A 144,179-nucleotide genomic window follows, 5' to 3' on the forward strand; every position below is an offset into this window, starting at 1 on the left:
ACGTCCAGGCGAATGACGCCAGAACATCTGAAGATCCTACAAGAGGTCGAGATCCTGCAAGAAAAGGGCACAATCAAAGTCGTGCCCGTTGTACAGGTAAAGGAGGGTATTTGTGTACTTCCTTGTACTCCAAGAAGGATTTCACCATGCAACCTTCGGATGACTACACTGCAAGAGGTAATCCCTCTGCTAAAACAGGGGGATTACAAGGAACCATTTGACATGAAAGATGCATACTTGCATATTTCAATGCTGCCAGTGCACAAAATACCAAAGGTTCATGATAGGGCAAACACTATCAGTTCAAGGTCCTTCCCTTCGGCATTGCCTCAGCCCCAAGGGTATTTACAAAGCTACTGGCGGTAGTAGCAGCTCTCCTGCGCAGGCAGTCCATTCCAGTCTATCCTTACCTCGACGACTGGCTAATTAATCACCCAAAGACAGATTTACTCTTCAGTCTGCGATTCTCAATAAATGAGAAGAAATCCAGCCTAGATCCCAGCCAAGTCAAACAATTTCTGGGGAGCTCTAATTCAGACAGAAGACGGCCTCGTCTTCCCCTCCAATGAGATGGTTTAAAACATGCTGTTCCAGATCCCTCATTATGAATCTGGTCGCGAGGTGACTACGCAAGGCCATGCGTCTGTTAGAGATGATGCATCCTGCATTTACTTAGTCCCACACGCACGTTTGCGTGTGCGCCCCATGCAGGAGTGGCTCAACAGCCAGTGATGTCAGGCCAGTGGACAATGGGATGATCTAGTGGTTGCCCTCGTTCTCTCTGCAGTGGTGGTCAAGGGAAGGCCACCACCCCCACAGTAGAAGCCACTCTAACTACGGATGCATCTCTGACTGGGAGGTGGGGGGCAGTTCACCTCCTTCATCACACAGCGTTTGGTCCCCAACAGTAGCGTCTAATCACATAAACCTGTTGGAATTGTTGGTGGTGTTCAAAGCCCTAAAAGCTTTTCAAACACAACTTCAGGGGAAGACAGTACTGGTCCTCGTGGACATCACCATGGCCATGTATTACCTAACAAACAGGGGCCACTCAGTCACCAGGACAATCCAAACTGTCCCAGAACATTTGGAAGTGGTCTCTAACACGGGATGTTCCTCCTATCTAAACACCTTCCAGGGTAACTCAATTTACTTCCCCTCTAACCACAGAGTACGAATGGCAGCTAAACCAAGACATCGTCTCCAACGCCTTCCGCGAATGGTGCTTCCCGGAGATCGATTTTTGCTCACAACGCTGGAGAACGCACAATGCCAAGATTACACCTCCAGGTACCCCCAGAACCGCTCAAAGGGGAACGGTCTATGGATAACATGGTCAGGGAGATGAAGCTGCCAACAGAACACTATCCTCTCACTATCCTACTCACCCTACAAAACCCATCCTGCCTTGTTTGCAGATCTGTCAGAGCACCTGGGGATTAACTCCGCTGGTGACGGTGCACAGTACAAATACCTGTAACATACACTGTGTCCCAGAAAAAGGAGTCGTGGTGGAAGATCCCAGTCAACAAAGCTTTTATGGAAGGGGTTAAAAGACTTAATTCCCCTATTTCAAACCCGGGGGTATTAACAAAGCTAATGGGACCCCCATTGAACCAATACATAAGGCTAGCCTTAAGGCTCTAACTTAAAAGACTGCCTTCCTTGTGGCAGCCACTTCAATCAGTAGAGTCAGTGAATTGCAGGCCCTTCAGTTCAAGACACATTTGTTACAATTCACAAAGATAAGGTGGTTTTTAGGGATGTGCCGAATAGCATATTTAGTATTCGACCGAATAGTTTGTCAACTATTCAACCGAAGCCGAATAGTTGCTTTATTTAATAAATCATGTTCCAAACTTGAAAAAACACACTTGGCACCAGTTTAAATCATTCTGTACTTTTATTTCTCTTCATTGTAATCAATGCAGCATCTTTATTTAAAGCATAAAAGCCAGAAAAAAAGCAGATTTTACCAAAATGAAGGCACCAAATGTACAGAAGGTTGTTTCACATTCAAAACAGTGCCAAAATGGGAGGCCGACCCATTTGTTACAATTCACAAAGATAAGGTGGTTTTTAGGGATGTGCCGAATAGCATATTTAGTATTCGACCGAATGGTTTGTCAACTATTCAACCGAAGCTGAATAGTTGCTTTATTTAATAAATCATGTTCCAAACTTGAAAAAACACACTTGGCACCAGTTTAAATCATTCTGTACTTTTATTTCTCTTCATTGTAATCAATGCAGCATCTTTATTTAAAGCATAAAAGCCAGTAAAAAAGCAGATTTTACCAAAATGAAGGCACCAAATGTACAGAAGGTTGTTTCACATTCAAAACCAGTGCCAACATAGGAGGCCTCACAAATGCAAAAGGACTAGGTTGCAATGATCAAAATGGATATTGCAATTTGCAACTGCCTTTGTGAATCGGATGCATTGCATTCTCTCTCCAGTTGCAAAGTTGTTGCAGTGGAGTTTCGAAACGTCTTTGCAGCTCACATAGAAATGTATAAAATGGTTCATGTCGGCTCATGCAGGACATAAGTCAAGAGGAAATCTGAAATGCGTGAACTCCATCTCACAACTATTCACCCCAACCCCTCATAGGCCAAACAAAGGAGAGGACTCTCCGTGTTTGGTTAATGGGTAAGAACACGTTCATTTATTACAATTGATTGTGCTCATCAGGTCGAACTATTTATTGCATTAAAAAAACGAAATAATATATAACAATTCTGGATCATACATAGGGGAAGTTTGTTTATGTAACTCTGATGGCCACCAAAACAATTAAAATATACTTTAACATTTACTTCATACTTGATCAAAATATAGTCCTATTATAACCAATATGTTTGCTGCAGTTTTCCACCAAATTTGGTGTTGCTTTTGTCAATTTCGTCTTTTTGCCTGTGTAGTACTGTTTTAATTTTGATTTCTTTGGGCAATAAAGACTTACATGCTCATTTAGCTGTTTCAGCACACGTTTTCCACTTGGAGCCAAGCCGGACTCTAAGTCTTGCCCAGGACTTGGTCCATCCCAGGAATTCTCTGGCTCTCCCAATTCTACATCCTACAAATTCCACCAACAGAGCCTAGTTCTCTGACTGTCTCATACAGAGTCCTCACACCTAACTTTACCCGCTGTCACACACTGGCCAATTTAGGAACTGGAGAGATTACCCAACACAAATTCCTCTGAGAGGCCTGTTGGGTGAGGTATATTACTCTGCCTGATATAACCGAGGCCTGCTAGTCCCCACTACCTATTGTGAATTCTTAATGTTTCTCCATGGGCATGACCAATAGGAACAAATGCTGCTCACTTTTCACTTATCCTTGCCACTCTTTCTTGCCAATACACACACATATGCACCTTATCATTCCTAATAAAATATCAGATAATGTTAAACTCAGGACTCAAGTCCTTAAAAAAAGAAAGGGGGGGGACTATGATGTATGCGCATGGGAAGTGACATGACAGGAACTGAATTTATCCTAAAGTGAGATGCGCATATTTCTTTCAGTTTGTCTTTTCCAACTGAAGAAAGTGCGCATTGCATATGAGCATTCGTCAAAAGAAAAGATTTTCCGGTATTGTTGCTGGCTAAGTATAAAAGGTGAGCACCTTATGTCCAAGAATCTGTAACAAAACACGCCCTAAAGAGCAGATTACAATATATATTTTACAGCTGTGTGATAATTTGTCTGGTCTTGTGGCTGAGTGTCTGGTCTAATTCTATTCAGTTTTGTAAACTGAAGTCTATATTTGCCTTTCTGAGTTCTTGTTGCATTGTATTCAATTGAGAATGACAAAGTATTTGGCAAGAGCTGGATAGCAAGAAACTATTCGGCCGGACCGAATAGCTTTTTTTCAGCCGGAATTTGGTTGAATACTTGAAGCCGAAGTTCAGTACAGCCCTGGTGGTTTTGCGCACTCACCCTCGGTTTGTGCCTAAATTAATCTCAAAGTGCTAATCAATGGAACTACCCACCTTCTTCCAGAATCCCACTAACATGGCAGAAAAGAGCCCACATGCACTTGATGTGCGTAGAGCGGTCATATATTATCTGGAAAAAACAAGACCACTAAGAAATTCAATCCGTTTTTCATGTCAGTTGCAACTGTTGCAGAAGGAGACACTGTCTCCAAGTCAGCCATCTCTAAGTGGATTGTAAACTGCATCACGCTCTTGCCAAGAGATCTGCCCTTCAAGTTGAGAGCACACTCTACTTAGGGCACTGGGGCTTCCATAGCCTTCATTGCAAATGTTCCTCCTGAATCCATTTGCAAAGTGGCAACCTTGAGTTCTATGCACACCTTTACAAAACACTACTGCTTAGATACTCCAGGTCTGATTCTCAGGTGGGATATGTGGTACTAAGATCTTTTTACTACTGTTCCTTCTCACACCCCACCTCCAACTGTGGGTACTGCTTGCTAGTTTATGCACATCATGTGACTCTTCACATATTCAAAAGCATCAGAAGACATCCATTACTCACCGTAATGGCATTTCTGGTGATTGTATCTGCTTAGATTCACATGTGCCTGCCCGCCCTTGCTCCCTTGCTTGGGGTAGAAGGAACATAGACATCGTACTACTTTCTCTCTATCTTTACTCAATCACATTAGTCATAAGGCTCCCTCACTGGCAGAAAAAATACAATCGGCGGGACCTTGCTGCATGAAGGATCTTGGGTACTCTACATGTCACGATGGGGATAGTGTTACAAGCACGCCCATGTCAGCGTCTCCTTTCGATACTTGAAAGACATGATGCAATACTCTGGGATTACCACTAGATGGCTGAATATATGCACAGCATGTGAATTCTAAGCAGATGCAAACATCAGAAATGCTTTTACAGTGAGTAATACATGTCTTGTGTGTGTGTATGTGTATATATGTATATGTATATATATGTGTATGTATATATATATATATATATATATATATATATATATATGCATATGCAATCTCTGGAGGCAAAAGTAAGTTGGGGCAAACAAATCTTTACAGGTAGCTGCTCTGGAAAATAATCACTCCTTTTGGTCGATAAGATTTAGCAATGTGTATTCAATTCTCCATTTGGTTTGAACATCTAGAGCAGTGTGCACGATTTCAGTGTATGCAACTAGCCACATGCAAATGTGACTCGTCCTCATTTGTGAAGTAGTGCAATGGACGATGAGCACCCACATGCACCAACTTGACATGTGACTGTGTCTGTGCCAAATATTCATTCTGGCCTATTGTGAGGTGAAGCTTCTCCTGTAGCCACATCTTCGGCATCACACACCTACTGCACAGCAAACAGGGCCCAAATTGAGGCCATTATCTGGCTGAATAAACTAAAATGCTTGGGGCATTGTACATACATGTCTGTCCTTATGCTAGGTGACAACTGCCCCTGTCCATCCTGCACATTTTCTGCCACCTAATCATGTATTCCCCTTAAATTGTCATAATTTTTGTGGGCCCGTCTCGGGTCACCGGGGCGGGTCTCAGATGGCATCAGGGCCTCCCGACACCGGGACTGGGAGCTGCGATCACGCAGTGTACGGGGGGGCAGGGATCACCCTGCTATAGCCAGCTCACCGGTTTCAGTGTTCCCAGCTGGGGGCATCCAGCACAGGGCCGCCGGGGCATGGGAGCACCCAGGTCAAGCGGCGGCATAGACCACGAACACATGGCAGGCCCTCCCCCAACAAAAGACACGCAGACACGAGTTGCCGCTTCCTGGGGCTCTGCTGCACTGCCCTCGCCGTGCCAGCAGAGCCCCTTTTATTAAGTGAGTGTCATGACACAGTCATGACGCTCACGTCAGCGCAAACACTAGACCACCAAACAACATCCCTCCTTTATTATAAACAAACAAAATCAAACCCACTGCAAACAAAACCCACTCTGAGTTACACTTGGTGCATTCTAATCCACGCACCCACTGTGCCCCTACACCATCACAGCAAACATTGGGTGCGTTCCAGTCCGTTCACCACCTAAGAGCTACTGTAAACTCAAACATTTTAGCACTGCAAAACAATAGGTGTATTCCAGTCCGCATACCATGGGGCCCGACGGCGGGCTGCCTGAGCTCAGAAGATTCCGGGATCAAACTGGCAACTGGCGCTGCTGCAGGACAGGAAGAATACATTTTCTTCATCTTCCTCCTCTCCGGCATCGTAGTGTATTCCTCTGGGACCCTCAGCCACCTGGACTGCCGCCACTCTGGGGGTCTTTCTCCCCTTCAGCTCACTCCCTCCGATGTCGCCGCCATGCTGGCTGGAGTTGGGGCGAGACACACCCGTGCTAAGTGATCTGCTTTCCCGCACCTTCCACAGATGTGTCCTTTGCCGGGCAGTCCTGCGGGTGTGGAACATCCCTCCCGCACTGATGACACATGGTTGCATTGGGGTCTCTCCTTGGCCAGTCTCCCCTCCTCATCGGTTTTCCTCCTTGTGACTTGCCGACAGCAGCCACCTCTTCGAGCTTGACCCGCTGCATGGGGCCTCCAGCTTTAGGTGATGTCTGAACGAGTCCATGACCGAGGCCCCCACCTCTGCCAGTTCCTGGGCCCGGCCGAGGTCTAGCATACGATCGAGGGTCAGCGTCAGGTCCCTCAGGACCTGCTTGCGTAGCTTCGAGGAGATGCAGCCGTAGATGATCTGCGCTCTGATTTCGTCTCCCTCGAAGTTTCCCAGATCGCAGGACAGTGCAATGCCACGCAACTTGCTGTGGAATGCATCAAGGCTCTCCCCTTCTTCCTGCCTGGCACACCTCATTCTGAACCGTTCGTAGTCCCTGTTGACCATGGGTCGGAAGTACTTGTTCAGGGCCGCAATGGCTGCACCGTAGGACTGATTCGCTGGCCTTAGTGTCTTAAACAGCCTCTGAACGGCAAGTCCGGCAGAGTACAGGAGTGTTGGGCATTTAGCTGCGTCCTTGATCTCCACTGCAGCGAAGTACAACTCCAGGATCTCCAACCAGGCTGCCCACCGGGCCCCCAAACTTGCAGGCGCACCCAAGACATCGAAGTGGGGTATTGGGGCGAACTGACCTCGACATGTCCCTTCGTCCTCCGACATGCTGAATGCTGTGCAGGATACCAGATGTTGAGGGGTGCCCGCAGTTACTGGGCCTCAGGTAGCTTGACCCCTTCTGGTAAGGTCTTTTGATGGCACCCAGATGCTCCCGGAGCAGTCGCTGCCCTTTCGGGGGCTGTTGCTGGTGGCAGAACAGGGTATCCCCGCTGCGACGTTCACCAATCTGGGTACACACGTTCTTAGCCCTGATGGCCACACCCTTTGGCTCCCACTAGCTGACTTCAATGGGTCCACCCAGTTCCTCCTGCCCAGGGGCGCACTAGCAATCCAGGTGGAGCCGCAACCCCTAAGGCCCGGGCAAATACAAACTCCGGGGGTTGGATGACAACCCTCTTTCAGGCAGTTTTTTTTTGTCCAGCTCTTGACTTTCAGCCAGATGCAGCCCGGGGCTCGAGAGGTTTCCTCTTATCACCCGCCTGAGTGGGACGTTCTTGCTGACCCCGCGGCGAGCTCGGACAATTGGGCTCCACCCCTTTTCTTTGTCCTAAGGAAAGGCCTGCGCTGGGGCCACGCCCCTTTCCTTACACGGGCTGCCCCTGGGCTTGCTGGGGCCACGCCCCTCTCCGGCCGCACTGCGGGTAATGCCCACCTCGCACGGATCAATGTAAATCAATGGAGTATCCCCGGAAGTCCAGGCGTTTATGGGCCACTAGCTCCTTTGATGCAGTATGTAGAATGGGTGGCCAAGGCACTGCAGCGGCCGCCGCTCGTCCCAGGCACAGACCTTCACAGGCTCCGCCCCCTTTCTTTGTTCTGGGGCCGGCCGTGTCACGCGGTCCTGCCGGTGGTTCTTTCATTTGGCGGCTGCCGCTGTAGATGTTGAGGCGCCCCCCCCCAGCAGGTGGAGGGGATCCGCACCGGCACCACCACTCGGTGCCATGGCCAGATGCCGCACCTTCTGCCCTGCGCTCGCTTGGAGCAAACGCGGTCCAAGCTGCGGCCGCACACGTGGCCTCGTGGCTCCGCCCCCTTCTCCTCCGCGGCACAGGCAATAGAGTACTGACTCCTCGGGAGCTCCGGCGGGCATGTGGGGGGCGAAGCACCTTCGTTGCCAGTGTTGTGAGCCCGCCTCGGGTCACCGGGTCGGGCCTCAGATGGCGTTGGGGGCCTCCCGACACCGGACCCGGGAGCTGCGATCACGCAGCGTATGGGGGGGCAAGGATCACCCTGCTATAGCCGGCTCACCGGTTTCAGTAATCCCAGCTGGGGGCACGCAGCACACCCAGGCCAAGCAGCGTCATAGGCCACGAACACGCGGCAGACCCTCCCCCAACAAAAGACACGCAGACACGAGTTGCCGATTCCTGGGGCTCTGCCGCACTGCCCTCGCCATGCCAGCAGCGCCCCTTTTATTAAGTGAGCGTCATGACACAGTCATGACGCTCACGTCAGCGCAAACACTAGACCACCACACAACAATAATCCACTGTAATCTAACCAACTACATACCAGTATAAAGCACTGGTGTTTTTTGTGTATTCTGTGCCAAAAAACAGTCGATTATGTTTTACAAAGCAAATATGGGCTCTAGAGAAAAGTGGGGAAACCTTAGACCACCATAGAAAAAAAGACCTTGGCCGTGTGGCCAGCGGTGCGGGTTGCACTCCTTTATTCCACTATACAGTGGTGTAATTCAAAAATAATAATAATAGAAATATTCTTAACTTGTATCCTTTTTCAAAAATGTTTAATTGATCAAGCTCCAATAATATGGTACTCCAATTTTCCAATCAAATTGTCGTGGCAGAATTAATCACAAATGCGGCCTATGCATTTCGGGTCAAAACCCTTCATCAGGGCCTATGATTACATCATTTTATACAATATTTGGTCTCAACTATCATTGCACATTCGGCATATACCACAAAATCAAACAAAAATGTTATCAGTTAACAAATCATCAGTGAGATATTTACATATCAACATATTGATTGCATCCGTTGTCATCATCATATAGTTCAACAAGAACACAGTAGCAATAATACGTTACCCAATTTCCATTTAGGTGGTGTGAATTTCATGCATCATTTTCCGGTTGAATAAATGTCAAAAAATAAAATAAAAGAAGGGGCGTGGCTAGCGCGCGAGCGATGCGGACGTGAGCTGAGTGAGCTCCCGTAAGCGCCGACACAATCCTGTACCTTTATCCTGATTCCTGGGGACATCGAGCGACATCAACGCCACGATTGTGCCCGTGAAGCTGGGGGCTACGACCGGCGGAAATCCGGGCTGTGGTCTGCCCGTTTGGAGGGCCATAATCTGCAATTTACTGAAGGCCGGGGGCCCCGAACTGCGAAACCAAGATGGCCGCCGGAGCTTGAGGGCAGACCACCTCCTGTCTGATTGGGGCTTGAAGCGGCCTGGTGTGGTGCGGCACACGCAGTGGACACTGACTTTTCTTACAACCGGAGGTCGCCCGGACAAACGGCTCCTGCTCTTGGGCTGTTTCGACCCAGCCCCGAGTGGTGGAGGACGGCAGCGGCCTGGCCCGACAGAGCTAGAGGTAGGTGGGATTAACTCTCCCCCCCCCCCTGCTCCATACAGACGGTGGATTCGTGGAACCTGCGTGTTGGAAGGTGTTTGGAGGACCCCGAGGCCTTCCACCTGGCCTGTTGCGGGGCTGCGACACGGTACACCGGAGTAGATCCATAAGGGCGTAATTAGCACTGTTCGACCTGCCGTGCCGGACGCCCCACGCCTCCCCGGAACTATGGGGAAAGAAAGGCAGAAGAAACCCTCCACACAGAGCAGCATGGACCAATTTGCCGTCGCCACCACCCCGGCCCCGGCGGCCCCAGCAACGCGACCGAACTCCCCCAATGGGGAGGGCCCTCTTTCTCTCCATGATGTAATGGCGGCCATTGCTAATTCCCGATCCTCCATGGAGACCAAAATAGATAGCATGGCGGCAGACGTCTCCTTCCTACGCCACGATCTACAGAAACTAACCTCCAGAACGGGAGAGGCGGAACAACGTATTTCTGAAGTGGAAGACAATATAGGCGGGATTAACCGCCAACTGTCCCAGGCCTTAAACCGCCTTAAGACCCTTGAATCAAGAGTGGAGGATGGAGAGGGGCGATCCCGTCGCAATAATGTCCGTATCCTGGGTCTGCCAGAAGGGGAGGAGGGACAGTGTATGGAGCTGTTCTTGGAGCAGTGGCTTGTAGACATCTTCGAGGCCACATCCTTTTCAAAGTTCTTCTCAGTGGAGAGGGCTCACAGAATGCCGGCGGGTAGACCACCCCCGGGTGCCCCGCCACGTACTATCATCGCCCGCTTACTCAACTACCGAGATAGGGATGCCCTCCTGCAACTGTCGCGGGCACAAGGCTCGATTACCCATAACGGCTCCCGAATCGCCTTTTTCCCGGACTACACCCGAGAAGTGCAGCGGGCACGACAATCATTTGAGCCACTCAAGAGACAGCTGGCCCAACTAAATGTGAAATATGGCCTGCTCTTCCCGGCCCAACTGAAGATATATCATGGTGGAACCACGGTTCATTTCAGCGACCCGCAGGAGGCATGGAAATGGGCGGAGGCCCATATAGAAGGTGATTGGACTGCGAGACCGAGGAGGCCGAGAGGAAGACCGAGGCCCAGGCACGCCTCCCCGAGAGGAAACCCGGAGAGGAATGAACAGGGGGTCCTGGACCCCGATGCAGATCAGCGAGGACATTGACCGGACTGTCGCCCCTCTGGCCTAGTAATGGCGCTTTGAAGTATTCTTTCTTTGTTTGTATTCTTAAGCCGGACGCATGAGTAGTCCACCATGGAAGATGTTGACACTGGCGCATGGGAGGGGACTCTGGAGGAGCCTCTGAAAACCCCCCCCCCCTAGCCGAACTTCCTCCTTTCCTTCTCCTTCTCCTTCTCCCTTTTCCCCCCCCCTCTTTCTTGTTTATCTAGACCCGGCTCTAGGGTCTGGGTTTTTGAGCTGCTACCTTAAGTTGAAGGTCCAGCTATGTTTGGGCGACAGGTACTTCGTGTTGGGGTGGAGTATAGGGTGGGGGTAAGTTGGGAATGTTTGGAAGTTTGTTTGTTACTTCAAGACTGTCATATGTTTATAACGGACACGAACCACTGTCTTTGGTCGAAGTTACCACTTCACCATCTCTCACTGATTGCTACAATCGTACAGACCCCCATCATGTGTGATAGATATCCTGTGCACAGACTCACGGGACACCCATGCGCCACACCAAATCCCTGAAGTTCCTCACCTGGAACGTGAATGGGATGGGGTCCGGGATTAAACGGCGCCTGCTTAGGCAATTTCTAAATAGACACTCCCCTGATGTGGCCCTTTTGACAGAAACCCACCTGGCCGGATCACACTGTGCCTTTTTTCAGAGGACTAATTACCACCTTGCCCTTCAGGCGGGGTACACAATGGGCTCCAGGGGCACCCTCATCCTGATACACAAGCGCATTCCATTTACTCAGCAATTGGTTGAGCGCGACCCAAGGGGTCGATACGTGTTCGTCATGGGGACCATCTGGGGTCAGACGATGGCCATTGCCGCAATTTATTCCCCACCCGGGTTGGGACAGGAATTACTGGACGATCTTACTACCCTTATAGGGAAACACCATCCTGATACGTTCATTCTGGGGGGTGATTTTAATGATACCATGAATGATAACTTTGACCGTTCCCATCTCCGAAATCGCAACCCTGACACCTCGACTAGATTGGCCAGTTTTGCATCGGCCCTTGGGCTCCGAGATGTATGGAGAGAGTTACACCCGACTGATAGGGAGTACTCCTTCCATTCCGGCGCTCACGGCTCCATGTCCAGACTGGACTACTTCTTCTTGCCACATACCGACCTCCATAGGGCAATGTCCGCAGATTTACTCCCCCGGGGCATTTCGGACCACTCCCCCCTCTTAGTTGAATTGCGTATGCAGGGTCCCCTTCCCCCTAGAACGTGGAGACTTAACAATTATTATCTGGGGTCCCCGGAACTGATAGATCGCCTCGAGGAAGTTTCTGGTGAATATTTCGAAATTAACGAGAAGTCGGTGGACAGCCCCGTGATATTATGGGAGGCCTATAAAACAGTGCTAAGGGGTGAAATCCTTTCTTGGACGACACATAAAAGAAACATCCGGTTCCGGGAAATATTAAAGGCCGAAGAGGAAGTGAGAGACAGGGAGATTGAGCATATATCCGATCCTACGCCTGAGACCCACCGATCCCTCCAGCGCGCCCAGGAGTGCCTCCGTAACAGAACGATGGATGACGCCAAGCAGGCCCATTGGCAGGCTAGGGCGAGGGTGTATGAACTTGGGGATAAGTCGGGTAAACTGCTCGCTTGGTTGCAGAGGAGAGACGAGGGGCAGCGCCATGTCCGGGAAATTGTCACGGCACAGGGCGACACCCAACATTCGGACTCTGGGATTGCCGAGGCCTTCACAGAGTTTTACGCAGATTTGTATCGGGCTCCGACCTCACCGCTAAACCCCTGCCTCCTAGATGAGGTGACGCTGCCGATCCTTTCGGGGCAACAGAGGGACCAGCTGGACTCTGCTTTATCAGAGGCTGAGATTGCAGAGGCACTGTCTCAGCTCCAGTCGGGAAAGGCACCGGGCCCGAACGGATTCCCAGTTGAAACTTGGCAGAAGCTAGGAGTAGACAAAATGGCCGGTCCTCTACATAGGATGTTTCTTGCTGCCCGGGAACAGGGTACCCTCCCACCAGATCTTTGCAAGGCCACCATTGTGGTCATTCCCAAGCCTGGCAAACCTCCACATGATTGTGCTTCTTATAGACCTATATCGCTGATTAACGGGGAAGCTAAGGTCCTTGCTAAGCTATTAGCGAATCGGTTGCAGTTAGTCACATCCTCCTTGATCCATCCGGATCAGTGTGGTTTTATGCCTGCCAAATCGACTCGGATGAATCTGCGCCGCCTCCATTTAGCATTGGAGAGATCCCCGATTATAAACGAACCCTTGGCCTTGTTGGCAATCGATTTTGAAAAGGCGTTCGACTCCATTCGATGGGACTACCTTTGGGAAATAATGCGCCGCATGGGGTTCGGAGAGGCCTATTTAGGCTGGGTGCAGCTACTTTATGTTAACATCAAGGCGGAAGTGAGAGTGAATGGCTGGTCCTCTGGGTCCTTCCCCCTGGGCCGTGGTACGCGACAGGGATGCCCTTTGTCCCCTCTTTTGTTCGCCCTTGCTATCGAGCCATTAGCTCTTTGGCTTCGCCAAAACACCGCCTGGAGAGGATTCAGATGGCCGGAGGGACACGAGGATCGTACATCCCTGTATGCGGATGACCTCCTGGTGTACCTGGGTGACCCACTAACATCCTCTGCCATTGTAACGCAAATGTTAGTCCGCTTTGGGGAACTCAGCGGACTCAGAATCAACTGGGGGAAATCAGTCCTCTTTCCGGTGAAGGGTGGGGAACAGGCAATCCCCCAGGACTGCCCGTACCGGGTGGAACGACAGGGGTTTCGTTACCTGGGAATATGGATATCCGGGGATTTAACAAGCTATATAAGGAACAATCTCCGACCAATCACAGACCGCTTTATTGTTGATGTCCGGCACTGGAAACTCCTCCCCCTGACACTTATGGGAAGAGCGGCACTTTTTAAAATGATGACCCTTCCTAGATTCCTCTATGTCCTTCAAAATGCCCCACTTAAAGTCCCCGACTCGGAGTTCCACCAGGTGGAGACACTTCTCAGAGACCTCATATGGGGGGGAGGCCAGTCACGAATTGCGTTAACTACACTTCAAAGATCTATTTGGGAGGGAGGAATAGGAGTTCCCCGCCTTCAAACGTATTACTGGGCATCACAACTGGTGGTGGTTAATGACCTTCTCCACGGGGACCGAGACCTGCCCCATATACGGGCTGAGATAGCCACTATGCGCAACACTGACCCGCTGCTTCTCCTCTATCAGCCCCTTTCGAGAACCTCTCCGCCCACAACCACTACGCATATGATCACAGTGTGGAGACAGGCACACCGATTCATTGGGTGGGAAAATAAAGCTACTAGAGCACAACCCCTCTGGCGGAACAACAACCTAGCTGAGACCCAGAAGTTGGAGCCGTGGCCTAGGTGGGTGAATGCGGGGATTGCCAGGATTGGGGACATGCTTACACAGGGGTGTTTGGCCTCATTTGATGACCTACAATTGCGATTCCAGATTCCGAATACGGAACATTACCACTACATTCGCCTCGCCCATGCTTTGAGACCCTACCTGACAGCAGATACGCAGTTACCGGACTATACCCCCATAGAGCGTAACATCCTTCCGGCGCATATCCCTACCAAATGCACTTCCATCCTTTACAATGCTATATCCTCCTTTGCTACCCCCGAATTGAATGAACTAAAGGCAAAATGGGAAGTAGATGTGGGGGTGATAGATCCTGAGGATTGGATACAAGTCCTTATGCATCCCCGGGAAATCGCCATTTCCTCTAGGCTTCGATTAGTGCAGTTGAAAATACTACACCGGGTTTATTACCCTAGGACACGTCTATATGGCTGGAAACGGGCTTCTGACCCAAACTGTTTGCGGTGTGGGGATGGGGAGGGGACCTTTATTCACATTTTGTGGCTGTGTCCCCAGATACAAACTTTTTGGAACGCATGCTGTAGGGAACTCTCCCGAGTTCTGACTCGCACCATACCACTGGACCCAAGGGCTTTGCTTCTGGGCGTGCCCGATGAGATAGAAGCTAATAAGTGGGAAAGATTGCTCCTACACACGGCGATGGGGCTGGTTAAGCGCAATATCGCGCAGAAATGGGGTGCCCCTGACTCCCCAACGCTGGAACAATGGAAATTGGATATGGACATATGCGCTATGATGGAGCGTAGGATTTACTCGGCGCGAGGCTGTCCCAACAAAGCGTCGAAAATATGGGACAGGTGGGAGGAAGGTGTGGCCTGAGTGTCCCATGTACAGGCGGGGGAATGTGCACTGGGGGTTTTGTTTTGTGCTTGTACCATACTATACATTATTGCATGTGATGAGATGATCGCTCAACTGTTGATGCTCAGGGTACCTTTTCTGATTGTGAACGACTATGACAGTCTGAAGTTGTTTTTGTTTGCTTGTTGCTTTGTTATTATGACCATTGTACTATGTTAATAACAATAAAATACTTTATAAAAAAAATAAAAAAAAAATAAAATAAAATTAAAATAAAAGAATAATAAAAAAAACAATAAATATAAAGGAATAATCAGTGTGATGATCATGATAATGTCCAACTTATCCCTAACTTCATCTTACTTCTAGTATAACCTTCAATGAGCGTGAATGCTCAAAAAATGTTCACTTTCAACCGCAGTGTTGTCCGTGGGAGGAATACCTGTGCTGCAGCGGTCTCTGCAACGAGATCGACCGTGTAAATAAGTTTAAGCTACATATTAGATCAAGTTCACTCCTAGTTTTGATACTTAAATGCGGCCTTACATATTTGGTAGATCCGCTGTATTCAGCTGGACCCGAACGGTCTGACAATATGGCTCACACATCCGCCTGCGGTCTTGCCCGCGGGAGAAAAACACATACGGTGCGGTCTCTGTAAAGAGATCGGACACGTGTCAATACTCGTAAATAACTCGACAGGTAAAGCCCACCACTATCATATTCCATATCTACTTACATAAATCTGAAGAAAGATCACAGTTCACTGCCGTAGCTGAACGCATTCGCGCGTGCACGGCGGTGTTGTAGCAGCAATCAGTTGCTGCGGCAACCGTTGCTTAGTATATAGCGGCCATATTGGAATAGGTTGATAACCTAGCTCTATTCAAGCTCCTTAAACTGCCATATTGGAATGGTGCAAACGTAAATGAAAAACCATATATTTATAACGGAACCCATTCCTATTTGTGAAAAAGCACTCTATAATACTATTATTTCTGCACATGATTCTCACTTACTGCTCATTATGCTGAATTCGAAAATAAACCTACACACAAACAAAATGTAAAAAAATGTAAAAAAATTAAAAATAATAATAGAATTAAAAATTAAAGAATTAAATCAGAATAAAGGATGAAAAAATATGCTATCAGAAACTATTACTAAAAACTGAAATAAATTATGAATATGATACGCATCAAGTCACAAATGTATGTGATACATGAATACATATTGCAGAAAATATATCTTGTGTATATTCAAAATTCACAATGTCAAGTCACACAACCATAAGACACAATTGAACTGATTCATAAAAAACAACTGAGATCTAGCTCCTTGTTCATTCCTTCAGGAGCAATAGGCTCCATTCTTTCAATCCATTGTGCCTCTTTCTGGCTCTCAATTTCTTCATGTTGCTGTTTTGGCCTTTGGTTGGTATCACTTCCAAAACTGCAAATTTGAGCTGGGCAACAGTATGCCCACTATCATGAAAATGTCTTGCTACTGAAGATGCTCTGCTATTGAGTCTAATACATGATTTATGCTCATTGATGCGAATCCGTACTTTGCGTGCGGTCTCTCCCAAATAATACTGGGCACAAGGGCACTTGATGGCATATATAACATTCTCTGACAAACATGTTGCGTGATGCTTTAACTTGATCTGCTCTCCTGTTCGAGGATGGGATATGAATGGTCCTTTCATTATGTTGTTGCAGTTTCCACAACTCATGCACGGGTATGTACCAGGATATTTGTCAGGTATTCTCGGTTTGTCTCTTTGCTTACATTGTGTGTCAACTAGCAAATTCCTTAAGTTATTGCTTTTTTGATAAGCAAAAACAGGAGGGTTTACAAATAGTTCTTTAGTCCTATTATCATTCTGTAACACTCTCCATCTTTTCAGAATGCTATCCTTGATTTGTCGTCTCTGCGTAGAGAACTTTGTGACGGATACCAGACCTGGACTCTCCTGCTTTTGTTTGGTGATCAATATAGTTGTGCACGCTCACGCATATCTGTTTTTTCTCTTGCTCTTTGAAGATCTTCATCCGGATATCCTCTTTCCTTAAGCTTCTCATGTAGCTTGTTTAGTTCTATGTCACACTCTACTGGATCACTCACAATTCTTTTAATGCGCAACATTTGTCCTAAAGGCAGATTCCACAGATTCCTGTGAAGAAAATTATTTCTATCCGTAGGTTTATTGTATACGGTCGTGGAGATCTTCAAGTCTGTAACAATGATCTGCACGTCCAGATAATGCACATTGGGATATCCCACTTCCATTGTGAACTGCAAACGACTGTCAATGTTGTTCAGAACAACTAGAAAGTCATCAAGCTCTTCCCGATTACCTGACCATACTCCGAAAACGTCATCTATGTAACGTATCCACTTTTTCAGATGATTACTCCATTGTGGATTGCTGATAATGTGCGTGGTTTCAAAATCAAACATAAAACTATTAGCATACACTGGTGCCATGGTGGCTCCCATGGCCGTGCCAGAGAATTGGTTGTAATATGTACCATTGTACTCGAAACATTAGACTGCCCCCTCACACATTGCAGGCACTTAATGAGAAATCAACAGTGTAAACTGAGACAACCACGCGTTATAGCCATTGTCCATTTTGCACACACCAAGCTGAAAACGGATACAATCCGGATATCTAAAGTAACTGCCCTCACTCCTTATTTGGAAATGCAAGTATTGCAATACATTTTATTTTATCAAACCAAAGTTAATGTCCAAACCTGGTGGAAGGAAAGCTCATAATAGGTTAGGGGCATGGCCAGAGGGTCAGCTCTGTGGGTAAATCGGCTGCTGTGAATTATTGAACTTCTCCAGCATTGGATCTTTTATAGCTTCACATGCTGTATGAATATTCCCCAATGTAAGCGTGGGAATCCTCTAACATAGAACAGTTTCAATTCTAAAATGTAAAACTGCAGTCACTTTAGTGCTGTAGTAGATCATTTTGGGTCATATTGTCCCACAGACGATAGGAAGGGCTTCCTTAGCTGCACCACTGAGGTCACTGTCAGATTTGTACAAAAAAGCCTGCCCTTGTGAGGCTGGTGGAGAAACAGTCACATTATTTTCTTCCCTTTCTCATAAATTGATGGATAAATCGCCCATGAACTGGATGGTCTTTTGTAGGTATTTTGTAACTAATTTTCTCCTTTCCTTCTGTTTTTAAACATGCATGCTCCAGTGGCACACAGTTAGCAGCAGAAGCGCGCTCTCATGCTATTTACCAGAGAAACCTCTAATCTTTTTCTTTTTTTATTGTCATTGCCAATGTTCAATCATTATCTTACACCTGGGACTAGAGTGTATAACTTCCATGTCATTGGGGAAAAAAGTCTGGTTCCACAAGGTCTGTATTGAATCTGTCAAAGATACCAGTGCTGGAGTACAGGAGTTACAGTCAAGTAGCTTATTCCTTGCAAGTCGCATGCATGAATTCCGACAAGGCCACTGCTTTCGAGGTTTGTTAACTGGGTTCTGTTACATGGAACAATCGTATATGCTGTAGAGTGCTAAGAAGGGCAAAAAACTGTAGAGACTAGCACTTCATAAAATTATTTAATTTTGAGAATACTGCCAGTTGTATGGGGTCATTGATCATATCTGCTTGTCTTTCCTTAAATGGGGACGCAAAGGGTATAATGTCCTGTTGCAAAAGCCATGATGCAACACATTTAATGCACTACTAATCACCCATGTTTCCTCTGGCATTACTGCACACGAGGCCGAATAAGGTGCCTTCCAACAAGCTGTCATGGCCAGCTTGGCCAGTTGGCTGATTAAGAACACATGTCTTAGAACAAAACCAGTTGCACATCTCAGAAAATTGGAGTGAATCTTAACATGGAGTCATGTTTATCTTTGTAGTAGAGGGGTGATATTTTAGTTATCACATATGCGCAGGGCAAAACATTGCTGGTTTGGAAAGAAGTGGGCAACATAAATTGCGCCCCAGCTTGCCTGAACAAAAGGCAGTATTCAGCACAATTCTCAGATATTTTAAATATTTAATTGTTCAGTGGTCAGCTAAACTAACTGACATTGGTTGCAGCTTTACACACCAACATTGCAATGATTTAAATATCTCTTGACTGTACCGGGAGTCTCCATTTCATGCACATAACGACATTGCAAGAGCGCCTCAATCACTGCACGCGCATGCTCACATCCTTCCTGCTAGGTAAGCCCTCCTGGATTTTTTGGGGGATTGTTGGGCACTGCTTTTTTTTCATGGGGATCTGAAATCCACCCATCTCCATTGCGCACAGGTGTTCCTGGTGGTGTGCAACCCAGCAGAGGCAACATGGCCATTGTTAAATAGCATTGTAAACTGCATCCTCCAAAAAGGGCCGATGCTTCCTATTTCCAAGCAGCAACCCACCATCTGAAGCTGCTCTGATTTGATTGGCTGCCATTACCATCTTTTAGCCAATCCATATTGCCGGCAGGCTGCGGCTGGCCCCACACACTCAGTCCCTGCAACTAAGGTTCCTGTCTGCCTGTCCAGGCCTTGCTGGGCATTGGCCCCACTCCTTTGTTACCACAGCCAAAGATGGGGATTTTGCTGGGCACCACATCCTAGCACCGCTTGTCTGTGGCATCCCTACTGTCATCGACTGTTGCTTGGTGGCCTGATACAGCTCTCCTGGATACTACCCTCCAGACATTTCACTGCCCTATCTCTGCTGACTCATACTCCCTTATAGGGACGTTGTACCTCTTAAATGAATTCCTACTTCTGGAGCTCCTATCACACTGCCCTATCTTCTGTACTGCTGTGCTGTATTCAGGTGTGCTTTCTTCATGCATTGATTGTGACTGTTAGTTTAAAAATTGAATTAAGGAGTGCCCCCATTGCATTGTCTAGTTCTGCTAGTTAAATCCTACTTACTCCCTCTTGTTTTCTTTCTGCCCCTTGCCCCTTCCTATTGTGTCTCCTTGTTTGCATGCGCCCTCCTGCTAACTCCCTCCTGTGTGCCTCGGCTACTCAGTCTGCTTAAGTGTAGCACGCTCTGTGCCCCCTCGTTATGGTGCTCTTTATCTCCTATGACTGTCTTGCTATCTCTTACCCTTCACCAAGTCGGGCAGGAAGAAACTCAGAGGACACACTTGGCGCCAACCTTCCTATTGTTGGCACCTATGTCAGTGCTTCTGCCAGAGAGACACGCCAACATCCTCTTCTTTGTTCCTTCCCCCGACCTATGGACTCTTCAGATGATTGCTCTGCTCTCTTCCTCACACATCAATGGTGGCACCTGCTTAGAGGTTTTTCTTGCCTCCTCCGTGACCTCCAGGGTCATCATGAATGTCTATTATAATGGTACCGTCTTGGTACAAGGGCCTCAACTGAAACCCCTTCTTTTTGAGAGGCTCCTACCTTGCATTATCAACTATCCACCTTCATCTTTACTAACACTATTGCCAACTGCACCTACGGTCCACCTGGCACCCTTGCCTACCAGGCACAAATTGGCCTCCTTGCCTCCACCTGGTCATACCACCACTCTTACTGGGGCTCCTTTTAGGTCTTCTACTATCCTGGCTCCCTTGCCCACACACTCAGCACTGACATCCTCTCCTATGCTAGTTCCCTGGCCACACACAGCATGTACATGTGGGGCTACCTTGCCCTCCGAGGCCCCTCCTTCACTGGCGCCCTTGCCATCTGTTACTGTCTCAGCTCTCTTCCCTGCACTCCCTGCGGCCCCTCTGCCTTCTCTTGTCTCAATTATTTTGGTGCCCCTCTCCCCCCGCAAATCCTTAAAAAATTGCAATCTTCTCCACGTTGGCACACTTAACTCGCTCTGCGGTCAAGCACTCCTGATATCTGTTTCTGTCACACCAAACTGCTACATCCAGGGCATTTCCACTTAGTGAAGGGGGTTTTATGATTTCCGTCATTGGCAGGGTTTATGTCACTTTTACGGGCACCATTTAATACATTTATGAGCCATTCAGTAGCTCTCTGCATCTTAAGCAGAGCAGAGTGTATTGGGGGCTACTGAAAAGAAAGGCACTAGCCTGTCTCATGCCTTTTCAGTTAAGACTACTGTAAGTGACTGAGACACGCACAGAAGCAGTACAGCATATTATGCGTTACTCGCCCCAATACCATTTTTCACTCTCCAATCGCAAGTAGTAATTTTGCGGCCTGATCTAGAATGAGGCAATTACTTCAAATTTGACAAGTCTAGGGTGCGCTGTTGAGCAGCCAAAGAAGATGGCTGCCTAGCCAGAGAGCTCTGCATAACGGTGCAAATATCCCGTAAGGAAGCAGCAAACTATATTACTAGTCTTCCTGCTGGGGGCGGATTGTACCCCCGCGATACTAGTGCTCCTGTGATCAACGTTGCAAGCCTCTGGCTGCCCAGGCTGTGATGCGGGGAACCCGCACTGAAGACTGGATGCAACACATGTCGGTGTGAGGAAGAGCCCCATGAGACCTGCTCCTGCTGCCGAAGGAATCCGGTGATCCACACATCCCTCACTGCCCGCTTACCATATTGTGTGAGACCGGACGGGCTGGCACTGTGGGTCACCTGGCTCTTCCAGGTCCTGTGGTTGGTGGGGTGGGCCGCCCATCCCCCACCCCTTGCACTGCCTGTGCTGTGGGCACTGCAGTAAGGAGGATGTGCTGTGGCGGCCGGGCTGGCCTTGAGGACGGCAGCCTGGACCTTGGTGGGAGATGCATGAGAGGAGCCCCAGGGGAGGCAGCAGCTGTACAAGGTGAGGAACACTACATCCCCCCTCCATGGCAATTGTACAGCAGTTCCCAAGGGAGACCTGCACATTATACACTGCACGTCCCCTGGTGGCCAGGGTGTAATCTATGTGAAATGGCCCTCTGAGCCCCCCGCCCACACATCAGCACCAAAAGAGCAATGCGGGACCCCGACAATTAAGAGGGACTGTGGGGGGGTCCCCTTGCACCATTGTAGCCCCTGCGGCAGGCCACAGGGTGTCCTCATAACTGAATCTCTCCCCACAGAGAGGATCCCAAGCCCTGATCAAACTGCTGGGCGAGATCCCTGAACTATGAGGCCTCAATCCATCATGACAAAAGGAGCCTGTTGGGGGGGGAATCTGAGGCGGAACGATGGATATATTTATAAGATCTACTCCTCGAAGGCAAGGAGGGACAGCCAGGCCCAACCTGATCTTAGCGCTCTTGAACCCCCGTGTTTACACCGTCACCAAATCTGACAAATATGATGGAGGACATGAGAAAGGATTTGCAGACAGGCATGGAAAGCTCAATGTCATTACCGCAAATGTTGCTTCCATGCGCTCACAGTTGGCACAGAAAAGGGTCTGAATTGGTGAGGCAGAGGCAGGATGGTTGCCTCTGAAGACAATGTACACGCCCTCCAAGAAGACTCTGTTGCTACCCTTACCAGGAACATGAAATTTCTCAAAAACAAATGTGATGATCTAGAGTCTCGCAAATGCAGAAACAACAACTGAATAGTTGGGATTCCCGAAGACGCCCTGACTGGAGGCCTGGAATCAGTGGTGGAGAACCTACTCAAGGACCTTCTGGGTCACCTGGAACTCTTGCCCTTCTTTGCTGTACAACAGGCCCACCGTGCCCTGGCCCTCAGACCCAAACCGGGTGATTTCCCCAGGCCATCGTAGCGGAAATCTTGAGTTGCCACAACAGGGATCATTTGCTGCGTCTGGCTAGAATGAAGGACCTTGGATTAGGATCCCAAATTATTGCTCCCGGAGTTTCCACTCCTTGTGCAACATGAACGTCAGTAGTTAATTGGCAGCCAGAAAATGATCTGGGAGCACAACATTCAATATGCAATGCTATTCCTAGTGAGGCTAAGGGTGCAGTTCCGGGGTGTACACTACTTTTTCACAGTCCCGAGTGAAGCCGTTACATTTTTTGAAGCTCTGGTCCATAACCCTGTTGCTGACCCTGCTGAGGAAAATGTACCCTTCTGAAGTGTTTTCTAATGATTGCTCATTGCTTTCTGTTCAAACTGCTTCGCAGCACATTTCTACTTACTCTGCTCAACTGTTAACATTGTTGTCTGAACGTGAAAGGACAAGGCCGCGAGGATAATAAGAGTTTGTTGAAACACAACGTAGGCAGCTCTGGAGAGGAATGCCTGTCTCCCTCCCGAATGTAGCCTTGAAGGAGAGCCGCAGGGCATTTAATCATTTCACAGCTGCCAGCCAGTCTCGTTATATGGTAGAGAATGTTAGAATAAAGCAGCTAAAGGCTTGAATTATGCTCTTCTTACAGCCCCCCTTTTCCGAGCCCTGTATAGCGTGTCGGCTCCCAGGACACGAATAGCACCTCAAAGATAGCAAGGTCTGGAATGTGACTCTTCCCCCGTATACAAGAACAGAAGCACTGTGTTCTGTTCAACAAAGAAAAGAAGTCTCCACACTTGCAAGGTTGCATATTGTTGCCAGAATAGATATTTGAAGGTGTCATATTCGTTGAAATTGTCCATCATCAAACCGAGTTCAAAGAAACCCAATAAAGGGGGGTGTTAAAACATGTCACAGCTGATTGTATGATATGCATTTTGTATATATGTAACTGATGTACGTAATTCGCTCTCTTGCATCCCTCGAGGTCTAGAGATACACGTCGTGGGGCGTGAGACCGAATTGGCCAACTGAGACTATTTGCTTTGCAATAAACCCTAGCTTTGGGAATACAACCTCGTGTCTGGCGTATCTATCGTGTGTGGTGACTTGCCTTGTTTCCATAACGCGAGGGACCCATAGGGGCCCCTTTCAAGATGGCGTCCGAATAGGGACCCTCCCCCACTTGTTCCATCGTGTACGTTGTAATTGAGTAAAGGCGGAGAACGACGAGGACGGACGATCGAGCCAGGATCAAGAGGTGTTCGGGGTGCCCTGTAGAAGTGATGAGAGATTCCTTTGCAGATCTGCACACATCTGATCCCTGATCGACGTACCTGGCCAGAGAACAAGGAGGCGAGGGTCCCGAAACGAGGCAGAAGCCAAAAAAAGCAGACACGACGTCATTGGATGCGTCAGTATACAGACGAATTGTGTCCTGGAGGACAATTTGATTTATCAGGTGAGTCATACTCCAATTCAAAATAACCCTGATATTGGTTGAGAGTTGACTTTGCAAAATCAAACGCCCTAGGTAAGGTTGATTAACCAAGGGGAGGTTGAAACATGCCTTGGGTATTGTCCAACCTAGCAGGGTTTTTCCGCTGCGGTAGACAATCTTTGGAAGATGGCCAAATTGCACCACCTGGGGGAACGCTGGCGTATGAGATGTATGTGAAGTATGGTGTGGGAGCGATAATATTCTGTGAGACTTGGCATAGGCAAACCAGAAAGCAACAAGACCATCAGTGGCCGATAAATGGTAGTTTTGAGATAGCGAGAATAGACAACCTGGAAAGGGTGTTGATAAGAAAGAAAGCGCGTCCCATAGCATTTGATATCGTTAAGGACTGGAGAAGGGAAACAATGCTCCAATTTAGAAGTAGAGTGAAGCATGCGCGCAGGCATAAATCGAAAGGTGAAGTAGCGGAAGAAAAGGAGGAGGAGGAGTGGACGGAGAGTCTAAGGAGGTCAGGTAGATGTGACCAGTAGAATATAGAAAAAATATACCCACAACGAGAATTGCACATAGCAGATGAAGTGATGGAAAACATATTGATCCATACAAAACAAGGCCCAAGATCAGAAGCGAGGCAAAACACGTCAGTAACTATTGCTCAAACCCCTCCCATAGCTCAAACTCTCCCTCCCGTAGCTCAGCCACAGACCGCGCACATAACACTTCTATTGGCCAACCAGGCCCACAGCAGACACTCCCCGTTCCTATTGTCCCAACCGCACCTCCCGCCCTAGATACAGACTCGGTACCGTCCGTCCCTCCAGGGGTTGAAGTTGAAACCACGGGGGCGAGAGGCGGAACTGAACAAAGTGGATGCACAAGGGTAACTCGCAGTGCGGTCAGCAAAGAAAGGAAGGTGGAATTGCAGCAACAGGCAGAAATGTATATAGACGGGAATGATGGGACGGCAGCATTGGCTTTGATGTATGACTTCCGAAGAAGCAACGAAAGACAGGTAGTGTTGGAATGCATGGGTGAATATTTGGTGGAGAGATGGAAACAGTTAATTGGGAAACTACCACCGCAGCGATTGTTAGATTTGAATGCATTAGCACGCTGTAGAGAAAGAGATGAAGAAGTAAGGGAACATGTGTATGGACTTTTTGAGCTTAAAAATGAATTGGATAATGATTATGCTGAAATGTTTACTGCACCTGGGTACAGGGGTAAGTATATCGGGAGAGATAGGAAGGAAGCGGTAGAGCCATATATACATCGACGACATTCAATGTCAGTACAGAGGGGCGACACATTGAAAGTATGTATACGAGAGGCGTTAAGATGGATGTCGGATCCCAGTATCCCCACAATGGAGATACATGAGATATTTGATGAATATTTCATGCCCATGAAAAGAAAAGCACTGCAGTCGATTGCTGAACATTTAATAGATAAAGATATAAAAAATGACAATGTCAGCCCACTCGAAATAATGGCAGTATATAAGAGAGCACTAGTGCGAGGGACAGGAGAAACAGCTCTATCGCTAGATTTGGGAATATTGTTACACATGAGAGAAGGGGGAGGGACAGTAAGTGGGGCATTCCCTATGAGGGAGGTTCCACCTACCTTTGTGCCAAAAAGCAGAGGTTCCCGCAGTGGGCAACGCAGTGGTGCAGGTAACGCCAGCCCATTATACCGCCCAATATGTGCATGTCCCCTTTTCCAGACAGGAGGTGAACAACATAAAGCAGACGATTCCCGATATAAGAAAGAATCCTGCAGGATTTTACAAGGAAGTAGAATCCTGCCTGCAATCATCTGTGCTTACCATGGGTGACATAGACCTAATATTCCCAGTGATCCTGCCAACAGACATATGGAAGCAAATAAGAAAGGTGGATGACTTAACGGCCTATGGCGCCACATGGGCGGACTTGGTAATAGAAGACAGGAATAAAGCGGTTGGAGGGACACCGGGAGCGAACATGGTAGCATTACCAGCACGCATAATACAGAAATTAAAAGAAATTGTCCCAGAGAAAAGAATTCAATGGGACAAGTTGACTGCATGTGTGCAAGGCAAGGATGAGTTAGCAACAGATTATTTCAATAGGTTCGAGGAAGTATTCGCAGACTTCAGTGGGCAGGATGTGAGCTCGGAAGCGGGGAGGAGGCTATTTGTTGATAAATATGTGAGGGGGTTGAGACTTCCAATTCAGAACCTAATAATGACATCAGAAAGTGCATGGCAAGCAAAAATGCTGGGTGAAGTATTGCACATGGCCCAATATTACGAGACGAGAGTGAATGCGGAAAAAGACCAGGAGGAGAAAGATAGAGTAAATTTGAAAACAAGGGTGTTACTGCAGCAAGTAGCAGGACATAATAGAGGAAGAGGGAACGCACAAGGGAGGAGTATGGGGGGCCATTGGGACCAAATCAGTGTGCATACTGTAAGGAGGAAGGACACTGGCGAGCGCAATGTCCACATTTACAGAATAGAAATGGAACTGGCCAGAGAAGACAGCACAGGGGGCACCAAGGAGCGAATGGACCAAATAGGAATAGTATGCAGCAGCACCACAATAATGAAGGTAATCAAAACCAAGCCCAAAACCAAAGTGCTCCTAACCAGAGCCAGGGTCAGCAAAACCAACAGTATGGGAATCAGAGTGGGGGAAATAGAGGAAAGAATGGGAAAATGTTCAATACACAGCCAAATACGTATTACAGTAATAGTAGTGACTACACATCGGATGATGTGTTATTTCCCCAATAAGACAGCCCAGGGCAGGGGTCGGAACCCGTGTCTATTCCCGAGAATCAGAGAGGACCCTACGTAGAAATGAGAGTCGGGAATGAGGAGCACCGCTTCCTTGTAGAGACAGGAGCGCAAAAGTGTTCAATAGACCATCACTTGGTTCCGGATATACCACTGTCAGGGCAAAATAATTTTCCGTAGGGTTCGCAGGTACACCAGCCATAAACTCAGTGTCCCAACCAGTCCCAGTTACTATAGGACCATTCACTGAACATTGCCCCTTTCTCCTAACAGAAATTTTTGAGGAGAATCTGTTGTGATTAAGCTTGTTGAAAAAGCTAGGTGCAATTATACATTGCACGTCAGATGGGGTGTTTCTGACAATTTGGCCACAAGATGCCCCTGTGTCAGAATTCATGTCTGAAACTTTGCCAGGAGAGTTAAGAAAAGTGCCAACCTGTATATGGGCGATGCATGATAACGATGTAGGATGCTTGAAGATAGAGCCAGTGAGGATCATTTTGAAAGAAGGAGTTATACTGCCGCAAATTCCCCAGTATAAAATTTCGGCTAATGGAGATAGAGGATTGAAAAGTATTGTTTCAGATTTGGTGAAATTAGGGGTAATTGAAAAAATTACAGGCAGTACATGTAACAGTACGATTCTTCCAGTATATAAGAAAGGAGGCAATGAAGTACCATATTGTTTCATAATTAATTTGCGCGCGCTAAACAAAGTAGTAGATCCACAATTTCCTTTGGTCCCAGACGTCACTACAATATTGACAATGATACCTGCCTCAGCAGAATACTTTAGTGTAATTGATCTAAAAAATGCTTTCTTTAGCATTCCGGTGGACAAAGACAGTAGATATTTGTTCGCGTGCACATTAGGGGGACGATCATTTACATTCACGCGCATTCCACAAGGATATACGGAAAGTCCGAGTATTTACAGTAGAGCATTAAAAGAGCAGCTAGACATGCTAGAATTACCAGTGGGGTGTGTACTATTGCAATACATAGATGATCTGTTGATCGCTGCTGATACAGAAGAGATTTGTAAAAAGAGCACCGTATTACTACTGTCACACCTAGCGGCACATGGCCATAAAGCTAGTTTGAAGAAGTTTCAATATAATCGAAAGGAGGTAGCTTATTTGGGCTACCTACTTTCGAAAGAAGGGAGAAGGCTAACGCCAGAACACATAGAGAGTATTTCTTGTATGCCTATTCCAAAGACACAGAAAGGAGTCAGAGCCATAATAGGCATGGCTTCTTATTGCCGGCAGTGGATCGGTAATTTTGCGTTGATTGTGAAGCCAATGGTGCTATTAACTAAGAAGGATGCAGTGATACCTTTGCAGTGGAATGAAGAATGTCAGATAGCGTTTGATCAATTGAAAACTGCATTATGTTCTGCTCCAGTTTTGGGCACACCAAATTATGAAAAAGTTTTTAGATTGTTTGTATGCGAGAATGAAGGATGTGAATTGGCTGTTTTGACACAGGAACAAGGTGGAAGAAATAGGCCGTGCGGCTATTTTTCTTCTGCGCTGGACCCTGTAGCGCGCGCGCACTACCATGATGTTTGTGATCTGTCGTGGCGGCTGCTGCGTCGGTGAAACAAATGGAAGGGATGGTATTGGGGCATACTTTAATTCTGATGGTGCCACATGCCATAGATGTCCTATTAAATAGGACACAGACGCAACACCTCACCTCTGCTAGACAGACAAGATATGAAATTATCTTATTCGCGCCCCATATCCAAATTATGAGGTGTAGCGCTTTGAATCCTGCAGAATTAATGCCACTGCCCACAGAAGAAATTGGTGACAACGAATCACCACCCCATGATTGCTTAATGGTCACTGAGGAAGAAACGAAGGGGAGAGTTGATTTAAGTGACATCCCACAAAAGGAGCCAGATGGAGAGTTATTTTGTGATGGCTCTTGTTTTAAGCTACCAGATGGCACGTCAACTGTCACTTACGCTATCACTACCCTAGAGAGCGTTGTAAAAAGCAAAAGAATCCCCTACAACTCGGCACAAGCCGCAGAAATAATAGCATTGACCAGAGCCTGTGAGATTTCTGAAAATTTGAACGTGAATATCTATACTGATAGTCAGTATGCTTTTGGGGTGGTTCATAAATTTGGTCGACTCTGGGCTGAGAGGGGTTTCTTGACATCGCTTGGGGCCAGAATTCAACATGGCCCTTTGATTGTACGATTGCTGTCTGCACTCACGTTTCCAAAGCGCCTAGCAATAGTGAAATGCGAGGCACAGAAAAAGGTAACATGCAAAGTGGGAGAGGGAAACGCATTTGCAGACAGAATTGCGAAACAAACTGCCACTGATTTGAATAATAAAATGATGACAGTCCAGACTGAGGAAGTACCCTGTATGATAGAAGATGGAATTGCCACTGTCAAAGAAATGCAGGCCGAAGCCACGGCCGATGAGATACAAGGGTGGCTAGAGGGCTCTGCTGAGTTAGATTTAGAGGGTTGTTGGGTGGACAAGGGAACTAAAAACTGGATGTTTCCAAATTCCTATGTAACTGCAATGTCACAATGGCTCACAGCCCTACCCACATCTGTGCCAAGAAAATAATACAGCACCTATCTACAGTATAGAAGAATGTAAACATAAAGAAGAATGCAGAGAGGTTGGTGCAGAACTGCATTACGTGTTTACAACACAATGTAGAAAAGGGAACAGTGACTTCAATAGGCAGTTTTGGCCCGCCCTCTATGCCTTTTGAGGTAATCCATTTTGATTTCATAGAGATGGAGAGGTGCCAAAACTTGAAATATGTCTTAGTGGTGATCTGTGCATTCAGCAAGTGGGTGGAGGCATATCCCTTAAAAGACTGCACAGCAATGAGTACGGCAAAAGTAATGCTTAAAGAATACTTTTCCTGTTTTGGCCTGCCCCATGTCACATGGTCAGATAACGGTCCACATTTTGTGGGCGCAGTAGTATTACAGATATGTGCAGGTCTTCAGATTGATAAGAGATTTCACAGTTCGAGGCATCCGAGTTCGGCCGGTCTTGTTGAGAAGCTGTAACGCTCACCTGATTCCCACGGAGGCGCCGGTCTTGGCAGGATGGTGTCTGTGACTCGAAAAGTGAAGTGCAGGACTCGATTGGCTTCCGGGGCTGAGCCTCTTCGCACTGTGTGTCTAACTCGAAGAGTGAGATATCTTAGATAGGTGAATGCTGGACTCCCCATCTGCGTCTGGTGCAGGGTGCCGTTGCCAGTTCCTTCACTGGGTGAAACGTAGGCCTCTTGACATCAGAGGATTGCTACCGTCGTTAACTGCACGAACGGTGAGTTTCCGGACACCTTTTAAGTCCTTACAGTCTTTAGGTGCGTGGGCACATTAATGTGGAACAGGGCTCTGTATAATGCTTTTTCTATTTGTCTTGCAGGGCTCTTGAGGTAGAAGATAGAGTGAAGAAAGCCGAAGTTCGAGCCAGTCTTAGAATGACACGCTTGGAAATGCATAAGTAAATGCCGGTTGCCTGCTTTTCAAAAGCTCTCTAACTGTCTCTTTTCCCTTGCAGTTGTGAGTTCGGGTGTTGAAGAGACGCTGGAAACGCCAGAGTATTTTCAGGCGCCCTATTGTGGCGGGCGCGATGGCGCGTAAGTAAAATACCTGTCTAATGTCTCTTCTTTTGTCTTTCAGGTGCAGGATTGCAGCGTTGAAGAAAACCGGAATTCCTGGAGTGCCGGTAAGTAATTCCACACAGGAATAACTATGCTTTTGTCTTCACAGGCGGAGGAGCAGCGTGAAGAGATGGTAGCTGCCGATGGATCAGGTGAGGAAAGCGCTGCGCGTGAAGGTTGCCGTGCTAACCTGTTGTTTCTTGTCTTTGCAGGTGCTACTGAAGGCTGGATACAGGAATGGTAAGCGTTTGTTCTTGCAGGTTCAGGATCGGAAAGAAGAAAACTGGAACAGACACGGTGAGCGTTCTGCTGCAGATGCAGAATAATGCAAAGAACGTTTCATCAATCGGGTGTGGTTTAAATAGCCTTGGAGTGATGAGGCGTCTTCCTCCACGGCCTCGCCTAGGTAAGAAAAGAGTTCCTGTTCCAGAAGAGTTCCAGTGTTGTATCCAGGGAGTGGAATTTGCCCCACCCAGGTAAGAAAGTAGTCCCGGCTCACAGAGGATTCCTATGTGGCTGGTAAGTAAGCAGCATGGTCTGCTGCAGGTAAGTCCACCCAAGCATCTTCATACAAATTATGAGCCCGGCGCTTCCAGTGCCGGGACCAGTGACTTTGATGAGCCTGGTGCTACCGGCGCCAGGACAAGGTCCAAAAGGTCCCAGTGGGGACCGGCTGGTGCCTAGGATGAAGGTTAGGGGCCTGCTTCCAAGGACGTTGGGCTGGTCCTAGCTCCTTGGAAGCAGTGATCATGACAGCACCCCCCCTCAAGGCCCCTCCTAAGCGTGTCTTCTCCGGGGGTTTTGGCTTGTCGGGGTGATTCAGATGGAATTTCTTGACCAGACGAGGTGCGTGGACATGTTCTGAGGGTTCCCAAGACCTTTCCTGGGGGCCGTATCCTTTCCAATCAACCAGGTAATATAATTTAGATTTGGAGATTTTGGAGTCTAGGATGTTCTTTACTTCGAACTCAAGTTCTCCATCCACTAGAACAGGTTCTGGGAGTTCGGTCAATCGGGTTTCTGGTTGTACTGGTTTTAGTAAGGAGACATGGAATACTGGATGTATTTTCATATGCGAAGGCAATTCCAATTTGACAGCCACCGGATTAATTATGGCAGAGATGAGAAAGGGTCCTAAGTATCTCGGGATGAAGGTGCGGGGTCCTTTTAGAGGCAGGTGCTTAGTGGATAACCAGACCTGATCTCCCACTGCGTAGTGAGGGGCCTCTTTACGGTGTTGATCCGCTCCTTTCTTGTATAGAGCTTTAGCTCTTTGCAGATGGGCAGTGGCTTCTTTAAAAGTACGAGTGATCACCGAGTGCAAGTGATCCACAGCAGGTGTTTCGAATTCTTGGGGAGGATCCAGGTTAGAGGTCCTAGGATGGTTTCCGTATAATAGGAAGAAGGGAGTCTTCCCGGTTCCAGAATGGGTCGAATTGTTATAAGCGTATTCAGCGATCCAAAGGATATCCTTCCAAGGGTTTTCAGTTTGTTGGAGCATGCAACGTAAATATTGCTCCAGAGTTTGATTTGTCCTCTCGGTTTGTCCGTCAGTTTGGGGATGGTGACTGGTTGAAAGTCTCACATCAATTTGGGCTAAGCAACAGCAACTTCGCCAAAAGTGGGAGATGAATTGACTTCCCCTATCAGAGACCAAAACCGAGGGAAAACCGTGTAACCGAACGATGTTTTCTAAGAATTCTCGGGCTAATACTGAAGCTGAAGGTAGGCCCTTCAGGGGAATGAAGTGAGCCATCTTGGAGAATAGATCCACGACTACTAAAATGGTATTATACCCTGAGCATGAAGGTAAGTCCGTGATGAAATCCATGGACAGGGTATGCCATGGACAGGGAGGGATGTCCAGTGGGTGTAAGAGGCCGGCTGGTTTCTCCTTCTGACTTTTATTCTGAGCACACACACCGCAGGAGATTACAAAGTCTCTAATATCCTTCTTCCATGATGGCCACCAGAAATGTCTTTTGACCTTTTCCATGGTTTTGGTAATGCCAGGGTGACCCTCCATTAATGAGTCGTGATAACAGGAGATTACCTGTCTTTGTATTTTCTCACAGGGCAAGTACAATCGTCCTCGGAAATATGGTAGGTCTTGGTCCACTGAGAAATCCTTCCCCTTGAATTGCCAGTCCTGTAATTCTGCCGGAGTTAGGAGTGATTTGACTGTAGTCTCGATGTCTTCAAAGGATTGAGCGCTGACCAAGCCCAAAATCCTTTGTTCCGGGATTATGGGTATTGGTTCAGGATTGGTCAAATGTTCATCTATTCCCATCCGGGAGAGGGCATCTGCTTTTCCGTTTTTACTGCCTGGTCGATAAGTAATTATAAAGTCAAACTCAGCCAAAAACAGAGCCCAGCGGAGCTGCCTGGAAGACTGAGCTTTGGCCGTCTTCAGATATTGTAAGTTGCGGTGATCTGTCATTACGGTGACTGTGTGTCTGGCTCCCAAAAGATAATGCCGCCAGGCTTTAAAGGCTGATCTGATAGCTAAAAGTTCCTTGACTGTAATTGAATAGTTGATCTCGGGAGCCGAGAATTTGCGGGACCAAAAGGCTACAGGATGTAATTGGTGTGTGACCGGATCTCTTTGTGATAAAACTGCCCCCATAGCAAGACTAGAAGCATCTGTTTCTACGATGTAGGGGAGTTCTGGGCGAGGGTGTTTTAGAACAGGTGCAGAGATGAATTTAGCTTTTAAGTCCTGAAAAGCTTGTTCCGCCTCGGTAGACCACTCAAAACGTTTGTTTTTCTTTAATAGAGCGGTGATGGGCTGGACTATTCGAGAGAATTCAGGAATGAACCTGCGGTAAAAGTTAGCGAAGCCTAACATGCTTTGAACTCCTTTTACAGAGGTTGGTGAAGGCCACTTGATGATTGCATCGACTTTCTTTGAATCCATATGGACTCCGTTTGGTGACAATATGAATCCCAGAAACTCAACTTCAGTTACGTTGAAAACGCATTTTTCAAGCTTAGCAAAAAGGTTATGTTGACGTAATCTCTCGAGGACCTCTTTAACGTGTTTCTGATGTTCCTCTTCAGATGATGAATAGACGAGGATGTCATCAATGTAGACAACAACACACACATCTATGAGTTCTCTAAGGACATCATTCATAAAATACTGGAAGGCGGCAGGAGCGTTGCATAGTCCAAAGGGCATAACTTGATATTCAAACAGCCCATACTTGGTGCGGAAGGCCGTCTTCCATTCATCGCCCTCTTTTATTCGTACCAAGTGGTAGGCTCCTCTGAGATCCAACTTTGTATATATACATGCGTCTTTGACTTGGTCCAGGAGTTCAGGGATCAAAGGTAACGGGTATCTGTTTTTAACAGTGATTTGATTCAGGGTGCGGTAATCTATACAAGTCCTAAGGTCGCCTTCCTTTTTCGGAACGAAGAACAAAGCCGAGGAAGCTGGAGATTTTGAAGGACGGATAAATCCGTTAGCTAGGTATTGGTCCAGATATTGTCTGAGGTGAAGATTCTCTGGCTCGGTGAGGGCATAAATCCTACTGCAAGGAGGAGTTGTTCCGGGTATCAGATCTATTTGACAGTCGTAAGACCTATGAGGAGGCAGGGTGTTAGCTTGGTCCTTCCGAAAGACGTCTTGGAATTTCTGGTATTAGGGAGGTAGTTTGGGAACCTCAGAAGAGATTGCCGCCTGTGAAACATCAGGCCGAGGATAACAAGTGGAGATACATTCTGGAAACTGAACCGCCTTTGCTCGCCAATCGATCTGAGGATTGTGCTTCTCTAACCAAGGAATTCCCAGAATGATCTGGAACTGAGGGGCCTTGATCACATCGAACACGATTTTCTCCCGGTGTCCCTCTTGGCTCACTAACGTCACTTCTTGGGTGGCGTGAGTTACTGATCCGGAGGCTATCTCTGTGCCATCCACTGTAGTAATGACGTCTTTTACTGCCTTAGGGACAAGAGGTAGATTCATGCTTGATACCATTTCACGGTCCACGTAATTACCGATTGCTCCGCTGTCGATGTAAGCTTCAATTGCATGCAAACGATCCGGACGTTCAGGGCTAATGAGGACCATAGGCACCACGAAATGCGAGGTCATGGAACAGATTTTAACGCTCGGCAAGAGGACCTCTACACTTGTCGGGCTAGGTTGTTTCCCTGCTCAGAATTTGTGGTACAGGTATCTGCGGCTCCTACAGCCTTCTTAGCTGGTTTCACTGGACAGTCTCGAAGAAAATGCCCCGAGTTTCCGCAATAGAGGCATAATTGCAGCTGTCTTCTCCTTTCTCGCTCTTTTTGGGTTAAAGGTCCTTTCATGCCCCCTATTTGCATGGGTTCCACGGTGTCAGCTCCCCTAGTAGAGGTCTGCGGTTTAGAAAACACTTGGGTATCAAATTTGGAACGATCAGCCTTTCTGTTCTGTAATCTGTGGTCCAATTGAACAACTAAGTCAATATAGTCTGAGCATTCTTGTGGAGTATTCACAATTTGAGCTAAGACATCCTTGAGCTCTCCACGCAGGCCTCTGTAGAAAAGCGTTATTCTTTTATCCTCAGGCCATTGAGTTTCCACTATAAGTCTGTTGAATGAGGCAATGTAAGTCAAGAGGTCTTGATTACCCTGTCGTAATGAAAGGAGTTCATTGTCCAAGGCCAGCCCTTGTGTTGTGCATGTCTTGCGAACAGTTTCTCCATGCTGGACTGGAAGGCCTGGAAATCATGAAGAACCGGATCATCCTGAGTGACTAAAGGGATCGACCAATCTGCGGCACTGCCACTGAGATAAGAAAGCACAAAAGCCACCTTGGCCTGATCTGTTGGGAAGGCAGCTGGTCTACATAAGAAGTGTAGGCGGCACTGGTTAATGAACACTGCAAATCTCTTTGGGTCACCAGAAAAGCGTTCGGGCGGAGCCAAGGGCACATTACCGGGTAGATTGATTTGCACTGGATTTGAGGAAGATGCTGAAGGATAATTTCCTCCTGGAGCGGGAAAAGGTGTTTGTCCTGCCTGCGTTTGTAGCAATTGCCTAGCGAGGTCCTCTGTTCGCTCCTTGGATATTATCAGCTCTCTTCTTAGAGCGTTTGTTTCCTGACGAGCTGCATGTACTTCTGCTCTTAGTTCCCCAAGCAACTGGGCCAATTGATCAGTATCTGAGGTTTCCATTGCGCCTGGGTAGGAGTTTTGCGGTGGGCTTCGCGTTCTGTAACGCTCACCTGATTCCCACGGAGGCGCCGGTCTTGGCAGGATGGTGTCTGTGACTCGAAAAGTGAAGTGCAGGACTCGATTGGCTTCCGGGGCTGAGCCTCTTCGCACTGTGTGTCTAACTCGAAGAGTGAGATATCTTAGATAGGTGAATGCTGGACTCTCCATCTGCGTCTGGTGCAGGGTGCCGTTGCCAGTTCCTTCACTGGGTGAAACGTAGGCCTCTTGACATCAGAGGATTGCTACCGTCGTTAACTGCACGAACGGTGAGTTTCCGGACACCTTTTAAGTCCTTACAGTCTTTAGGTGCGTGGGCACATTAATGTGGAACAGGGCTCTGTATAATGCTTTTTCTATTTGTCTTGCAGGGCTCTTGAGGTAGAAGATGGAGTGAAGAAAGCCGAAGTTCGAGCCAGAGTCTTAGAATGACGCGCTTGGAAATGCGTAAGTAAATGCCGGTTGCCTGCTTTTCAAAAGCTCTCTAACTGTCTCTTTTCCCTTGCAGTTGTGAGTTCGGGTGTTGAAGAGACGCTGGAAACGCCAGAGTATTTGCAGGCGCCCTATTGTGGCGGGCGCGATGGCGTGTAAGTAAAATACCTGTCTAATATCTCTTCTTTTGTCTTTCAGGTGCAGGATTGCAGCGTTGAAGAAAACCGGAATTCCCGGAGTGCCGGTAAGTAATTCCACACAGGAATAACTATGCTTTTGTCTTCACAGGCGGAGGAGCAGCGTGAAGAGATGGTAGCTGCCGATGGATCAGGTGAGGAAAGCGCTGCGCGTGAAGGTTGCCGTGCTAACCTGTTGTTTCTTGTCTTTGCAGGTGCTACTGAAGGCTGGATACAGGAATGGTAAGCGTTTGTTCTTGCAGGTTCAGGATCGGAAAGAAGAAAACTGGAACAGACACAGTGAGCGTTCTGCTGCAGATGCAGAATAACGCGAAGCACGTTTCATCAATCGGGTGTGGTTTAAATAGCCTTGGAGTGATGAGGCGTCTTCCTCCACGGCCTCGCCTAGGTAAGAAAAGAGTTCCTGTTCCAGAAGAGTTCCAGTGTTGTATCCAGGGAGTGGAGCTTGCCCCACCCAGGTAAGAAAGTAGTCCCGGCTCACAGAGGATTCCTATGTGGCTGGTAAGTAAGCAGCATGGTCTGCTGCAGGTAAGTCCACCCAAGCATCTTCATACAAATTATGAGCCTGGCGCTTCCAGTGCCGGGACCAGTGACTTTGATGAGCCTGGTGCCACCGGCACCAGGACAAGGTCCAAAAGGTCCCAGTGGGGACCGGCTGGTGCCTAGGATGAAGGTTAGGGGCCTGCTTCCAAGAACGTTGGGCTGGTCCTAGCTCCTTGGAAGCAGTGATCATGACAGAAGCACAACGGAATCCTCAAGTCAAAAATTAGTAAGATATGTGCAGGGAGCAAGTTGAGTTGGGTGGATTCATTACCGAAAGCGCTATTGTGCATGCGTACGTCTGTACAGGCTAGAACTGGGCTCTCCCCGTATGAGATTGTGATGGGGAGGCCGGTGAATGTTTGGTGCGCACCTCAGCCAAAGCAACTGAGTGAAGTGGAGCATCCTGTACTTAGCACTTATTGTGGCTTTTTAATGCGGAAATTGCGTTTGATTCATCAGCAGGTGCAGGAGGCTCTACCCGTAAGATATACTGGTCCGGGGCACGCGCTGGAGCCAGGAGACTGGGTGCTGCTTAAGAACTTTCAGAGAAAATCATCGTTAGCACCCAGGTGGCGCGGCCCCGATCAAGTGCTTCTAGCAACGCAGACATCAATACGGGTGGATGGAAGGAAGGCGTGGGTCCATGCCACCCATGCCAAAAAGACCCCATCTTGCCGGACGACCGGAAAGAGACAGCGGTCCCAGAAACTAGAGAAACTGCTGCCAGTCCACTACCGCTAAATCTGTCCGAGCGAGAAGTGAAACTCGAAACAAAGCCTGAAAAGATTGCCAAAAAGGAGGAAGAGCAAAGAGTGCTCCAACGTTGCCCAGCAGAACCTACATCAGTGTTGGCCGACACGAAATCTGCATTGCAAATAACGGCAGACACTAAACGTGTACCCCTTTGGCGCCCACCAGCACTTGCCATTGCGTCAGAGCCAAAGACCGAATCCGCATCACTATCGCGGCGCACATCAGCCATTGCACCACAGGCTGACTCTGAGCCTGGATCTGGAAGTGCACCGGCACTGTTCACGGATCACACAATACCAGGAGTGAGGCGATATGATTTGCGGCCTCAAAAGACAGAGTGATCCATAGTTCTTTGGTGTTTATGCTAACCTCTGGTTCCGCTCATGGACAGAGAAGGAACTAGAGGTGTAGAGGAGAGAAGCGTGAGAGTTGTGCAAGTTGGACAATTGAAGACTCGCGGCTCTTCGGTGCGATCATAAAAAGTACATGTGTCCTGAACCAGAGCGGACAAGCTGGGCGCACATGGTACAAAGGCAATAGAGAACTGTTCAGAAGTCCTCTGAGCAGTGTGAGAGAGGATAAGTGATCTTGCCTAGAACGAATAAGCAATCTAGGCTGCAGAAGGCTGGCAGACTAAACTGTTGACAATTCCTTTGAACATATTGACATCTGGACAAGTGCGACGAAGAGAGATATCCACGACGAACTTTGTCAGGAAGAAGAAGGACGGTGAGAAAAATGTCAGGACCGGTTTCAGCCTCCTCCTGCACCACTGCTGAGAATGAGTTACTTACAAAGACTGTAAACTTAGGGAAAACGCATGGTAAAAAAAATGGTATGCTGGCTTTGACAATAATCATGTGCTTCATGAGTGGGGTAGCACCAATAACGACAGCCTTTGTGTTATGGTATGTGGAGTCTATACACCCATTGGGAATGTTCTTACCAATAGTTAATATGTCCACTACTGAAAGCCCGGTTCAGGTGATTACTTATACCTTGTCCCCAATGGAAGAGAGACACAGAGAAGAGTATGGGAACAATAAACTATTACTCATCATGAACATGACGCATACAATTCTAAAGAAAAATAATTGTTGGGTGTGTGCCCATTTACCGCAGCATGCGGGAAAAGGAATAGGCTGGTATGTACAACCATTAAGTTCTGCATGCAGTGCATCTTTGAGTGCAATGTTTTATGGGAAGTGGAATAAGAGTAGTACGGGTCAATTAGATAGAACAAACATGAATGAGTTTGAAGAAATAATTATGAGGCCTGTGGGTTGTTCCATATTCCATAAAGCGCAAGTGATGATCCCAGAACCTATGCCTAAAAGTACGCTAAAAATAACACGACAAAATAGACAAGATAGATTGTCCCCGCCAGTTAAAACATCTGTGATGACATTTCGTGTAAGGACAGATGGGAACAAAGATGCAATCCCCCCTTCTTACACGGTGAATTACAACCCGAGAACTGTACCTTTTTGTCTAAAAAAGAAAGGCCCCTACTCAGTAGGAACATTTACTGGATGCATGAATACAGCGGTATTAAAATGGGAAATAGAACTAGTATATGTGGGAGATCCTTTTTATTTTATATGTGGAGAAAAAGCATATCCTTGGTTGCCCAGAAACTGGGGAGGTGTCATGATGCCTACCCCGGGCATCCGGATCAAGCCCATCAGCCCCGGGAACAGGCATCCAGACATTTACAAAAACCCCAGCAGCCCCAGCTAGGGGCTGTCTGGGTTCAGTCCTGGTGCCGTAGGCACCAGGCTCATAATAAAAATCAGTCCTGGCGCCATAGGCGCCAGGCTCATAGACATTACTTACCTCATGCAGACCATGCTGCAAATAAATCCAAGGCAACGTGAGGCCTGGATGGGACTATTTTACTACAGGGACTATTTTTTATTCGGGTGTGGTCCTGGGGAACTTCTTTCCTGGGACTACTTTGGAGGCTATTTAATCCACGCCCGAACAGCAGCACATGCTTCGTGTTATTCTGCATCCAGCAGCGTGACTCTCACCGTGCCTGCAGCCAGCATCCAGTCTTCTGCCACGGCCGCGTGCCTGCAGCTAGCATCCAGTCTTCTGCCACACCCGCCTCGAATCCGGAGCTCCTAGAATAAAGAGGAAGAAAAGGACAAGGTTAGAAAACGAACTTATTTCAAATTCCTCACCTGATTCCGGATCCATTTAATCTCCCGACCTGGAAAGTACATCAGTCCTGCACGCGTCGCTTCGCCAGCTCCAGCACGGCGCCATACTCACCAGTTCTCACAGCATCTTTCGATCCGGCACTGTCTCCATCATTTCTTCACCGTACTCCGGCACCTACGGGCACAAGAATAACAAGGTGAACCAAAGGAATCAACAAATACCTCTTACCACCATAGACTCAACTGATTTACCACCGGCGGTATTATTCTCTATATCTTCATATGCCGCATCTGTAAAGAGGGAGAAAAACAACACGTTAACGCATGCAATAGTTACCGGACAGCGTTGGGTAACACAGACTCTTACCTGAACGCCAGCAGCAGCTACGAGACCTTCTTCTTACGAACTCAGTTGCAACTTAAGGAAGGAAGGGGACAAGAGTGAACATCGGGCACATTGAACTCTTTGAACTTGATACTTACCAATCCCGCCTGGGACTTCAGAGTCAATGCTTACCGGAACTCTCCTAACGCCTTCAAACCAGTGAAGTAACTGGTATCTACGCGCCCCTGCAAGACACGCAGGATGGAGAGCTCATCTTTTATAAACATAAGGTGAGGTTACTAAAGGGATATCGGAGGTGATTAGTGGGGGAGAGCGAGAACAGTTGGGAGGCCATCCCTAAAACCCACAGTTGGCTAATCCCTGTCTCCACTTGCAGGAAAGTACTTCTTTGGGTCCAACAGACAAGAGTAGGCGGGCCAGTCCAGACAGTCATCTCTGCACTACGCATCACTTTGACAGAGACCGCAGCTGTCCGGGTCCGATCGACACCCCTGTGGGGTCCAGGTGAGCATAACAGAACACAAAGCCTTTCTAAAAATACCCACCCAGGTGTTATGGAAACCTCGGAAACCGACCAACTGGCCCAATTATTGGGGGAACTTAGGGCGGAAGTACATGCCGCTCACCAAGAGACTAATGCCCTCAGGAGAGAACTGATTGTCTCAAAGGAGTGCACTGACGATCTGGCTGGCAACTACTGCAAAACCAAGCTGGGCAAACGCCCCTAGCTGGATGTGGGGGAAAACCAACCCCCGTTTCATCAAGCAATCCTGTGCAAGTGGTTTTACCAGGAAATATTCCGTTAGCTCCACCCAAACGCTTTGCTGGGGACCCCAAAAGGTTTGCCGTGTTTATGAACCAATGCCGCTTGCACTTTTTATGCAGACCGGGAGCCTTTCCAAATGACCAAGCCAAAGTATCCTTTGTATTGTCATATCTTAGTGGCAGCACACCGGATTGGTCCATTCCGTTAGTCAACCAGGATGATCCTCTTCTCCGGGATTTTCAGGGTTTTCAAAGGAGCATGGAAAAACTACTCGCCAGACACTCACAAGGTCAAGCCCTGGACAACAAACTTTTATCCTTACGACAGGGAAACCAGGATCTGCTAACCTATATTGCAACCTTCAATAGGTTGGTGGTGGAAACTGGGTGGCCGGAGGAAAAACGAATTACATTGTTTCATCGTGGACTTCGGGGAGAACTCAAAGACGTCTTTGCTCAAGTTGTGAACCCACCTCAGGATTGCACAGAATTTATAGACTTAGTGGTCCAGCTAGACCACCGACTTCAGAACCGAAAGACTGATCGAGCTAAGTTTGAGAATCGGGTATTGGTTAAACCCAACGTTGCCCCATAAGGATCAGATGCATCTGAACCTATGCAGATCGGGGGGGTTAAAGGACCCTTAACTCAAAAGGAAAGAGAAAGAAGACGACAGATACAGTTGTGTCTGTACTGTGGAACCTCAGGACATTTTCTACAGGATTGCCCTACAAAACCACCCAGGAAGGTGGTAGGAGTTGCTGATAAAAGCCACATAGTGCCTGATTCGGGAAACAACCACACCCGACAAGCGTAGAGGTCCGCTTGCCGAGCTTAAAGAAGGACACTCAGACCTCGCATCTGATCATCCCAATGGTCCTACTTGATCCCAGGCAGCCATCACGTATGCACGCAGTAAGGGCATACATAGATAGCGTGGCCGTAGGAAACTATATGGACCACGAATTGGTGTCAAGGATGAATCTACCTCTTTGCAAAAAGACCACTTCGGATGTCATCACCACAGTTGATGGAACTGAGATTGCCTCGGGCCTGGAACTCATTCCACTACAGAGATGACACTGTTGAGTCAAGATGGGCATCGAGAGACTATTGTGTTTGATCTAATCAAAGCCCCACAGTTCCAGATAATACTGGGGATGCCATGGTTGGAAACACATAATCCTTGTATAGAATGGCGAGAGAAGAGAATAACCTTCCCGGATTGTGCACACACCTGTTACCCAGAGAAAACCCTGAACAAGGGCCTGGCTACAGTCGTTAACCCAATCGTGCAGTTACCTCAGGAATACCAAGAATTTCAGGATGTTTTTCAAAAAGAACAGGCCAATACATTACCTCCTCACAGATCATACGATTGTCAAATCGACCTCCTACCCGGTGCACAACCCCCATGAAGTAGAATCTACGCCCTCACGGAACCTGAAACTCTTCACCTACAGCAATACTTGGACCAATACCTTGCTAATGGCTTTATTCGTCCTTCCAAGTCTCCTGCATCCTCAGCTTTATTCTTCGTGCCAAAAAAGGAAGGTGACCTTAGAACGTGCATAGATTACCGCGCATTAAATCAGATTACGGTAAAATACCAATACCTATTGCCTCTGATCCCTGAATTACTAGACCAAGTAAAGGATGTTTGTATCTACACTAAGTTAGATCTCCGAGGGGCATATCATCTGGTACTTGTCAAGAAAGGTGACGAATGGAAGACTGCCTTTCGCACCAAGTACAGATTATTCGAATATCAGGTGTTGCCCTTCGGGTTGTGCAATGCACCAGCAGCCTTCCAGGATTTTATGAACGATGTCCTTCGTGAACTCATTGACGTCTGTGTCGTCGTATACATAGATGGTATTCTAGTGTACTCCTCCTCAGAATCAGACCATGTTAAGCACGTGCGTGCAGTCCTTGAGAAACTACGCCAGCACAAGTTATATGTAAAATTGGAAAAATGTGTTTTTCATGCTACGGAAGTTGAATTTCTTGGATTTATCCTGACTCCAAAGGGAGTCCGAATGGACTCTCGAAAGGTGGACGCAATTCTCAAGTGGCCATCACCCAGTTCAGTCAAAGGGGTACAAAGCATGCTCGGATTTGCTAATTTCTACCGCAGATTCATTCCGGACTTCTCCCATGTTGTACACCCCATCACAGCACTTTTGCGAAAAAACAAACGCTTCTTGTGGACCGAAGAGGCTGAAAAGGCCTTCCAAGAGCTGAAAGCGAAATTCACAACAGCACCTGTCTTAAAGCATCGACGCCCTGAGCTTCCATACATAGTAGAAACTGATGCATCCAGTTTAGCCATGGGAGCTGTCCTGTCCCAGAAGGATCCTGAAACTGGTCAACTTCATCCAGTATCGTTTTGGTCCAGAAAGTTCTCAGCACCTGAGTTAAACTATGCGATTACCGATAAAGAGCTATTAGCTATCAAATCCGCCTTTAAGGCTTGGCGGCACTACCTTCTTGGTGCCAGGCATACCATTACCGTAATCACTGATCACCGGAACCTGCAGTATTTAAAAACAGCCAAAGCCCAATCATCGCGACAACTTCGATGGGCATTGTTCTTTGCCGAATTCGATTTCGTGATCACTTATCGACCAGGCCGCAAAAATGGCAAAGCAGATGCCTTATCCCGAATAGGGATGGGAGAAGCATATGCAAACCCGGTACCGGTGCCAATAATTCCCGAGCAAAGAATTCTTGGCATAACTACTCAACAGACACTAGAAGATATTCATTCAAAAATCCAACAACTCTTCGATCCAGCAACCCTGCAGGACTGGGTAAAGAAAGGCCCGGACTACTCAGTCTTCAATGACCTACCTTACCACCAAGGATGACTATTTCTACCACACAAGGAAATACAAGAACTAGTCATCTCCAATTACCATGACACCCTGATGGAAGGGCACCCAGGTATCGCAAAAACTGAAGCGAAAATTAAGAGACAGTTCTGGTGGCCCACTTGGCGAAAAAACGTAAAGTCATTTGTGATGTTTTGTGGCATTTGCGCCCAAAACAAAAGCCAGAAGAAAAAACCTGCTGGCCTTTTACAACCTTTGGATATTCCACCTACACCATGGCACACCTTGTCTTTAGACTTTATTACAGATCTACCTGCATGTAATGGATTTAACACCATCCTAGTTATTGTGGATCTTTTTTCCAAGATGGCCCACTTTATTCCTTTAAAAGGATTACCTTCCGCTTCAATTTTGGCCATTGAGTTCCTCGAAAACATTGTTCGAATACACGGATTTCCTTCCATATTGGTCTCTGACCGAGGCAGTCAATTCATTTCACAATTTTGGAAGAAATGTTGTCAATTGGCACAAATCGACGTGAGGTTATCAACCAGTCACCACCCCCAGACCCATGGTCAGACGGAGAGGACCAACCAGACCCTTGAACAGTACCTACGTTGCATGCTGCACCAGACTGAAAGCAATTGGAAGGATATTTTATGGATTTCAGTACATTCTGGAACCGGACAAAGCCCCTTCTATACCATATACAGACATCACCCTCGAACCTCAGAACTCGATTCGCCTCAGCACTTAGAAATGCCTGCAGTTAGTCATTTACACTCTACTATTACACAAGCCTTTAAGGAGGCAACAGAACATTTGAAACAAGCGAAAAAGAAATATAAGAAAAATGCTGATCAACATAGAAGCAATGCTCCACGATATCAGATTGGGGATCAAGTTTTGCTGGCTACAAAACACATACCTCTAAAAGGAACTCAGACTTTTAATCCTAGGTATTTGGGACCTTATACTATTAAGGCCATTATCAACCCGGTGGCTGTCAAGTTGGAATTACCCTCTAATATGCGGATCCATCCTGTCTTTCATGTTTCACTTCTGAAACCAGTTCAACCCGGGACAAGACTTGCCAAACCACCTGACCCCATCCTAATAGATGGAGAACCTGAATTCGAGGTAAAGAATATCCTGGACTCTAAGTTGGTTAAATCAAGACTTTTTTATTTAATCGACTGGAAAGGTTACGGACCACAGGAAAGGTCATGGGAGCCTAGCGACCACGTTCTTGCACCTCGGTTGGTGAAGAAATTCCATCGGAACTTCCCAGACAAACCAGGGCCAAGGGGAAGAACAACTTTAAGACGGGGCTTGGGGGGGAGTGCTGTCATGATGCCTACCCTCGGGCATCCAGATCAAGCCCATCAGCCCCGGGAACAGGCATCCAGACATTTACAAAAACCCCAGCAGCCCCAGCTAGGGGCTGTCTGGGTTCAGTCCTGGCGCCATAGGCGCCAGGCTCATAGACATTACTTACCTCATGCAGACCATGCTGCAAATAAATCCAAGCCAACGTGAGGCCTGGATGGGACTATTTTACTACAGGGACTATTTTTTACTCGGGTGTGGTCCTGGGGAACTTCTTTCCTGGGACTACTTTGGAGGCTATTTAAACCACGCCCGAACAGCAGCACATGCTTCGTGTTATTCTGCATCCAGCAGCGTGACTGTCACCGTGCCTGCAGCCAGCATCCAGTCTTCTGCCAGGCCTGCGTGCCTGCAACTAGCATCCAGTCTTCTGCCACGCCCGCCTCGAATCCGGAGCTCCTAGAATAAAGAGGAAGAAAAGGACAAGGTTAGAAAACAAACTTATTTCAAATTCCTCACCTGATTCCGGATCCATTTCATCTCCTGACCTGGAAAGTACATCAGTCCTGCACGCGTCGCTTCGCCAGCTCCAGCACGGCGCCATACTCACCAGTTCTCACAGCATCTTTCGATCCGGCACTGTCTCCATCATTTCTTCGCCGTACTCCGGCACCTAGGGGCACAAGAATAACAAGGTGAGCCAAGGGAATCAACAAATACCTCTTACCACCATAGACTTACCTGATTTACCACCGGTGGTATTATTCTCCATATCTTCACATGCCGCATCTGTAAAGAGGGAGAAAAACAACACGTTAACGCATGCAATAGTTACCGGACAGCGTTGGGTAACACAGACTCATACCTGAATGCCGGCAGCAGCTACGAGACCTTCTTCTCACGAACTCAGTTGCAACTTAAGGGACAAGAGTGAACATCGGGCACATTGAACTCTTTGAACTTGATACTTACCAATCCAGCCTGGGACTTCAGAGTCAATGCTTACCGGAACTCTCCTAACGCCTTCAAACCAGTGAAGTAACTGGTATCTACGCACCCCTGCAAGACACGCAGGATGGAGAGCTCATCTTTTACAAACATAAGGTGAGGTTACTAAGGGGATATCGGAGGTGATTAGTGGGGGAGAGCGAGAACAGTTGGGAGGCCATCCCTAAAACCCACAGGTGGCTAATCCCTGTCTCCACTTGCAGGAAAATACTTCTTCGGGTCCAACAGACAAGACTAGGCAGGCCAGTCCAGATAGTCAACTCTGCACTACGCATCACGTTGACGGAGACCGCAGCTGTCCGAGTCCGATCGACACCCCTGTGGGGTCCAGGTGAGCGTAACAGGAGATACATGTTACCTAGGTCTACTGTTCCCGGGAGTGTTCCTCTTAGAAACAGCAGACATGGCCAGGCTATCCAGATCTAGAAACCGAAGGAGTAGCAAAAGTGTTTTGATAGCGAAGGACGTAGCAAAATCATTCATACCATTCTTGTCCCAGATAGTGAACTCCTATAACACAAGGCAGCTGTCCAGAATACTAAAGGATACGATAAACACAACGACAGATATACTATTTAACATGACGTTGGAAGAAAAGGGAATTAGGTTAATGACGCTGCAAAATAGAATGGCTCTCGATGTAATCCTGGTTGATCGTGGGGGAATTTGCAAGATTGTGGGATCAGCATGCTGCGTATTCGTAGAGGACTACTCCCCTACGATTTTTGAAGCAATAAAAAAAATGCATGTCCTAAGCTCCGAACTCCCTACTGGAGAAGGGGGCTGGGGAATAGGGTCCTGGTTTTGGGGAATACTGCGTTCTTGGGGATGGAAGTTGATTGCGATATTAGTACTAGTGTTTGGAATAGTCATAAAGTGCTGTTGTTGCATATACTACCTACCGATAGTTTGCAATGAGATAACTGAGGGATGTACTAAGGGATGTATGCATATGATAACAAAAAGAAAACAAACTTATGGCCGGGATGACAGAGACACGAATGAAATGAAAACAGTGAAAGAATTAATGGCTACAGATATTAATGACGATGATGATGCTTATAATAGTATGCAAAATTCAGACATAGGTACTTCAGACTTATCGTCATCAGAGGAGGATACAATGAATGAATGAGACGTTTGGCATACGACCAAAAGGAGGGTTTGTCGGTCTAAAAAAATGGACACCTCTCACGATTGACGGCAAATGTATATTGGTGGCTGAAGGCCAACCATCTCATGTACATAACGATAGAAATACAGGTTTCCAAGTGTGACCAATGAGCAGCCATTTTGATGTAACAAGGATCGCCATTTTGTTTTCTAACGATTGCTCATTGCTTTCTGTTCAAACTGCTTCGCAGCAAATTGCTGCTTACTCTGCTCAACTGTTAACATTGTTGTCTGAACGTGAAAGGACAAGGCCGCAAGGCAGCGAGGCTAATAAGAGTTTGTTGAAACACAACGTAGGCAGCTCCGGAGAGGAATGCCTAGCTCCCTCCCGAATGTAGTCTTGAAGGAGAGCCGCAGGGCATTTAATCATTTCACAGCTGCCAGCCAGTCTCGTTATATGGTAGAGAATGTTAGAATAAAGCAGCTAAAGGCTTGAATTATGCTCTTCTTACGGCCCCCCTTTTCCGAGCCCTGTAGAGCGTGTCGGCTCCCAGGACACAAATAGCACCTCAAAGATAGCAAGGTCTGGAATGTGACTCTTCCCCCATATGTAGCTTGCTTACAAGAACAGAAGCACTGTGTTCTATTCAACAAAGAAAAGATGTCTCCACACTTGCAAGGTTGCATATTGTTGCTAGAATAGATATTTAAAGGTGTCATATTCGTCGAAATTGTCCATCATCAAACCGAGTTCAAAGAAACCCAATAAAGGGGGGTGTTAAAAAATGTCACAGCTGATTTTATGATATGCATTTTGTATATATGTAACTGATGTACGTAATTCGCTCTCTTGCGTCCCTCGAGGTCTAGAGATACACGTCGCGGGGCGTGAGACCGAGTTGGCCAACTGAGACTATTTGCTTTGCAATAAACCCTAGCTTTGGGAATACAACCTCGTGTCTGGCGTATCTATCGTGTGTAGTGACTTGCCTTGTTTCCATAACGCTAGGGACCCCTAGGGGCCCTTTCACTCCCAGCTGGTCCTGTCTAGTTCTCAGCCTAGATCCCTCTCCCACTGTATGTAGGGCTCCTTGGATTCGGGGTCTGCCCTGCCAGCAGCCTGTACAGGGTCGAGATCTTCCCCCTGGGTGAGGTTGCCGTTAGTGTGCACTCTAGTGCTCTAAGTTCTCTGTGCCCATGTGTCCTCATTGAGTCGTGTGACAGCCAATGTCGGAGTTGGGTGTAGCGAAGTCTCTCGCCTTCCGGCACCTGGAATTTCCTTTTGCAGTCCTCGAAGGCGAGAAGGGAGTCCCCTTCGTAGAAGTCTGCTAAGTGCTTCAGGCCACCCGCCTTCCACTTGGAGAAGTCATTTTGTCCTTGACCTGGGGTGAAGTCTGGGTTCTCCCAGATCAGAGAGAGTGGGCCCACTGTGCCCTACAGTTCCACCACTTTGCCGCCTGTTTCCAGCTGCTTACCGTGTTCCTGGTAGTCGAGAGTGGCCTGGGGTCTGCCCTGCCAGCAGCCTGTACAGGGTCGAGATCTTCCCCCTGGGTGAGGTTGCCGTTAGTGTGCACTCTAGTGCTCTAAGTTCTCTGTGCCCATGTGTCCTCATTGAGTCGTGTGACAGCCAATGTCGGAGTTGGGTGTAGCGAAGTCTCTCGCCTTCCGGCACCTGGAATTTCCTTTTGCAGTCCTCGAAGGCGAGTAGGGAGTCCCCTTCGTAGAAGTCTGCTAAGTGCTTCAGGCCACCCGCCTTCCACTTGGAGAAGTCATTTTGTCCTTGACCTGTGGTGAAGTCTGGGTTCTCCAAGATCAGAGAGAGTGGGCCCACTGTGCCCTGCAGTTCCACCACTTTGCCGCCTGTTTCCAGCTGCTTACCGTGTTCCTGGTAGTCGAGAGTGGCCTGGCGTTTGGGGGATGCTTAGGCCATGTGATGTGTGGGAGGGATCCCAGTGGGTATTGGCTCCAGTCCTCCTCCAGCTTTAACCAGCAGGGTTTGTTTGTGCCCGGTTGCCACGTGAATTCCGCCAAGAGCTGGGCGGCTAAGCAGTAACTTTCGACTTCGGGGACTCCCAAGCCTCCGGACCCGGGGCTCCTGAGTAAAACTTTCCTGGTCACTCAGGGCTTCTTTACCCCCCCCCAAAACAAATTTTAGCATATTTGCTTGTAGTTTCTGTTTGGCTTGTTTGGGAATTGCTACCGTGAGGGCTTGGCAGTGGTAAAGCAGTCTGGGGACCAAGTTCATTTTAAGTGCCGTGTTTCTCCCTAACAAGGATATCTATTGATCTTGCCAGCGGGCCATGTCCGACTGTAAGTCCTTCAGCAGGGGCGGGAGGTTTAGTTTGTAGGTTCGTTCTGCTAGCTTCGGTAGGTGGACACCTATGTAATTTAGGTGGGATCTAGCCCATGGGATTGGGAGGCAGGCCGATAGGGAGTCCAGTGTTGCTTTAGGAATGTTAATGCCCAATGCTACGGACTTCATGAGGTTGATTGAGAACCCAGAGGCTGCCTTGAAGCTGTTCAGCTCTTCCCATAGCGCTGTTAGGGATATGCTTGGCTGCGTTAGTGTTAGCAGCACGTCGTCGGCATATAGGGCTGCTTTGTAGGTGTCGTTTTTGAACTTGAGACCCTGGATTGCTGCGTTCTGTTGGATCCTGGCGGCAAACGGTTCCATCGACAGGGCAAAGATGAGAGGCGACAGTTGACAGCCTTGGCGCGTGCCTCTAGTGATCTCGATTCTGGGGGACATGGCGCAGTTGATTCTCAGGGTTGTGGTAGGGTGCTGATAGTTTGCCATTGTACATATCAGGAATTTCGGGCCTACTCCGTAGTGACGCAGTGTCTCCCTCATATAACCCCAGTCAAGCATGTCGTACACCTTATGTGCGTCGAACAAGGCTACCACTAGTTCTTCTCCAGTCCTATTGGCTGTCTCGATGATATCTAAGGTGCGCATAATGTTGTCCAAGGTGTTGCGTCTGGGAAGGAAATCCGGGAGGAGCCCGGCTAGCCTGCATGCTAATAGCTTCGAGAAGATTTTGGAGTCCAAGTTCATCAGAGCAATGGGGCGATATGACGCGCAGAGTTCTGGGTTTGCTCCGGGTTTTGGGATCAGGACCGTGACTGATTCCTCCATGGAGGTGGTGGTGGAGCCAGTTTCCAGGAAGGTGTTGAAAAGTGAGGCTAGGTGAGGGGCTAGGATGTAGTTGTATTTCTTGTAGAATGGTGCGGGCAGACCATCTGGACCAGGTGCTGTGTTCTTCATGGAGCGGATCACTTCCGACACCTCCTCCGGAGATATAGGGTCTTCCAGAGTGTCAATCTGTGGATGGCGGGGTGGCCTTGGAATCGTTCGCAGATAGGCGGCGTGTACTACCGCTTCTGTGGGCTTCCCTGACATTACCTTCCTATGGTGCTCGGTCATGATGGTCAGCTTTTCGGGGTCCGAGCAGCAAGGTATCCCATCTTGATCCCGTAGGACTGCAATGTTGTTTCTGGTGTGTACTTTCTTAAGCTTGTGCACGAGTAGGTATTTGATTTTGTTGCTGTTCAGATAGAAGTACTGCTTTGTGTATGTCAAAGCTCGGGCTGTTCGGTCTGCCAGGTGCATTTCCAGGACTACTTTAACTTTGCGTAGTTTATTCCATGACCTTGTCAATTGGTGTCGTTTGTGGTTTGCTTCTTTCTGTGTCACCTCTGTTTCCAGTTCCTCTAATTTAAGCTGGTGCCTGCGCCTATGTGCTGCTGAGCAGTTCATGGTGACACCTTGAATCACTGGCTTCATGGCATCCCACACCATAGCCTGCTTCGGTCCCTTGCCCACATTCTCTGTGAAATAGTTAATTAGAGCTTCCGACAATTCCTGACTGTCTGCTATGTCCGTGAGGAGATAATCCTGCAGCTTCCAGGCCCCATGTTGCAGTGTTGGTAGGCCCTCCATCTGGAGCTGTGCTATGACTGGGGCATGGACGGAGATTACTCTTAGACCAATGTGGATGTCCACGATGCAGGGGAACAGCGCACTTGAGACAAGTAGGTCTATTCTAGAGAGACCCCTGTGGACATGCCAGAAGAAGGTTCTAGTCGCATGCTTTGTCGTTCGCCAGCCTCCAGGCGTCAATCGTTTCCGTCTCTCTCAGGAATTCCACGAGCCCCAATGCCCTCGAGAAGTCTGTTCCAGTGGGCGGTAAGGTTTTGTCGATGGTTGGGTCTGGGGTGAGGTTGAAGTCGCCTCCGATCAGCAGTTTGCCTTCGGCGAAAGATGATATTACTGGGAGAATCCTATGTAGGAAGCGCTCCTGGGCGTCGTTTGGGCAGTAGATTGCTATGATGGTAATTGGGAGCTCATCCAGGAGGCAGTTGATCATTAAGAACCTACCCTCGGGGTCCCGCTTGACTGTGACCTTTGTCAGCATCGCTGATTGGCTGAGCAGGACTTCCACCCCTCCTCTCTTCTGGCCGGAGGTTGCAAAATATCTTTTAGGAAATCTTTGGTATCTGACTCGCTGTTCGTCCACGGCCAGAAGGTGGGTTTCTTGTAGGAAGACTACATCTGCCTCTAGTTGGGCCAGGTGGTGTTCCACAGACTTACGTTTCCTGGGGGAGTTAAGGTCCTGGTTCCAGGTGATCATGGTCAGGTTCTTTATGGATGACCCCATTTCGAGATGATCAAGTTGCGGCTGATGGGTGCTGTCGGTTTGGCTGGGCCCTGTATTGGTAGTTTGCGCCCCTTTCATTGTCCACCCCTTTACCCCCCCTACTAAAACAAAACTTGGTCAACTGGGCCAGCCTTCGACCAACGGGGGCTCCGGCTGGGCCAACGCGATCCTCTATAGACAAGACCCTTAGGCCTCTATTGCATGGCGATGAAAGCTGTGTGTAAGGTCGAAGTGCTATCTTACTTCAAAAGTTCGATGCATAGCCAGTCATTATGGATGGGGTCTGTTTTTTTGGGTGATGCTTATCAGCTCTGGGGGTCCTGGGCATCAGTGCCGCCCCACCTTAGCCATCATTGCTTGGGCGCTTGCCTTTAAGTGGGGGTCCCCTGATTCTCCGACGGCGCCTCTCCACTCGCGACCACGACCGGTTAGAGTCCTGCAGGTCTTATTGGTCTGAGGGCGCGTCCTCGTTATTGGTTCCTTCCCCTGCGGCCGGGTTCAGCAGTCTTTCTGCCTCGTGTAGTTTGCGTATATTGCGGATGCTCCCGTACCAGGGGAAAGTCAGGGCTGTAGGGAAGCCCTAGTGGAACGATACGCCCTTTTCCCTCAGCCATTCCGTGACTGGTTTCAGTGCTTTCCTTTTCAGGAATGTGATGGAGGCGAGATCTTGGTATAGGGAGATCGAGGCGTCTCTGAACTGTATTCGCAGGGAGCTTCTGGACTCCTGCATGATTTCTTCCTTCACTTTGAAGTAGTGTAGTCTTGCCAGGACGTCCGGCGGGGCCGAGGAGTTGGGTTTAACTCTAGTTCTGTGGACTCTGTCAAGCACCAGGGGGGAGTCATCCGGCAGCGTTATTATGAAGCGGAAGAGGACGCTCACTTAGTGCTCAAGGTCCGCCTCCAGAATAGATGTGGGGATCCCTCTCAGGCATATGTTGTTGTGGCGGGAGCGGTTCTCGGAGTCGTCCTGCTTAAGAATGAGTGCTTCACAACAGGCTTCTAGCACATTCAGCCTGTCCGCCCCCTTCTCAATTTCGTACCTGTGCTCGCACAGGGTAGTTGCCGCCTCTGTTGTTCTCGTCTCCAGTTCCCCCACCCTCGCCTCCAGCACTGTGATGGTACTCTTTACCTCCTCAGTGCCCTTCTGGAATTCTTTAGTTAATGCTGCTAGGGGGTCCTGGAGGTCCGATTTCGTGACCCCATGAGTCAGGGCCTCCCGGAGTGGCTCTGTGTGCGTGTTTTCAGCATTAGTGTCCCCTGGTTCCAGGCGGTGCCCCCTCCTGGGTATTTCTGTTGCAGGGGTGGATAGGAGAGCTGCAATGTCTGCTTACTTATTTTTAGACATGATGAGTTTGGGTGCGTGTCTAAGGCTGGGGTGCGGTGTGCTGAGGTCCCAGAGTGTAGGTTGGTGGGCCGGGCGTACAGTCCCGGGCCTGAGGACGAAGAGAGCTGTGACTGATTGGCTGCCCGGACTCTAGATCACTCCAGCATGTTGGAGGAGCTGTGACCTACCCGTGGATATGAGTCGGTGGTTCCAGACTCACCCCGCAAGGGGTTGGGTGGGGCCTGCCCCATGGGGGTTGTTCGGGTGCGGGGTGCACAGGCACGCAACAGTGGTGTTTCCGGAGGACGGCCGGGATGACTTGCTCCTGGCTGCCACGGTTCTGTGCCACTGCCCGGTGGGGGCTGTGTGCAGCTGTTGAAGTAGGGTACCCTATGGGGATTCTGTTGTCCAGGTGGCTCCGTGGCCCGGCTCCCGGGTCTGGCTGTGAGGTGCGACCTGGGGTTTGCTGGCAGTTGGCCGCTTTGAGGCCTGGGGTTAGCTGATGGTGCCTGCCACCTCTGAGAGTACGAAAGTGCCTTGTGCCGGCTCGGACCGCCTGCGTGAGTGGGCTCCCCCCCCGCTGTCTGGCTTTGCCCCGGCGACAGCCCTTCACCCTCAGTGATCTGGTCGGCAAAGTTCCTTGCACCCGTTGAGGTGGGGGGCAATGCTGTGGGGAGGCTCAGGCCGCTTGTGCAGGTGGGTGGTTCCGGCGCCTGGCCGTGTTCTGTTTGGCTTTTGGTTCAGCAGTGGGTGTCGGTGCGAGGGCTTGGGGGACACTCTGTGATTTATTGGCCAGGTGGCGTCGCGATCTGGCTCCCGGTCCTGTAGGGTACCCTCCGGGAATATTATTGACCAGGTGGCTCCATAGACCGGCTCCCGGGTCTGGCTGTGAGGTGCGACCTGGGATTTTCTGGTGGTTGGGTGCTCTGGGTCTTAGGGTTTGCTGGTGATAACGCCAACCTCTGGGAGTGCGAGGGTGGCTTACTCCGGTGCGGGTCGTTCACGTTGGTGGCTTTGTCCTGGCAGCAGCCCCTCCCCCTTAATGGTCTGTCATGTGGAGACCCTTGTCCCCGTTGAGGTGGGGGGCCGCACTGTGGGGTAGCTCTGGCCGCTTGCATTGGTGGGTGGCTCCGGAGCCTGGCCGTGTTCTGCCTGGCTTTTGGTCTGGCAATAGGTGTCAGTATGAGGGCTTGGGGGTGCTCGTGGTGGGCCGCCTCGTGGCTCAGGTGTGGTTGCTTTCGTGGTGGGGGTCTCCGGCACCCCTATTGTGCTCAGTTAGTCAGAGTCTGCTTCTCCTCCTGAGGAGGGAGTTCTGTGAGGGGGTCCTGGCTTTGTTCCAGTATAGGGGGGGTGGAGGGGACTCAGGGCCGCTCTCACCTTCACTTCGCTGTGCCTCCCCGTGTTGCTGACTCCGGGTCTGGTCCGTTGCTGCTGGCCGCCCCCTCTTGCCTCCTGCTGCGTGGCGTGTGCTCCAGAGCGCTACTGCTGGCCCCTGGGCCACACCGTAGCTGGCTGTTGCGGGTCCACAAACCCGCGAGCTGTGCAGTTGCTGGCTACTGTTGACCTCTGGGCTGTGCTGGCTTGCGAGCCGTGCTGTGTCAGGGGTTTGTGGTGCTCCTGCTCGCCGGGTTCGGGGGCTCCACAGGTCTGCCCAAGCCTGCGGGCTCCTTGCTGACATGTAGGGGCTGGATCGGCTTCGCTGCCTGCTGGGGACCAGCTGCACCAGGCAAGTGGGTACGAGGGGGCTCCTTGTGCGATGTTGCATCGGCTAATGCTCGCCTCCGTTCAGGAGCTGCTTCCCCACTTTCCTCGTTTGGGGGCTGGCTGTGCCACAGTGCGCCTGGCCGCAGTTAGATTCGTAGCATGGTGGCATCTGCCATGTTGGGCTACCGCTGCACCCGGCTCTGATTCAGACTCTGTGCATACCAAGTTCTAGACGTTGTGGAGTGATGTGTTTTAGCTGGTTGTATGCCGCATCGCCTTGGCTTTCGAGCGCGCCTACTAGGTACGTTCAAGGCATGCTATCACCGGGGCATTTCGAATGGATGCGTGGCTTCAGCCGGGAGCTCCTACGGAGCCAAACCGACCGCCATGGCGCCAAGCCACGCCCAATCACACCCAATTCATAATTCTAAGCGAACACAAGGCTAATCACATGATAACACATAGGATATGGCACAATACCTGAGAGCAATGTCTTGGAATATTCATGGGCTGGGGAATTTTCTTAAAACACGGAAGGTGATGGCCTACGTAAATAGGCATAAGGCAACCGAAGGAACATGCCATTGTATTACCCCTACATGGGGGAGGCACATGCGTTTCACATCTTACTCCTCGCAGTCCTGACATTGTATTGTCTTGAATTATATCTTTTGGTACCAATTTTGATACCTTTTATTTTATTTATTTTTTTATATTTTGGTGAATGTTATTAGAAAGAATACTTCATATTGTCCAAACAATAGTTGTAAGTTTTAATGATACTTTATTTTTTCTTTGTTGATTTAGCACAAGTTATTCATCACTTTGCTTAATTTTTTAACACGTGTTTCACCTTGTATGTGACAAGGATCTTCAGGAGAGTCCTTTGTTTCTCTTATGAATTTTCAAACCAATTCTTGCATTAGCTTTGCATTTATTCTTACTCCAGGCTTCGTTTTTTTAAACAGTTGGTTTGTGATCCTTAGCTATAGGAGATACGTTTGCCTCCTTTGCTGTTCATCCACGAGCAAAGGAGGCACACGTATCTCTAGAAGAATATAACATCTCAGGAGTGTGCCAATCTGGGTTCCGCCCTAGCCATGGTACTGAATCAGCACTACTGGATCTCTAAAACCAACTTTATGAGACTAAAGATGCAGGCAATCCAGCACTCCTATTACTGGACGTGTCCGCTGCTTTCGATCTCGTAGACCACCAAATCTTGTGCGAGCACTTTGCCTCTGCAGCAAACTTCTTGCCTGAAGCGATCACTTGGATAACCTCCTCCTTATCCGATAGAACCATACGTTTTTTTTTTCTGAAAACACCTTGGCCCCCTTGCCTGTCACCTGCAGTGTCCTGCACGGTTCTTACGTATCCTTCACCAACTTATTCACAAAACTATTTGACCTCCTGGATACCCAGGGCATAACATACACCAGCTATGCTGCTGAGGCACAGATCCTCCTACCCGGCAAATGCCCTACTGACTCTGGCAATCTGCACATAGTATACCAAACCATCCAGACCTAGGTGGCAGATCACCACCATCAATGGGTAGCTCTGTAAAAAGAATTTAAAACATAAAAAGAGGCAGTCCATCAGTGTCTAATTGGGACTTGCTCAGGCAATTGTCACAATGATAGGGTTGTGACTAACAAAAACACTGTTTCTCGAAATCCCTAGGAGACCCACGACCAACACAGGAATCCCTTGGATCCCAACCAACGACGGGGGACCGGGATAGCCAAAAGACTAGCCGAACACCACCTACTTGTCAGGTTTGAATGTAATACTCAACTAATGTTGGGGTTGCACTGATATTTTGAATAAAACAGAGCACTGGGTGATGTGGGGGTGCTATGGTACAACAGATTGAGCTCCCCTTTTTGCAATAGTAATGGTTTTTCCCATACCAACAGAAGTAATGGAGAACAATGCTAATATGCATAAAAAAGCCACTATTTACCTACCGGACCTATACCAAAATTAGTTTTTAATACTTTTTCATAGGTAGATGTGGTGATCCACTGCCATATCCATCGGGTATGCTGATCTGATGTAGACCGAACAAAACAACTTCATCCTGAAGATGACACACCTTGAGAATTCATCGAAACAGGTCAACCATCATAACGCACAATATCCCGAAGAACACGTGGGATATGGGATTGAAGCGATCTCATCGTAATGGAGAACAGTTTCTCCAAACCTTCACTAATTAACAAAGCTGTCTAAGATATCAGAATCCATTAGTGGTTCACAGAAGCAATATAAACATTTAACCTTTCACCGTTTTGGTGTTTATAGCATTGCCTTCTATAACAAACCTCTCCTTAATAGAAGATTTTTTTATTAATAGTTTTTATGGTTTCCCTTAACCAAGCAATTGGTCTACAACTAAGTGCTTACACACTTCTTTGAGGTCAATTAAACTGTATAGGGCCTAGGTGCCCGGTTTGAAATAGCGCCTCTTAGAAATGTTGCTCTATTGATTGAGACATTGCTCTCTCTAGCAGTAAGAATCACAAATAGTGAAAAACATTGTAGTTTAAGGGACTGCTCAACTTTCTCTATCCCTTTTAGATAGGCGGTGCCTCACCTCTCTCCTAGGGACGGACACCCCACACATGGAAAGGGTGTTCTTCTATTGGGGACTGGTAGGTAACACATTTAATGTTGATATACAATAAGCACCACGTTTATACAGTTGCTTCCTAAAAGTGTTTGTATGTTGACAACCAGTGACTTTAACACTTAAGGTTGAATGTTGGACTGTATCAGTATCCCTGATTGTATGTGTGGATCACCACCTCTGCCACAATAATGACAAAACCAAAATTCTATTGATTGGTTCACGAGTCATCCTCAACATGCTGGATCATGCCTACATGGCCTTCTCCATAGTTGGCATCACCATACCAGTCTCAAGCTTTGTGAATACCTTGGGGGTCCACCTAGATGCTACCTTGTCACTAACTAGGCATGTCAATGCTATAGCATCTGCCGCTGGTCACACCAGTAAGCAAATTAAGGTCAGCAGGCCACTCCTCTCCACTGACCGTTGCCTCACCACTGCCCATGCACTTATTGGATGTGGACTTGACTACTGCAATGCCTTATTTGCAGGCACTTCCATTCATAACAGAAAACTCGAGTCATCCAGAACAATGCTCTGAGCCTCCCTAAACCTCCCCAGAAGAGCACATCTCATCGGCCAGAAGAAAAGCTCACTGGCTCCCAATTTGTAATTGAATTACTTTAAAAGCTCTTGCCATCACCGACAAATGCCTTTCTAACTATGCCGGTACACACCTCTCCCAATAACTCAAAAAAGAGCAATCTGCAAGACCTAGTTGCTCAGCCTACATGCACTGGCTGATCACCCCTAGATTCAAGTGAATCATTCAAGCGAATGGGTCTAGCTTCCCAGTCATCGCCACTAAGAACTGGAACACTCTACCTCTTGCACTGAGAGCAAAGCAATCCTTTCAGCAACATCTCAAGACACTGATCAACCTGTGGAAGGGCCCTGGGAGAATATCAAAGACCCTAACTATTTCTGTCTCTATGTACTGGACTTCTTTGATTAACCTGTAATGAGCACCTTGATGCCCATGGGTTTAGTGCGCTTTTATAAATGCATAAATAAACTACAAAAAACCCACCCGTATAGAAAGAACACAGAATATGCAAGAGGCGCAGCACTCTGGGTAATGAAACGAGGGGAGAAAATACCATTAAAACCATAATTATCAAACAGAATATGTTCTTGAGTTGTGAAAAGGGTGACCTAGCTAGTCTCTATGGCCCAAAATGCACCTGGGGCAGTTATTTGGCAAAAATACCTTGTGCAGTACTTTCACAACGTTGAACCAGGCTGTTCAGTGGTTCAAGTTAGTTCTAGATGCAGCATTCATGGTCATTTGTATTGTATTAGCATTTATATGGTGCTTTTAGACAAAGCCCTGCACACAATAATTATACAATATACATGAAAATCATTATTAGGAAGAGGGTCCTTAAGGTGAGAACTAAACAAGGAATAGGATGAGAGAGAACTACGAGAAGAACAAGGGTTCCAGTGAAAAGGTGCAAGCAAGGAAAAATGGTGAAAGCGATGAGGCACAGGGATGATGAGGGACTGTGAGAAGGAATAAGGATTCAGACCATAGCGGATGAGAGGGAGAGTAGAAGAAAGATGGGGATCCGCACATTAGGAAGGGATTTGAAGATAATTTAAAGGAAATTGAAAATCAAACTATCATGAAAAGGAAACCAGTGAGGTGAAGCTAGAGCTGGCAAAATAGATTCACGGGATGATGGAGAAAAAGGATTTGTAGAAGAGTTGTAAATTGAGCAAAGGGGAGCAAGATGAGTAGCAGGCAGGCCAAGGAGTAGAGCAATAGAAAAAAATAAGAGCAGCTGTAAGTAGCTTAGCAGCCTGTAAAGAAAGAAAGGGTCTAGCTTTCCGGAGGTTAAAGAGGTAAAAACGACAAGAGCGAGAGTGCAGAAATCTGTGAAGAAAAGGTAAGTGAACAAAACATGTATATGCCAAGGTTGTGAGCAGAAAATGATCTAGGCAAGGATTTAGGGGGTAAGGTGATGCATGTTGAGAGGGAGGTAGAAGAAGAGTAGTATCAGGAAAGAAAAGAACCTCAGTCTTTCAAGAGTTAAGATGAAGGAAATGGTTCGATATTCAAGACTGGATAACAAGGAGCCAGAATGAAATAGTCTTCTGAATGGCAGGGGTAAAGGCTTAGAATGATATGAAAAGTTATCTATTGGCGTAAAAGTAGTGGGATAGGCCAACCACGATAAGGGAAGCGAGTGGAATAATCTACAAGGAAAATGGAAGAGGAGCCAGGACAGAGCCCTGAGTACACCATAGTAAAGATTGAGTGTAGAGGAGGTATCACCAGCCCAAGAGACTGAATAGGTACGGTTGCACAGATAGGAGTTGAACCAGTCAAGAACACTGTTTTGAAGCCAAGAGAAGCAGGTGATGTGGGCAATAGAGAGTGGGTGACCGTAGCTCGAGAAGTACCAGGAGAAAAGAATGTTTGCCATAGTGGGCGAACAGAAGTGAGTTATTAATAGAAAGATGAGCAGTCCAAGTAGAGTGATTGGAGCAAAAGCCAGATTGGACTTGCAGAAGAAGAGAATGGGAGTTGAGTTAAGTGGAGACCTGAGAGTAGACAAAGTACTATGAGAGCTTGGAGGGATGGGGAAGGAGGGAGCTGGGTCTGAAATTAGAGATGAGGAAAGTATCCAGAGTAGCTTCTTGAAAGGCGAAGAATCATAGTGCTTTAAAAGATGAAGTGATATAGCAGATTTAAGAGAGGCATTGAAAAGAAAGGTAGGATAGGGAAAAGGAATGAAATACCTTACCAATTAAGAGTGAAGGAAGGGGATCAGTTGGAGCAGAAGGGGGATGGGCACCGTTAAGAAAGGTAGAAGTAGCACCATAAGTCGGAGGAAAAAAGGAAGACTGAGAACTGAAGAGAAACAGAGGGCAAAGGGGGGGGGGAGAAATAGAATGCAAAATAGCGACTATAGAAGAGAAGTTGGAAGATGGAGTCGGAAGTGGATAGCGATGGGGTAGAAACAGGATCAGACGGAGTTGGCCGAATGAGAGCCAGAATCTGAAAACAATCCTGAGGGTAAGAGGAGAAGTTATGGAGAAGATTGGTATAATATTGTTGTTTGGCGGAGAAAAGGGCTGTGTCATAGTATGAAGAAAAGTGAGGGAGTGAGTTGGTAGGGCACCCAGCGGCAAGCTGATTTTGAGGCAGGGTTGAACTGAAGAAGGCTGTGGTTCAAAGCAGGCTCGGGTGATGTAGATCGTGGATGACACCAGGTTCGGTTTGATGGCCTAACTTTGTTGGTGGATGGACTGATGATGGGATGTGAAGTCTAGGTGGGCTGAAGCGATTTGAGAGGAACACCAGGGGCGGTGGGACCGTCTATCAGTGATGAAAAGGCTGGTGGTTCAAGCTGTACATCTTTCTTCAAACTGGGTTAATCAAGTGCTTCAGCTAGTGCGGTGTAGTGGCAAACTGTTTCGAACAGTTGTAACTGAGGTTCAGAAGTCAGTGAGTGCCAAAGGCAGCACTGGGGGAGGTCCTGTGGGTACGAACTGGGTCATACATGCTATAATAGCGGCATGCAAAACTGCAGGAATGCTGGCTCTAGGAGCTGTGAGTCCCACTCCAGAGTGTCCAGGACAAGAGGAGTCATTTTTTTTTTTTTTAAGGACTCTCAAACACAGAGGAGGCTGGCACACACCTCTAGTGATTTTTCAGTATGGTGAGGTCCTGGGCAGCAGTGTGGCTGGCAGATATGCAGGTCTTGTTCCAGCAGCAGGTCCACCCCCAATGGTCCCTGGGGATGGGTAGAGGGCAGATCTTGCCTCTGCCTTGGAACCCCTGCATTCACCTCACAACTGGAGGACTTTGGAAAGGACTACACTCCCAAGAGAATCTTCTTTGAGGTTTGAAGGCCAGAAATGATCCAAAGAAGGATTGGGAGACCCTCATTTAAAGGCACGTGTCTACAGGTGATTGGACCAATGCAAGCCTGCTTTAAGGGTCCAATCCCTGTCCTTGGAACAAGTGAACTTTGAATGTGATGGCAGAAGGCAAAGTGTGTTGTCATACAGAAAGTGGTGACTTGATTTTCACATCACCCGATCACCCCTCTGCCTCCAGTGGAGTGTCCAAGACACACCAACTAGGGCTGTGGTAGGAAAAGAGATGGGGAAGAGCATATACTTGTCACTGTGCATCACCAAAGAGAGTAAATAACAACCGCCTGCAGTGAGCAATTTCTCTCATACATCAGCACAGGAGAGGTTTACTAATGTCACATTATTTTATATTGATAGTCCACTGCTCATACCTTCCAGTAAGCCTTTGTGTGTACTAAATACATGCACCCTATATAACATACAGTACATTTAAATAGATGCCCAACTCTTGAAGTTTATGTTAAACACTCAATAATGAACACTCAATGAATGCTTCTTACACTCTCGTGTATAATGTAAAAACAATCGTTTTCTGTTTACTCAAGACCAATGCTGACAATCTTTCTCCAAGATATCATAGTCCCCCCAAAAACAACCTGACTCATCAGGTCTTTCTAAGCAACCTCACAAACCATGCTAGGCAATCTTCATAGAAGCACCTCCCCTTTCAATACCTTTCTCAATGTGATTTTTTTTTTAAACTCCCATATTCGCTATCTATAGAAAGAATGGAGATGAGAGTGCTGGAGAAGACTGGATGCTGTGAAGAATCCTGCGGATCCCTCACTAAAACCCTGCCTAAAGTCTCCTCCCAGTTGGCCAGGGGAGGGCAGATGCTTCCTGATCTCAACCCTGGGGGTGGTGTACTGTGGGAGGATCACCTGGGTGGAGAGAAGGACCAGGTTAGTGGGGAGAATCAGTGGGGTGAGACGCAGTATTTTTCTTATGAAGGGAATATTCTTACCACTAGGCCAGAGGAGGTTATGACATACTGCCATTATGCTATCAACTTCCTATTAAAACTAAGGTTGTAACACCCAAACCTATTGTGCTAAAAGAGAGAATTATTTGAATCCCCAAAAGCAACGGTCCTCTGCAGTATTACGGTTACACTAAAAGGAATAGTGAAAGTGTTGCCTTCTCGAGCATATCTTCCCCTAATAGCGTTACCACGTATGCCCCCCCCCAACATTAAGGGACTGAGACAAGCCCTTAAAAAGTTAAAAGAAGTAGAAAACCCTAACTTGGATAAAATGAACTACATGTCCCAGAATCCCATTGGAACTGAGACGAAGAAGAGGGCTGAAGAGGCATGTTGAAGTGGAGGACAGGCAGTAGAGCCCTAATTGCTTAGCAGCCTTTGGCAGGGTCAGGCAATTAATAACAGCCTGCACCTGAAATCAATTGCCCACCTAAGAGGCATAAAAGGCTGTAGCAGGATGGGGAACGGAGAGAGGGAGCTGGAGAAGGAGTTGGAGCAGTATGTGAGGACTGGGAGTTGGGGTGCTGGTTTGTGGCCAGAGTCATGTCGGGTCTCACAGGTTTTGGCGGTGTTGGGCACAGGTTAACTGCTGTTGGAGGGGAAAACTACACTTCCCAATGGGCTTTGCGATATCGTGTGCCCAGTTACGTGAGATAAGGCTGCCTAGATGGCCTATTTAGTCCCACCTCGGCCTGTGCTGCTTGCTGGTGATTTTGGAATTATGCAGGCACGGGCCGGATGAGTTGTGTGCAGGTGTGGACCCCAAGGTATGGGTGAGCGGATGTGGTGAGCAGCGGCAGAGCGGCAGCGGCAGACATTCTGGGCACGCAGGGTGACTGTCCACTCACTGAGAATGCTGTAAGCTGGAATACGCCGTGACCACCATCCAAAGAGGCACAAGGAGTTGGCGTGTTGCTTCACAACTGCTGCTTTCGCTGGTTCTACTACACCTGGGGTACCACGGACAGGTCCCAAGGAGAAAGATAAGTATACCATTGCATGCTTAAGGCAACAAGGCAAACTATGGGTGTAAGGGTAGTTACAGTGTAATTTGAGGGACCCGGCTCCTTCCAAGAGCAAGTGGGAAGGTCGTGTCATACAAGGGCTCCATTCAGTGGGACATTGCCAATTCATTTGCTACGCTATCCATGCCATGCTTTGTTGTTGTCTACACATATAGTGTTGCTTGCTTCTCAGGCCTTACGGACTTCGTTGTATGTGCTTATCTGGGCTTGTGCATTGTCTGGCAACCATCTGCTGCTGCCTGGGTCATGATTATAGGAACCTGTTGAGTTAGAGGTGTTAGATTTGGGAGTTCTTGATTAAGGACAAGCACTCAGGTGCCACGGTGGGTAGGCTATAGTAGACTCCTGAACTACTGTGAATGTGCATGTTTTGTGTCTTCCCTAGTTCCCCAGTCTCTAACCATTTATGTTTCCTAATCCTCTTTCCGGTTTCCTGCATTCCCCTTACCTATCCACAACTTCTCCCTACCCCCCCCCCCAGCTGCCACGCAGTGACCTGTATTTCTGAAACCAGGCACCCGTGCCAACCTAGGGTGGAGGGTTGACTTCCAGTTGGCTTCCGTGGTCAGGGTGAAGTTGTGCATCTTTCTCTGTGGGTCTGACACAGGAGCCGGAAGGGTGGTTTTAGTAGTAGAAGGAGAAGAGCAGGAGGCTGGCAGTTCATGAGAAAATGTGATCATTTAAGGGATGCCGGGACAGAGAGAGCACAGATTTCACCTGCAAGTTCTGAGAGAGCACAAACCGTGCTTTACCGTGACCGCACTGAGAGGCGTGCTAGAAGTGAAGGTTTTCCCAGGTGTGCCCAGTGGCTGTGATTGCAGAGTTGTGCTGAAACCCCAGGCCTGTGGCAGGAAGCAAGCAGAGGAACAGAGGAATGCAGGAGACTCTACATTGGTATGGCCGGACTGGCTGTGTTGTAGAATGGTGTGGGTCCCAAGTGTGCATAAAGCCACAGAACAGGATGTTGAAGCAGCCCTCAACCGCAGTGTTCCTGAAGCCGGTGAGTGAAGCTTGGCATTCAGGTTCACTCCTAGACTCTTGATGGTAACTGTTACCAGCTCTAAAGGGGCTATCGTAAGAGCAGAAGCAAGTAGAAGTTATTTGTCATTGTGAAAGCTGTTCTACATAATAGAAATGTATCACGTGCACTTCTAACATCAGCAATAGTGCTCGTGTTTACAGAAAAGCTATCCTTTTTCCATTGTTGAAAAGTTATCAATTTTCGGAGTGGTCCCATGTCTCCAATTAAAGGAAACATGTTTTTGAAAGTCTCAGAACATTTGAAATCTTACTTTCACAACTTGTTACAAGATAGTATTACAATAAAGAAAGGTTGCGTGTGACCAATTCTACTTTCTCGACTGGAGTAGAAGTAGTTCTGTGTTAATTTATAGGATTACTGACCCTGACAATTAAAGTAAAAAATCTCCATGAAAGAGTGGTCGTGTATACCTAAAACTGTTTTTCTTTTGAAGACTGAACCTTGTAACTTGAAGAACGAATGTTCTCTTGAAGCAGAAGTAGTTGTATTATTATGTTTTTTTAAGAACATGCCATACCCAAGCCAAGAGGCAAGCCCTTTCTATACTTAAGCACAACCCTGTTTGAATCATTCCATCTCATGGGCAAAGTTGTTAAAGGTCCAGTGTCTGACGGCCGCCAGGGGGCGCGCGGATGGAGAACGCGACTTAGCGCATCTCAGGCCCCCCATTTGCCCCTCGTACGAAGGCCCTGCAACGAGAGTTGAATCTATAAACATACGAACCACACATTGTATGAAAACCCGAGCAAAATCGGACAGAAAATAGCGGCAAAAACCTGAACTGATCAAGCAGGCCAGTGTTCGGAGAGAGAACGTCTTCGACTACCTGCCTGCGCCAGAGAGACAGACCACTGGAGGGACACAGTTGAACTCCCCTCCCCCTGTCGTGGTGAGGTCCCTCCGAAGGCAAGCGACCCCAGCGGCTGGCCGGTGGCCTGCGGTTGAGGGGGCCCCATGGCTCATGAAGACATCTGCCCCGCTGTTCCCGAAGTGCAGAAACACACAGCTACATGCACCACAAGGTAAGCACTAGCCCCTGCAAGAGTGGTGATAACGGCAGGGAATCCCCCCCCCCACAGATCCTGAGTTCTGGGGAAACTGGCTGTTGCAATGGCAGCAGGCATAATACGGGGCCAGCTGCCTGGAACACACACGACAGGAGTTGGACTGCCTTCCCCCAATGTCCGGAGTAATCGCTACACATCCACCTAGTCGCTGGAAACGGAGAGTTGAGGATTTCTCTCCCCCAACAAGATCCCTGCTGCACACAAGCCCACAGGGGAGTGGTTTTCCTACGAGCTTAATGCGCTGGACTCCAGGGATTCCCTGACCATCGCGGCACCCAAGCACGAGGAAATATAAACCCTGAAATGGAACCCACGTGAGGAAACCGTAACACTTAGAGGCTACCAAAGAGGAGAGGTGGCCTTAGGAGCGAGCAGCAACCACTACCTTACATGTGGGTTATTAACGTGGTGAAGTGTACAGCAGATCCGCATAGTGAGTAGCAGCCTCTGGTGGGGTGGAGAACCCTACATCATCCTCCAACTAAATAGGCAACAACCACGACATACAATATACCGCCAGGTGGTCCCAGATCAAGCGGATTACATGTGCAGCAGCGCGCCATCACAGTAGCAGTGCGTGGCGTCACGGTAGGCCTGTTGCAGTGTCGGAACATCGACACAATGCCTACCAGGCCCACAGCGCGTAAACACATCACAGGTGGAGAGGGCCCTCTTACGAGAGTTGAGTGTCTGCATTGCAGGGTCGTGAGACCTGCCAAGATGAGAGAAGTACAGAGGGTCGGTGCCAAACATAGGAAGATAAGTGAGCTGTATTCTCATAGCAACATAGCACACTTGCACTGACAGGGCCCCAGGACTGTAATGCGCTCTGTACATTAACCACAGCATTCAGAGGGGTCCCCCTACACAGTGGCCCATGCAGTGCACCGAGATCCAAGATTCTGAGTAAGCGAACAGAGCATAAAACTGGCCCCCCCTAGTCATCTGTTCAGAAAACCCTTAAAAACCTCTGTGCGACCGCACCCTAGGAGAAGGCAAGAAACAACACTGAGGTGTAGGGGGGAATGCACCGCAACCCTCAACAGGCATAAGGAAAAAGCCTATGGTGTGTGGCCCTCGACCTGAGGCGTGTGCCTGCCCTCGACAGCTGAACAGCACCAAACAAACACGCTCTGAAGTGACCACCCACGCAACAACTCGACCAGTAAACAACCCTAAATTGGACTCCCTGTGGAAAATGCGATCGTCCAGCCCTGGCCACTCACATAGCCTCCCTACCTCACTCACATGTACGGGGAAAAACTCCGAAACATCCAGAGTCTCGGAAGTGAACACGAGCAAAATAACCGTTGCATGGATTCCAGAAACAGACTGGTGCATACCCAGGACAAGGAGGGAGGTGCGCCCCACATAAAAACAAAGTAATGGCATCGGGAAGCCAGGACTCAATGGCCACCAAAGGAGACGTCGCCTCATTGCTAGAAGACACCATGGAAATGCAAATGGACGTGAGTCTAACCGAAATAGAACGACGAGAAGCAGAAATGGACCTAAAAATTGACAACTTTGAAAACCGAGAAAGGAGGAACAACCTCAGATTCTTTGGAATTCCAAAAAGAGGATGAAACGAAGGGAGACCTCAAGAGTGCAATCCACCAAATTCTGAAATGCCTCTTTGAAGATGATTGGATCGGCGTCACAAAGATTGAGAGGCTCCATAGAGCTGGACGACCGGCGGGGGGCCCGAGATCAGTGCTTGTTCGCTTTCACAATTACCCTGACAGGCTCAAGATCCTAGATAAAGCAAAAATGAAAGGATCACTTATGGTGGGTATGGCTCTCATCGCCATACTTCAAGACCTCTCATCCCTAACACTCGCCAAAAGATGTCTATGTCAACCTCTAACGAAGTGGATGAAAGACAAGGCGGTACGATACAGATGGGGATTCCCCTTCTCAATCACCTCTGAGTTAGATGGGCGGAAGCACAAACTTATAACAGAAGTCGAGATCAAAGACACCATTCGAGAGCTGCTCGGTGAAGAGGACTGCACCCCAGGAAACGCCAGGGAGACGGAGGATGGAAAGTGAAGGGGCCCAATAGGAGAAGAATACCGGGCTCAATGAAATTCATCAAGCTGAACGCATCCTCGCCAAATGCTCCTTGAAGCTGCTTTTGGACTTTTGAAAGATGCGATGCAGAGACACTCTTGCAAACAATCTTACCCGAGAACCACCAAGCATGGGGAACACTCGAGCCAATGAGCGCTAGATATCCGGACTGTTACTTGGCCTTGTGAGGGCTTGGTAAGTTGTATTGACATTAACATAGTTGAGAAATGTTGCAGATCTTAGAGTTTTCCAATCAAGCTGTTTTGAGGGGGTATTGGGGGCACCCAACAATGTGGTGGTCATAGCTGGGGTCTGGATACAGGACCTCGCTGGTGGCTCTGAATCACCCAGTGATGTTAACTGGGGAGGACCTGGTGCCTCAAAGGGAGAGCAGTTTGGGGAGTGGAGGATTAGGGAAAGACGGAGAAGGGAAGGGAGGAGGAGGGGGTCCAGGGTAAATTCACTCAGCAAACTGACTCAGGTTACATCTCATACCTTAGCTGAACATACCGACACCAAGGGACAGCATCTAGACGAGGAAATAGGTGATCACAAATATCTCACATGACTACTGTAACGACTCACGCAAGCGGACATCTCTGTGTGAGAACACTGAACGTAAAGGGGCTTAACTCACCCACAAAAAGATCCCTAGTAGCCAGAGAGTTCAAGAGGTCTGGAATTTATGTCCTCTTCGTGCAAGAGACCAGATATCATAGAGGCAACGAACGCAGGTGCTGAGCAGCATCATAGGCAGCGCACACTGGGGCTCTGGCATCGTCAAGAGAGCAGGGGTCGGCATCCTTCTACGAAGGGGTTTACGTATGGAGATCACTAAGACCTGGTCAGATACAGAGTGTAGAGTGTTATTAATTTCAGGACTCATACACAACATAACAATCTCCTTTGCCATGGTGTACGCTCCCAACCAGGGTCAGAAGAGATTCTTGCAATGGGCACTAAAAATTAATGGGAGAAGCACAGGGTCACCTCATACTAAGCGTAGACTTTAACGTATGGATGGATGCTACACTTGACAGACAGGCAGGGGGAGAAACGCACTGCGAACCCACGGGTCAAGGAGAAACAGAGCAATGTGCAGCCATGGAACTCTATGGCCTGAGGGACAGTTGGAGACACCAACACCCACAAGAAAGAGGCTTCACCTTCTATTCCACCCCGCATGGTACTCTGACGAGGATCGACTATCTCTACACATCAAAAACCTATGGGAGGTAGAGGGGAAACTCGCATATTCACCCGATCTCATGGTCGGACCATGACATGGTGTCCCTAGAGATACACTGATCTACGCCCACAAAGCTCGAAATAGCGATGTAACGACACACTGTGGAAAGATCCTATCTTTAAAGAGGAGTTAGAAAACAAAATGACACCATTGTTTGGCACTAACGACACAGGTGAGGTGAGAAGGTCACTGGTGTGGGACACGGCCAAGGCCACATGGAGAGGTATCCTCATTAGGGAAGGAGCCTGCAAGAAAAAGGAATGCATGCTAATAGAGAATAAGCTAAGAGAAAAGATAGTGGATTCTGAGACACGCGCCCAATCCTCCCCCCCTGGATAGACAAGAATTTCTTCTAGAGGCCTAAGAGACAAACTAAAGTTGCTTGAAGAGGGTAAGGTCATCAGGAACCTACAGTTCGTCAAGCAAAATAAAACAAAAGTTTTATGAAAAAGGGGACAAGGCTGGTGCCCTCCTGGCAGCACGATTGCGCAAACACAGAGCCGAGAGATGGGTGATCCGAATAGAGGGGGTAGATGGTACTAATGTAAGGACTCAGGAGGGAATACAGGAAGCCTTTGCTTCCTTTTACAAAACTCTATACAATAGTGAAGGTACAGCACCCACAGGGGTCATTGATCGTTAGCTAATGAAATCGCACCTCCTCTCTCTGTCAAAGGCAGAAACAGATGCCCTGGAAACCCCGATCACAGCTGAGGAAATAAAGGCAGCCATCAGTCGCCTTAAACAAGGGAAAGCACCAGGAGATGAGTTTCACCCCACGGTTTTACAAAACATATGCAGCAACCCTATCTCCCTTTCTAACTGCACTCTTTAACAATATTATTGAGACAGGGGAGGCGCCCGACACCTTCGCCCATGCCCTACTCACAGTAATACCCAAGGAAGCCAGAGACCCCGAATAATGTGGTTATCGGCCAATATCGCTCTTGAACATCGACACAAAAATATATGCCAGAGTCATAGCTGTTAGGCTCGAAGGCCACTTGCCCAAATTGGCCCATCCTGACCAGGTGGTCTTTGTAATGGGACATCAGGGGGCAGACACCATGGGGAAGACACTCCACCTAATAAACGAAGCCCAAAAGTTACAAGAGGACCCCACTCTTCTCTCCAGAGATGCAGAAAAGCATTCGACAGGGTGGCATGGATGGGGTATTGGTGAAGATAGGGCTAGGCCCGAGAATCCTAAGAGGAATTAGAGTGATTTACTCCTCTCCGAAGACCTCAGTAAGAGTCAATGGGGGCCAATCTAGATGGTTCAACTTGGGGAGAGGGACTAGGCAGGGATGCCCTTTGTCCTCAGTATTATTCGTCCTGACACTAGAGCCACTTGGCCAAAGATTAAGAAATGATCAGTGGATGGAAGGATTTACTGTTGAGAACGAAACATATAAAATCTGTCTACATGCAGATGACATGCTGCTTCACTTAACAAACCCTCTGACTTGCATCCCAGCTGCGATTGAAGTGATAAGAGACATATGGCCAACTAGCAGGGCTCAAAATAAACACTGGAAAATCGGTCCTCTTCTGAATAAATAAAAATAGAGACATAGATGCTGCACGATTTGACCCACTGGGGATGAAAGTCAGTCTAAACATGTTACGATACCTAGGCATTAACGTCACCAGAGACTTTGCAGGATTATACAAGGCCAATCCCCCCCACTCCCCTAATGGCGATCATAGAGAAAGACCTTGAACGGTGGAATTGACTCACAATTTCCTGGATGGGACGACTCAATGCCATCAAAATGGTAATACTGCCAAAAGTCCTATATCTCTTCCAAATGCTCCCCCCATCCAGATAGACAATGACTACTTCAGGAAGACCAAAGCCTCTCTAACACGTTTCTTATGGCAGGGCAAAAAACACAGGGTCTCAGACAGGCTCCTCCGTCTGCAGAAAAGATTATGGAGGGGGTAGGACTACCTGACATATTTTCGTACTATAAAGCCTTGCAGCTGAGAGTCCTGATCCGACATCGCAGGAAAAACTTACAATGACTTACAATGGGTAGGCCTCGATAACTTCCATCTCTGTCCTACCACAGTGGGTGAATGGTTATAGGTTCCCAGAGCGAAACTATTCAAAATAATACGAGACCACCCCATACTGGGAACCCTCTATGTCACCTGGCCTAAGCCCAGCCCACCTGTCGCCTTCCAGGTTGCCACTCTTTTTCTCTACTTAAGGAGCCCTCCAGCCTCTTTTCGTTTGCAGATGGGGAGCAGGTGCACGTGGATTTAGGTCACCTGGCCTAAGCCCAGCCCACCTTGTGCCTTCCAGGTTGCCGCTCTTTTTCCCCACTTAGCAAACCCCGCCCACCTGGTGCCTTCCAGGTTGCCGCTCTTTTTCCCCACTTAGCAAGCCCCGCCCACCTGGTGCCTTCCAGGTTGCTGCTCTTTTTCCCTACTTAAGGAGTGTCATGATGCCTACCCCCGGAGCACCAGGCCAGGCCCAGCATCCCCGGGAGCAGGCATCACGCCCCCGGGTAAAAGCCCAGCGGCCCTTTATAGGGGCTCTTTGGACTCTGTCCTGGCGCCGTTGGCGCCAGGCTCATGTTGGACATCAGTCCTGGCACCATAGGCACCAGGCTCATAAGGGGAAGTGTTTGGTGCACTTACCTGAAGCAGACCATGCTGCACACTCACCCGATGCAGACCATGCTGCATGAAGAACCAAGCCAAATGAGGCTTAGGAGGGACTATTTTTCTGAACGAACTATTTTGTTACTTGGGTGGGGCTGTGGAAGAATACTCACCTGGAACTTCTTCCAAGGCTATTTAAGCCACGCCCGGACAGCCACACGTGCTTCGCGTTGTTCTGCATCCCAGCAGCTGAACGCTCACCGTGTCTGCTCCTGCACCTGGACTCCAGCCACGCCCGCCTCGAACCTGGAACACCTGTAAGGAAAGAAGAGAAGAGAAAGGTGAAAACCAAGAACTTATTCAACCTTCTTACCTGCATCCGGAATCTTCACGCCAGCATTCCTGAAGGAAGACTTGCATTTAAAAGCACCAGGTTGCTCGCTGCAGCGCTGCGCTTCACTCACCTGTTCCCGAGACGCCGCCCGGCTCCATCGCGGCTCTCAGCACCGGTCGCCACATCTCTGCACCTAGGGGAGAGAAGAAGAGACAAAAGGTGAGCAAGGGAACACAAAAGGAAAGCCGAATTTTCAGCCATATTACTTACCGGCTTTTCTTGGTGAACCATTCCACATCTCGGGTCGGCGCAGCATCTTTGGCAGGTACCGCACCTCGGCCCCTATGGGGAAAGGACAAAAGACATTACTGGGGAATTATAAAGACATTTAGAGGGGTCGCCCTCATCACTAACTCACCTGATTTTACCACCGGCAATTTAACCCCTCAACGCATCGCCTTTGTTCTGCACCTGAAATAAAGGACAGATCACAGGTTAGGAAAAAACAACATAAAAGGAGGCTCAGACTTGAACCTTTGCATCTTCATACTTACGGCGTATCGCTCAGAAAAGTCAAGTGGATTTGCCAGCGCCATTCTGAAAACCAGTGAAGTAACTGGACGAACGCGCGCCCCTGCACCAGAAGCAGGATGGAGAGTTCATCCTTCCAAACCATAAGGTGAGCTTAAACCGGGGGTTTTGGAGGAAGTCAGAGAAGAACGAAGGGGGAAAGGGGGGAGCAAGCACACTATTCAGCAAACAGTTAATCCCCTTTCTCATCTGCAGAAGGATATTCCTACGGGCCAGACAAGCAAGATTTGGGGGTCCTGTTCAATCGGTGGTCCGAATTCTGCGCATCACGCTTGAAGAGGCCACAGCAACCCAGACCAGCGCCTCCGTGGGAGCCAGGTGAGCGTTACAGAATGCAAAGCCTTCCTACAAATTCCCACCCTGGCGCTATGGAAACTTCTGAGACTGACCAGTTGGCCCAACTACTGGGGGAATTACGGGCCGAAGTACACACCGCTCGTCAAGAGACTAATGCTCTCAGGAGGGAAGTGATTGTAACAAAGGAAAGAGCTGATGACCTGGCTAGACAGCTTTTGCAAGGTCAAGCTGGACAAACTCCTTTACCCGGTTCCGGAGGGAACCCCGCTCCTGTGCTTTCCAGTAACCCGGTGCACATTAATCTACCTGGAAACATGCCGCTGGCCCCACCCGAACGCTTTGCTGGGGACCCCAAACGATTCACCGTATTCATGAATCAGTGTCGTTTGCATTTCATGTGCAGACCTGGGGCCTTCCCTAATGACCAGACCAAGGTAGCCTTTGTATTGTCATATCCCAGCGGCAGTGCTGCCGATTGGTCAGTTCCACTGGTAACTCTAGATGACCCGATTCTTCGTGATTTTCAAGGATTTCAAGCAAGCATGGAAAGGTTATTTGCTCGTCACTCCCAGGGGCAGGCTCTAGATGACAAACTTCTATCTCTGCGACAGGGCAATCAAGACCTCCTTTCCTACATTGCAACCTTTAATAGACTAATTGTGGAAACTGGGTGGCCAGAGGATAAAAGAATCACGTTATTTTATCGAGGTCTACGCGGAGAACTTAAAGATGTCTTGGCCCAAGTTGTAAATCCGCCCCAAGAATGCTCAGAATATATAGACTTAGTGGTCCAATTGGATCACAGACTGCAAAACAGAAAAGCAGATCGGTCCAAGTTTGAGACCCGGGTGTTAGTCAAGACCCACGCTAACCTCAATGGGGCTGAAGCCTCTGAGCCAATGCAAATCGAAGGAGTTAAAGGACCTTTAACTCAAAAGGAACGTGAAAAAAGACGGCAGATGCACTTATGTCTTTATTGTGGTTCCTCTGGACACTTTCTACGAGATTGCCCGGCAAGGCCGCCCAGGAAGGTGGTAGGAGCCGCTGATAAAATCCATGAAACCTCTGTATCGGGAAACGACCCCACCCGACAAGCATGGGGGTCCGCTTGCCGAGCTTGAAAACAAACTCTCAGACCTCGCATTTCATTGTGCCAATGGTCCTTGTAGATCCGGAACAGCCTAAGCGGTTGCATGCAATAAAGGCATACATCGATAGTGGGGCTATAGGAAACTACGTGGATCGTGAATTGGTCTCCAGGATTAACCTCCCTCTGCGTCCTAAAACCAGCAAAGATGTCATCACCACAGTTGATGGTACCGAAATTGCCTCGGGACCGGTAACACATTCCACAGCTGAGGTGACACTTGTAGGTCCGGACGGCCATCGGGAGGCAGTTGTGTTTGATGTAATCAAGGCTCCACAGTTTCAGGTTATTCTCGGAATCCCTTGGTTAGAGACACATAATCCTCAAATTGATTGGCGAGCAAAGAGAATAACCTTTCCGGAGTGTGCACGAACCTGCTACCCAGAAAATCTGAAGATCAGTCTAGCATCAGTAACCTCTGTCTCCATGCAACTACCTCCGGAATACCAAGACTTTCAGGACGTCTTCCAAAAGGAAAAGGCCAACACGTTACCTCCTCACAGATCGTACGATTGCCAAATCGATCTGGTGCCCGGTGCACAACCCCCTTGTAGCAGGATTTATGCCCTTACTGAGCCGGAGAATCTGCATTTGAGACAATATTTAGATCAATACCTAGCCAATGGTTTCATTCGCCCGTCAAAGTCTCCGGCATCCTCGGCTTTGTTCTTCGTGCCAAAAAAAGAAGGCGACCTTAGAACTTGTATCGATTACCGCGCATTGAACCAGATAACTGTTAAAAATCGTTACCCTCTGCCTTTGATCCCTGAACTCCTTGACCAGGTGAAGGACGCTTGCATATACACCAAGTTAGATCTCCGGGGGGCTTATCATCTGGTACGAGTAAAAGAAGGCGACGAATGGAAAATGGCCTTCCGTACAAAATATGGACTATTCGAATACCAGGTGATGCCTTTCGGGTTGTGCAAAACGCCTGCTGCCTTCCAATTCCTCATGAACGATGTCCTTCGGGAACTCATCGATGTCTGTGTTGTCGTGTATATCGATGACATTCTGGTGTACTCCTCTTCGGAATCAGATCACAGAAAACATGTCAGGGCCGTCCTTGAGAAATTGCGCCAGCACAAACTGTTTGCAAAACTGGAAAAATGCGTTTTCCATACCACCGAGGTTGAGTTTCTTGGATTCATCCTGACACCTAAAGGGGTCCGAATGGACTCACGGAAAGTGGATGCCATCCTCAAATGGCCATCACCTAGTTCGGTGAAAGGTGTCCAAAGCATGCTTGGTTTTGCCAATTTTTATCGCAGGTTTATCCCGGAATTTTCACGGGTGGTGCAACCCATCACTGCACTCTTGCGGAAGAATAAACGTTTTGAATGGACCGAGGAAGCTGAACAGGCCTTTCAGGAATTAAAAGCTAAATTTACGTCCGCACCTATTTTGAAACACCTGCGTCCTGATCTCCCATATATAGTTGAAACCGACGCATCCAGCTTAGCCATGGGAGCTGTCCTGTCTCAGAGAGACCCCGAAACCAACCAACTGCACCCCGTAGCATTTTGGTCCAGAAAGTTCTCGCCGCCGGAGATAAATTATGCAATCACCGATAAGGAATTATTAGCCATTAAGTCCGCCTTTAAGGCTTGGCGGCATTATCTTCTTGGCGCCAGGCATACCATCACCGTGATCACTGATCACCGAAATTTACAATATTTAAAAACTGCCAAGGCTCAGTCTTCACGACAGCTCCGATGGGCTTTATTCTTTGCTGAGTTCGATTTTGTAATCACTTACCGTCCCGGCTGTAAGAATGGCAAAGCGGACGCGCTATCTCGAATTGGAATGGGAGAAATGGACACAAACTCAGAACCTGTGCCGATAATTCCAGAACAAAGAATCTTGGGGATAACCACTTTACAAACCCTTGAAGACATTCAAGCACGGGTAAAACTATTCCTGGACTCTTCAGCCTTGCAGGATTGGATCAAAAGGGGGTCTGACTTTTCAATCAATGATGGCTTACCTTACTTCCAAGGACGTTTATTTTTGCCAGAAAAGGAATTGCAAGAACTGGTTATTTCCCGTCATCACGATACTCTGATGGAAGGACATCCTGGCATTGCCAAAACAGAGGAAAAAATTAAACAACAATTCTGGTGGCTGTCCTGGCGAAAGGATATTAAATCTTTTGTGATGTCCTGTGGAGTTTGCGCCCAAAACAAAGGTCAAAAAACAAAACCCGCCGGTCTTCTTAAACCCTTAGACATTCCACCAGCACCTTGGCACACCTTGTCACTAGATTTTATCACGGACCTGCCCTCTTGTAATGGATACAATACTATTCTGGTTGTGGTGGATTTATTTTCCAAGATGGGCCATTTTATTCCGTTGAAAGGATTACCTTCAGCTTTTGTTCTTGCCAAGGAATTCCTCGAAAATATCATCCGTCTGCATGGATTCCCGTCCATACTAATCTCCGATCGGGGAAGCCAGTTTATTTCTCATTTTTGGAAAAAGTGTTGTCAACTGGCACAAATCAACGTAAGACTCTCAACCAGCCACCACCCACAGAGTGATGGTCAGACGGAGAGAACGAACCAGACCCTTGAACAATATCTACGATGTATGTTGCACCAATCGGAGGGTAATTGGAAGGATATTTTATGGGTGGCTGAATATGCATACAATAACTCGATACACTCTGGAACTGGTCAGAACCCCTTTTATACCCTATATGGGCATCACCCTCGTACTTCAGACTTGGACTCACCTTTGAGCCTCGAAATGCCCGCAGTGGACCATTTGCATTCTACGATTACTCAAGCCTTCAAGAATGCTACTGCACACTTACAACATGCGAAAGGGAAATACAAAAAGAATGCAGATCTGCATCGAAAGGAGGCGCCTCCATACCAAATAGGGGATCAAGTATGGTTGGCTACCAAACACTTATCGCTCAAGGGACCTCGGACTTTAAATCCAAGGTATTTAGGCCCTTACTCGATCAAAGCTATAATTAACCCAGTGGCAGTGAAGCTAGATCTACCAGCTAACATGCGGATTCACCCCGTTTTTCATGTGTCGCTTTTGAAACCAGTGCAACCAGGAATCAGATTAATAAAGCCACCAGAACCAATCCAGATAGATGGGGAGCCTGAATTCGAGGTGAAGAACATTCTGGACTCTAAGATCTCAAAATCAAAACTTTTCTATCTAATTGATTGGAAGGGGTACGGGCCTCAGGAAAGATCTTGGGAACCCAGCGACCACGTACATGCACCTTGGCTAGTAAAAAGGTTCCATCGGAATTTCCCGAACAAACCGAAACCTCCTGAGGGGACGACCTTGGGAGGGGCCTTGAGGGGGAGTGCTGTCATGATGCCTACCCCCGGAGCACCAGGCCAGGCCCAGCACCCCCGGGAGCAGGCATCACGTCCCCGGGTAAAAGCCATGCGGCCCTTTATAGGGGCTCTTTGGACTCTGTCCTGGCGCCGTTGGCGCCAGGCTCATGTTGGACATCAGTCCTGGCGCCATAGGCGCCAGGCTCATAAGGGGAAGTGTTTGGTGCACTTACCTGAAGCAGACCATGCTGCACACTCACCCGATGCAGACCATGCTGCATGAAGAACCAAGCCAAATGAGGCTTAGGAGGGACTATTTTTCTGAACGAACTATTTTGTTACTTGGGTGGGGCTGTGGAAGAATACTCACCTGGAACTTCTTCCAAGGCTATTTAAGCCACGCCCGGACAGCCACACGTGCTTCGCGTTGTTCTGCATCCCAGCAGCTGAACGCTCACCGTGTCTGCTCCTGCACCTGGACTCCAGCCACGCCCGCCTCGAACCTGGAACATCTGTAAGGAAAGAAGAGAAGAGAAAGGTGAAAACCAAGAACTTATTCAACCTTCTTACCTGCATCTGGAATCTTCACGCCAGCATTCCTGAAGGAAGACTTCCATTTAAAAGCACCGCGTTGCTCGCTGCAGCGCCGCGCTTCACTCACCTGTTCCCGAGACGCCGCCCGGCTCCATTGCGGCTCTCAGCACCGGTCGCCACATCTCTGCACCTAGGGGAGAGAAGAAGAGACAAAAGGTGAGCAAGGGAACACAAGAGGAAAGCCGAATTTTCAGCCATATTACTTACCGGCTTTTCTTGGTGAACCATTCCACATCTCGGGTCGGCGCCGCATCTTTGGCAGGTACCGCACCCCGGCCCCTATGGGGAAAGGACAAAAGACATTACTGGGGAATTATAAAGACATTTAGAGAGGTCGCCCTCATCACTAACTCACCTGATTTTACCACCGGCAATTTAACCCCTCAACACATCGCCTGTGTTCTGCACCTGAAATAAAGGACAGATCACAGGTTAGGAAAAACAACATAAAAGGAGGCTCACACTTGAACTTTTGCATCTTCATACTTACGGCGTATCGCTCAGAAAAGTCAAGTGGATTTGCCAGCGCCATTCTGAAAACCAGTGAAGTAACTGGACGAACGCGCGCCCCTGCACCAGAAGCAGGATGGAGAGTTCATCCTTCCAAACCATAAGGTGAGCTTAAACCGGGGGTTTTGGAGGAAGTCAGAGAAGAACGAATGGGGAAAGGGGGGAGCAAGCACACTATTCAGCAGACAGTTAATCCCCTTTCTCATCTGCAGAAGGATATTCCTACGGGCCAGACAAGCAAGATTTGGGGGTCCTGTTCAATCGGTGGTCTGAATTCTGCGCATCACGCTTGAAGAGGCCACAGCAACCCAGACCAGCGCCTCCGTGGGAGCCAGGTGAGCGTTACAAGGAGCCCTCAAGCCTCTTTTCCTTTGCAGGTGGGGAGCAGGTGCAAGTGGAACGGTCACCTTGCCTAAGGCCTGCCCACCTGGCGCCTTGCAGGTTGCAGCTCTTTTTTCCCACTTAGCAACCCTTGCCCACCTGGTACCTTCCTGGTTGCCGCACTTTTTCCCTAATTAAGGAGCCCTGCAGCCTCTTTTCCTTTGCAGATGGGGAGCAGGTGCAAGTGGATCTAAGTCACCGGTCTAAGCCCCACCCACCTTCTTTACCCTTCCTCTTCCTTTCTGCTCTTTACTCTTAGATCAAGACGTCTCTCGCCTGGGCGTCCGAAGCAAAGTGCTGACGAAGAAAAGGGCAATTCCTGTTTGGACCTATACGGGCCAGGAGGACCCAGGGCCCGAACCCCCCCCAATTCTTCCTCTCCCTTTCTCCCTTTTCCTATCCCCTTACTTTGTTCTATGCACTTACTCTATCAAAATTGTTCCTGGACCTAGTATGATAGCAACCTTGTCTGTCTCCTCGCCCTTCCCCTTCCCCTTACTTATCCCCCCCAATCCCTCCAGCACTATCTGAAATGTCATCAGGCCGAGTACGATAGTCTTTTGTTTTGTTCCCCCCTCCCTTTCTGCACCCCTCTCCCTCACCTTTTGTTTTTCTCCGGCTCTACCAGAAATGTCGTCAGGCCTAGTACAGTAGTCGCCTGTCTGTTTCCATTTCCTTCCCACTCGCCCTATCCCTTCCTTATCTATGTCTTAGCTCTTGCACTATTTGAAATGTTGTCAGGCCGAGTACGATAGTTAATTTCACATCCTTACTGTTCATGGCCTGTAAGAATGTCATTGTTTTTCCCCTTGTTCCCTCCCTTGCTTTGAAGCGCTTTGAAACACACTGTGTATAGGCGCTATATAAATAAACTATCATATCATAACCCTGTGGAATATCTGGCGACAGGGCAGAGGTATGATGGGTGTCATGACCTGGCCCTCGCCACTGGGCCACCTGTGGGTACCAGCAATTCGTGATGTCATCCTAGATCCTGTGTGTTATCAAACCTGGTATGAGGTCAGGCTAGAAAGAGCGGGACAGCTATGGAAAGCTGGTGCCTTTTTAACCATACAGGAACTTAAGGAAGCACTAGGGCTCGGACCACTCCCAAAGTTCCTATGTCTACAATTAAAGGGGGTTATGGCCAGAGAAATCTGGAAGGACAAACTACAAAGAGAACTCACACCATTTGAGAAAATACTGGATACCGGCAGTGGGGGATTAATAGGCACCCTCTACAGAGCTCTGATGGAAACAGAGCAATCCCCATCTGACAGATTGAAGGAGAAATGGGAGCGAGACTTATGGAGGGAAATATCACCAAACACTTGGCTCCACATATGCAGAAGAACCGCACAAACATTGATTGCCTCACAGTACAAACTCCAGTGCATAAAACGCCTTTACAGGTGGCAATATGACCCGGTTAGATTGACCAAAATGTACCATGGAGTGAAACCCCTCTGCTGGAATAATTGTGGGTTGTAAGTCGATTACTGGCACATGTGATGGGGGTGTACTGCGGTCCAGTAGTACTGGGACGAGGTCCTTAGTTGGATCAAAGATATAGAAGGGGAGACGAGGGAGAAGGTTCTTATGTTAATATTGTTTGGCTTAGTTGAGCAAGATGATGAACTCGCCAAATTACCAAGGATGAAACACAGCCTGCTCCTAGCCACCAGGGCATGCCATACCATGTTCTGGAAAAGAACACTACTCCTGAGGAAATCCGAATGGGTGAACGTAGCCTGAAACGTATCATATGAACCGCCTAACCGCAGCCATACACGGAGACCATGGCTCAATTGAATCAGCATTGGCTGACTTTTGCACACGCTATGAACAATGAAACACCACATGTAGAAGCACTTTAACACAGTGCAATGTTTGTGAACTGTGATCATCCGCTCGTGTTGCCGCATGCGCTGAAAAAGATGTTAAAGGTCCCTTATGTAATGTCGACAAAGATGGTAGCTATTGTCTGATTCTGAGGTGAAAGAGGGGTGGGTTGGTTTTGAGACACAAAGGTAAAACCGGTTTGCTCGATCTTTCAACATGTCTTTGTAAAATAATTTCTCAAACCATTAATTGCCTATGTACAAAAACCAATTTAAAAAGAAATAAAGGTCCAGTGTCGTCCTAATACAAGTGAGACATTGATATTTGAAGTTGGAAGTGTGGCAATCTAGCTTCATGATAGCTACTGGAATCAAGAAAGTGTACTCAAAGCTGGTGAAGGGAGCTGGATGCTTGTGAAAAAGATCAAGTCAATAGCCTGTGATGCTAAGACTGTTGAGGTGGGGAGAGAGTCAGTTTGACAGCAGCAGTGGGTTTTATTTGTGGCAGTAAGGCAGACGGAAGAGGACAAGAGGCTGATCTTTTCTGGAAACATAGGAAAGAAGAGTGCCTTGCCTACCTGTGGAGGTCGAAATGTCTTGTCTTTGAAATGCCTAACTATTCTTACATACACAGTTGAAGTCGAAGTACCAGAACTGTAGTGGGGTGTAATACTGTTGGCAGATTTCAGATTGAAGTTGGTTGAAGTAGTGGCATACTGTGGAACCAAGAAGTCTGTTTTCACAGTAACGGAAGTAGAAGGGTTGTTGTTACGAGGTGAAAAACAACTCAAGAAGAAGCATCCTGACAATAATACCAGATGTACTACACAGGGTATATGAATATTTGTAGAACTGAAGAAGAAGCAGTGGCTAACCTATTTCCTAACTTGCGTGAAAACAATCCTGGAAGGAAGACATCTATGATTACCAATAAAATTGGAAAGTGATCTTTTCAAATGGAAGCTGGAGAACTGTTACCAGTGTATTTTTGTTTGGTGAACTTTTATTTCCTTTGGAACTTACAAAAACTATTTCAAGACTTTTATTCTTCTGTTTGAACGTTTGGGGAAGTTGACATTGAACAGTCCTGGGGAAGGGATTTACCCAGGACAGGTGAAGGTCATCTAAATTACTGGTTGTTTGTTATTCATTTATTTATGCTGTTGATCATTTAAGTTATGTTTTGTTGTTTAGTGTGAGGGTCGGTTTGTTTGTTAGGAGTGATTCCCTTAGTTCTCAGACTATGTAGGGAACTCCCTGATAGAGTAGGTTTAGCAAAGATGTATCTGCACCTTTTTCCTTTAATATAATGTTTAATGTTTTTTTTTTGATAAAACATTTTTTATTGTTTTACATCATAATCAAAACAACAATAACATGTAGGAACTAGCATGTCTTTCCAAAGGTCAACATTATCAGATGTGTTACTGATCACCCAAAGACATTCCCCAAGGCGTTTAATGCAGTTAAACAGCATCATCCCCGCAGTGTCTTGTAGGGTCTAGGGTCCTCCTCCTTCCCACCTCCCCCATATTTTGTCAGCTTTGACAGGGCAGCCCCTTGCGTTGTATATTCTGTGCTCTATCATTGCACATACGTCCATGTCCGTTACCCATTGCTCCACCGTCGGGGAATCAGGGGCTCCCCATTTTTGCGCTATGTTACGCTTCATCAGCCCTGCTGCTGTGTTCCAGAGCAGCCTTTCCCATTTATTAAGAGCAATCTCATCCGGAATACCCAGGATGAGAATCTTTGGGTCCAGTGGTATGTGGCAGGCAAGGATCTTATTGAGTTCATTGCAGCATGCGTTCCAGAAGGTGTGAATCTGGGGGCATGCCCATAGAATATGAAAGAAAGTCCCTTCTTCCTCTCCGCATCGGAGAGCGCTCGGGTTCGGGGCTCTCTTCCGTCTATATAATATCGTTCTGGGGTAGTACACTCTGTGCAAGATTTTTAATTGTACCAGCCGAAGCCTAGAAGAGATGGCAACCTCCCTTGGGTGCATTAGTGCTTGGATCCAGTCTTCTGGGTCTATCTCTCCCACATCCACCTCCCATTTCGCTTTCAAGCTCGACAGTTCAGGTGTGGCAAAGGATGTGATAGCATTATATAGGATGGAAGTGCATTTGGTGGGGATGAAAGCTGGTAACATATTGCGTTCTATTGGTGTGTAGTCTGGGATACTGGCATTTACAGGTATATGGTTTCTTAGGGCCTGGGCCAGTTGTACATAGTGGTATCGCTCAGTACCCGGGAGTTTGAATTTTTGTTGTATGGCTTCAAACAAGGCTAATTCCCCCCCATCGAGAATATCTTCAACTCTTAGAATCCCGGCCCCCTCCCATCGAGGCCATGGGTCAAGTTTCTTTATTTCCGATAGATTGCTATTTCCCCACAGGGTTGTGCCATGGTTATTTTATTCCTCCACCCTACGAATCCATGCGCTTGTTTCCAGACAGTAATAATGTGGGTCATGGTCATTGGTGGGGGGGTCTCGGGAGGGTTTGGCATAATAAGTGCAGCGGGTCGGTGTCATGCATATCGGCGATTTCAGCCCTGATGTGGGCGAGTTCTCTGTCCCCGTGAAGCAGGTCATTGACCACTGCAAGTTGTGAGGCCCAATTATAGCTTTGGAGGCGGGCCCCCCTATCCCCCCACCCAGATCGATCTTTGGAGCATGGTTAGCTATCCTTGGTTGGCCTCCACCCCATATAAGTTCCCGGAGGAGGAGTTCAACACGGTCAAATTCGGAGTCTGGGATCCTGAGTGGGGCATTCTGTAAGACATAGAGAAACCTTGGGAGAGTCATCATCTTAAAGAGTGCGGCTCTGCCCATGGGAGTGAGGGGGAGGAGCTTCCAGTGGTGAAAATCCCTGACAAAGCGGTCAATTACCGGTTGAATATTGTGTATTGCATAGTTAGTGAGATCTGTTGTCACCCAGATCCCCAAGTATCGAAAGCCCTGTTGTTCCATTCAGTACGGGCGTTCCTGGGGGTTGACCAATACCCCACCCTTCACCGGGGAGAGAACAGATTGCCCCCAATTAATTTTCAGCCCGCTGAATTCACCGAAACGGATAAGCATTTGTGTCACTATAGGGCAGGTCCGGGCTGGGTCCCCTAGATATATCAGGAGATCATCTACGTACTAGGAAACTCGGTCTTGGTGCCCCTCAGGCCATCTGAATCTTGTCCAGGCTGCATTTTGGCAGAGCCAAAGGGTGAGAGGCTCAATCGCAAGGGCAAAGAGAAGGGGAGAGAGGGGCCAGCCTTGTCGCATGCCCTTTCCCAGATGGAAGGACCGGGAGGGCCAACCATTCACCCTGACCTCTGCTTGGATGTTTGTATAGAGTAATTTAACCCATCCCAAGAAGCCGCCACCAAACCCCATGCGTCTCATGATTTCCCAAAGGCTGTCCCACCTGACCGAGTCAAAGGCTTTTTCAAAATCAATTGCCAATAGGGAGAGAGATGTGTCGATAACTGGGGCCCCCTCTAACGCCAAGTGGAGCCGGCACAGATTCATTCAGGTTGATTTGTGTGGCATAAAGCCACATTGATCCGGTGGATCAGGGTGTGGGCTACCGGTTGCAGTCGGTTGGCTAGGAGCTTGGCGAGGACCTTGGCTTCACTATTAATTAGTGAGATAGGCCTGTAGGAGGCGCACATCTCCGGGGGTTTATCAGGTTTGGGAATGACCACAATGGTAGCCTTACATAGGTCTGGTGGGAGGGTGCTTTGTTCGCGGCGCCGATGAGCATTTTGTAGAGGGGGGTTGTTATTTTGTTCCCTCCTAGCTTTTGCCAAGTTTCGGCTGGGAATCCATTAGGGCCTGGTGTTTTCCCTGTTTGGAGTTGCGCTAGGGCTTCGGCTATTTCGGATTCAGAGAGCTCGGAGTCTAGTTCTGCTCGCTGTTGTGCTGTTAATGATGGGAGTGCTATAACGTCTAGCAGAGTCGGGTTGAGAGGTGACGTCGGGGCTCGATATAGTTCTGCATAAAATTGGGCAAAGGCCTCTGCTATTTCAGCATCTGCCTGGTACCTCTCATTGCATGGGGTAACAACTTCCCAGACATAGCATCGTCCCTCGTCCCTCTTTTCAAGCCAGGCTAGCATTTTACCTGCTTTGTCCCCCAGCTCGTATATTCTCGCTCTGGTATCCCAGTGGGCTTGTTTGGCGTTATCCAACATTATATTTCTGAGGCGTTCTGTAGCTAGTTTAAGGCACCCTTGGGTCTGCGGGGTGGGGTCAAGAATGTGGTTATTTTCGGACTGGATCAGCTTCCCCTCCGCCTCTATTATTTTCTGGAGTCTCTCTCGCTTTTTATTCACTGTCCAGGAGATTATTGCTCCTCGGAGCACTGTTTTGTAAGCTTCCCATACTATTACTGGGTTGTTCACTGCCGGTTCATTTATATCAAAATATTCGTCGGAAACTTCCGTGAGGTGGTGTTAGGAAAGATTTCTTAATTGTAGGTAATTTTCCTTCCATGTGGCAACCCCTAAACTTTTTGCTGTTGTTTTACATCCTGATCTAGACTTTGCCAGAGAAGCACGGCCTCCTGCCGCACTCCTCTGGGCTTTCTCTCCATTCTTACGGGGAAACTGACATGCCCTTAAAACAGTCAGGAAACGTTGTTTTCCGTAGTTCTTTTATCATGTTGCAGCTTTCGCGCAACATGACACAAGAGGGCACTGTAAGCTAAGTTACTGCTCTCTTGGGTCTCTAGTCACTCTACAGGCCCTAGACACTCTCTTTGGATTGTTAACGAACGGTGCAAGTGAATCACGGATGGGACCGGTGGCAGCGATCGTTCCTTTGTGTTTTGAGCTCTTTTTGGTTGTTTAAGCACGAGAAACGCGCTTAGCCCAAAATGGTGGCCTGGCTTCCAAAATGGCCAGACCACGAGGCTCTTTGTCCTGCCCGCTGACTGTCTTGCCCCCTTCACCTTCCCAAGGTCGAGCCGACCCAGGGCCTTCCTTATTTGGGCATGTACTTTCCTGCGAAACACAGATGCTTTCGCGGGCTTCTACAGGCCTTGTGTGCGCCTCCAGGATGTGGGCTGGGATGTCTGGTCCCAATACACATCCTGGGTGCCAGAGAGTCTATTGTGTCTTGAATGCCTGGGACCACCGTGGTACGTGATAGGTCCACGTATGGTGTGAGTGTTTTGTGAGCAGATCTCCCATTGGGTCCTCTCCGTTTTGGCGCAAAGGGAACTCTGGATAAGAGGAGGCTGGAAACACCACTACCAGGTCGATCTCCTGAGTTCTCACGAACGACGGATACAGGAGCCAAGTATCCTGCAACTAAGAGGCTTAACCGAGGAATCGCGGGTGACCTGCTGAAGGACTGCTCCTCTGCACTGATGTCGCCCTGTGAGACCATTCTGCCTCTGATCGAACGAGAAGGCCTGTACTGGTACTTCGACCCATTGGAATAGTGGGAACAACTATTCTCGGCATCTTCATCATCTCCTGCACGTAAGCCTTCGGAAGCGTCCCTGGGCCATCCAGTGGACTGACCAGCCTACCCAGGAGTCTTGCTCTGTTACTGCTGTCAGGTTGCGTTGTATCCCGAGTCCTTAGCACTCTCACACGATTCGTACACTTGGCACTCCCAGGTCTGAAGTGAGAAGTGTACATTGGGCTGAAATACACACAGCCGCTCCGTTGCCCTGCTGTGGTAACAATCTGTGCAGGTTCACTGCATTTGGGACATCCTCAACTCTAAGTTCTGCTGCTGCGGAATCTACACGACGCCGAGACGTCCCCTGCTCGTATCTGAACCTGCCAGCACTGAAACTGAGGTGGAGAAGCCTGGGTCTGCCATCATAGGGGACCGATGAGTAGCAACGCTAGGAACTGGTCACCCTCCTGCAGTAGCCTGTAGCTTTTCCTCACTGTGTTAAACAGCACGCCGTTTTCGCACTTGCGCTCTGCTTCTGCCCGCAAGTGGAGGCCGCGCTTGAGTAGCGGAGATCTGTTCGCCCTCCTTTGTTCACCACTCTGAACTGCCTGATTCCCTTGAAGAGACTCCCCTTGGCCCGTTGGCACCAGCGTGTGCAGGTACTTTTGAGCACAAGGCTCCACTCTTCGTACAGCTCGGACTTCCTTCTAGTTAGGTGGCCTCTGAAGGCGAACTGGGTCTAAACGATTACTTGCACTCCTTGTTTTCCTCCCCATCTAGGTAGTCTGCATATTTCGTGCTTCTAACTCTTTAGACCCTTCGGTAATTGTATATATATAGTATTTGTTTGACATGTATTGGTTTACTTGAGTTTTATCGTGATTCTTTACTATGGTCAATATTACAAAGGCCTTGTAATAAATGTGTCTATATTTTTAATATAACACCTGCTTGGAGTAGTTTGTAAGTGTCCTTGCTTTGTGTGCTCATTGAGGGCTTTCAGTCACCCTCACCCTTCTTGAGACCTAGTCTTGACCGCCACGATCGCTACCTTGATTGGTCTGGCTTGTCCAGAGGTTACCCTGTTCCAAGAAACTAGGCTGGCCTTCTGAACCTCTGTCCCTCCAGGACAGAGTTCAGAAATCCATCTTAACAGGTGTTCAATCAGTTCGGGGAACCCGAGGTGGTAATTGTTCAGTCCCCATGTTTTGGGAGGGGTCGTGCCTTGCATACGCATTTCTATTATTAGGGGCAAGTGGTCCGAGATTCCATGAGGGAGAAACTCTGCGGATATTGCCCTATGTAGGTCTGTGTTCGGGAGGAAGAGGTAGTCGAGTCTGGAGAGGGAGCCGTGGGCCCGGGAGTGGAACGAGTAGCCCTCGTCCCGGGGGTGCAGTTCCCGCCACACATTGCGAAGGCCCAGGGCGGATACAAAGTTAGACAGTCTTGTCGGGGTATTTGGGTTGCGCTCTCTAAGGTGAGTACGATCTGTGGTATTACACATGACGTTGTTAAAGTCTCCCCCCAGTATCCACCTATCAGGCTGGTGTTTTCCCATGAGACTGGTTAAGTCGTCTAGTAATTCCTGGCCCAATCCGGGTGGGGAGTATATTGACACAATGGCTAATTTCTCCCCCCATAGCGATCCCAGAATGGATACATACCGACCTCGGGGGTCTTGTTCTACGACCTGCAGAGAGAACGGGATTCGTTTATGTATAAGGATAAGGGTGCCCCTGGATCCCATTGTGAACCCCGAGTGGAATGCAGCCCGATAGTTGGCTATTTGGAAGAGGGTACAGTGTGTTCCCGCTAGGTGTGTTTCGGATAGCAAGGCCACATTGGGACAGTGTCTATTCAACAGTTGCCTAATCAGGCGTCTCTTGATCCCAGAGCCCATTCCGTTCACATTCCAGGTGAGCAGTTTGAGGGACCTGGGGCAATCAGTCGGTGGCAATTGGGTTTGTGTTTGTGCCATCTAAAACACGTGTCGGAGGGCTTGAAGGGTGTCTTAGTCGGGAGAGATGCCTCCAGTTAATATGCCTTGCGGGGGTAGGGTATATTATGCGCTGGGTTGTGATTGGGTAGTTGTTTGAACATGCTGTAGTCCCAAACTAATAAAACATCATAAAAACATTCCCTTCCTTCCCCCTACCCATACACCACCCCAACTTGAAGTACCTGTCAGCCGAACATCGCTGATCCTCAAAGCTTAGGGGGTGAGCTCACACTTTAACTAATGTTAGGAGCGAATGAAGAGAAGGAGCAGTCTGCTCCACTTTCCTGCGCCGTTCATCGCGTTCCTCGCGTTGGATCAAGCCACACAGCAAAGAGCCGAGTTCAAGGAGTAGCGTGTCGCTGCGCCGCAGGGATCCATAAAGCTCCTTGGATGCAGGATCGCCGCTTGCTCGTCTTCCATTTTGGTTCGCTTCCTGCTCCGGGGCTTCCGGTTCCAACCCTGCGGGTTCTTTCACGGGGAGGGATGATCCCGTCCAGGCCAGGGTCTCCCTCTGTGTCTCGTTGGTCTCACTTTCCAATCGCCCTCGATGTGAGTTTCCACCCATTTCCAGGCCTCTTGCGGGTCGGTGAAGTGTACTGTGGATCCTTTATGATAGATGTTAAGCTGTGCTGCGAAGAGCAGTCCGTATTTTACGTTCATAAGGGCAAGCAGTCTTTTAAGTGGTTCAAATGATTGCTGTGCCGTTGAACCTCTCGGGTGTAGTCAGGGAAGATTGTGATTCGGGATCCGTTGTGGGTAATTGACTCTTTTGAGCGCGACATCTGGAGGAGGGCGTTTCTGTCCCGGTTATTGAGCAGTTTAGCGATCACTGTACGAGGTGGCGCACCCGGGATTAGTCTACCCGAGGGCATCCTATGGGTGCTTTCAACCGAAAAGAATTTAGAGAAGGAATGGGGTGCATAGATATCTGCAAGCCACTGTTCTAAGAATAGCTCCATGCTGTGTCCCTCTTCTCCTTCTGCCAGTCCGAGAATGCGCACGTTGTTGCGGCGAGATCTTCCCTCTCCCTCATCGACTCTAGATTCCAGGGTTTTCAGATGGGTCAGGGTTTGTGATAATTGTTGGGTGACGCCTCTGATGCTATCTTCTGCTTCAGAAATACGGTGTTCCGCCTCTCATGTTCGAGAGGAGAGTTTTTGAAGATCATGGCGTAAAAAGGAGACGTCTGCCGCGATGCTATCCATTTTGATCTCCATGGAGGAGCGTGAGCTAGCAATAGCGGCCATCACGTCCCTTAGTGAAAGATCACCCTCACCTGTGGGGGACGTCGGCCGTGCTGTTTGGCCCATCAGTGCTGGAGTGGTGGCGACCGCATATTGATCTATGCTACTCTGCATGGACGTTTTGTTTTGTCTATCTTTGCCCGTTTCGCCGGTCTCGTGGGTCCTGTGTCCCGCTGTTGAGGGAGTGGGAGTGTTCCTTATTATATTATTCTTTGTAACACTGGGCCTGTAGCAGCCCCCTAGCCCCTCTTCAGTAGCTAAGTAGGGAGAATATTCTTAAGATGTAGGAGCGAATTAGCAACATTCTGCCACTGTAGCCAAAAGTGACTTGAGTCTTATTACCCATATCTCTAGAGCCCCTGTCAGCCCCAAGGGGAGTGTCCAAGACCCCTCCCCCCCAACGACCCCACAACAGAGGCTGGTGGGGAAATGCATATAACTGTCAATGTCAATTAGCAGAGAGTAAACAACTCCCTGCAGTGAGCGACTACTCTCATTAATCAGCACAGGAGAGGTTTACTAATGTCACGTTATTTCTTTATTGATAGTCCACTGCTCATACCTTCCAGTAACCATTTGTGTGTGTACTAAAGAAATGCACCATACATATCAATACACAGTACGTTTAAATAGATGCCCTACTATTAAGGTTCATGTTAAAATGCTTCTTGACAAAACACTTAATACTGAACACCAGATTAATGCTTCTTACACTTTCATGTATAATGTAAATCTTTTAATGACGAGACATGAGTAATTAATAAAGAAACATTGCTACCATTATTATCACTGCAGACTTAAAATGCAAAACGTCATTCATGAAAAGCAGCAATCATTGGCTATGTCTACTCAGGACAAAGACTGACCAACCTTCTCCAAGAAATCATAGTCACCTCAAAAATAACAAACTGCCTCACCAGGTCTTGCTAGGCAACCTTCCAAATTATCCTATGCAATCTTCATAGAAGCACCCAAAAGCACCTCCCCTTTCAATCCCGTTCTCAATGTCATAATCAATGCAGGGTTAGAAAACTTCTCATACTCGCTATCTGTAGAAAGTAGGGGGATGAGAGGACTGGAGAAGACTAGATGCCTGGAACGGTCTACCATCTAAGAAAAAAATCCAACAAATATTGAAAACCACCTATCTGAGCACCAGGGTCTTTTTATAAAAAAAAGCAAAGGAATAGGAATTAATGTTTCAAAAACAGTTCATGTCAATTGGGAGCAATCATGGTGCCAGCATGTAATCAATTAAGAATAAGATGTGTTCATAGGTGGTGAACTGATGTTTGGGGGGATGATGGTGGGAATGCAAAAACATTCCCCATACAGCTCAATTAAAATCAATAGTACTGCTCAAAAGCGGACTCAAACGCTTCAAAGCAGCCAAAAATCTGTTTTAGTGGCTTTAAAGTCCAGCCAGGAAAAATTAGGGACTTCGTCCCTCCCCACCCCCTGCATTGAGGATAACGTGCCCAGTGCTTCTCCCTCTCCTTGCAGCCTGGTGAGAGCAAGGCTAATGCACCTTTCACCCACTTATACAAGCTGCTTGGCAGCTTCAGGTTCCGCAGGAAGTCCTGTTTTGTAGTTCTTGATAGTTCTTTCAATGTCAGTTTAATTTACCATTAACGAAGCACTTTGGCACACATCCCTGAAAAGTCGTGAATACAGTCTGACTTGGTTTACACGATGTACCCGCAAGAATCATAACAAAGATGAGGCTTGGAATGGCTCCCAGAAATCCAAACAAACGCAATACTCTGGATTGAATTGTGAATCCTTTTGCCTTAATGTATCAAATACATTTGAAAACTGTGCTTGCATTTAAGAAACTTAACTATGTACTCACATTAAAACAATCAGGGCCTGGAATATTGCTCAGAATATCATGCCCTAAACCTGGCTAAAACTGAAAATCCATGTCGGTGGAGGGGACAGGAAGCAAAGATGGCAGCAGAGAGAAACAAGATGGTGAAGCCTTCCTTCAGCTGTAAAGAGCTTCCTGTGTCTCCACTAACCCTGCCTCAGCCCCTTCTCAACAAACTCAAAGGCCTTCTTGCTATGGAGCACCCTGGTATAAGGCTACTCCTTTTGTGAATGGGTGTGCCCTTTGATTCCTCTTCCCATGACAACTTCTTGTGGAGTGGCTGTCTCTCTAGAGGGTGTTACCTGCCCTCACAAAAAAACATAGAGGTAACCCCCCAAATCTACAGTCTTGCTGGCAGCACCAAGGACAGCCTGTCTGGGGGCAAACGTGCATAACCCTTCCACAGCTGAACTGGGCTCAGAGGGCTAACATGTGAGATATAAAATTGACATGGCTCGAATAATTAAGAGATAATAGCCACCATACTTCAAACTATGGTGTTGCTTATATTTACAGTTTAGTTTGTCACCAGGATAGCATCCCCATAGTTATGGGTACATGGTTGGATATTTTAAATCCAGCCCCTGCGCTTTACATTGTTTGTCACTGTAGTGTCAAGAGGGCACCTGTGACCGGCACCTGCGACCGGAACCTGCTCTGTGCCACTGAAAACGGGCACTGCAGATCAGCATACTAATACAACAAGAAAACATGGGCAAACTAGTCTTTTGGCATGGAACCCATAAAATGGGAATCTGATTAGTAAATGGCCCTTTCTGAGATGGAATTACATGCATCATTTTATTAATTGATCAAAATAAAAAAGGCCAGGGCTTCTACACCCTTGCCAGATTGCCTTTCCTCACACCTTCACATGCAATCATCCTCAAGTGAGAAGTTGGGGATTGCACGACACAAATATAAACCCGGATTGCTCCTATTTTCGATATTATTTGCTTCAATGTTTCAACCAGGACAACATTTAAAGCTGGACAAACAGTCGGTGAGCACATTACCATGCTGATCTGATCATCCCCAGTTCTATCATGTCCCATTTAAAATCTGTTTTTATGCAAATGTTTTTCCCGTTATGAGAAAAGTAAAGGGTGGGAGGTGTACGCTTGTAAAGAACATAATCGCATCTCAGGACCTGCTTAACTGTTCGCATTGCTGCTGATTTGCAAGGGTTTTGTTCAATATGTGCAACTCAACTGCACCTTTTATTAAAGATTTTTCAGTGAAATTCAAGGGTTTTGTTGTACCATCATTTTTTTTATGGGTCCACTAGACATGGGTAGCAGCGGCCTTTGGCCGTGCTCACTGTACATGTTTCACCAATATGCTTCTTTTGGACCCACTAGGTGGCCACAGTGTGAGCACGGCCTTCATAGTCACTGGCCATGGCCATATTGCACCCCTTTATTTGTTGCCCCAATAGGACACCCATCTCCTCACTGTAGCTGTAAAAATCCACTTTTATTGTTAATCTCATTTTGTTAACTTTTTTGTTTTTATAATTTGTAAACTTTTTTCCCCTTAACCGTGGTTAATGGACTACATAGAAATTACCAGGAATATTTCAAAAATATTTGCAGCTTTTATACGTGTGACACACATTTAAAAACCCTGAATATGAGAAAAATAACCTCGAATATAAAACCAAATAACCTTCAATATGTGAAAAATGTCAAGCTCCAAACCCAGCCACCCCTTCCCCAACTCCCGGTTCCCTTCTGCCATGGCCAGTGGCCACGGCCTTAGGCTGTGTCCACTGAACATGTTCCCCCAATATGTTTCCTTTGAATCTAGAAGGGGCCACACCCTTAGGCCGTGTCCACTATACATGTCTTTCGTTCCCACCATCCCAGGGATTTGGCCCTGGCCATTGAGCAAAGGCCTTTGGCTGTTCCTACTGTATATTTGAAAACACTACCGGGCCATATGCCATGGCCTTTGGCGGCCAGTGGTCCCGGAAGTGTCCACTGTAGATGTTGCCCCAATATGTTTATTTTGGACACAATATTTTGGCTGTGGCCACTATACATGTCTTTCTGGCCCACTAGCCGAGGCCTCAGGCCCTCGCCAGTGGTCACTGTATATTTTAACACACTACCGGCCATTAGTCCTGACTTTCAGCCATGGCCAGTGGACACAGCCATTCCCCAATAAGGTGACAACGGCCGTCGCCATTATACATGTCTTTCAAGCCCACTAGCCAGGGCCTTCACCCCTGGCCAGGGAGCATGACCTTCGGCTGCGCCCACTGTATATTTTTGGCAGGATCCAGAAGAAAACCACAGAATCTGCTGGCTCCACAAACCCTCTGAAATGTTCAGCCCACTCCCTAAGAAAAGGCTATGCACTTTTCACCCCAGAGGGAAAGGGGAATGGGAAAAAAATAACAAACCAGATCTTCGTCTCCAACTTCTTCAAACTCGAGACCTGAAAAATCTGAAATGAGATTGACAACACGTCATTTAACTGCTCTCAAAACTCTTTCCCATCTTATTCTCCTCCCCACTCTAACTGAAAACCCACGTGGAATCGTCTAGAAGTTGTTGTGATGAATCGGGTGATCATTTCAAAAACACTGTCCTGAAAAGCTTCTCATGTGGCCGGGAAAAGGCAGCTGCTACCTGACCCTGAGCCTGGGGTCACCCACGATGAGCCCAAAAGCAGAAGCAGCGGTTCCGACTGAGACGCCAGGACAGACTGGTGAAATGGCCTGGAATAGGTGACCCTAGGGCGCTCTGAAATTGACTGCTGTGCAGAAATGCACTTCTCGAATACCGAACCCGTAAAATAAAGCAAAGTGAAGGCAATCTCTCTGAAGTTAGAGGACGAGCAGAAGAATATTATAACCTGCATTGCCAAAGCCAAAAGGGGGCAATAATTAAGAACAGTGAAGGCAACTTCTCTAAAGGGAGATGGAGTAAGGAACTATTGTGACCCGCATTACCACAGTCAAAACAAGGCAATAACAAAACTAAGGGGATACACATTTTCCACAGAGGGGAATCCATCATGGGGACATTGTAACACACATTGCCAAAGAAAGCAGAGAGTGAAACCAAGGCAATTTGATGTTGACAGCCCAAGAGCAAATTACCCTGTGGGAGAAAGATGGAAACTACATTGCCAACAACTAATAGTTTGTTTAGATCTAAGACTGCAGGAGAAAAGTCCTCCTTGCAAAAGGGATCAAGGTGGGAGAGAATTGTAACCTGCATTGCCTATGGCAAAGAGAGTAATGTGCAGACACGTGGGAGAATCATTATCTGTTGTGTGAAAGAAGCTGTACGCCAATTGTGTTGCAAGTCAAAAGACTTATTCAAGAAGCCAGTGTTTGTTCCAGCTTCGCTATTTACATTTTAATTGTGGAAAGTTTGGAACAGACCTCACCACAGAGTACAAGTTGAAATAGTAGGAGTTTTATCCGGGCAGTTGAGTACACCAGGAAAGGGACAAATAGTGGTTAGTCCTGGCAGGCGAGTGAACCAGGAAGATGATTAGAACTACTGTGAATGTGGTGGAAGGTTGTGGTGGAAAAGGAAGGGTCGATTTTGCTGCTGTGTTTTGATAAACTGTTGTATAACCATCCTGACTAAATTATGAATCATCCCAATTAAGATGTTGCTTATGGAGAAGTGCAATGTGATTTGTCTTTTAAGAAAGGAACTTTTTACACTGCCTTTTTTGACTTGATATTTGGGTAGTGAGTTGTTGTGGTTTGCCAAGTAGAAGGTAATAAAAACTGTCAATTATCGTAAGAATGAGAAACCTTTGTTTGAACTGAGCTAGTCACTTCACCAAGTAAATAACACATTGAATGAAACAAACCGTGTATTCTACTTGGAGTGGAACTTGGCTAGTGAAAAAGAACTTACCTGCAATTGAACTTTGTTTTTTTAAAACATCCTGAATTGATCCAGGGTAAGGGGATCCAACCCTGGTCACAAGGATTCTTGTTTTCTTTTATGTTATGTTGTAAAGTTGAAACAGCCAAATTACTCATGTATGATTTTTGTTATATGTATTAGAGTGAGTGTCAGGCATTTTACAGACATTGGGTCATTTCCTCCAGCCTTAGTTTGATAGGTAGGGAAAGTTAGGCGTTTGTGTCACCCTTTATTTCATAAATGGCGACTTGTGAGAAAACTCCACTTATGTGTCAGTTTCCTATGGCTGAGAACTCTTATCATTGTGATTAAATTACTTAAATTCTTCCCCTGACTGTTTATTTCTCCTTGAAAACTTCATTTACTGAATGCTCTTCTTTATTTTTGCTTTCTTCTTTAAAAAACACTTGCTTTCAGTCAGAAGAGACTTTCAACTTGAAACACCTTTTTTTTTACCAACTTTATTTTCTTCTCTTGGACTCAAGTTACAAACATAAATGTGGGAAACAATATACATTATTCTTGCTGTTGTTCTTATTTTCAAGTTCTCATTTCAGTCCTGTAGGAAGTCCATGAGTTTTAACAATTGTAACACCCCCCACCCTGTGTCTACCATAGAGGGAGAAACAATTATCCCCTTTCATCCCTCACTCCCCCCAACTGGGCTGGTTCCGTTTTCTACACCATTAGCCAATGCAAATGCAGTTCGGGCATTGTCTGCCTGTGTTAGCGATTGCTGTGGGCCCATTCGAGCTTCCGTCCTTCCAGGCAGTTGTAGTTCAAAATTGACCTCATCAAGTTTGGTCTGTGAAAATAGGCTTCCCTATCTGCGACAAAGTCTACGAATGGGTCCCACACGTCCCTGAATTTCAAATATCTGTTGTCTTTTATGGACCCCACCTTTTCCATTGCCAGTATGTGCCATATTTTAACCCACCAACATGTGACCAATGGGCTCCCAGGGTTTTTCCATCCTTGGGCTAGTGTTATTTTTGCTGCATTTAGTAGTTGCATGATCAGGGCTGCGTTATTGCCTGTTTCTGCGTACACTCCTTCAACTGCAGTTCCCAACAGTATTACCTTTGGGTCGTGTTGTTGTCGGCCTGTGATGTCTTTTATATGTCCGAATATTTCAGTATTTCGAGTATATTTCAGCTTTAGGGCAGGTCCACCACATGTTGTATAGGTCCCCTCTGTTACCACATTGTCTCCAGCAGTTGGGGGGGTATGCCGGGTTCATTTTGTTTAATCTGTGTGGGGTTATGTACCATCTTGTGCATAGCTTATATGAGGTCTCTCGAATTGTAGTGCATTTGGATGCTTTCTGGGCCCTCTTCCAGATTTGTCCCCATTCCTCCTCCGTAATTTGGGCTCCCAGGTCTTTCTCCCAATTGTCTCTATATGAGATCTGATCCTCAATGTGTGTGTTGTCTAACAGCTTATATATTCTTGTTATTGGTTTGTGGGTCTGGCCTTCCTGTACAGTAAGTTCCAATCCTGTGGGGGTCCTGGTGGCTGCTTTCTTAAACCCTTCCTGGGAGATCCAGTGCCTAATTTGTATATACGTGTACCTATCCTTTTCCCCTATCCCAAATTTTTGTTTGCATTCCTCGAATTGTAGTAGGGTTCCGTCCTGGTAGAATTCTTTCAGGTGAATTGGGTGTGGTCGTCCCCAATTTGCCCAAAATCTGTCTGGTTTACCCGGGGTGAAATCCTGATTGTATGCCATTGGTGTCAAGGGACCCAGTCCAGGTGCTATCTGGTGTCTTCTGAGTGCTGTGTCCCATGCTTTTAGTGAGGTGCGGGTGGATTCTAGTAGGTGCCCCTCCACCCCTCTAGCTGCTGCCCTTAGGGCGTGCAGGGTCCCAAGTGGAATTCTGGTTTCTCCCTGTTTTATTCCCACCCATCCCTTCCCTTCGTTTTCTCCCATCCATTTCAGCATAGGGGATATCTGGGCTGCTAGTGCGTAACTTTCCACGTCCGGGAGTCCCAGTCCCCCCAATAGGACTGCCCTGGTTAGGATCCCTTTTTGGATTCTAGGTTTCTTCCCATTCCACACAAAGGTTACTAAATCTTTTTGTAGTTTTCTACTCATTTTAGGGGGGATTTCTATCGGGAGGGAACTGATTACATATAGGATGCGAGGTAAAAGGGTCATCTTGAGTGCGGTTATAAGTGCAAACCATGAGAGTTCCTGGGCGTCCCATCGTGAGAGGTCCTCTTTTAGTTGTTTCCATACTGGAACTATGTTCTCCCCATATAAGTGTCTATATTCCCGTGTTAGTTTGACGCCCAAGTAATCCATGGCCTTATGTTCCCAGATTAGTGGGTATCGTGTTGCCATTTCTTTGGGTACTTTTTCCTCCTCGGTTATGTTTAGGGCTTTTGATTTTTCGTAGTTAATCGTGAACCCTGATACCTTAGCATATTCTTGTAATCTTTCTAGGGTTTTGGGCAGTGTGATGGCGGTGTCCCTCAAGAATAATAGGATGTCGTCCGCGTATAGCGCTATTCTGTGCTCTATTCCTCCTGTTAGCACCCCCTTTATTTCTGGGTCCTGTCTTATGGTGTGTGCAACTGGTTCCATTGCCATTGCAAATATAAGGAGACATAGCGGGCAGCCCTGTCGGGTGCCTCTCCGAATTTGTATTGCTGTAGTGGGTCTGCCATTGATTATAAATGTGGTGAGGGGAGTTTGTAGTTTGCCAAAACCATCTTTATGAAGGTGGGGTCCAGTCTAAGCTGTCGAATGCCTTACGTGCGTCTAAGGCCGCTATGGAGAATTTCTCTTTTTTATTTTGTTCCCTACTTCTATTATGCAACTGCCCGCCTGATGTTGTCCTGTGTGTGCCTTCCTACAATGAATCCCGCCTGATCTTCGTGGATTATTTGGGGTAAGACCTTCGCCATCCTGGTTGCCAGGATCTTTGCATATAATTTGACGTCGCTGTTAAGTAATGATATTGCCCTGTAGCTTGTGCAATCTGTGGGGTCTTTCCCTGGTTTAAGGATTAGGACTCTGGTTGATTTCCCCATGTCTGGCGTGACTGCCCCAGTTTCTCTGATGTGGTTGAAAAGGTTAGTTAGTGGACCCAGTAGCTGGTTCCTTAAGGTTTTATAGTACCCTTTCCCGAATCCATCCGGCCCAGGTGTCTTATTATACGGTAAGTGTGTTATGGCTTTGCTTATTTCTTGGGCCGTTATGGGGGCTTGAAGTTTCAGGTTGTTTTCTTCCGTTAACTGGGGGGAGAGCTATTTTGGCCATGTAGTCTAATTGGAGTTGTGGGGGTAGTTCCTCTCTTTCAAGGAGGCCTAGGTGGAACTTTTCCATGATGTCCAACTTTTCGTCCTCTGATGTGCTTATCCCCCCTTTTGGGTTTTTAAGGCTCACTATGTAGTTACGGGTCTTTTGTTGTTTGTTGAGTTTAGCTGCTAGGAACCTGTTTAGTACGTAGTAGGGATTGTGCTGTGTGGTCTGCCATGTGGGTTTCTAGTTGGGCTCTCACTTTTCAGAGGTTTCTTACTGTTTTGGGTGTTTGTTTGGCCTTGTGTTGTGTTTCTGCCCCCTTCAGTTCCAGCTTCTGTTTGAGCAGCTTTCTTTCCCATGTGTATGCTGTAGTTTGTGATATAAATTCCCCCCGTATAACTGCTTTCCCTGCATCCCATATTACCCCCCAGTTTGTGTCGCCATTGGCGTTGTCCTGAAAATAGTTGTTCAGTGCTGTTTCCATGTGGGCTCTAAGGGCGATGTCTCTGAGTATGATCTCGCTCAGTTTCCAGGTTCTGTTAGTGTGGGGCATCTCTTTTATGGGGGTCATTTTGAGTATGACTGGGGCGTGGTCGGTGAGGTATTGTACTCCTATTTGTATGTGTTCGATTTGTGGAATGAGTGTGGAGGATGTTAAGATCATGTCTATCCTCGAGTAACCTCTGTGTGCTGGCGAATAATGAGTAAATTCCTTTTCTCTACCATGAAAAAATCTCAATGTTTCTATTACCCCTAAGTCCCTGAAGAGCATGACTAGTGCTTGTCTGTTCCTGCCATCCGCCGCAGTAGGGGGGGGGGGTCTTATCTAGAGCAGAGTCCATTACGCAGTTAAAATCTGCCTCTATTATAATTTGTCCCTCGCACCAGCTACCCAGGTTCCGCAGCATTTTGCCCAGGAAGGTGTCTGGTCTATCATTCGGGGCATACCGTGCTATTAGAGTGTTCGTTTGTTCATACAGGATCCCCTTAAGGAACAGGAACCTACCCTCTGTATCTCTATATACGGCTTTTTTCTTGAAGGGTAAGTTGGCGTTTAATAAGATTGAAACTCCTCTAGTTCCCCCCCCCCCCCCCCCTCACTGGAAGTAAAGTATTGTTTGGGGAAGGCTTTATGGGCCATCCGCTTCTCGTCTATCGCAAGCAGGTGTGTTTCCTGTAGGAACACTATTGTGGCTCGAAGTTGCGTCAGGCGTGTCGTTTCACTTGGGAGTTTAGACCCTGTACGTTCAGGGTCATGACAGTTAACTCAGGTATGAGCCTTGTGTGGTGGATTCTTCATCATCAGTGTGCCCTCCTATCAGCAATAAATTATGTATCATGTGTAGTTGCGGACCATGCCTCGAATAAATCATCCCAACGTAACATAACCAAACAAAAACAGTTATAAACTTCCAAACTTGTTTCACCCTCACGGTGGTGGGACCAAGGAGTCTTTGCACCTCCTCTGGGCTCCCCCCAGAGCTTTGGGTCCCTTGATTCCCTCAGCGTCCCTTTCGCCAGGGCATATCTGGGCTTGGTCGTGGGTTCCAAGGTATCCCCTCCCCCTCCGCTCAGGCTCATTTCAACCTCTTTTTTTATTTATCTTTTGCTGTGTCTTGTATGTGGTCATCGGTTTCTCTTCCGGTCCGTTTCCAGGTCTTAAGGTGTTCTGCTGGTTGTTATTAACCACATCTGTTCCCTCAAGATTTATCACAGCTTGGGGCCTTTTGATGTGGGTTCTCTTTCTTGGCGTCGTCTAGAGTCGGGGGACTATTCCCATCGTCTGGGTCCCCCCAGCTTTCTTGCTTGGCGTGTTTCCGTATTTGCCTGGGGTTCCTCCTCATGTTCTAGCTGTAGCAGGGTTATTCCTTCTTCGCATGTGGAAATCCATTGTGGTTTGCCCTCCCACGTAAATTGTAGTCCAAATGGGTATGCCCATCTGCATATGATTTTCCTAGCTTTCAGTGCTCTTGTGACTGGTTGCTTCAGTCTTCTTTTGTGCAGCGTGGACAGGGCTAAGTCCTGAAAGAGTTGGATCTGGCTGCCATTGATGGTGACTGTCTGTCGCGTGCGGGCTGCTCGTAAGATATCCTCCTTCATCACATATGAGGTCATAGCCATGAGCATGTCTCTTGGCCTGGCTCCCGGGTCATTTCGTTTAGCCCCCACTCTATGTATTCTGTCGATGGATATTTCTTCTTGTGTGGTATCATTGAGCATGCTGCTAAAGCATTGTTGGATTATGTCTTTGAGGTCTTTGTTCCCAATCGTCTCGTCCAGGCCTTTGACTCGTATATTGGATCTTCGTGAGCGGTTCTCGAGGTCCTCCGCTTGCAATTCCAAGTTGTGTGTAGCTCTGGAGATCTGTTCTAGGAGGATGCTATTTTGTTTGACGTCTTCTGTTGTCTCTGAGAGGCCCTTCTCCGTTGTGTCCACTCTGTCCCCTAGTTCCACAATGTCTTTTTTCACCTCCTGAAGGGAGGATTTTAGTTCTTCACCGATTGTGCCCAGTTGGCTCTGAAGGGATTCCATCATTCTATTTTCCATGCTTCTCAGACAGTCCTGTAGATCCTCCTTGCTTAACGCCATTGTGTTGGTATCCCCTATGTCTGTTTCTGTTTCAGTGTTTGGGTCTTCTGTGTTCTTGTGTTGGTTTCCCTCCTGGGGTTGCCCCCAGTATAGTTCCAACTGTCTGCTTTGCGCTTTGGCCGTAGATCTGGTTCTTGCGGGGGTGCTCCTTTGTTTTGTGCCTGGCATCTGTCGTGCTTCTGGTGTGTGGGTTGCAATATCACCCATTGTTATCTCCAGCTGGACCCTTCCGGGTCGTCCGTTTGTTTTGTTCCCTTCTGCCGTGGCTAGTGTCGTGTTAATGCCACCTGTCCCCTTTCTTCTGTTTTTCCATTCGTGTGCTGGGGGTCTCCCGGCGGCTCCCGATTGGGGTGGGGGGCTAATAGTGCTTGGTCTTGTGTCAGATTTTGTGCGAGTGGCTGAATGCTAGAATCTTAGGAGCTCTGATTTTGCTTCCTGGAAGCTGCTTCAGCTCGAACTTAGGTGCGTCAGGAGGAGCCCGGGGGCCAGCGCCTGATTTTGTATTCAGCCCCTATGAGACCGGGCCCGCACGGGCAGTCAAGTATTCTGAGGCGGGAACCCCCGTGCTCGGGGGAGCCCCTCAGGCCTAGCGATCTGCTGGTGGCTCTTCCCGGGCTCAGGCTCCAAGGGGTATTTAAGCAGCAGTGCTATCCGCTGATTGTTGTCCTGCAGTACTCGTTTTGAAAAATGTTGAGTACCCAACGCGTTCCTGTGTACTTTGCGCTGTGGTCAGGCGTGTCCATGGGGCGAGTGGTGCTACATTGGCTGGCGCTTTGTATCTGCACGCAGTGTCCTGAGGGGAGCCGGGTCTGCTGCTGTGGTGTTCCCTTGCGTTGGAGCGGCTTTACTGCGTAGTGTATGCTCTGCACCCTATGTGCTTATTTACTCGGGTGTGGGTTATGCTGAATTTGCCTTTACCAGCTCTTTCCCCCCCCGTGGTGCTGTTCTAGATCTCCCGTTGGTATCTCGCCCATGTAGCGTCCAGATGGCGGTCGCATTGTTCTCAGGCTCTTACTGGGCTCATTGGTGCCATTTTACGGCGCCAGCTTTCACTCCTTTTATGTGCCAGCTCTGTTGTGTTTTAAACTTTGCACTGACCTTGCACCCGTGGGTTTGTGGCTCGCTTATTACAACGCAGGGGGGGGTCACGCGGGAACCAATTCCTTGGTTTTCCAAGCGTACCTTTTCTGCTGGTGCTCCGGCGGGGCCTCCAACGGCGCTCCGGTTAATATTCTGTTCGGGCAGCCCAGTGTCCCCCATAGCGGGGCTCTGTTACATGGGTGGGGGAGGTCCTCCCCAGGTCATATGGTGCCCGGGAGGAGTCGGAGCCGGCCGCGCTTTGTCTCAGATTCACGTCCCACGGCCCCCGCTGTCTTCTCCGTGTTTGTTGCTTGAAGGGCAGTCCGTCCGCTTCGATCTCTGCAGTGCAGGTTGGCTGCGGCCGCTGGGTCCTACGCCGGGCCGCTCCAGATCCGCAGGTGCTGTGGAGTCCGGGAGTGGGAGAGGTGCTTCAGGGCCTCTGGAGCGCTGGCAACCACGGCTCCAGTTTTCAAGCTGCCATTTCTCGCCCGGAGCGGGATAGCTTTACGAAGCGCCTCCTCCTCACTGCGCCCACAATGAGCGGATTGCTCTCCAGGAATGTGATGCGTAGGGGTTCCAACACACTTTACTGGATCAGCTTTTTGTTTTATCCAGGTATTTTACTGCTATTTTCTCCTTTAGTTTGTCGCCTGGGCGGAGCACAGGGGTTGTGCAGCCTCAGGAGCTGGCGGCCATCTTGGAATCCCTTGAAATACCTTTTTAAATGTAGTCTCTCTTGCTGGTATTGCCCTCTTGACTGCCTAGTCACTTACCCAAATGACTAACAACTATTTAGTGTTTTCTGCATACATGTATGTAAATAAATATTTACTTTTCCTTGTGTAACTGACAGCGCGTTATCTACTCGCACTAAAATGCTGCCTCCAACTCTCGTAAATAGTACATGCGATGTGCCGCTCCCCGCTCCCTGTGCGATCTGTCTTCAATTTGTATGTACCGTGGCTTGGAGAAGCAAACTATGCACCTCCTCATAGGGCTCTCTCACAAAGCTTCAAATGCGCACTGGATCCCCAACGCCGCCTCGTGCCTGCTCATCCGAACACGCACTATGCGCCAGGTATGTTTATATCTCAAATGGAGGCACATGCTAACTTAACTTGATCCCACGAGCACCAGAGCTTTCAGAAGAACTCACACAGGCAGTTCATAACAGAAAATGCTTTTAGTAGAAACAAACATTTCACCTACTTCAGACTGTTTTCACAAAGAGTCTGCAGAGTCTGTGTTTCTTTATAAAATGAAGATCACTTTAACTTCACAAACTTGCTTTTCACTTAAAAAGAAAGGAACGGTCCCACGAGGCTTTCTGAAAAGTGTCCAATGGAGTACTTTGATTTTCCTTTACTGCAAAAAGGCCTGGAAACTGGAGCTGATTAAATTATATCCTACCTCGAGATTTTCAGCAAATGAAAGACTGTTTAGAATTCTCCTCTGAAATCCAAGATGACTCGGGATTCCAAGCTGGCCACCTCACCAGAAGAACCTTCATTTGTCTCCACCATGTTGCTTTAGGCTAATCTCGCCTTCCTACCAGGCCACTAACCATACATGTTCTCAGCCCCCCCCAGTATGTTTTTTTTGGACCCACCAGGTGGCCTGGCCTCTATGCACGTCTAGCAATCCCATTAGTGTGGGCCTTTGGCCTTGCCCAGTGGCCACAGTCTTTGGCCGTGTCCACTGTAAATGTCCCCCCCCCCAATATGTTTCTTTTGGACACACTAGGTGGCCAGGGCATGAGTACCCTCGTGCTCACTGGCCAGGGCCATATTGCACACCTTGACATGTTGCACCAATGTGGGTGGGGCCAAGCCTGATTTGCATATGGTCTTTCCCCTTCTGTAATGGCTTGGCAGGCGAAGAACGATGGTCTGGAGGGTTGCCCAGAGCAACACCAGTGGTTAAGATTAATTCTAAACCTTCCAGCCATCACCTCTTTGTTTTTGCTTTGTCACCCCGAGTGGGACGGGTATGCCCAGACGTGGGTCCCATGCCTGCTGGGCCTCGAGACCCAAGCTACTCCTCACGGATGAGGCCCAACAAGGCTGAAACATTTTCGGGGATGCTTGTGGTCTCGCGCAGAAGGGATGTGACCTAGCAGTTCAGGCTGGACTGCCCCTTTTGGGGTGGGGCCAAGCCTGATTTGCATATGGTCTTTCCCCTTCTGTAATGGCTGGCTTGGCAGGCGAAGAACGATGGTCTGGAGGGTTGCCCAGGGCAACGCCAGTGGTTAAGATTAATTCTAAACCTTCTAGCCATCACCTCTTTGTTTTTGCCCCAACAGGTTACCCCACCCTTCACTGTAACTGTAAAATTCCACTTTTTTGTTACTCATTTTTGTAACTTATTATTTTTTAATTTGTACATTTTTCATAACTGCAGTTAATAGTCTAAAAATAACCCTGAATATTTGAAAAATATTTGCACCTTTTATGTGTGTGATGCACTTTTAAAGACGTTGAATATGAAAAACATAACCTCAAATATGCGAAAAAACTTTAGAGCTCTGATCTTGGACGCCAGCCCCACCCCAACTCACCAATTACACATGGTGTCCTCTTTCCCCCTCCGCACCTCTAGCCTGATGCCAACATAAAGAAAGAAAGATGGAGTAAGTCACAGCTTAGTAAGAAGGGTAAGTCCCCCTTGATAAACTTGTAGGTTGCTGGTGTCTGACCCCCACCCCAATAATGTCCTAATTAAAACGTAAAGAATGTTTCCCTTCTTTGAGGAGGTACTTTCTTGACCTGGATAAATCTGTCTGTCCACAAATAACAACAAAGTTCAGTCTCTCAATGCAAAGCCTCGATTTGTGAGTCTATTCTATCCCCTTGACTTTCTCTGATTCTTCCAGCCCCCAGTGGGCTGTGGTCTTTCGTGTCCCTAGTGAGTGTGTTTCTTCTATTGCTCTTTGAAGTATTATTTTGTTCAGTTTCCAATGAAATTATTTAATGTAAAAATTTGAAAGGAGAAATGACAGAATTTTATTTTCTTCTATTAACGCGGTTGGAGCCCACCGCAACCCCCCTCCCCCCCACCACACTAATACTCTTGCCCCACCCTACACCTATATTTTATTTAAAACGACCCAAAATGTTGAAAAAATAGGTTAAAAAATGTGGTCATCTAAAAAAAAGAAATGTATCATGTACACAGATTCCATTTTGTACAGCCCAAGCGGGCTATGGGCTTTCTCGACCTTGATTCGTGAGCTGCATCTTTCTTTGGTTCAGCCCCAAGTGGGCAGTACATTTCTTGTCTCTGCATCAGGGGTGGACTGGCCTATAGGGAACTCTGGAGATTTCCCGGTGGGCCTCTGCACCCTGGGCCTCTTTTGTGTGATATTTCCAAATTTTCTCATAGGAAAAGCATTGGGCTTGCTGAAAATGTGTCAAATGGGGCCACTATGAACCTTATTTCCAGGGCCTCTTTTGGTCCCCAGTAATTAATTCCAGGGCCTCTTTTAGTTCCCAGTCCACCCCTGCTCTGCATACTGTTTTCTGTCCCCCTGCGGTGTCCCGCTGCTCTCAGACCCCAGCAGCCTGTGGGTTTTCTTTGCCCTGGTTACTAGGTTTCTAATATCCCCCTTCCGTCTGACCGCGCTCAGCCCTCAGCGGGCTTCTCCTGTCCCCGTTGGGATAGTGTTGCTCTCAGCCGCCAGCGGATGCTAGCCCTTATTGCCTTTTGCGGCACCACCCTCCGTCTATTGCAATTTTCCTGCTGCATGCCTTCTCTCTTATGGCAGGGGCTGTCGGACGAAGTTGGGAACCCGGTCTCTGCAGCTTGGCTTTGGTATGCACGGGTACTTTTGCGGCTTCTCTTCTGCTTCTTTCGATAGGGGGGCCCCGGGGGGAACGCGTAGCGTTTCCCCCCGGGGAGAATTTTGGCGCTGCACACGGCCAGCGAGTGGCCGTGGGAGGCAGAGTGCCTCCCGGGGTATTTAAGGGGGCCAGGGAAGGTTCGGGAGCCAGGCGACGGTTAGGACTTGAAGATTGTCCTGGTTGCCTGCTCCCGAGCCTTCCCTGTGTAGCTGGGCCTAGGAGTGTGAGGGGTAGAGCAGGTGAGGTGGGGGATTGGCGAAGGTAGTGTTGGTATAGTGGGCAGTTAGTTTAGCTTTGTTTAAAAAAAAAAAATAATAAGAATTTATAACAGTTCTAGTTATATACTGTTGCGGAAGGATTATTTTGGGGGTGCCGTAAATAAGACACCCCCTGGGATTTACCGCAACTCCGGGTCCGCATCGTGTTGATTTGGGTCTTTTGGTGTCGGATCGAGGGCGCGGGGTGCCGTGGGCGTGCGGGGGGAAGTTGGGAGAAGAGCATCCGTGCTTCGTTCGATCGCCGGTGGGGGGCGGGGTTTTGGAAGCATCAGGCTTCCCGAATAGGCATCCGCTCGGGAGCGGGTGGCGGAGATAGCAACTTTCTTGGTGATACGGGATCCGTGGTCCCGTGTTGCAAGCTGGGAGAGGGAAGCGTTGAGTGCGGTGTCTGTTGAAGGACAGAGGGGGCAGAGCGCGCCCATTTAAAGGGGCCTCGGCTATTTTGTGGGCCTGAGGCGCGGTGGCGCTTACTAGCCGCCAGGGGGCAGTGTGTCAGGGAAGAAAATAGTCCCGGATACTGGTTAGGTTGTTTTTTATGGGAGTTTTTGCTCTAGAGGGTGGTACTTAGCTCCTGGGCAGGGGGCTACAAGGGATAGGGCAGTATTTTGGGGGTATTTAGTGGGGCAAATTTTTTAAAAAAAAAAATATTAATAATAATAAAGTAGTTAGAAGTTATCAGTTTCAATTGTTTAAGACTTCCACAGGTAGTTTGGCTCGGGGGGTTAGTTTTGCTAGGTCATTTTTCAAGGGGTATATATGTATATTTGTGGTGCACAAACAGTTTATTAGTAGTGCACGATGGTGGGCCAGGGTGCCAACAGGAAGGGGTTGGTTGATGCCAAGGCTCTTAAGGAGGCCTTGGCAATAATTAGTAGGGCATCTAGGGCCCAATTGGAAGGGGCAGTTGGGGAGGTCACTGGGGGAGAGGGCACTGGGGAGGGGGAGATAAGTGGGGGGAGGCCGCAGCGGAGAGCAGCGGCAGATGGGGCTCTCGCGGCAGTGGTGGCTTGCACCCCCGCGGCAGGGAGAGGGGAGGTATGGGAATCAAGGGGAAGGAGGATGAGAAGGGAGATAGACAGGAGAGCGTCTGAGGGAGAGATGATTTCAGGTGGGGAGCCTCTGAGGGAGGGAGTGAGTAATAGCCCTAGGGAAGAGGGGAGTACGCAGATGGAGAGGGCTCTTGGGGACCCGAGCGAGGGGGTGCTGAGGGGGGTGGCAGGGCAGAGGGGAAGAGGGGGAAAATATTTGCAGAAGAGTACAGGAGGGAGAAGGAGGGAGAGGTCCCCATCAATTGAGGAAAGTAGAGTGGGGCGCGGAACGGCCTCCAGGGGTATGAGGATGGAGGGTGGAGGGCGCTGCGCAGCCCCCACTGGTCAGAGTGAGGTTGAGGGTTTTAGTACGGCCCCACCTCGATCAGCACAAGGAGAGCCTAGAGGGTGCAGCACGGCCCCTAGCAATGAGGAATACAGGGTGGAGGACGGAACGCCTCGCCCGAGAGAAGAGGACCAGGCAGGGGTCCCCCCGGCCCCGCCAAGAAGACGTCAAAGGAGTGACGGGGCGTACGCCCCGGGCTCGCAAGAAGAAGATCGCCTCAACTTGAGCAGGAGCTCGCATCAGCAGTGGTACATAAGGGATGATGAAGTTGGTTTGGAGGAATATGTGGGGCAGTGGGAGGCAGAGGGTTATAGATCGGCAAGGGAAAGGGGGAAGGGAAAATAAGTTTTTTGTGGGATATGGAAAGGGAGGGGGATAGGGGGGTAAGGGGTCGGGGAAATTATTGGTTGGGTGAGTCTGTTGACATGTTTTGTCCCCGCAGTAGGAGCCCTCTAAGAAAGGAGATGAGGAGCATCGGGGTGGACGCCAGACCACAGACGGCGGCTGTGGAAAGAGGTGAGCAGGAATGGGAATGGTCCTCTGCATGGCAGAGAGGGGTCACGAGAAGGGTGACGGGGAATGAAGGGACGAGTTTGCATGGGGTAAGAAAAGAAGCTGGTGTGCAGGCCATTGGAGCTTTGGGGGTTGAAAAGAGCATGTGCTCAGTGGAGGTCCAAACGGACAAGGCGATGGAGCCATTGGTGCTTGAAGTGCAAGCTGGTAATAAAAAAGAGAATGAAGTGAAAGGAAAGGAGAAAAAATTGCCGTACATGGGGATAACAAAACCATTGGGGGCACACTTGATGGCAACGACAAGGGAGAAGATTCAGGCAGGGGAGTTTGTAGATGTGTTCAAATTACTGCATAGGGAAGTGAGAGCAAAAGAGGGGTCTAAAGAGGAAGAAAGGGAACTGGCGTCGCGCCCAAGGGTCCCGGTGACTATTGACAATTGGACGTCGGCATTTATCATTTATGCCAGCGTTTATTGTGAAAAATTTCCAGAGCGTTGCGTGGCTCTGCTTAAATATATGGATGTTATTAGGAAGGCTTTCACGAGTTTTGGGGGTTTTGCATGGGTAAAGTATGATGAGGAATTCAGAGCGAGATTGGCGGAGGACAGTCAGGTGGTCTGGGGGGAGATAGATATGGATCTTTGGTTGCAATGGATGGCTCCAACGAGGCCTGCCCCGACGCTGCACACGGCGAGCGGGCTGCCCGTACCTTTCCGGCCCTTTCTTGGTCGCCCCGCCCACGAAGGGGCGGGGGGAGGAGGTAGGGGGCAGTCATCAGCAGCATGCTGGGGGTATAATAAGGATGGCTGCGCACGGACCCTGTGTAGGTTCAGGCACGAGTGTAGCAAGTGTGGTGGAAAACACCCTCTCACGCAGTGTTTCCAGCAAGGGGACAGGGGGAGGGGGAGGGGGACAGGTAGAGGGGTTGTGGGGAAAAGCTTTTACTCCAATTAAAGTAGGGGTGCTCGAAAAATGGTTACAGTTTTATCCGGACAGAGAAGGGGCGAAGATTTTGAGTGAGGGTTTCGGTCAGGGGTTCAGATTAGGGTACCAGGGCCCAAGAGTGCGCAGGTGGGCTGAAAATTTGAAGTCAGCAAGAGAAAATGTTGACGTGGTGAGGCATAAATTGACCAAAGAAATAGAGGCAGGAAGGATAGTGGGCCCATTTGTTGACTTGCCGGGGGATTTAGTAATATCCCCATTGGGGGTGGTGCCGAAGAAAGCTCCGGGGGAGTTCAGACTGATACATCATTTGTCATGGCCGGAGGGTATGTCAGTTAATGATTTTATTGCTCCGGAAGAGTGCGGAGTTGTGTATGCCAGTGTTGACCAGGCGGTGGAACTGATAAGGAAGGAAGGGCGAGGGGCCTTCATGGCCAAGTGTGATATCAAGGCGGCTTTTAGGCTATTGCCGGTGCACCTGGAGGATTTTTGGTTGTTGGGTTTGCAGTTTGAGGAAGGTATATACATAGACAAAGCCTTGCCAATGGGGTGCGCAATTTCCTGTGCTTTGTTTGAGCGGTTCAGCTCTTTCTTACAGTGGGTCTTCTCATTTAGTTCGGGTTGGGAGAGTGTGCTGCACTATTTGGATGATTTTCTTTTCATTAGCGGGGCAGAAAGAGTGGAGGAGTGTAAAAAAATGCTACAGTTGTTTCAGGAGCTGATGGAGGAGCTGGGGTGCCCTTAGCGGAAGATAAAACAGAGGGGCTGGCAGTGGTATTGACATTTCTAGGAATTGAGTTGGATTCAGTGGCCATGACCTCACGCTTGCCGCACGACAAGGTGAGCAAATTGGTGGTTTTGTTGGAAAAAGCGGTGGTGGCCAAGAAAATTATGCTGGTTGAAATGCAGAGTTTGGTGGGGCATTTGAATTTTGCATGCAAGGTGGTGGCCCCAGGGCGAACATTTTGCAGGAACATGGCGAGGGCTATGGCGGGAGCGAAGTGCCCACATCATCGAATAAGAGTGTCAGGGGCAGTGAGGGAGGATTGCAGAATTTGGTTGCGCTTTTTGGAGAATTTCAACGGAGTGACAATGTGGTTCCAGGGAGACCCGGTGACTTGGGAAGTTCAGATATTTTCTGATGCAGCAGGAGCGGGAGGTTTTGGAGTTTTCTGGGGAGGAAAGTGGTGTGCGGAGAAATGGCCAGTACGGTGGCTGAAAGAAGGAAGGAGTATAGCATTTCTGGAATTTTTTCCACTTCTAGTTGCATTGCAATTGTGGGGGAAGGATTTTCAGAATAAGAAGGTGAATTTTAATGTTGACAATGAATGCGTAGTTCATGTGGTGAATAGGCAGTCAGCTAAGGAACAGAGGGTGGTGAGATTGATGAGAGAATTTGTGCTGCGGTGCATGGAATGGAATGTGGTGTTTAAGGCAACACATGTGCCGGGGAAGGATAATGGCATCGCTGATGCATTATCTCGTTTTCAATGGCAGAAATTCCGTGGATTGGCTCCGGATGCAGAGCAGGAGGGGCAACAGATTCCGGAGGAGCTGTGGAAGATAGGAAGCTGAGAGCGCTTTCACTGGTGGAGGGTTCATTGGCCTCGGCATCTAAGGAGGCATATAGGAGGGCCTGGGAGGACTTTATTAGAGGGGGAGCTTGTAGTTGGAAGGGTAGATGGGACGCGGAAGAGAGGAGGAGAGATGATGTTATGAATTTTCTCCTGAGGTGTATGGACAGGGGGTGGTCAAAGGCAACGATTGTGGGGAAGTTAGCTGGGATTTCTTTCTATGGGAAATGGTTTTGGGGTTTTCAACCAAGTTGGGGGGGAAATGGCAAATAGGATGTTGGAAGGTTGGGCTAGGGAGAGTAAGAGGGACAAGGATAAGAGGAGGCCGATATCGGCGGAATTGTTGCAGAGGCTGACTGAGGTGGTGGGGGGAGTTTGCTGGTCAGTATGGGAGGGGGAACTGTTTGTGACTTGTTTTATTTGGTTATTCTTTGGGGCGTTTAGGGTTTCGGAGTTGGTAGGGGGAAAAGGTGGGGTAGGAGGACTGCAATGGGATGATGTACGAATTACAGAGGAAGGTCTGGACATCAAGATCAGAAGATCCAAGACTGACAAGAAGGGGAGGGGTTCTTGGGTTCTACTGGGTAGAGGGAGTAGGAATTTATGCCCAGTACAGGTAGGATTGGTGTGGAAGGAGCGTTGTGGGGGTAGGGCAGGCTTGGTGTTTCAGCATGAGGATGGGTCGCCGGTGACAGCGGCACATGTGCTGGGGGTATTGAGGAAGGCGTTGGAAGTGGTGGGTGAAAAAGCAGAGGATTTTGGGACTCATTCTTTTAGGATGGGCGCAGCATCTGAAGGTAGTAGGTTGGGATTTTCCGAAGACAAAGTGAAAAGCTTGGGGCGTTGGAGGTCTGTGAAATACAAGGGGTACGTCAGGGATTTCGATAAAGGGAATGTGTGATGAGATGGGGTAAAGGATTTTGGGGGAGGACTGCTCTTATTGTGATGTTTGGACTTGCCAGTGATTGTTAATTTTCTTGTTTCAGATGCTGCGCGAAAGGTGTTGGCCATTCAATTGTTAAGTGGGCTGGGAAGGAGGCGGAAAAAAGGGTGTTTGAGAGGCAGCTGGGATGCAGCTATAAGGAGGTGGTGGTGAGATGGCACGGTTTGGGGGGCCTGCGCTGGGATCAGCTGCTTCCTATACTAGCAGGGATGAAGGAACGCTATGGGGTTCCAGATGTGGTAATTATGCACGCGGGAGAGAAGGACCTTGTGAAGGATACGGGGGTCTCTCTGCGAAGGAAAATGAAGAGGGATTTAGTTTGGATGAGGGAAATGTGGCCTAAAGCGGTACAGGTGATGGACCACATAGACATAACGTACGAAGGGCTCCTTATTTTTAGAGAGGACGGAGTACACTTGTCCATGTATGGGAATAGTTATTACCTGGCGGATCTGAGTTCCTGGCTGGGAGATTGGGTAAGAAGGTGGAGATAGGAGGGAAAAAAGGGGGAGGGGGAGTGGGGCAGAAAGAACTCCTCAGGGGAGGGTTTTTCTGGTGCCGGGGGCATGGCCCCTTTTGATGTGAGGGGAGGGAAGCACAATGGGGAATGACACGGGAAAGGAGGGTGTGGCACTGTTTGCACAAGCAGGTCACCCCGGGGGAGCAGGTATTGAGCCTGGAGGGGCATGGCCCCTGGGAGAAAGCGGGACGCCTGGGAAAAGGGCAAGGAGACGGTAGGCTCCAAGGGGTAAGTAGGGAGGAGATAGATGAGTTATTTATTTAATTGTTGGGAAGATGAAAATGAAAAAAGGAGAATGTTTAATTATTTAATTGTTTGTTGTAATATTTATTTAGTTTGTTAGGCCATGGAGCCAGTTAAGCATTTTGAATTGTAAGCTTTGGCCTGTCACATTAAAGCGACCTTTTCCACTTTTAAATGAGTCTGGGTTTTTGTGCAGTAAGCCAAAATGGCAGTCTGTGTTCATGGCGCTCTTCCTGCCTCAGTGGTCATGGACTGCCTGGGATCCACACATTTGTCAAAGCAGCTGACGTGCTTGTAGAACTCCTGCACTCCGCCCCCACCACATCTTCTGTACTTTTCTCTTAAAAAAAAATAACTTTTACGTATTTGAACTTGAGTTACAGGTCAGCAATACTGTATTACATTTTGCATAACATAACATTTGCATGGCACAGTATTTCACGTTAGTTTTCGTTTAATCAGAGTTTTTACAACATAGCTAAACAGGCAATAATCTACTGCACACATCGCTTAATGCAACACTATATCAGTTACAATGTTGCTCTATGTCTTTTTAACCACACTCTCTGAATGGCCCCCAGATGTCCTTAGGTCTGCATATAGTTGGGACATCGCCCACGTAACCTTCCCTTTCGTTTGCCAAGGTTAGGTCTTTAAGCCAGTCTTGTATTGTGGGTGCGAGTAGAATACATTGTTTTGCTATTATGCACCCCATGTTGAAGAGCTGTCTAATCGTGACCTTCGTGTTCCCAATGTCTCCGAACAGGTATCTGGGAGGGAGCATTATTGGGGGGATGTCAGTTATTTGGTGCAACTCTTCAGCCACCGTTCATCAAAAATCCAGTATTTGTGTGCATCCCCAGAACATATGTACTGTATCTGCCTCTTCTGCCCCGCACTTTAGACATTTGTTGTCAGTAGCAGGGGAAAATGTAGTCATTTTCACGGGTGTGCAATACAGTCTGTTCAGTATCATAAATTGTATGAGCCAATACCGTGAATTAATCGAGACTTCTTTTGTGAGAAGACAATATTTCTGCCATTTAGTTTCTTCTATAGTAGTACCGGTGTTGCTTTCCCATCTCGCTCTGTCCGTGTTGTATGTTTCTTGTTTGTTTTGCATTTTGCATACATTCTAGACAATAGCCCTCTACAGCTAGCTTACCCAATGATCATCTCTATGCATTCATTAGGTTCTAGTTCCTGTGGGAATGATGGCCACTTTTTTTTTAACAGCTGCGCGCATGCAGTAATTCTGCAATGCCCTTACCGGCTTGTTCCCCAGTTTTGTTTTAAATTCTTCGATATTAACAAACCTACCACCCAGGAATAAATCCCCTAATGTCATTTCTTTACCTGGGTCCCATGCTCTCTGAATGTCTGCCCGGGCATTTACATAACGGCATGCATCATCGGTATGGGTAGGTACCCAATCTCCTATTTATACGGTGCCATGCATTCACTGTGGTGCACACAGGGTTATAAGGGCAGGAGTCCACTTAGTGGTCGCTAAGTATTACTGATCTTAGGTCTGTCAGACTTGCCCCGAATCCTTTCAATATTTTGTGTGGTGTGTTGATGTCTGTATTATACCAATTTCCGGAATAATGTGCGTGTGTGGCTAAATAGTAGAGTTCAAAGTCTGGGGCTGCGGGGCCTCCTCTGTTATATGGTTCAGGGATGCATTACCATTTCATCCGTGCGACCTTGCCCTCCCATACAAACTGTATAACCAGTGATCGCAGTCTTTTGAAAAACCTCAGCCCTGGCCCTACTGGCATCGTGTTGAAATAGTACAGCAGCGTGGGTGCCACCACCATCTTCAAAAGTGAGATTCTTCTGTAGTGTGAGGTTGGGAATTTGGTCCACAAGCTTAATTTGAGTTCTAAAATGTTTAAGTAGTGTTTGTGGTTCTTTTCAATTAATAATTTCTGTGTCCATGACACCATCACCCCCAAGTATTTAACAGTGATCAGAGTCCATCGCATCCCGTAGAGGTTTGCCGGTTTTGCAGTGTGGTCTGATAATAATTCTGATTTGGCCGTGTTGATTTTATAACCCGAGTGTAGTGTGAAAACTCCAACCTTGTTGAGCACAGGCTTTATGTTAGCATTCAGGTTTGGAAGATACAAGAGGGTGTCGTCACCATAGAGCAAAATCACCTGTGGGAGGCCTGATTATATGTATACCTCTATGGCCGTGGAAAGTCCTTATTCAGCGAGCTAGTGGTTCTATGGTTAGAGAAAATAGAAGGGGCAACCCTGCCGGGTAACTCTGGCCAGTGCAAAGGATGCAGAATAATTGCGATTGGTATGTACTATGGCTTTTGGGTTCCATCACCCAAGCCAATCGACTCAGTACCCCGAATAGAAAATTCCAAGACAGAGTCAAAAGCTTTCTCAGCGTCTAGGATGATGGCCACAGCTGAAGCTTTCAGGTGTATCTGAGCCGTACTTCCAAACAATCATCTCAGGTTTAGTGCGGTAGATCTGCCAGGAATTAATCCAGATTGGTCGGGGTGTACTAGGGTGGCCATGTGCAGTAGGAGTTTATTCGCAAGGGCCTAAGCAAATATTTTCATGTCTGTGTTTATGGTGACAATAGGCAGTACAAGGACATCTCCACGGGGGATCTGTCCGGTTTCAGAAGCACTGTTATCACTGCCTCATTAAGGGAGGTTGGAAGTTGACCCTTGCTGCACAACTCCTCCCATACGTTCAGTAAATGTGGGGCAAAAATGTGCCTGTAGGTTTTATAGAGCTCAATCCCCAATCTTCGGGGCTGGGTGCTTTCCCATAAACCAGTGTGGATACTGCCTCTTCAATCTCCTCTAGTGTAATTGGGCTATTTAGCTTCACTACTGCTTCCAGGTCTAGAAAGGGAAGCAAGGTCCCGTTCAGATATGCCTCCACTTCTGTCTTAGTTCTGGTATCAGCATTCGTGTATAGTGTCTGGTTGTAATTTCTAAATGTTTTGTTGATTTTGCTAAGATCGGTGATATGGTTACCCTCTGGGCTGGCGATGCCTGAGATATGTAATGTCTCTCTTTCTCCTCTAACTATTCCCGAAAGGAGGTGGCCTGGTCTGTCCTACTCCCCATATTTACGGGCCTGGATCAGCTAGGTCGTGAAGCGGACCCTGCTAGTTCCCAACATTTTAACAGGTTTGCTTTTAGTATGCCCAGGAGTGCCTTGTCCCCCGTATCCCTGTATTCATTTTAAAGCTTCTTCAAGTCTTTTTCTATATCCCCCCAATTCCTTTCTCATGCTTTTAAGGATTTCGGATGTTGAGGCCATCATTATTCCACAGAACCACACCTTGAACGGTTCCCATGTGGTGAAGTATGACGCTACTGATCCCTCGTTGTCACTAAAGAAGTTGTCTATTTCTAGCCTTAGGTTTTCTGTTAGGGTGGAGTCAGTAAGTGCGGCCGGAGCCATTCTCCGTAGGGGGCAGGGTTTAATTTCAGGTGTTAGCTGTATCTGAATTACTATTGGGGAAGGGTCCGACAGGGCGCGAGGTAATATCGTAGATCCAAGCATTCTATCCAGCCAACCTGCTGAGACAAACCAAAAATCGATTCTGGACAGTGCATCATGGAGTAGTACGTGAATTCAGACTTGTTAGGATGTTCTACTCTCCATACGTCTATAAGCAATTACTGTGCCATAATTTGCTGTATCATTTGGGTTAGCTTTGGTATTCCCCCGATTTCTAGCATTGGATCTGTCTTTGGAGATGTCAAGGATGGTGTTGCAATCGCCCACCGCAGGACAGGGGCCTCTGGTGTTTTCCCTATCAGAGTTGCTATGTGGACACAGAAGGCTGGGTCATTATGTTTGGACCATATGTATTGACTAATGTAAAAGCTTTGTTATTGATTCTCCCTGCGATAATCATGTATCTCCCATTAGGGTCAATATGGGTGGATACAGTATTGAGGTTTATGGATTTGTGTATGAGCGTAATCGAGCCTCAAGCTTGTGAGGCGTATGAAGTATAATATCTATCTCCACTTCGGTGCGATTTTGCTGTGCGTTGTATCAAGGACTTGTTTATTGTAGCATTACATTAGGTGCGTGTCGCTCAATATAGGCCCACATTTTCCTTGCTTTTATCGGATTGTTTAAACCACGCACATTCCATGACATCAACTTCAGGTTGTCAGCCATTCATATCTAGCGTGTATATCTTGTTCAGGATTGTATTTTGATACATCATGATTACGCTCTATCTGCATTACCGTCCCGCTTACCCAAGTGCAAATGATCAGATTTTCATACTTTTGAACCTCATACAACCCTGGGCGAGTTACATAACTCTCACTCTGCCATGTTAACTGAACTTGAACCATTGAGTACCCCATGCCCCATCCACCCCAACTCAATGATGTATTCCCCTTTGAACATTGGATACTCCCGGAGGAGTTTGTTGGCCGCTATGCCCACCTGATCGGACCCCGGTGTGACCAGTGTGCCGTATGGAGGCCTCGACACAGTTGAGCTAGTCAGCAGGGACTCAAAGATGCACGCGCTGCCCCCATGTTGTATTCTTAGTTTTGCGGGGAATATGGTACTTAACGTGCTCTCAGAAGACTCTTTACCAGATCATATGTTTTCCTCTGGGCCTGCACACCTGCGGCAAAGTCTGGGTAAACATGGATGTTACTTGATTCAAAGCGCAGCGTACCAGTTCTCTGGAGAGCCTTAGGATAGTGTCACAGTCTCTGTAGTTTAGGAGCCTGGCTATAAACGTGCATGGGGGAGCACCTGGGCATGGCAGCGGGGCGAGGATGCAACGTGCTTTTCCGACGGGAAACGGCAGATAAAGTAGAGGTGTCAAACAGTGTCTTAGGAAGGGTTTCGACAAAGGGTTCCATTGGGTCCCTGGTTGCTGACTTGGGCACGCCAATAATTTGTTTAAATAGGGCCATTTTATTCCATTCCACTTGAGTAACTAGCAATTGAATGCCCAGCTCGTACCTCAACCGTGACATCGATAAGGAGGGTGGCAGGTTTAGAACATTTTTCCACAATCCGCCCTCCAATCGAGTCTAGTTGATTTTTGTCATCAAGGATTCCAGTTCCATCCCATTCATCAGAACTGGGACTACTTTACCTTGATAAAATTTCAGAAGGGGAGCCAAAGAGAATTTATAGTATTTATGTAAGATTGATTTCACCTGATTTACAAACTGTCTGATTTTTTTAATGAAGATGAGTCTCAATCGCTATGATCCTGGAATTTGCTCTAATTTGGTAACCTAAATATTTTGTTTCTTTTACTATAGGCACTTTGATATTGTCGAGATACCACCCACTTTTTTTTTTACTGCGCCTCCCTTATTGGATTTTAAAGCCGTTTTTGAGGGATTTATCTGCAGATCATTTTCTTTAGCGTAGTTTGCAAACACAAGGATCAGCATTTGCAGTCCATTCTCCACACGATCCATCAGCATTATATCATCCGCACAACCTAGAGCACAGATCTTTTGGTTTCCCTTCGATGGGGTGGCAAATGCCAAACCCATGAGGTAGTTCCACAGGTCTGCCAAAAACAGAATGAACAAACAGGGCACCGCTATATACACCCCCGTTTTACACCTTTTAGTTGCTATTTTTGAGGACAAATCTCCCCCAAATTCAAGCGGACCTGGATTGAGGTGGCTTCATGCAGATGGATGACTATGGTTAGAGGCCCCTGTGCTATGCCCCATTTCTTCAATTTGCACCATAGCTTACCTCTATTGATGGTATGAAATGCACAAGAGAGATCCATCCACGCCACATACAGACCGGTTTGTTTTACATTGTTAGTAGATAAGATTTTCAATATTGTGCCATTTAGTGAGGTAGAAAGACCCCTGCGGAAGCCCGTTTGATGTTTCGATATTATATTGGCTTGGCCCGCCCAGTCTTCCAAGTCTTTAAGGACCAATCTGGCAAAGATTTCACTGTCCACATCCATTAAAGCTATTAGTCTGTAGTTGGTTGGATTAGATCTCTCACCCTTTTTAAAGATTGGAATGATTATTGCATCATTCCATGAAGGTGGTGTTTTGTGAGAACTCAAGATGTTCTTAAACAGGGCTAATAGAATAGAAGACCACAATCCAGCTGACTTGCATAAGATCTCATTAGTCAGACCACTGGGGTCAGATGCTCTTGATTTCTTTGAGCTGTAGATAAGATTCTCTATGATTTTTATCCATGGTTAATAGCCACATCTGAGCATTTTCCAACGGACAATCGATTGGATTAGATTCACCAAATTTAGATAGAAAATATTTTATCCAAGTCAGCTCGCCAATACAGTTGGACTGAGAGCTGGAATTTGTTGAGGGAGAGCTGTTGATTAAATTCCCAAAATGTCTGGAATATTACTGCCCCCAATATCTCTTTTTCCATCTAAATCCAATCTACCTGCCCTTTGGAGACAAGACCAATTTCGATGTTTATTTCGCAGAGATTATATTTCCCTACATATCATGTTTTAGTCACTTAATTCCCGTTTAAGCTAACATATAGCGCGGTTCAATTCTCTTACGGGTTGCGGTTTCTTAATCAAATCTGTGAAGATGTTTTACTAAATTCCCTCCCTTTTTAGTTGTGGGTTTTTCAATTTCCCAAAGGGCTTCCACAAATGTAGCTGGAGATATTAGTAGGTGGGTGATACTACTCCTAATGCTATTAATTTGTTTATCTAATTTGTTATTTAACTGGTCACCCTGATGCCTAAACCTGCGAACACTATTTTCCCTCTGATTTACCGAACAGTATTATGTGTTCCTAACATGTGACATTTTCTGTAAATCAAAGAATAAGGAGAGAGGGATATGGTCACTAGACCCTTTATCCACAGCTTTACACTCCCTAACATTTGCAAAGAGCTAGTCTGACATTACAAATTAATCTATAGTAGATGACTTCCCACCACTTCTCCATGTTTTGGCAGCTGGGATGTCACCTTCTATTGACCCATTGGCTATTCAAAGGTTCCAATCTCCAAAGAGCCGGGATACGCGGGAGTTCCTTATCATGATCATCATACCACCAGATGGTCTTCCCTTTGGAGGTTTTTGAGCCCCCTGATGAATTGTCGTGAAACCGTTGAGATACCATTTTTCCAATGAGCCATGTCTCATATAAAAGGACGACATCTTGGGTCTCAAAGATATACGACTTCATATGTTTTTAGCTAAGTGAACTTGAGTCCCGCGTATTCCAACTGACCAGTCCCAAACATTGCTTCACTATAGAAAGTCCTCAGCCACGGATATCTTCTGAAAAACGTCTCTGATGATCCCCGGAAGGAGGTCCCAGATCTTGTTCTTTGGGTTTGACCCGTGCTCCTCCCCCCTCTTGTTGTTCTCCGTTGATTCATCCAACTTCACATTTATTGCCATGAACCCACTTTGCATAGTTTGGAGGAGATGGTTGTCTCGTGTGCTGCCCTCCACCGGCCCGTCGTGATCGTCGTGTCTCAGCAGTCGAGGGCCTGGGACCTGCAAAGGAATCCATTGGGCCCTTCTTGCTTGCACCTTTAGTCATGATGCCCGGGGATGCTGCAGTATTATGGCTCAGTGTATTTCCATAGCAAATGTCTGTACTGGAATGTAGCCCTCCTACCCAAAGGAGCCGCCGGACTCCCCAGAGCTCCAGTACATATCAAACTCCGCAGAAGTAGGGGAATTATATCCTCCCTGTACAAAATGCAGCTAGGGAAACTAGAGGCCGTATCCCCCAAGCCACGGGAAGCCTGGGCCGAGGAGCTAGGGAGGGAAATTACTGATGAAATGTGGAACAAAATGTGCGCACATACGCGCAAGGTCTCTCTAAGTGCTAGGTTTTGCTGCATACAGTATAAACTCCTCAACAGACTGTACTACACACATGCCCAAAATGTACCTCTGAAGAAGCAGACCATATACATATGTTTTGGTCATGCGCTGCGCTAGGCACGTTCTGGCGGGAGGTGAGGAAGGCGCTCTCGGAGATAGTTGGATCCCAGGTTGAACCTGACCCAGTGGCCTTGTTGTTTGGGGTCTGGGCTGGGGATGGTGAAAAAAAAATGTCAAAATTCTTGAATGTGAGCACAATCGTTGCCAAAAGATGTATATTACAATGCTGGAAGCGCCGATCTCCCCTGACCCTAAAGATGTGGTTGAAGGCTCTCACTTGGGTACAAACATGTGAAGAAGAATATATTGGCTCATTAACCACCCTATCCCGCCCCAAGAATGTGTGGACTGAATTCTGCAGCTATTTGAATAGCAAAGACGCAGTGGACTGGTGCTCCACCACCCTGCCGGAGCTGCCCGACTCCCCACAGGAACTTAACACTTCGTGATATCCCCATGCCATGATCCCCCCCCCCCCACATTCTGTGCTACTTGTAATTGATCTCGCTGTAATGCCTGTATGCCAATAGGGATTGCTGTCTCTCTCTGCATATATGTGCTGTACCCGTCCTAACCTGCCAATAAATAAAAGTTTTTAAAAAAAATGTCTGTACCGGGTACGGGGGTCACAAGTGTCCAGGCCACATAGGTTGTCTGCGTGTTACTTACTGAAGGTCACGTTATAATCTCAATTTTATTCCAATCCACTAGTATGACCGTTAAATTTCACTTATGGGCCAACTTATACTTGGTGCTCGGGGACTCCCAGCGACCATGTTGCCCTTGGAAGAGTATGTCTTCTGGGTAGTCAGTAAATTAAGTGGAGTTTCCAGCGTATGTCATGCCCACCTGCCAAGCGAGGAGCAGAATCACCCGGAAAAACTTGGTTCAGTACTTGAATGTGGATTATATCATGCAGCGGGCTTTCTCAGTAACACTACTTCAGGATTGAGCATATGGGTCAGCAGGAGTTTGAGGTACTTAGCTCGGTTCCATGTCATTTCATCACGGGATGTTTTTACGCTGGGTTTTTGACCGCATATTTTATTTCTACAAACCCATCCATTTTTTTGGGGGGGGGGATTCCTCCCCAAACCCCCCCGCATTTTCAAAAGAAATCGATTGTTTTTTTTGGAAAAAACATTCGTGGCAAAAAAACCACGAAAAAACATCCCGCGACGAAAGGCTGTCGTACCCTTAGCTCAGTATCATTAACAGGGTAGTGTGCATTTCCTTTTAAGTGGACTAAGTGCGCCACTTGATTAGCCTTAACGCCCCAACCGTTCTCCTTTCTTCTCCCTAGCTTCTCCCCTTTCGCTACTGGATATCCCAGTCTTCAGCTCTTTCTGGCAAGTGTATACTACTAATCTTTCCCTCTGTGTGCTCACTGGTTGCCCTGGAGGATAATGGACCTATCTCTTTCTACTTTTTCAGCTTTCATGGGCTGTTTGACTTCACAGGGTGTGGAGGGATACTAGGATTGTTGTTTTGCGTGTTTCCAGCAATGTTTGTGCAGGCGCTCCGATCAGTTATTGAAGTTTGCAGTGTTTAGAGCAACCAGCCTTAGAGCAGCTTGAGGCCGGACAAAATCAAGGGGCATGTGTCTTCTTCAAAGACTGTGATGCTGATAGTTATTGTTCAGTTTGGATGCCCGCACAGTTCTTTTCTTTTCATCTCGGTCGGGTGCGTAGCTGCAGCGCCGGCGTGACACCCGGCAGCTGCGTCGCTCGGTTGACAGGGACTGCGGGTCAACTGTCTGCACCATAGTGTTCCGATCCTGCCAACGGTGGTTTTCCCCGCTGAACTCACCTTCGGGGCCTCCGCAGGCCGATGTCGTCCATGCCAGGATCTTCCCAGGGATGATCGTGTTCCGCCAAACTTCTCTCCGCTCCTCGCCTGCGGGCGGCCGACCCAGCTGAGGAAGAGGCTGACCCGAGGGCGGAATTTCAAGCGTCTTCACTGACTTCTGTGCGTTTCACACAGCCCCTTACCCAGACTGGGCTGGAGGACCAGTTTTGCTGTATGCTCCAGTTACGAGTCTGACTCCCACCACAGTCGTGGGGCTTGGCTCCTGGCTCCTGTCTCCTGTGCGCGGCTCCAGCAGTCCCGCCGGCGGCCTCTGATCCAGGATTCACACCGCTGCTGCACACTTGCCAACCCTACCGATTTAGGCGGTAGGATACCGCTTTTTAAGCAGTCCTACCGCCTACCGATTTAGTGGCAACAAATACCGTTTTTTAAAAAATATATATTTTTTTAGGTTTATTTTGGCCTGGCTGCCTGAGGCCCCGCACAGCATGATCAGCATCCTCTGGTGCAGAGCCGGCCTTAGAAGAAGGCGTGGCATGCAGGCTTTTGATGTAAAAGGCGCCCACGGAGGCGGGCTAAATGCGCCCCTCCGCCGCGGGTGCCTTTGACAAAAGGCGCCATTAGCCCCCACCATGCCAGCTCGGGGGAGTCTTTCAAGGGCTCCCTCGAGCTGGCGTGGTGGCACAAGGCGTGGCAGGCGCCTCATTGTCACTGAATGCACCCGCGGCGGCAGGCTCATTCAATGACAAAGGGCTACTGACGCGCCCTATTCCTATCATTACCTCCTTGCCGGACTATTTTTGAAACTTTAAGATTCCTACAGATTTTTGGTCACAGAATGTTGGCATGTATGCTGCTGCCCCAGCCAGGGATGGTTACCAAGATCCAGGTTGAGTCCTATTGTGCACTGAGGCTTTATCTTTGTTTGCCTGTTGGTTTCCGTGTGAGACTCAGCACCATACAGGATTAATTAGCATCAGGATTGCAGGTGGATACAGAGCAACACAATCAGGTGGCCATTTTGTTCTGATGCTCAACAGCACCCCTGTACTTTTCTCATTTGATAAGCAGAGGGGCTGCCTCCATCTCGGCAACAGATTGCTCTTCCGGACTTCCTGCTGGATGTTCTTTCTTTTGATTGGTCTTCCACTCACATTAAGCTTTTTGTTGGATCTACAAAAAGAAATCCATAGGTCATCAGCCTTCGTAGGATGTGGGAGCAAGCAGAGGTCAGTCTCCAAGCCATCAACCTTAAAGAGGCCCTTCATGCGAGTAATCAGGTCAGTTCTCATGTAACCCATAAACTCTGGGCTCTAAGGGTGGGGGAGAGGGAGGTGGGATGTATGTCTGGCTTGGCCATCCTTGTCCCCAAAAGATAGGGTCACCACCAGTGGGATCCTGCCTGCCCAAACCCCTAAGGAGTGTTTTGTTGCAGAGCAGGCTTTCCTCCCTAGTCCCATAGGAGGTGGCTTCCCCCTTGGGGCAAAGGGACCAACTCCCTGGATGTGTCACATACCCTTTCGCTTACCACCCATTTAATGACCAGGGTCTCCAGCTCTACATTTGCATAAGCCTGTTCGTGAGTGAACAGTTTTCTACTGGTATACAGGACTGCGTGATTTTGTTCATCGTGAAATTGTGAGAGGATGACCCATTAAATGACTTGGACACGTCTGCCTGGAGAATAAGTTCCAGAATAAAATCTGGCATCTTTAGTGTTAGGGAGAATTCTCATAAATGGCTGATTTCCCCTACCTAATGAGTCCCTCAGCAGCTTTGCTGGATTTCTAGAATTTATTTTTTTCACCTGGTAAGAGTGTGAGCCTTTTTCCCACTCTTACATGTGTTTTGCTGTGTGTGTTTTCACGTTGTGTGTGATCTTGGGCACTGGACCCTCACCTACTCCATGGCCTCATATTGTTCATGTGTGTTGCACAGCACCTTCAGTGCAGTGACACAGGGTTGTCTTTGAGACTTCCCCCCGACTCCATTTTTCTGGGGCTGACTACTGTCCCCCAGAAAAGGTAAAGTTGCCATTAACTTTATTTTAGTCACTTTAAACCACAGACCCAGTACACCCCATCTTACATGGAGTATTGGAAAGGGTTAATTCGTATCCCTTTTGTCTGTGTCTCTGGGAACATTGTTTTGCTCCCTTTACATCAAGACCTGGTTGGTGGCAGTGGTAACTAACCTAACTTTTCTACCGCGGTTATCTTATATAACCATGGTATTGTTTTAGGCTATTATATTAGCCTCGAACATAAACCCACTTGACCAAATACATTTCATTTTGGCTCCTGCTGGGTTTATTCGCCATTTCTTTTTTTTAAAGTCTTTCTTGTGTTTTACTCTGCGCACCAAACCGGGGATAATTCCTTTGTTCGCCGTCTTTTCGCGGGCTTCTGCACAGAAGCCCTCCTTAAGGTGCCTGAAAGTCTGGGTAGGCAGGATGTGAGGGAGGGGTCTTCAGACCCCTGCCATGGGTTCCCTTGGTAACCCAAGTCACACTCCTGTTTGATTGGCTGAGGGGACTGTCCTTGACAGGACAGCCACCCTGCTGTGTGATTGACAGACAGGCTGTATGAATGGGGGAAAACTGCATAAAAAGTAGGTCTCTGGGACTGGAAAGGCAGAGTCGACACTGGAACGAAAGAACCAACGAGGAGCTGACAGAAGAGGACCCCTACAATGACTGAACCGTCCGGTGAAGGCCTGCTGCAGGTCCGAATCTTCAGAATCTGACGAAAGAGCAGATCCTCCAGGAAACTTCTTCCCTTGAGCAGGTGGGACCAACCAGTTCGCCCAAACTGCAAGCCAGGACCCCTCCTCTGGTCGAATTCGCTGTACAGAGCTACAGTGGGCCGGATAGCCAGGAAGGTCGGACCCTGCTTGGGTTTTAAGGAGCACACCTTTTATTAGTTGCTTTGCTCTGCTGCTGGTTTCTTCCCTGGGTAGTGCAGGACCCTCCAGTCTTCCTACTTCTTGTCAGTCCGACAGTCACTTCAGGAACCGTGAGCCTGCAGGAACTACCAGGAACGTCCGCCTTAGCTACAGCTTCCTCTCCGTTTTAAGGTACTGTGCAAATCCGGTTGTTCGTTTCGTTCAACCGCGGTGAAAGTGTTAGAAATCTTTCTCGAATCCGAGGGCTTGTCCTTCTCTTTGAACTAACTTTTCTACCAACCAACCTCGTCCGGAACCCGTGGCACGAACTTTACCGCGAACTACCCTGAACTGTGTGATCTTGAGCAAAAGACTTTTGACCCATTGACTTTGGCCCTAAGCCTTTTCTACTGATTCTATCACTGTAGTTCCTCTTGCTCAATTGCCCTGAGTACTTACCTGTTGACGTGATCTAATTTCTATTAACTTTGTCTTTCCTCCCTTTTAAATTGCTGGAGTGCCATTTTGCTCCCACTTCATTTTGTGAGCTTAACTTGTCTGGAATTTAAGGGAAGAGGTGTGGTGTATTAAGAGTGTGATTTTTAAACTGCTTATAATAGTGTAATGTTATACAACTGAAGAGTAAAATAAATATATATGCTTTTACTTGAATACCTTGAGTCAGTGTTTGCCTGAATCATAGTAATTGCTCTTCTTTGTGTAACTATCTGATACTGCTCACTTACTCTTGAGATAAGTCTGGCTGCTCAGCCATCGCTACCACTTCAACTGTGTAGTACAGGCTTGTACCAAAGGTGAATTTGTACTATCAGTTGTAGTCTTAATTGTGTGTGGTGTTCCCAAAGGGTACTGCATATAATTCTGCCTAACATTTAGGATAGGCTAATCTCACAAGATTTGCTTTATTGCATCAAAACTCCCCAGTCTAGCTGGGTCAGGTTAGCTTGTTCGGCTGTTATTTTTTCAGCTTGTCCTTAAGACCTGCTCTTGTATGAACCTCCAATAATATCCTGCCACGGATAGAAAGGCTTGTACTTCCCGTTTGGTCTTTGGGGGAGATGTTAGAGCTGCAGCTTTTACTTTCGCTGTCTGGGGCTGAAAAAGGACACTGCCCACAAAACAGCCAAGATATTTGACTGTGTTCTGGGCTAAATGACCCTTTTTTGGATAGGCTCAAAGTCCCCACTCTTCTCAAGGCTCTGAAGATTTCATGAAACATTGGAATAGGTTTTCTTCTCAGCTTTAACTACATATGATAATGTCGTCCAGATGAGCCCTCGCAAATGTGGAGTAGGGTCTCAAAACTGTATTCATCAACTTTTGAAATGTGGTTTGTACACAATTTATTTATATCATATTGTGAGGCAGGCATGCCAAGAGAGACACACTCAAAGGTGTTCATTTTAAAGGGATGGTTTCGTTAACTGATGTTTCCAATGGCCATTGCTGTCTAGTAGTCCAAAATAAAAGTCAAGTCTGTGTCTAAACCTATGCTTGCCCTCACTCTTTAAAAATAAATGTGTTTTTGGAGAGGGTGCACAAGGGAGCTCTTGAGAGGTAGTGGGAAAGAGCCAGTGGCAAAGAAATTGTTACAGAAGTCGGCCAATGCAGGGGCAAGAGAGGAGATGTTCTCCTTGATAGTTCTGGTGGTGCAGAGGAGCAGCTGTTTGGAGGAGACTTTCATAGAGCAGACTACTTTAGAGACCTCATCTGGTGCAATGGGAGAGAAGGAGGAGAGAAGGAGGAGAGTATGGGGGATGGAGAGAGGGGAGGCAAGAGAGGCAGGGGTGGGAAGTAGAGGGGAGTAGGAGAGTGGAGGGGAGTAGAGAGTGAGGACGGAATGTCCTGAGTTTTGGTAGTGAAGTGTGAGACCAGTGTGGTGCAGAGGGGCCAGTGAACAAATAGGAGAAGAGGAACCGGCAGTAGGATTGGCAAGTTCCTTACAGATTTTGAAAGTTCAGCCGTGTTATTGGTGGCCCCAGAGTTGCAGGCTCGGACATGAGCCCTCTTCTTGGAGCGGATGGAGAGTCGATATTGCCTTTGGAGCAGGCAGAAGGCCAGTTTGTCAGAGGATGTGCTTGAAGCCTGCCATTCCGCTCCGTGACTCTCCACTTGTGTTTCAGAGCGGCCATGTCTGAGTCGTACCAAGAGTTGAACTTAAAGGAAGGCGTCATGCAGATCCTCATGACCGGGACAAGGATGTACAGGGTGTTGGAGATGGAGAGATGAAGGTTAGCAAATGTGGAGTCAGTACGACAGTTAATAGCAGGGGTGGGAGAAGGCATGAAGTTGGCAGCAAATGCAGTGAGTGACACACGCTTCATTGGTCGATTACAGAGAAGGAGACTGGCAGTGTGGGCAGAGGTAAAGCCAGGGGGCCCGATAGCTCCAGATGGGAGGACAGGAGAGAGTGGTCAGACCAGGAGAGAGGAGTAGTAAGAGGGTTAGAGATAGGGATGTCTGTGGAGGTGAGCGAATCCAAGGTCTGTCCTGCTGAGTTGGTTGGACCAGAGGGAAGAATTGTGGGGGAAAGAGTCAGACATCGCTTAAGAGTACAGTGGCCGCATGAGGAGAGTCAAGATGAATGTTGAAGTATCTGAGGAGGAGGAGGAGCTTGGAGGAGGAGGTCGGGAGAGGGACAAGAGATCGGTCCATTCTGAGCAGAAAAGGGGGATAGGTCCAGCGGGCCTATAGGTAGTGGCGGGAGTGAGGGAGAGGTTAGGAGAGACACCAAGCCTACAGACAATGCATTTAAACGAAGAGTAGGATGAGTGAGTATGATGGAGCCGTTCAGGGAAAATCAGGGCCACTCCACCCCCAGATGTTGGGCATGGGCTTGGAGAAGATCTTGTAGCCATCAGGGAGAAGAGTGTCAAAAACCATGACCGAGCTGGCCTTGAACCTCGGAATCAAGGTCTTCAAAAAGGTGACAGATGTCAGGGGAGTGTTTGACAGCAGAGCGTGAATTGAGAGTTGTTAATGGAAACTGATTGACACCCTTGAAGGTCTTCTGATGAGGCGTACAGGGTAAGGACCCTCGGAGGAGGGTAGAGAGGTCACAGGAATGGGAGAGGGAGGAGTGGCAGGAGAAAGGAGGAGGTTAATGAGAGACCGGGCACACCTATCCAGAAGGAGGCTAATTAGGCTGAGAGCCCTGGGCCATGATAGTGCCATTCTGGTAGACATTAATGAAACACCTAGAGGATGGGAAGTGAGCCAAGAGCACTTCCCATCTAGTTCCACCATTAACGGGCACAGAAGGGAAAGGGGAAAGCACAGAAACCATATGGGGAGTCCATAGGTCGGGAGAGGGAGTGATAGTCTGCCCGGAGGCAGCATTGACGTAGGTGTCTGCTATGGGCAGCAGACCCTTCTTCAAAATTTTCCTTCCAGGCTTCGAGAGAGAGGGAGGATAGGTGATAGAGTAGCATTTAGAGTAGATAGGGGAGCTGGATAGAAACCATGGAAGGAGGGGACAGAGAAACCAAGAGAAGCGAGGGGGACAGAGAAGCTGCACAATGGACGCACAAACTCACAGGCAGCATAGCAGCACAAGCAGGCGTGAAGACTCAGGAGCACATCATCCCAAAGTTCACCGAGCAGTGATTGTGAAGTTTCAGCAGTGATTGCGAAGCTCTGTGGGGGAAGAGGGTGGTGCAAGTCCAAGTGGGGAAGAATCCACAAAAGTCATCTGATGGTGTGAGGAACAATCCGCAAAAGTCATCTGATGGTGTATGGAGCGCAGGGTGTCTGGTGTTGGTGGCAGCAGGGATTGCAGCACTGCCATCGGCACCTAACACCTGCGGTGCACAACAGTGCATGCCCTTGGCTTACAAGGGCCTTGCCACAGAGGGTCAGGTCCGTGGATTTTAAAGGCTGCGTAGCATGGAATTCAGGCAGCGTGCTTTGGACGATGTCTTCTGCTGACCTATGGCACACAAAACTGTGCACCGTTGGCCTTGTGGTCTTTGACGCAGTGGGTCTGCTCCATGGATTTGAAAGACTACATAGCCTGGCACATTGGTAGCATGTGACAGACTGCGTCTTCTGCAGACCTGTGGTGCACGCCACCATGCGTCCTTGGCCTGTTCAGGCTTTTCAATTGTGACAGTATCTTCTTGTGCAAAGGTTGGCATTATGAATAGATCACATCGGCTTGGATTTTCCGGAAGTAGTATGCAAGCCGAAGGATGATGTAGCAGGATACATTGCTAGATGGAGGGTACTGAACTATGTGGCACTGTACACGCCTTGACAGGTTGAAGATACAATGAAGACCAAAGGGGAGAACTGTAAATTGCAAAAGCTTTGGTCTTGTAGAAAAGGCTGCTTTTTGTTTATCTGAGTGGTCCAGTTGAACTTACTAATAGCCTTTGGTAATAGCTAGAGTGGTGATATATTTGGCATTCCCCAACCTCTCTATTAGTCTCTTTTCTCAACGTGGGGTATATATCGAAAACTGAGATGGCATTTAGTCTTGAAAATCAATACAAAACCGCTATGATCAGTTTGGTTTGGCAAAAAACATGATTGCAGAGGACCAAGGGCTTTCTAATGGTTCCATTATGCCAAGCTTCAACATATAGATAATCACCTCCTCTATAATCTTTCTACATACCCAGGGATGCCATAGGGCTTGAGATCAAGGGTTTGCCCTTCAAGGGTACGTGTTTAGTTAAAATAATTCTTGACCCTCTCTGGTTCTTTAGAAAGAAAAACTCTGGGAACTGGTTCAACAGGTCCTGAAGATCCTGGTTTTGTGATGGTGTTACATTTTCAGGGATCCGGTTGAGACCAGGGTTTTGTTTACCAAGAGGAATGCTATTGTGATGGTACTTTATTCTAGTGGGTCAGGATTCCAGATGTGTGAGAGACTTCCATGGTAAACTTATGTTTTCTGCCACTTGTCGGGTTGGGAAATGAGGTTATTAAGGGGTACATACTTTTTGAGTATTGGGTATGGGCCATACCACTAAGAGATCACCTTATTATTGGAGCTGAGTAGTAGTACCAACACTTAATCTCTGACAGAGAAGAACAAGTTACTTACCCTTGGTAACGTTCTTTCGACTGATGTTCCTCCCACATATTCCTCATCTATGATATTCGTATCTTCAGCTTTGCTGCTTCGGAAAAAAAATGTCCCACACCAGAGGGCGCTGTGCTAGATGTCATGGCGTCGATGTCCCTCGAGGGTTGCCGTCAGGTGTCGACGTCATCAGCAGTACAAATAGCTTGAGCCGCGCCCACAATTCAGAGCAAGGAACAGACCCAGAGGTGTTCAAAAATCGAAATGTATTTAAATAGTTTGAAGCAATTTAAACCAACTGGAGCCCACTACAAAATTGTGTGTGTAATTTATTTTTCTACAAAACAAAATGTTACCTGCCCACATGGTTCTCACTATTGTACATCCACAAAGGCATCCACTTTCAATCCCAAAAATCTCCATATAAATATACTAAATTCCATTAAACGATAAGCATACTAATTGTCTACTTAGCATGGGTTTCTTTGTGAACATTACTGACATTTCACATAAGACAAGCAGCATTAAAGCATTTGATTTTCTTCAATATCAAGTCAAGCATGGTGCTGGAGAAATTGACATTGGTCACTTTAAAAAATATCTATGCACCAACTCGCCTGTGTACATAGAAGGTAGTAAATGTTTTAACTATGCAGAGGCACCTTGACATATAGGCAACAGCCAGCTAACAGAGGGCTATGTTTTACGCCATCAACATGCAAAAGTAAACTTGTTTGCATTGGCTCATGTAAGTTTGCATTCACTGTGTGGGGTTGGGGGCTATCCTACATTCCCAGTCATTTTCCTTTCCCTGAGCCACATTACAATTACGGCAGTGTGGTAAAAAATGGTGGTAAAACAGAGCCCCCTTTGTTACAGCCGCATCACCGCACTGGTGTACTTTAGGTTTGGTGGAGGCAAATTCTCCAGAAAAATGCTGGAGGTAATTCTACCGCCTTACCAACAAAAATCGGCAAAATTACCACCTGCTGAAATCCCCATGGACTCCATAAATAGGGACTAGCACTGCCATACAACCACTTGTGATCTGGCGGTAGTTCGCCCGGACGAAGTGGCGGTAACAGTAAGTCTGTTTGGAGGTATTCTGGCTGATTTACCACAGAAACACAGCCAAACTTGCAATGAGGTCCCCAGACTTTACCCTGACCAAAGATGGGCTATTTTGGGGAATTGTTTCCAGAATGGTCTTGATAATTCTTAATGCTTTATGTACGCCGACCGAAAGAAAATCTTCGATATATGCTGGACAAGCCGAGCTAAGTCGTGCGTGTTCCTGCTGGCTGGCCTACGGGGGGCTGTGATGTGCTCGGCTTCCCTCTCTGGACCTGCAATGGTCCCTGGACATATTTAGATATCTAGGAGTCAATATTTGTCACGTCTTTAAGACCATGCGCGAGCGTAACACACAGGATGCTCTAGTCAAGGTACAGAAATCCATGATATTCTAGGGAAGTTTGCCTTTATCAATGATGGGGAGAGTAGCTCTCCTCCCTCGCTTGTTGTGTTACTTTGTGAATGTCTCGTATGATATACCTAGAAAGTTTTTTCACAGATTAGACTCAGTAATTGGGAGATTTCTATGGAGGGGGGTGGGAGGGAGATGCAGAATGGCTTTAAGCACACTTCAGAGGTCCTATGAGACTGGTGGTATTTAAATACCCAAATTGAACTGTACATCCTTGCTGGGCAATTGCAGTTTACGGTGGGCTGGCTAGCTGACGAGCCAACATTAGACATGGTACTCTTGCAGCCTGCCATTGAGCAATATTACTTAAAGGAGGTACTGTGTATGCACGAGACCCGGTGGGATCGAGTGCCACACCGTTTGACACTGGGCAAGTCCCTCTGGCGCAGAACATGGAGGCTACTGGGAGTGGTAGACCATTACTCCCCCACATTCCTGTGGCCACAGTCCTAGTGGGGAAGCCACAAAGTGTACAGGAATCCAGAAGTATTGGGAAAGTAGCGAGGTGGCTACGCTGGGCGACTTGCTCCTGGAGGGGAACATGGCTGGCTTTTCTGCACCAGTCGAATGCTCTAGTTTACACAGGGATCAATTCCTACTGCACTACAGCCTGACACAAGAGATGGAACATAGGTTGCCTGAACTCCAATGGCATGGAGGGTGATGCTGTGCTAGAGGCAATGCACGATTTGTCAGAAGGCGGTCAGGTGGTTTCTAGACTATATGAACTGCTCCTGGACAGTCTTCACATTGCAGACTTAAAGCTGCGGGCTAAGTGGGAGGAAGACTTGGGCAGGACGTTCTTAGGCACTGAGTGGGCATGAGTTTTGTTATATCCTAAAAAAAGTCTTGAGAAACGCTAGATTTAAACTTACACAATTTTATGTAACGCACAGAATTACCTGACCCGTACACGATATCTCTGTTTAAGGGTGCAGCTAGGCAGCAATGCCCCAGGTGTGCAGATGCAGGCTGTCTTCACATGGTCTGGTCTTGCCCAGTGATCCGAGAATGCTGCGAAAAGATTGCAGACGGGCTGTCAAGGGGAAGCATAGACATGAAGGGGTGGCAACCGGAGGCTTGGTTATTTCTGTGTAAGAAGGGAGCATGACATCTAACAAAAATGAAAGATCTCATCTGTGTGTTGGCGAAGCGCAGGATTACGATGTCCTGGAAATCAGCAGAAGGCCTTAGTGTCTCGGCATGGTGGGGGGGGGGTCGGGGCTGCAGAGATGGGCATTGGCAGAGACACTAGTCTGCCATAGGGCTGTGTACCTTGGGCTAAGAGAGACCAGTGATGATGTTGCATCTTGCAATGCTTTAACACATGGAATGTTTGAACCCCTGGACATATGCACACACCGCATGGACAATCTTGAATACAAAAGCGCTCTGATGTAGGGGTGTCACAGTATTGGTTTTATGGCGGTATGATAACCTTCTTGCCAAATGACGGTATATCATGGTTATCGCGTTATAGCATGTGGAGTTAACTAATCTTAAATATTTTCTTAAGGTCATAAATTGTCAGCATTTTGAAACTTGTCTCTTCACATTTTTAGCTGATCCTCCAGGAATCTAAAGCGGCTGCAGATTTGGTTTTCATGGCGCTCACTCGTTGATCGCCTTGAATGAAAGAGTGACTAGTAGAAGTGTTAAAATGCACATTTTGAGCAATGAGCTTGCTGTTCAGTCACAGGTCATCGCTTTGAAAATCGGCCTCGACCTGCATTATTTTGGAACCATATGGCATGGGCATCATGGCCCCTCGCTGCGATCAGTCATAAAAGTTTGTTTTGATAACGCTTTATCCCATTAAAGGGAGAAAAGTCACTCGTGAGGTCTGAAAGCCCATGTCATTGTGTTTCTTTTGTCAAAATGTCATAGCCATCACACACTCACCAAAAGGTTGCATATTGATCAAATCGCTACAGCTTGTTTACCATATTCCTGGTGTATTATAAAGGTCTGATGTTGGAGTGACCATGGACCATGTAATCCTAACAGGACAGCTTTCAGTGGGCGCTGATGATTTCTTTCTTGATTCTTGCAATACATGTTCATTTACCTTCTTAAAGATATTGGCACAAAAACTTTTTGAAAATGACGTTAAAATAAATATCGGCACAAATATGGCCTAGACCACCACATCACCACAGCCCCATCGTTACTATTTCCCCCAGGTCTGAGCGCATTAGGACCCTCGTCATGTGAGTTGAGACGGAGGAATGCCTTCATGGGTGGTGTCACAAATCGAGGATAGACCCGAGAAATATCTCATCCCCATTGCTCTAGATACTTCAAATTGAATGTAGAATCTGCCCTGCCTGCATGAGTCCAGTGCCATATGCAGAAGGTAGGTGAAGGATCAAGCGATGCAACAACTCTAGTGCCAATGTGTAAATCTATACGGAGGACAGTGGGGGGAGGGGGAGAAGTTTATATACTAACACAAAGCAATGATAGGCCCAGTGTTCATACATTCTACAGAGCTAACGTTTTTTGTGGACATGCATCAGAAGGGCATCCAGTTCATTCCCCCCTTTGAATTCTGGGATGTGCAGTTCCCCATCTTTCAAATTGGTGGGAAAACTACAAATCGGCTGATTTTTAACCCGACTCTACTGATCGCAGAGAAAGAGCGGCCACAGCATCAAAACTGCATTTACCAATGTGGCCTCACTTTCCCTATGCTCTTTTCTGCCAAACACCATATCCCACAGTGCAAGATCCAGAATGTGCAGCACTTACCTACTGCAGCCTTTCCACATCAGATTGAAAAACTTACTTAATAGCTGCAGGCCCTAATCGGTATACCGGTATCAACAACATGACGGTTATTATAGTTCAATTAAGCTGTTCACGGTATCTATAACGGTATACCGTTACACCCCTACTGTGATAGCGGTATGCACTGATTGGGAGGTTATGGACAGCCCAGGGCCTTGTTGGGTTAGTTGGTTGTATTGGTCTTGCATGAGAGGTGGGAGGGTCTCTGTATTTAGAGGGTTAATGTGCTGCATGGTTTTTCATGCACCTGTGATGCTGGATAAACAAAACCAATAAAATGGTTTCCAAAAGAAAAAATGCACTGCAGCATCAACTGTCAAGTCTGCCATTGCTCTGCCCATTCTAGCTCGGTATGACAAGGAGTTGTGGTTCAAGCTGGGCCCACTGCTGGATTTCTTGCCGGATGACAAAAAGACAGAGGGCTCGCCCTTTTTCAGGAAGGAGATGTGGCCTCAGACCACACCATTACAGTAGCCATGGATGCCGCAGATTCAGGTTTTCATCAGATGGGTACTGGTGTGGCACGCAGGCACCAATGCTGGCTAAAAGCCACCAACTTTAGACATGTGTTTGTATTTGTATTTTATTTATTTATATAGCGCGCCTGGCCCAAAGGCATCTGGGCGCATTTCTTGAGGTTTCAGATACATAGTTATGCAAGGAAACAAGGAACAAATACATATTACAATGAGCTTACAGCATATATACATATTACAAAGAACTTGCAAGATATTTACATGAAAATTACAGTGTGAAGGTCAGTTCGGCAGGGCCGCTATGGCAGGTCAGGCAAACGGAGAAGCAGTCTAAGTTATTACAGGTGAGAGTTTTTGCAAGTCCTGTTCTACGAGCTACAATTTGGCTTTGTTCTTAAATGAGTGGAAGGAAGGTTCAGTTCTGAGAGGATTGGGAAGTGAGTCCCACAGTTTAGAAGTGAGAACCGGGCAACTGGACCCCCCCATGCCCCTGCTTTCTGAAGCTTGAACCTCGGCAATGAAAGACAATGTAACTGGGCTGATCTCTGAGGGCGGTTGGAGGTGTGGGGTAAGAAGCGGGTTGCAAGGTATTCTGGTGCCTGGTTAGCAAGGCATTTATGCATGAGTGCTAGCGATTTAAGGGAGATTCTTTGGGAAACCGAGAGCCAGTTAAGGCTACGTCTAGTGTCGGAGATATGCTGGTTCCTTGGGATGTTTAATGCTGCTCGAATGGCATTGTTCTGGGTTACATGTAACTTGCTAAGGTTTCTTTGACTAGACCCTCGGTATAGGGCATTATAGTAGTCAAGTTTAGCCATAATGAGAGTTCTGGCAAAAGTGGTGCAGTTCGCGGAGGTGAGGAATGGTTGGCAGGCTGTGATAAGTTTGCAGGTGTAGGCTGATGACGAGATTACTGCGTTAGTTTGTCTGGTGAGAGACCAGGTAGAATCAAGGTAAATGCCTAGAGATTTTGTGTCATTAGATACTTTGATGGTATTGCCATCAATGATGAAGGATTTGAATGCAGGGTCCAATCTGTTGAGTCTATAATGGGAACCTAAGATAAGTAACTCTGTCTGCTCGTCGTTGAGACAGAGCCCATGTTGTGCCATCCAATCTTGGATGACCAGATAAACATAGTTAAGGGCTTTAGTGTCAATAGAGTGGTCACCAGTGATACGGATGAGCATTTGGGTGTCATCTGCGCAGTTAGTGTAGGTGACACCCAACTAGTCAAGAATATCGAAGAGTGGCTATGTGAACACGTTATAGAGAGTAGGTGAGACGCAAGATCCCTGAGGGACCCCGCACAGGACAGGGGAAGGTTCAGCGGAAGCCGATGGGGAGAAGACCCTCATGGACCTGTTGGACAGAAAGGGCCTGATCCAAGTGGTGGATTCGTCAGAGAAATAGGCTGCAGATTTAAGGTGGTGACAGAGAATTTTATGGTTAACCAAATCAAATGCAGCCGATAAGTCTAGCAAAAATAGGAGAGCCAGCTTACTGTTATCTTTCAGGTCTTCAATTTGAGTTTTTAAATCAATAAGGGCAGTTTCAGTTCCGTGCCTCGGCCGGAAGCCTGATTATCTGAGGCCAAGGAGTTTATTGGATTCTAAATATTCCTGGATCTGTAGATAGGCAGCTCGGTCCAAGATTTTAAGTAAAAAGGGGACAGTGGTAATGGGCCTATAGTTGGAAGGGTTACTTGGTAGGGGGATGACCCAAGCATCCTTAAGGTTGTCTGGGGCGATGCCTATTTCAAATGACGAGTTTATGAGGGTGGTGATGAATGGTGCTAGTTCGTAAGTAGCCTCCTTAATGATAGGGGCTGGACATGGGTCACCTTGGCAATTGGTGGGTTTAAGTTTAAAGATGATGTTTTCGACCTTGTTAATAGAAAGTGGTGTAAATCGAAATGGCTTAAATGTGGGTGAAGGCGGGCCGTTTTATTGGCAGCAGTGCTATACTGTATGTCAGTCAGTAGGCTGCATTTTTTGGCATTCATTTTAGTTTGTAAAGTGGCAATTTTGTCTAGGGGTGCTTTTTGGATGTTGGAGCACCAGATGCTATCATTACTACCGGTGTCAGGTAGGACTGCGGTTGTTTCTAGTTCTTTAAGTATCTTAAAGAGCTCTTTGGTGTTTGATTGCGCTTGTAGAATACACTTGTTATAGGTGTTTTTTTGGCTTGGAAGATAGCCTCTTTGTAGTTGATGGATGCAAAGATAAGGCTATTCTTGTTAGAATTTGTGGCAAGGCTTTTCCAGCGGGCTTCAGTATTTCTCTTTTCTTTTCATAGTGCTCTCAGGTGTGGAGTGAACCACGAGTTGAGGTGTACACAGGGTTTGGGTTTCCGCAGTCTAATTGGTGTGATGGTATCCATGGCCTTAAGTATGGTTTGATTAAAGGCGTCAACAAGGACTGTGGGGTCTGTGCATGACACTGAGGCATTGTTTAGTATGGGTAGGATTAGAGGGAGGAGTTTCTCCCTTGTTATGTCCCTTTTGTTTCTGGTACTGATGGCAGGGTGTGCAGGCCAGCGTGGTTGATATGCCCTTTGACAGGGATAACCTCTTCGGAAAAGTAGTAGATAATATGCTGCAGGCGATAAAGACCGACAAAGAGATGGCAAGATCCCTAGGCACCCTGCAACAGCATCTTCCTTTCGATCTTCATGGGGAACATTCAGCAGATCTTCCAAAGGATACGCCTCTACCTCCTACATTCAGCCGTACAGCTCCACAGCGCAGGAAACATACAGAGGTCAGACGCAAGCCTTTAGGGGGGGGTCGCAGTGTCACTAGTGTCTGCAAGGCAAGACGCAAACACCAAAGCTGGCCTGACTCAGCCCAAGGCCGGTACCCCTACTTTCGCACCTGGGTGAGGGAGGTCAGACATTATCAAATTTCATCAATGTGTGGAAGCACATCACCACTGACGAATGGGTGCTGGACATACTTTGTTAGGGACACACCCTGGAGTTCGAATACAGGTTCCCTTGTATTCCCCCTGTAGCGAGGAAGGAGCTACACATGGCCCAGCTGCTCCAAGAAATGCAAGTCATGCTGACAAAAGGGGCAATAGAACCTGTCCCTCTGCACTTCCGGAGTATACACTAGATACTTTCTGGTCTGAAAAAAATCAAGAGGGTGGCGCCCAATCCTGAATTTGCAACGCCTCAACAAATACCTAAAATCCCAGAAGTTCAGGATGGTCACGTTGCAGCAAGTGCTCAGACAACTGGAGGAAGGGAATTATATGACAATACTGGACCTGGAGGATGCCTACTTTCACATCGCCATACATCCATGGCAATGAACGTTCCTCCTCTTCGTAGTTCTTAGACGAAACTGTCAGTTCAAAGGTCTGCCCTTTGGCCTACAATCAGCGCCAAGGGTTTTCACTAAATACTTGGCCCCACCGGCTCCTCTACCCCTTAAGAGCAGGGGGGTATGCCATTACCTGGACGACTGGCTAATCTGGTCATGTTTTCAGGAACTGGCGATACAACACAAAAAAGAAACCATACGCCTACTGACAGAGCTCGGATTCTCCATCAATTATCCGAAATCATGCATAGTGCCATCGCAGGTCGCTCTGTTCCTGGGTCCCTGCCTTAACACAGTGGCATCCTTGGAATACCCCTCGGAGGAAAAGGTGGTAGCCATCCTGGGGAAGTTACATCGACTGTCCACGATTGGATCTGCGATCATCCTAGCAATAAAGTCACGGTTGGGCATGATATCCTCTTGCATCCACCTGGTCCCGTTCTGCAGATGAGGCTGCTTCAAGAGTTTCTGGATGCCTGGTGACGCCAAGTCACATGGAAATGGACAGAAAAGAGTTCCCTCAACCTGGAATTCAGACAGTTGTAAGGGAAGCATGGTATCGCAAGACTGACACAAGAGCTACAAGTTTGAAAACCTTTATTAAATTCGTGGGCCTTGGAAAAACTCCTACTTTGCCCTATAGCTTTGATGGGAGTAGTCTCTACCATCAAATAATAAAGAAAACACAATCCTAGTCAGCCTATGCCCATACTAAAAAAAAAAATCCTGCCCAATCTCCTATACAAAAATTGTGTAAAGTTGAATGTGTATGCAAAGGAAAGTTAGTTTTATGACAAAGGATCAAGGTGGCTGAGTCAGCTTTCCTCCCCATGTTGGACAGCACAGAGTAAGGCGGCCCCTGTAGACAGGATGACACACTGGCTCAGGTTATCAAAAAAGAAAGGTGTCTGTCACGGTTCCCCTTCCCACCGTCCTTCGCCGCCATGTGCAGAAACTGAGTACTCACGTGACTGCTGGACGCGTCTGGCAGTTGCCATGGCACCTTTGAGACCGTTGCAGTCTCAATCGGCCCAACCTTCCAAAGCGATCACGCCCCCACTCGGTTGCCATGGTCACACTACCCTTTTCGACCTCACGCATGATGTACATCATCAAAGAAGGCATTAAGCTGACACGCATAAGTACGCAAGTTTCTTGTTTCCCTGTTGCTCAACGTTCTACTCTGCTTTCCTGGTTACCGATCTCCTGCACTGCTGACTCAATTCCCAAACGGAATCCCTTATGTGATACTCAACCCTGTCTCTGGTAATTCAACCATGCTTTTTGGATTAATTCCTTATTGTACTTACTCCTTGCCGATTACCTGGCTTTTGACCCACTGTTTGATTCTACAGATATCTTACTGGATTAACCATTATTTCCTCTAAGAGTGCTTTGAACTGTGGACGCTTTGCTGTTGTCACTGCCTATAAGTGCGCCCTCATTCCGTACGGGAAATAGGGTCCTTACTAACCAAATTAACTACCCTTCCCTTTTACCCTACCTCCCCAAAACCCCCTGGAAGTTTTGCTACCACTCTAATACAGAAATTCTATCAAAGAATATTTTCTATAAAGAGTTTTAACCACCTAAACCTGATCATCATTTAAATGTCTATTCACAGTAAGTTCAGGTTAGTCTTTCATTCACTTCCCTATTATATTTATCTCACCCCATATTCCTGTATTAAATCGCTCCTTCATTTCTTTTCAGCCTGGTGAATACCTGGTGGTATTTTTCGCTCTTCCGGGTGAACCACAATCCTGTCCATATCCTACTTGCTTGGACAGGGTGTTATTTCATAGGGAAGGTCACCCTTTTTGAGGAGGCCCCTAATGGGCTTTTTCATAATGGTCCAGACCTGATCATCACGATTACAGTGAGGTCCTGAGTATTACAACTTGTGTATCATTACAGTTTGCAATATTTGTCAAAATGGGCCAACGTAGGTTCTGAAGCAATAGCTCCTTTAATGTCATCGAGCTCATCCTCTCACTCTTCTGTCCAGTTAAACTGTACATCCATGATATGATATGGCATTTATATCGCGCCTACACCCAAGTGTTTCATCTTGCGCAATTCCATGATAGTCTTGCATGTATCAGCAAAATGTCTCACAAACTTTGCATAATATCCTACAATTGCCAAGAATAACAACACTTCCTCCCAATTCGTGGGATTTAGCAAATCCACTACGGCAGTGGTCAACGCTTCCTGGGCTTTACCCTTTTCGTGCTCAAAGTGTGACCATGCTAAGCTATAGACTTCAACCGTATCCTGCATTTCTCTCTTCTGAGGGTCAAACCAGCCGCCAAAAGTATGCAAAGAACTTTTCCTAATCTCAAATAATGTTCCTGCTCATTCTTCCCCATGATCAGAATATCATCCTGGAAATACATTACCTTTTGCACGTCCCTCAACAGTGCATGCATGATCCTCTGGAAAAATGATGCAGTGACACGAAACCAAAGGGCATCCTCTTAAAATGGTACGTGCCTTCTTAGGTCAAGAAGTTGGTGAGCTCACGTGAATTAGGATGCAACCTAATCTGGCGTTACTTGGAAGCAAGGTTCAGTGTTCTAAAAAACTCTGCTCCTGGTACTAATCTAATCATCTCCCCTATGTTGGGGAACGGATACCCGTTGTAGAGGAGGTCCCGAGCACGACCCGCACTCCAACCGTCCATTTTGAAGTACAAGGAACGTTAACGCCAAAATACGTGACGTATGATGAACAAATAAACCAGCAGAGAGCCGCAGTGGGGCTCTGTCCAGTACCTATCAAAAGAATCGCACCTATTGAAGTACCGACACCTTAGAAAACTTGGACAGTAAGGTATCCATTGAGAAAACCATATCAACAAATGAAACAGGGCGTGGCCAACTGCGGGGCGATGAAGACGTGAGTTTCCTCGGCTCCCGCTACCGCCTTATACATCCTGTACTAACAGCCTGTCTTCGAGACCGCCAACGCTCCAAAAAATACCTCTTGGAAGCGGAATTTCTGCAGCACATACGGGAGCAATCTGAATATTGAAGAGGCCGGCTGCACCGAACCCCCGCGTTTCCAAATCCGAGACACGAGGCGCGAGCTTCGCCCTCTATGCAAGATGGCCACCAGCGGACCTGCGCGCCCACGACTGGGGCAGTGAAGCAGCACCGGTGGGGAGTCGGAGGCGCAACAGGAATCTGGTGAGGCCGGGCGACTGTGACGGAGACCGCCCCTGGCGCTTGGTGCCTGGCACCTGCGGGGACAGATCGCACTGGAGACGAGGATCCCCCGGCCCTGAAAGCCAACTACGCACATACGGCCAGGAGAAACAGCTGCTACCCTGCCGCGCGACCGACCACATCGGCAGAGACCTGCAGCTCCGAGAAGCAGTCCAGGAAGAGGACTGGTGACCCGCGTGGCTTGTGACTGCGCTCTCGGACCACCCCGGCCCCGGGGGTGTGCTGCCCCTGCAGGCTGGGCCTGATACACCGCTTGGTGGGACCACGGCGCCTTGGGCAGGACTGATTGAGAGTGGGCCATTGGCGGCCGCCCGCCCCGATCCGGAGACTGGAGGGGCAATTGATTTCCCGCACACAACCACAGAACTGCCTACCCGAGTAGGGCTGGTGAGAGCCTCGCTAGGCGAGGCAGATGGGCCCCAGAGGAGGCACGGCAGACTACCTATTATAAGGCACGGACCAGTACATTCCTGTCTCCCGTGGCTCAGAGCGAGGCGAGAACCTGAGGCCTGGGTGAATCAATCGGATTCACCCCGGACAGAGGCGTGCACAATAAATGACTGACCTGGAAAGACCCAAGAAAGGGTAAGAAGCGACTCCTTAAACACAGACGGCGGATACCCCCCCACATCTGGGACACTGCCAAAAGGAGCGGGATGCAGGGCCGGCCTACTACACTAATCCTGACCTCGAATACTCCGTCACACAGCATCACAGAGGGGCCTCCACGAGCAATACCCGGAGCAGACCGCAGGAGATCATGGGCATCCAGCGAAGCAGCGAGTTCAGGATAGACAAAACGTTGGCTACCATACTTGCGAGCCACGGCCCGGCCTGGGGCCTGCGGATATCCACAGTCCAACAACAAACAATATAAACTTTTCTCTGCCCCATCTCCCCCCGGGTTCCCGCGGCAACCCACCGGCCTGACATCGCACTAATTGACTGGGGCTCGAACCGGGGACAGATTGGTGAGACCAAAAGGCAATCACCCCACCATAAGGCCGCGGAGCAGAGTGGCAACCATGGGCAAAGAAAAATCGAGAAAACCCGTCTTGCAGAACAGGATTGAACAATACACTGTTCCAACGTCACAAACCGCCGACCCCCAGCCGCAGCCCTCGGGAGACGCAGAACCCATGCACACGCTGTCCCTCAAAGATTTCATGGCTGCCATGGCAGACTTGCGCTCATCTATGGAGCAGAAGATAGACCGAATCAGTCTGGACGTGTCCCTCCTCAGGCATGATCTGCAGAAATTGTCCACGCGTACTGGGGAAGCGGAACACTGCATCTCAAATACAGAAGATGGGCTACACAATGTGTAGCAGCAACTCCAAGGGGTCTCGACCAAGCTCAAAACTTTGGAAGCAAGAGTTGAGGAGGGCGAAGGTCGGTCCAGGCGTAACAACGTCCGCATACTGGGCATCCCCGAAAAGGAAGAAGGCCCATGCATGTAACTTTTCCTCAAGCAGTTACTAACAGACCTTTTCGAAATTCTTCTCCATAGAGAGAGCGCACCGCATGCCTGCCTGGAGACCGCTCCTCGGTGCTCCTCCACGCACAGTGATTGCAAGGTTCCTAAACTACCGAGACCGGGACGCTCTTTTACAACTGGCGCGGTCCAAGGGCATCATCACCTTCAACGGGTCCAAGCTAGCCATCTTTCCCGACTACACGCGGGAAGTACAGAGAGCGAGGCAGTCCTTTGGAAAGCTGAAAAGACAACTGCAGTCACTTGGTGTCAAATACGGCCTGCTCTTTCCTGCGCAGTTGAAAGTCTACTACAAAGGGACTACGGTCCACTTCGACGACCCCGGCGAGGCATGGCGCTGGGCGGAGCAACACATCGAAGGGGACTAGTCGGCACCCCGAAATACCAAGAAGAGAAACCCTGGACCACTACCAGAGCAGCAGCGAATACCGAACCAATTGCCGCCACCGGACCTCCCGGGTGAGGAGGGAGACGGGCCCCGCCATGATACCAGATCAGGGCCACTTTCCTGCCAACATGCAAATACTTTACGGACAACACAACGGGCCCTCCGGGGCCTGCACATGGCGTCTCACACATCCTCAAGGCGGTAAGCGGGGGATGCTGCCCTCACGTCTGAGAGCCAACCACCACCCTGGAACACTTTCTTTTTGTTTGAACTACAGTTGGGATTGTTAAAGCTGGCACTCTACCTTTTTTGATTGTCAGCAATGTTGGGGCGACAGGTCCTTCGAGTTGGGGTGGAGTATGGGGAGGGGGAGGAATGGGCTAGTTGGGGAAAATGTTCTGTTACCCCAGGACCAGTTTGTTCTTTCGGGTCTTATGGGAGAATAGGGTTCCCGATCAGATGGGACCACGGCACTCTTGGACAGCGTTTCAGTCACCAATCTTTTTCTGTACCACACCACACCGGCATACACCGGGGTTGCGCTCCTGCGGGTCATCCGCCCACCCCCCTAATAATCTCACTAGATGACACCTAACCAAAATCAAGTCTCAATGACTGCACGTCCCAAGTCCCTTAGGATCCTCACCTGGAATGTGAACGGGATGGGTTCCATGATCAAACGACGGTTGATCAAGCAGCTACTTCATAGACACTCTCCCGACGTGGCTCTGCTTACTGAGACACACCTGGCGGGTTCACACTGTAATTTCTTCCACCGCCCCAACTATAGAGTGGCCTTTCATGCAGGATATACCATGGGATCCAGGGGCACTCTTATTCTTATACATAAGAGCGTCCCGTTTGCCCTGCAGGAATTAGAGCAGGACCCTCAGGGTCGATATGTGCTAATCACGGGACACTCTGGGGGGAAACCTTTGGGTTCATCTCGATTTACTCCCCACCCGGGCTGGGCCAAGAACTACTAGCCGATCTGACCACCCTTATGAGCAAATACCAACCTGATAAATGGTTTCTGGGCGGCGATTTTAATGATGTTATGTGTACTACAATGGACCGCTCCCAGCTAAGGCAACGTAATCCTAATGTCCCCACGAGGCTGTCCAACTTCACATCTGCCCTTGGCCTTTGCGATGTATGGAGGGAACTGCATTTGGGAACCAGAGGTTATTCATTCCATTCTGGGGCCCATGGCTCCCTCTCCAGGCTAGACTACCTATTTGTCCTG

Source organism: Ambystoma mexicanum, chromosome 13 (genome assembly GCF_040938575.1).
Source record: "Ambystoma mexicanum isolate Mex_15411 chromosome 13, UKY_AmexF1_1, whole genome shotgun sequence".
In the NCBI taxonomy this organism is placed as follows: Eukaryota; Metazoa; Chordata; class Amphibia; order Caudata; family Ambystomatidae; genus Ambystoma; species Ambystoma mexicanum.